The sequence below is a fragment of the Nyctibius grandis genome, chromosome 1 (genome assembly GCF_013368605.1).
Source record: "Nyctibius grandis isolate bNycGra1 chromosome 1, bNycGra1.pri, whole genome shotgun sequence".
In the NCBI taxonomy this organism is placed as follows: domain Eukaryota; kingdom Metazoa; phylum Chordata; class Aves; order Nyctibiiformes; family Nyctibiidae; genus Nyctibius; species Nyctibius grandis.
This window is the reverse complement of record NC_090658.1, coordinates 104,771,611-104,893,506: the sequence shown is the minus strand read 5'-3', so window position 1 is coordinate 104,893,506 and position 121,896 is coordinate 104,771,611. Positions and strand designations below refer to the sequence as shown.

Here is a 121,896-nt window from a genome sequence, read left to right as displayed (position 1 = left end):
TCACCTTCAGGGGTAAATGGCTCCTGAATTAGGGAGTATTTACGATGTCAATTCTGGCACCTCGTTTAGGCTTAACTACTAATTATTAGACTAAGTACAGCCAAAGTACTGCTGCAAATTCCTCACTTCTTCATTGGATCTCACCCATTACAGAATTTTTAAATCTGTGAATGGTTCAAGACCCAGTTTTGTTAAACTTCGTGTTTTGATATATGAGCCATAGTGGCTGCTAAATAACAATGCCCCAGCAGAAACATGGGAAAATGAGGCTGGAGCACTTTCTGGGGTGATCCAACCATCCATCCAGAGCAGTTCAAGCAAATCAGGGTGTTCATGTCTTTAAGAGTACTTGAAAGTCTTCTCACTAGACACCACAGGAAGGGGGGTGTAATTTAGTATTTTGGATTGATAGGCAAGATATTCCCTGACTCACCTGAACACATTTCTTTGCTTATTCTTTGACTCTTACAACAAGAAGAGTGAAACAATGTATTTTATAGTAGTTTTGACTATCATTATGGCATAAACAGCATAAAGGATTTACATCAAATTTATAGCTTGGAGTTACCTGGCATGCAAAGTTTGACTTTCTTAAGCTGTGCCAATTCTAAACTACAATACTGGCTAAAAGATCTCAGAAAAAGTTCACTTTGGATTTTCAAAGGCAAGCTGAGACTCAGCTGTAACTTGGCAGAGTTGAGTTCCAGACAAAAATGATTCAGCCTTTTCCTTCTTTACATGTTATCTTTCACGTTCTTTCATCTTACCTTTTCCCAGCCTTTCATATTTTGGAGGAAAACAGAGAATATGGAAAAAGATCAGAGTCCAGGGTTTTGGACTTTCATGGTAACAGGCTATTTTCAGAAAAAATCAAGGTTAAGTACACAGAGAATTACAGAAGGATCCTACACAAACAACCAATAATGGTACTGATGTTTCAGACTGAAAAAATGACAATATTTTCATGGCGCATTTGAACAGTTTATAGCTAGGATAAGGCTCTTCTTTGAATTTGTCCATTATTGATCTAAAAATGACAATGCAGATCCCTGGCATCTTGCTGAACTAAGACATTGAACAGCACAGTCTCACTACCAGTAGAGCACAATGAAAAAATTTAAGTGGTTTCCTTTGTGCAAGCAATTCCAGCAGAATATTACTATCCTCAAAAATTTGCGACTTATAAGTGAGAATGTCAATTCATAGACTATGGAATAAAAAATCAAATTGTTTGATGAGACCTTGGACAAAAACTTATCCCCTTCTACACTACTACTACCCTGAATGATGGTTGAAAAGCTTGCCAATTTTTAATTGCTTCATATAATTAGGTCTTAATACAGTTGATGAAAAAAAGCAACTACAACAAATTCAACATATGTAACAAATAAGGAAATTTGCATTAGATTTGGAGGATCTGCCATTCACCACAGTGTCTTGGAACAAGATAAAGTCATCCATATACTTAACAGATGTTAAACGAAACAAAAATTAAAAAGTGCTATTGCAAAAAAATTCTTATGGTGAATTCAGATTTGGCTTCATGTTCATAACACAACTGACTTGACAAATGAAAAGTAAAGATGCAGATAAATAAAACACACAATAGAATGGCCACACACAGTGTGGGATCTCATAAACTACTGCAAATATTTGTACTGTTCTGAAAGTAATCTTGATTAAAAATTAACTATGTATTCACTGCTTCTGTCCAGTTTTCCTGAAAATAAATAAAATTCAGTTTAAAACATGGTAAAATGTCTTAGTGTTTATACATTTTTCTCATCTGTAGAAGTACCAAGCACAGGGTTCTGTACTACAGTCATTTATTTTTACTTACAAATCAGACAATTCCTGACAAGACAGTACAGTACAATAACTCTTCCCACAATAAAAAGTTATATATGGGTTCTGTTTTGGTTCTTTGCTGAAATGGTTTTCTTATATTTGTTTTCTTGATATAAATGTGCTTGGCCAAGTTAGATGACAAATGTAATTAAGCTGCAAAAAAAAATCCATTTAATTGATAGTTCCAGTATTGAAGGAAGCTTGTGCAACCTTTGAGTTTGTTTTCTTGTTCAAAGCTGTACAGATGAAGTTTCCAGCTTCCATCACTGTATAAAGATTTACTCCCTAAAAAAGAGGTGAAAAATGTTAGACATAATAAATACATATGTTGAAAATGCTTAAACTCCACTTTTTTTATGCTCCTGGGTTTAATTTTTGCAAACAAAGGTCCTGAATCATGTCATAGGTCGGTAACGGAGATCAGTAGAGTTACACTGACATACACAATAGTCACAGCTTCCAGTTGTTTGGAAGGCTCTACCACTTTGAGGGTGATTTCTTATCCTAACAGTAGTGGACCAAATAATCTAGTAATATCTTTCAAACTCAAAAGAATCTGGAATAAAGAGCTGCAATAACAACTAGAAGAAGTTGGAAGAAAAATATAATGTCTACATATGTGCTGTACTTATCACCCAACACTAAGAAACTTCATGCTTATAAGCATCCTATTTGCAGCTCAGGGAAATGGAGGAAACACACTTGTATTGGCAACTGAGTTCAGTGAAATACAGGATCCTGCACTCTCCTGAATAAATATAATCTCTTTCTTGAAGAAGTTCCTTTCAATGCAAAATTACAATTTGCACTGCTAGCACAACTGAGCAAAAAATTGCAGCTGCTTGTTCTGCTCATGCTAAAAAAATGTTCCTTGAGCAACCGTTTTATAACTAACATAAGATACATATCAGTACTGCTTGATTGCTAAAACGGAATCAGATCACTGATTAAAGAGGAAAAAAATACTTCATTATTAGTCTCCTGGATTACTCATGCATAGTAAGAGTTTTAGATTGTATAAGTGATGTAAGTGCTTTCTCCAAAGATTGGAATTTAGAAGCCAGTAAAGTTCCTGCAGAAGGGATGCGAAAGGGGACTTTGAAGTACCAACACACTGAGCAATCACATAAAACTGGGAGAAGTGTGTCACTCAACACTAAAGAGTACAAGATGTATTGCACCAGAAATACACTTTCATATTACTTATGGATTTATGCACTAAAGTTCAGACCAAGATCTGATTTAGATGCTTAATCCTTTAATTGGATCTAGCACTTATTTCCATGTTCTACAGTAAACTTTGCCTTTTTCGTTCTTGGAATTGGCTAAAAATGTTACGGAGAATAGAAATTACTTCACAGAAATGTAATAAAAATATTTTTAATTTGAAAAATAAATGCTTCAATGTTTCCAATCAGCTCTGGTGTATAGCACCATCTAAAACATATTGTTCAAAGACATCCTTTTATAACTCTCATTTTAATACAGTTATAACAATGTGATTTCAGCTCATTCTGTTTATCCTTTATTGGTCACTACTTGGGCTTTGTTTGTAGAGTGCTATTGCACACAATGAAATCTAAAAAATTCTTAGAGCATCTGTGCTTTTTTACTAGGAAGAAATGAGAAACATACCACCACAGACATACTTGGTAGTTAGATTATGGAAGATGGGGCAAGATAAAAACCCCAAACTATACAAAATTCACATTTTCAGCACTGTAACACTGCACAATCTGATATGTATTGATAAGAAACATATATTGACAGTTCGTGCTCATTAAATGGCATGCAAGCATCTCTGCCTTTTACATTGTCTTTCTTATGTGTCATGAACCAAAGAGGATTACCATGAGGGCACAAAACCCAGTATTGACAAGCATGGCTTGCAGATGGGGACGGGAAAAGAGTAGTGACAGGTGTGTGTAAGGTTGTTGAGTCAAAATAGCATGTCTTCAGATAGTTACTCAGAAATGTTCTTAAGTGTACTTGGTAACCACTCCATATATCCAGAATTATTCCTTGACACCAAGGAATGAAACCATGAAACACAAAGACAAATACCTCCAATAGTATCTATGAACTTGGATAAGTGCCTTAAGTCAGAAAAGCTTCTGCCAGAAGGCAAAAAGTCCTTTAACTCCCATTGACTTCAATTAATCTGTTGTCATTCAGCATTCATAAATACCAAGTCTATTATCTCTCTGAACTTTGGTTTCAGTGTCAGTAATGTGAGGCTAACAGTACTTAGTTGCTTCTCAGAAAGGCTTATTGTTTGCCAAGCACTTTGAAGGCATCATAAGCACAAGTACTATTACTGTAATTACATAGGAAACATATAGAAACTATTTTTATAGAAAGTACATGTCTCCCTACAAAGTTTCATCATCATTAATTATCTATGACATAATTATCTATCCATTACCATGGTACAACCAATAAATCTCTTTGTAGATGGGCTCTGCTAGAAAATTATTTCACATTTAGCCTGCTAGAGATTCATTTCACGCGTCACTTCTTCGTTACATGTTCTGAAGAATAGTATAGAACAAGCATTAATTATTGTTTTGATGTATCTAGTCAATCTGAACTCAATAATGCACGCTTAAATACCGTCCATCCTTTGGCTGACCCTTTAAGTGACTTCAGTTAACAAAATGAAAGCTTTAGTGCATAGCAGAGAGGAACATGAGAAAGTGCTCCTTGCAAATGGACAGCATTAGTAATTATAATGTCATTTTGTGCCATTACACAAAAAGGGACATATTAATAGATTTTTTCAATAATGATTTTACAGATTTGGTCATGGTACCAAAACCAACCAACACTGCAAAGACCAAAAGCTCATATATTAAGGTAATAATTTTGAGGCTCTGTGTCTCTCATCCTGTAAACCACTCTTTTCTTAATGGGCCAGAAAAGGGTCAAGAAGCAAAGCCTTGTGTTTTGCTATTGCATAATCTAAAAAAGGAGAAAGTTTGATGGTGAGATTCTTATCTCTGTGGGATTTGGTATCAACCTTTAGGACAAGCTGGATTCCTGCTAGTACACCAGATCATTAACAGATAATAAATCTTATCAAGAAGCCTAGAACAAGGTATATTTCATTTAATCAGGCTATTTTTATTTAATTGATTCCTTTTGCTATTAGTCAGTTGGAAAAGTCAATCGGTATTTTGCCCAAGGAAAGACTGTATTGAAAGCCTAAGTCTAACGTGCACAGCAACATAAAGTGAAATGCATGATTTCTCCTTATTGCAAAGAATTGCATTGTTTCAAAAGAATAAACACCTTCTTCATGAAAAAGGCTACCCCAAAGCACATATGAACAGTTCAAAACAGAGTCCACTTGTACAATGGACACTTGTGATTGATTAAACCTTTTCTAAACAGGTATCTGACATCTACCCAGAACTCCCTAAGAAGCACATGAAAGGAGCTAAACATTACAGTGAACTCTGTAAGGCACAGAATATGATGTAACAGTGCTCAGGGGATGTACCATTCAGAAACAAGTTCCATGATCCTTTTATGTCAAGGAACTCCATTGGCATGCGTGCCACACTGAACTGGAACCGACAGACAAGTAATAAGCTCCCCAATAACTCAGGCTGTTGTACTTCAGACATCAGGCTTTTCAATTTCTTTCTGCAGTAGTTTAAATACAAACCACATATGGAGCAGTTTTAGCAGCTCTTTATATGTTCTCCTTTGATTTCGACTCTCAAAGTCATTGTTTTACTTGAGTTAGTACAAACTCATTAAGCTACGTTTCCAGAACAATGATGACCTACAGGAAGACCAAAGAGTACATTCCTTGGAGAAGGCAGCATTGCTTAGTTCCCAGGAACACAGAATAATTAACACACCGACCAACCCAGGGATAAAGGTTCATTAAAGCACAGTTCAGTGCAGATGCGCTGCTTTGCCCTCTCCTCCAAGAAAAGGTCTGGAAATAAAAATGACTGTGAAGCCTGACTGACAGTTACAGATTTTGTACAATTTTGAAATATATTAAGTGGATATGAGAAATAGCAATGTCCTGTGCTTGGGCTCCAAACACCACAATTTTTTTCTACTTTGAAGACAGAAAAATTGACAACAAATTAATAAGCACTATGAAACAAATACAAAGCTCTGTGAAAAAAGCTGAAGTCTGCTCAGTCTTTCCACTGTAAAGCTGATCAGCCTTCTGGGGCAGTGTCTACAGTAGTGATTTTTTTGTGGTTACTGGGTCAGAGCAATGACTCAAAGCAGTTGCTACTGAGCTCCTCATAGCTCCAGGTAGGGAGAGAGAGGTTATTCAAATTCCTGCCAGATACACAAACCAGTTCTACTCTAAATTGCTAGTGAAGACAACATCATTCATGTTATGTGTCGAGTCATGCTAAAGCACTGAGTTTGCCAAAACTACTATTTGCTCCCAATATTTTATTGTACAGCACAAGTAATTGTCAAGTATGTATCATATGTTTTCTAGAAAAATATTTTTTTTTCCTTGAAGTCTTAATTAGAAAGTAAAAATATCTTACTGTATTGATCCCCAGACCATTAAGCATGTATATCACATCCTCTGTGGCTACGTTTCCAGTAGCACCTTTTGCATAGGGACAACCACCCAGTCCCGCAACTGATGAATCAACTACAGCAACTCCCATCTGGAAGATAACAACACAAAAATGCAATGTCAGCACAGAGTATTATTTATAATTATTCATAAATAGCAAGCTATACATATTAGTTACCATGGATAAAATACACATTTCTCCACAAATGCATGTGTTTCTCAGAGGAAATTCCTTATTACAGTGTTAGTCCTGACATCTTTATAAGGTAAGACTCTTCAAACACAGGATGTGGAACAGAGAACTAACAGTCCATTACATGTGATTTTGGCAGATAAGACAATTGCTCTTTTAGAGCCAAACAGAGTTTTATGTCTTTTCTCTCTTTATCTCTCTACATGGTTTTAAGTAGTCTGCATCTATTCCTGCAAAGGCTTACATGCAACCAAATGCAATCAATGTGTTTATTCAAATGTGGAATTTTAAGCATATGTATAAGTCTTTGCAAGTTGGAAGTCTTAATATTAGCATCTGATTTATGTATCATCCAAAAGATTTTGGGACATCTACCCTCTAAACTGTGTTTTGTTAATGGCTATTCTTGCACAAAGAACTTCCCTCCTAGCATATTCTCTCTTCTCATTTTCTTTTCTTTCCTCTTTATGATCATGAAACCACCATGTAAATAATTTTTTTGTTCTTGTTTTAGAGGAAGACTACAAGGTATTTTCACCCAAATTGAACACCACAATGTAAGGAACAAATAAATTTTGGCAGATCTGTTAAAGTGTTCATGAGTGTAAATCAACTGGAAATAAAAGCTTAAAGAACTTTATCCTGGTGAGTCTGACCCATTGTTTATCGTATTCACCAGTCTAGAAGAAAACACAACCCCTAAAATAGCAAATTTCACACCCACACAGTCCTGAAGCAGCACTCAAAAGCCTAGTTTTTAAGATGCTTGAAATAACTGAATAGCTTGGATATCATAGAAGTCCTCCATAGATATAGGTTCTGATCTTTGAATATTTTTTAAAAGAGTAGTTGATGCACAGTGTTAAGCATTCTCATTTAAATTAACACTTGAAAAAACAGCCAGCTGTCATAAATTCATAATTCTTTGATTTTTATTTTCTTCCTATTGCATCCAAGCTCCTTCTCTCTCCTGATCCTCTCTCAGCATATTCATGATAAAGAATAGTAAATCAGTTACCAACTCTGCCCAACAGATAATATTAAATTTCCTATGGGATAAAGCCTTCCCTGGGAGATTGGTCAGGGAGGGAAAGGAACGGAGCCTGTGATTTCCACTGACTGGTTTAGTGAGTTCTTTCACACTCTTCTTTCTGTGATTAGATTTTAAAATGAAGCTGAAATTGGGAAGCATTTATTTCTGTTTTAACATGTTACGTATGTGATCAAGGACACTGGGTCTCCCTTGTCAGAGAAAGCTCTTCAGACTTCCCCTTGAAGAAGATAAGATGCCTTTGGAGGCATTCAGGCTCTAGAGATAATGAGAGTCAGGCAATGATATTAGGTAGAGAGGTCACCAGATCTTCAAAGACACCAGCTTCTCTCTACCTTAAGCCCACTAGAGCTTTCTCCTCCCCCTAGGGCTAATTAGGCAGACATACACCAAAAATTTAGAAGCAGTCAGGCAGACTGAATCAGGGTACAACCACAGCTCAAATTCAGGACAGGAGTTCCTGTGCAGAGATAAGTTTTCAATACTCCAACTTTGACTTTGGGTCTGGAGAGATTCAGAGGTTAAACCATGCCTGTTACTCACATTTGCAAGTCAGTAAGATCAGCTTAGAGGCCTGACTGCACAACGAGCTGATTTCTGTTGCTCTCTTTCTGAGGGACCTACCTGGCCCTGTAGGCTAGGCTGGGAGCCTGAGCTTCTCCTTCTCAGCCATTAATACAACCAGCTGGCAAGGTAGGCAAAAGATGATGTCCTACATATTGCAGTTCCTAAGTGCTCTTTCTGAATAGACCCATCAGTGGTTTTTTTTAGTTCTGAAATAAATTCCCTAATGTTTTTTTTTTGTTTGCTTCCAGTTTTAACAGTGCTTTCCACAGTTTTATCACTGGCCTTACAAGCTCTTTAAAGTTCCAACATTTCTGGAGGGCAATAAGAAAGATTAATCCAATGAAGCATTGTCCCAAGTCCTGTTCTCAGGCAGGGATCATCTTGAGCTAGGTAGCTACTCAAAGCCCGTAATAAAGACCTCAGAGGACCCAAAGTGCATAATTGTGACAGACAAGACAGTACTGTTTAATATTGCTCACACAATGAGACTCTGTAAGAATGGATATTGTATTTTAAAGTACACTAATCTGTGAATTATGGAGTGAATCACGAAAGTACATGTTTCACATTTCAGTCACTTGTCACACATTTTGTTTGTGTAACCCACCGGTCAGAAAATGTGTTATACAACACATCTGTGTCCAATACACAGAGAATATGCGTTTATGATAGCTTTCAACTGGAAATTCTGTCTCTTATTGCTCTAGCTGCTAAGATTCATACATTTACTCTGGAAGTCATTGCCTCAAGTTTCACAGTGGCAGCTGTCGGGCTTGCAAGTGTCCCTGCAGAAACACACTTAAGGCCTCTTAGTGGACAAACTTAGGGTACGGTGAAGGTCTGGGGAAGAGAAAAGGGAGACTAACATGTAGAAGTGCTGGTATGAAACAAGCATGCATCCCACTACCATGCCTGCTCTTTCAGGACGATTTTAAGATTTCCATCAGAAATGACTGTTTCAGGGATGAAAAGGTAGAAGAAATGGTCCTTCATGTAGTTTCCCACCAGCTGTCAGGTTATGTCATAACTGTTCAAGCATTCTTCTAGATGTACTTATTTTCAGTAACTTTTACATGAGGATAAAAGCTAAAGGCAAATAATGTGCTGAGGTACATATATCACTCAGAAACAGCTCTAGCAGCATATAAGCAGTCACTTTCTAACCCCAGAGAATTATCTCATGAAAGTCTTGCCCTTGTGCAAAAATGGGAAAAATATCTAAATTCTATTTGATGACAATCAAAGTGGCATCTGAAAACAGCCAGAAAGGTTTGCCAGTTCAAAGCTGGGAGAACCTCCTCCTGTGGGGTGTCACCTATATTACTATCAGTAGCCTGCTCCAATGCTTCAGAGGGTTCTCACTGTGAGAAAAAACAAGAAACAATATACTGCCAGCATTAAAAGGGTGTGTCTTCTAAAGGCATTGGATATATATACATATTAATTTCTTGATATGCTTGTACAAACACTTGTGATGCCACCGTAATTCTGCATTTGCAGTGTAAGTCTCATAACACTAGGGTTACATGTTGCTGACTATTGTTTGTTGAAAGTGTTTGTGAACACATGGAGGGGTGTGGGATACCACAGCAACATAACGGTAACCTGAAATACACATTTTTGTCTAAGCACACCCTAGTATTCTCAGGCAGCCTCATCTGAGTTAATTCAGACTACCTCCACTGGAAGCTGGAGTGGCTCAGTCATTTTAGTCTATCAATCATACACGCATGAGTATAAAAAATGATGTCTTCTGCTGGGTAAGCAGTGAGAGCAGTAACCTCCAGATGATGGACAGTGATAATTGCTCTGTCTTTTAAACCATCAACTATTCTGGCTAAACAGAAAAAGGAGAAAGTCTAGTCACAGCTTTACATTGGTAACATCCTCAGTATGGGGGCTTTCATCCTAATACAGGACACTTAAACCATTACTTCTCAGAAACAGTGTATAAACATGTTTATGTCTCTATAATGGTATCTGCATCAGGATGGATTTGCCATTTTAACATTCAGCCAGTTTCACACAAGGTCCTGACACGGTGTATGTAATATAGCAGCTCTGACTGACCTCCAAATCTGACATGTCTTCAGATCAGTGCTCTTAACATGCAATGAGCAGGTGTCTCTGCCTTTAAGATATTGTCCTTTAAAATTTCCTTCACAACACTTCTGATAAGATGTCTACTGCAACATACTACTATGTCAGCAGCAGGCTGAGCTGCATCTGTCTGCTCTTGCATGTGGTATGGGTAAATATGTGTTTTCTGATACGTGTGCGGAATCACTGCAGTTCATCTCCAGTGTGGCCCCATTCAAAAAGTCCTTAAATAATCCATACTCCAAGCTCCATTCTAACAGTGCTAGAAACAGATGTCGGAAAACATCCTCCAGCAGCACTACTAATTTGGAGGTTAATATTACAGCCCAGACTGTCCAAGCACAGAGTCCGAAATAGCACCTAATAAATAACTTCTCTGCAAGCTTGAGCAGCTATGAAGCTGTTTTGCTTTTGCAGCCATTAAAAGCATAAGAGGCTCTAAAAGAAAAGCTAAAAATTGACATAATGTGTAAAACAATGTCTCTTCCTTCATCACATGTGCAATATTTGTCAGGCTTTTAAGGGAGATAATGAGTTTCAAGCCTTTCAACAATCTTAGCCTGCAAAACATTCACTGTCAGTATGAGATCTTTAAAAAGCCCACAGTCTCGTTGTCACTTCCTGACAGGTACTAAATTGTGCTCAGATTCATGAGAAGTTGCACTGCAGCTATTTCGTAGGCTATGTCCTAGACGAGCGCTCACTGAGCTGCTTACGTATGGACGTATGGGGGGGTGAACAATGGCTTGGCTTCCAGGACAATTTCAGTGCTCCAATCTTTTTTGACACTTGAGGAGTTTTAATAATCACAAAATTCCTGACAGTGGTTCCTGAACACCTTCCAAACTCTAGCTTTGGCTAGCTTTAGCTTACTCTCTAGAGAAGGCAGAAGACTTTTTGCTCCTGTCCCATGCTAACTTCCTAATTCCCCAACGAGAGAGCAAGGAATTAAATTCATCACCTTTGTCAAATAGCCAATTTTAACAGGAAACTATTATTGCCAGTGAATAATAAATGCTTCATGTTTCTCAGTTTGCTTTACTACTTCCCTGTAACTTCTTGTTGGGACAGTCCGTTTCCTTCCTTACTGATCTTTAAACCTGGCTTTGTCTGACAGAAAATTAACTTTGTCCCTCTCTTAAAAATGGCAAGATCAGCATCAGTAACTGCAGGGATGCATGAGGTATAAACCAGAAACTATAAACCAGGTCTCTCATAAAGTGGGATTTCTTTAAACAACTATGCCATTTTGAAACCATAATATTGAGGATCCCAGGTATGCATAAAATAGGTATTAAATAGGAAAAGATTTGTTGTCCCAGAAAGCTTAGGGGCCACAGCATTGTGAAGTCCCACAGTGCCTTAAAGGTAGGTGCACATAGAGATGACAAAATATCAGTAGAGCATTTGTTCAAGGAAGGGAGAAGAAAGGGAGGAAGAAGGAAAAGAAAGACCTACACGCATTAGGCCAAAGACTGTCCACACAGAAAGCAGCACAAGACTAATACTTCCGACTGTTTCATCCCGCAGCCCTGTCAGTGCCTAGCTGGCATTCTTGGCGTGGTGTGGTACTGTCCTATTACTGTGTCTCTCTGGCATCAGTCTGCTCCCCACCACTACTTGGTATGCCATCAGGGACCACTCCTTCTCCTGTAGAGATATAGATAACCATAGAAATAGAAATAACGATGCCAGCAACGCTTTGTAAAGTGGTTGTGCCCATAGAGACCCTTCTGTAAGTTGTATTATCAAGTTGTCTAAAATCAAGGCTTGCCACTCCCCTTTATTTCAATAAGACAACTGTATATAAATAAATATTATTTTAGCATTTGAGCAATTAGAAGAATATATTTCTACACATAAGGCAATAAAATGGGACAACATCTCTCCATGGAAAACCCTGAAAGTTAATTACATTTCCTTCTTGTTTCTTTTTCTCTCCGGTCTTGCAAAAGATTAATGCAACACAAAAGAAAACACTACTTTTCAGAGTAAACTCCATCACTACTGACCACAGGGTGTCACTGTTACATTAAAATCTATAATTTCCCAGTTCATTTAGTTAGAAAATTAATATATTCAGCCAAAAAAAACCCCATCCTTTTGTCCCGAAACATACTGAGATGCAAGCAATTTGTGGGCAGATGTGATGCATAAAATAGGTTAATACAGCATTCCTTTCACTTATTGCACACATCTTTTCATATTGCTACTGACACATTTATTATAAGCAAAGCTGGCAATGACATCTAGAGTTAAAGTTCCCTAACACTTTCCATCATAAGGCCCTACTTTTAATTGTTTATTACTTTGTCAGCTTCTAACTGCTGGATCTTATATTTTCCATGCCTTGTCTCTGCCTCGGGCTGGATTGTTTTGGAAAGTTTTAGTGAAAAATGGGGTGGCCACTTCCGAGAACAAGTTTTGGGGAAGAAAAATGCTCTGTTATGCTAATATTCAATAATTCTAACACGAGCTTCTTGGAGATATTCTTGTAGCTTTGCGCTTTCAGATTTGGCACAGGAGAGATACTGATTTTAAGAGATCACACGGTCTGGACTTAGTTACGAGCTTAGGAAAGTTCCACCTCATTGTCCGGAACTGGTCAGCCTGGTAGCTAAAATGCCCAAGGGTCAAAGCTGACCATGCTCCTTCCCTTAACAGCAACAAAGAACTGTGAAGCACTTTGAAACTGAGTTGGAAAATCCGTGTCTCTGGGGGACAGTCCATCACCACCTCCACAGAAAGCCTCTCACCAGCGGGCTCAAGCAGCTGAGATCTGTGTTGTGGAACCAGTTCTTCAGGGAACGTTCATGGATGCTTAGGGGGAATCGATGCCATTAAACGTGAGACTGGCTTTGAGATTTAGAAAAGCTTAGAAAGTCCTAATCAAAATCCTACACCATAACAAAATTAATACGGGGAAGCAGATGTTCACAAATCACTTTTGATGTTGCCTACACAGATATTTCGCTCCCTTCTTGAATATGTGCGCTCATTTTTATTTACAAGACAAGGGGGGTTTGCTAATTTGGGATTGTACACAGCTGGAGCTGCTCCCTTGCTAAGGGTCACAACACCTGCAGGGGGAGCAAGAGACACATGTCAAGGTCTTGTTGAAACCCATGAAGACGCGATGATCATCAGGGCACCGAGTGACTCTCCAGTCTCCCTTCCTTCCCTCCCCACGCAACCCAGGGCATTGCCAGATGTCAAGTTCAGCTGCTGCTGACTTGAACTAAGTACTTATTGCCCCAGATGCTCTTCAGCAGGAGTTGCTGCTCTCAGGTAAACCTCTGGTGGTTTAACAGTTTGTCTGCTTGCTATGTGTTGTGAAATAATCTGATATAAAAATGTGGGATATTCATTTTATAGCTTTAAACCTGGACACAGTCAGAAGATCAGTTAAACAGGTAGAACAGAGAAGATGATAGTAATCTGGAGATCTGGATGGAAAGGGGGAACCAGAGAGGAAAGGCAAAGGGCAGCTTCGGGGTAGGCAGGGAGGGAACCGTCTCATCCAGAGATGCAACAACTGTGCCAGGTTGTCTGTGCCCTACGTGCAGCCAGGTGACCACCAGGTTTTTGTCACATGCTACGTGCCAGTGTAAATGAATAGAAATAAACCTGAAAATAAACTGAGGGCTTTGAATGGACAGGGAAGACAAAAAGATTACTTAACTTGATGGTGAAGTTACTGATGGTTGCTCTGGGAGAGGAAAATTTCTCTGGGACTGGAGAGAGCATGTTTGGAACTGCTGACACTGGAGGTCCGACGACGAAACAAAATCCACTCACTTTGCAAGGGATGGCTCACAGAGGATAAGTGGAGTAGAGATCTACCCACTAAAATAAAATAGCTAAATTATCATAAAGGCTGAATTATGGGACATCAGCTGAGAATGGGTTGAAGGAAGGACCACAGGTAAAAATCAACGTTTGAGATGTAGACTTCAGGGAGTGCACTTCACTGTGAGTTACAATATTGAAAAAGGACAGAGTGCTACTACGGAGAATCAGGGAAAGGCACTGATCTAGTATTTGAAGTGCACATGGCACGTACAAATCCATCAATGAAAATGGCAAATCTGACCCGAGCTTCACAGTGTCTGAAAAGGCTACTTTTTCTGACATTCAGGGAACATATAACCTAGTTCATCTATCTTAGGTACCCCTTTTATTGGTATCTATACCTTATAAAGAAACTACAAATTCTTTTGATCTTGTTGTTCAGTCCTAGTTAGCTTCTGCCAACTCCCAACCCTTCTAGTTACTGGAAGACCAATTTCTGTTGATTCACTCTGCTGCTTAAGCTGGGTGGCCAAAATTGTTCCTGGAGGTCTAATTTCCCTCACTTTGTATAAACAGAACACTTCCAGCATGATGCACCAAGTGACAGAGGACACTAGCTTGTACCAATGTGAGCAAACAAAATAGGTGGGTGGCAGAAAACATCTGTTTTCCTAAAATAAAGTTGTAGTGATGATGACATTTATAAGAAAGCTGGGAAAGCAGAGCAGAACTATTTCATTCCATGTCACCATCAGGGTATCTAAAGGAGCGAAATGGTAACAGCGTTTAAAATCCCATCTGACTTCAATTCAGCCAAAGCCCTCACACAGCAGCACCTGACTCCCCTAGAGCCAGGAACATCACCCACCCACAAAAACCACTTTGTTTTGACTTTCATTCCCCGTACTATCTCTGAAATTACACCCAACTGCCACCCAGTCAGCAAAAGTGGGGACCTCCTGCACATCCCTGGGGCTCATCTCCAGCTGTATTGTGGAGTCCTGCAGGAGTATCAGCTCCTTGTCTGGGGCTGATCACCCATACAACATGTGTGGTCTTTGCAGCCTGAAAACTACCACTGGCTCCTTGGCATGGAACCTGGGGAAGATCAATGGACCAACACGGGTGGAGGGGACCCCAACATGACATCAGGAGTTCTACTGGATTCTTCAGGGGTCTGAAAATGTATGCTAAGGTCAGCCTCTTCTCTGTCTTCCTCTGTGTAGTTAAGATTGATGCCTGTTAGTTACAAGGACATTTTCTTCCACAACTAATTCAGCTTCACGCAGTGCTTCCCATCTCAACTGCATAACGAGCTTCCATATTTAGAGTGAAAAGACCTTTTCAGATATTAGTGACTTTTAGTATTCCCACTCACACCTTGACAACTAGACCTGCACTTGTTTCTCCTGGATGTGGTGATACACAAAGCGAGGGAGCAGTTGGTAAATAACCTTCAATCCAAGTCTCCCTTGTCTCTGTCACATACCAGAACGTCTGCTGAAGGTTTTGGCTACTATCCCAAACATGATGGCAGTAATGACATATTAAATGATCTGTTGCAACTTAAAGTAGATGACTACTCCTATCTCACACTTCCAAGGCTTTTCCTCTGATGTCAGTACCTATGCTTTCCAGGAAGTTGCTCAGGTTACTGTTGTAACTATTGTAACATCTTTCTTCCCATTTCACCTATTTAATAGGAATCAAGCTAAGCTAGAATCAAAATATCCCCCTGCCCCCCTCAATAACCATGCCAGAAAGATTTAGCTGACTTAGAAATGGAGCAGAATGAGCAGTGGAGCTAAAAAAAAAACCCCACACACATCCAAACACAAATACATTCAATAGTCTAGCAGTGGTACGATCCTACCTGAGGCTCAGGGGGGTTTTTCACCTTCCTTTAAATAAATATCCTAACTATTGGGTAATGTGGGACACACAGGCAGTGACTCACAAAACTCCTGCCTATGGCTTTTTCTCATTTGAGACCCAAACTGCACTGTGCTTCACAAACACATGGCAACATCTAAATGGAAGATCCTGCTGGAGTTTAAGTTTTCAGCTACTTCAGAAACACCAGGATGGTGGTGGGTTCTGTGCACGTCCCTGAGAAACCTAGCCCCTCCCTAACTTCATCTTTGCCCTTCCACTTTTCAATCAGATTTTGCTGTACTTTCAATCTCCTTGTGCAACACCAAGATTTAAAGCCCTAACAGCACAGTTCAACTTCTTAGAGAAGTCTGGTATTTCACACAGATGCAGATCTCTTGAAACACCTCACCTGTATAAAAGTGGATTTGACTAATTCTTACTTTACCAAAATCACTATTCACTGGGAGCTTGCTTGAGCAAGGGCATGGACTTGAAGACTATATAATTAGTAGTAGTAGTAGTAGTGGTTCTAAAGTACAGTTGGAGTTCATAGATTTGACTCCTTTTGCAGATTTCAATAACAATTAATGAAATATCAGAATTTATTAATAAGTGAGCAGAAATAAAAGGACCTGATTGCATCAGACAACAAAAGTCTGTTTCATCTTTTTAACTGTTATTAAGGTTTTAATCTTTTTTGGCGGGGGGGAAGGGGGGAAGGGGGAAGCAACAGCTAATTCCCGAGGCTACTTATTTTGCAAATGAAGATACTTGAAGTTTTCTAAAGGAAGTCACACATTTCCATGTCACGGTTTAAAGCTGGGCCGGCTATTAAACCTGCGGCAGATGCTCTCTGTTATCCCCCCCCCGCTCCCCCCAAAGGGAAAGGGAAAGGGAAAAGGGAGAGAGACTTCTGGGTTGGAAAATTAAAACAGTTTTAATAAACTATAATAATGAAAAAGAGTATAATAACAATAACAGAAATAACCAAATATATACAACCAAGATTGAGCTCCCCTGAAGTCAGCCACGTCACCACCGGCACTGCAGGGCAGGCTCCGGGAAGGCCCAGGCTGGGCCTAGCGACGGTCGAGAGCTGGATTCAGGGATGCACAGATCGGGATCGGGGGCAGCAGGAAAACAGATGGAGTCCTCCTTGGACACCGGCCATAGCAGAAAAAGAGCGAGACCCTCGTGATCCCCCCGCTTTATACTGAGAATGACGTGTATGGGATGGAATACCCTCGTTGGTCAATTTTGGGTCACCTGCCCTGTCCGCTCCCCCCTGCAGCTGCGACCCCCCTTCGGCTCTTCACTCGTAAGCAGTGAGGAATTCAGCAGTGACCTTGGTTTCTCCCAAGAACAAGTACAGCAAGAGCCTTTCTGCACAACATCCCTACTGGTGCCTCAGTGATAACTACAAACTTCGAGCGTTATCAGTCCTGGAAGCAGACACTGTCTGCAAACCATGCAGTTAGTTTCAGAAAGTGCAGTTACTTAGAGGAGACTTAGCTGAAAGTAAAAATCACTGAAAGGAAAATCGGCCTGGTTTAGGCCAAACCAGGACATTCCAACAGGGTACATGTGTTATAATGATATAATTTGCTACTTAGAACTGGGAAATCACTTTAACTTTCATGAAGTGTATAAAAGTGTTATCTCTATGCATTGTTTTAGTTGTTCAGATTAATTCAAACTGTACTACAAGGATGTGCAGAATTTTGAATTCTAGTTTAGTTTTTCCATAACCCATGATAACTTTTGCATTTTATATTAATATACACAATATATGCTTCATATGTGCAATACATAGTATATGCTCAGTTATTCTCTAATGTGAGAGATTGCTCTTTTTTGTCATTTCTGGAGATATATCTCATGACAGAAATGAAGAATTGTGCATTCTATCTCAAGCCGAACAGATGTGTATCATCTCCATCATTCACTATCACTCCATACCAGATTTAAAGGCCAGGCCAAAAATAATTTGTACAGTTAATGCTATTAAATAAAAAGCTACACTTCTTATTCAGGCATAACTACTATTTTGAATCTCTCTTAATTCTATTTTCATAATCCCCTGAGTGAAACAATACTTTATTCTATTTTAGTATGTAGGATGTAAGGAAGTTAGAGATTCTGCTCCCTAATATTCATTGACAAAACATACTCAGCATAAAGAAAAGCGGCTTGCCAAGACGTATGGTAAATTACCCTTAGAAAAAACCTCCTGGCATTTGTTACATCATCTGGATTACACAGGTGCATATCCATCTTCTCCCATATTTGGAAAATAAGAACTGCATTCTCCATTCAAATGCTTTTAGCTTATTTACAGCTAGATCTGGAGACTTAATTTTTATCATCACAAAGTATAAAGCCAAATGTCCTTTTTTTTTCAGGAGCACCAAAGATTAACAGATTAGAATGTTTTCCACATGTCCATTTTACTGTCAAGAGAATATTAAAGAAGTTTTCCAGCTTCCGCAGCTCAGCCAGATGTCAATGGATCCCACAGTGAAGCAAAATTGGCAGAGTAGCCTTCTCATGACCCCGGCATTGTTTTATCAAGGATCAGTTTAAAAGTATAAAGGGCCATTTCTTGCTGAGATCTGTAATGTTTTTCAGCCCTTTTCCCCTGCAATTACACAAAAGTGCTGACTTTGTTGAACTACTGATATGCAGTAGTATTTCTTATGACTTCTCTCACACTGTGCTGTAATTGCTGTTTGTGTTGGCACAAGAAAAGTACCACGTCTTGTTTCCACTGTACATTTCCGGACTCTGGTTTCAGTAACATCAGTGTAGGATATTGTACTGGGCATATGTTTTGTTGTGTAAACATTAACTGGTAATTTACCCTGTCAATCTCCACAGTATGGCCTCTAATTACCAGAGGTTGAGGGGCTTCAGATGGACATTTTATAAAATATTTACAGTAGTTATACTGCTGCTTTTTTTCTTCACTGGTATCTGTGTTCTGAAAATCATTGCAAGGGGAAAAACACAACAACATCAAAAACCATAGAATAAAACCCAACAACAAAACCAAATGTGTTCATTCTTGCACACCTCATTCTCTAGAGGAACTAAAGACTAGGTTCCCAGTTAGTTAAGCAAAAGTTACGGCAATATTGCAGTAGACATTACAGTATAATAAAGTATTCAATATTTCTGTTTTCTTTCAATTTGATTATTCCCTTTACATTTTTTCTAACAAAAAAATAGTATATTATTTCTATCAGTACTTTTTTCCTTAAAATTCATTCTCACTAAATAGCGCCTGAACTTACAAACAGCTATGCACATGCTTAATTTGATTCAAGATTCAGACAAATGTATTTAACAAATGGGACTACTAAGGTCTTGTTGGAAAATATAGCATCTACTGCAAAGATTCAGAACCAAGGAGCAACATCCCATTAAGAGCTCTGGAATACATGTTTTAGTCATTTACCTATATAATTTCAAGGAAGCAGAACTTTACATTTTGTGCTAAAATATAATGTCTTGAGTAGAATTCCAGGATGATATTAAACAGTTAATAATTACAGTAATGTGACCAAAGAAGATGCCATCAAATAGGGCATCTTTTTGGACACCATAGGCAGAGCAAATCTTTATTTCAAATAAAGTTTTCACCATGATTTTCATCATAATGCAAGAAAGTTTAAAAAAAAGTGTGACAGTTTCTCAGCTTCTACTATTCCATTACAGCTGGATCAATTTTGTAATATTCACCACATTACAATATCTTATCACATTACAATACCTCCAAAAGAATCTTCCCATTGACTAATTAAGTGGTAGCATTAAGGTGGGGAGCCACAAAATGTAATGTCTTGCAAATTTTTATCCCTTATTCTGACTAAAATTCCTTTTTTAAAAAAGACGGTTGCAAGTTGCTCATCCAATGTATCTGACAGCAGTAAAGCCAGAACACTTCTTTTGTTCAAAAAGGCATTCAACATAACATCTTATCTTTTTCTATAGATGCACATTATATTGCCTTGCCAAGTCTACTTTTATTCTGTTCACTCAGTTTATTCTTGAAAGGAAAAGAAATACATCAAATTAAAAATTCTTACCTATAGCTGCAACTCTAAGTGCAAGCAAACTCTGTTATGACCATAGATCAGACAAAAATCTTTCTTTCTATAATTGTTTACTTTATGCATTTGAAAGGACTCTGTGTTAAGCAAATCATGTAATTTGCCTCTGACCATCTGTCACCCTATAGCACTTGCACTAAGCAGCAAAGCAGAAAACAATTAAGAGGAAAATATGCCAGCTGGCAAAAATTACGGCATATATAAAACTATCATTCATTTATCTTTAAAAATGATGAAAAAGTTTTTATTTCTGAAAGCCCGGCTCTTTCAGCTTGTACTGTAATATTTCAAAAGAAAAAAAAAAGATAAATGACAAATGAATTGACTCAGGAGACTGGTTCAGTGTTGCTTCTGCACAGTACAGAAAGCAAAGATGATTGTCATACTTTAAGTACCGCATCAGCTTTGGTTTCTGTCTTAACTAGAGAGTCATCTTTGACTTATTCCACTTATGCAAATGGTCACTTGTTCTCATACGGCTACAAAGATCCACCCAACACACTCATTCAGAGCAAGTGCAGGAACTTCAGTCTGTCTGATCACACTATCTTTGGATTTTCTGCAGTTTAATTTACCTTAGGAAACACCCTGAGAGCTTGTTTAAAGCCACCTGATATATCTCAACAATGGGAAGTAACTCCCTCCTTCATTGTTTGCTGGATGATAACAAAATTGGTTCTGAGGAGCCATAAACATGCAAGAATGGCCAGAGGTTTAGTTCCACCCCCTCAGCACAGCTGTCTGTAGAGCTGCCCAAAAAGGGAGGAAGGATCATCCTGTAAACATTGCACTTCCCTACTGGAGACACTGGGATTTGTGATTTCCCAGGACGGTTCCTGCCATGGCAAGCTCCTCCGACCCTTGCCTGAAAGTCAGGTTCCATGTAATACCCTCTTTTTCAGGCAGAAGCTAGAACAGACACACTCACAAATAATGAAAGGTAAAAGAAACAATCATTTCCAAGTGGGAAGCACTGCAGTGATTCTATCCTTGTTTTACACTTGCTGTTAAAACTTTAAGAAAAAGAGAGGGGGAGTCATTTCCACTGAGTAGAAAAATACACATGTCTAAAAGCCATTTATGTTCTTCTAGCTGATGTATACAGAGTCATAGCCTGATTAAAGTGCAATATGATTATAGGGAAAATTTCTAAAAACAAGTCAAGCAGCTCTTACAGAAATAATTTCTTTTCAAGATACCATGAAAATTGAATGAGGAATTAAATCTTGAATAAAAACCTATCTTCAAAGGTACTCAAAATAATTGTATCCTCACCAAACTTTTGAATTTTTTCTTTCAAAATTGTTTTTAAAATTATGTTGAAATACTGTATGCTATTTCTGTCACTGCACCACATATCTTTTTAGTGTGCAGCATGTAAACTCAAAACAAAGAAAAAGGAATAAGACTTAACCACAGTCAATCTAGAAGGAGACTAGCTGAAAACACATAGATAGATACACAACTACTGGTATACTCATGTTCTAGATTAGAACGCATCTAAAACTATATATCCCAGAATCATCATAAGTACATCTTAATCACAGGAACAATAGGTAGTCTAATGAACACAAACCTAGTATTCATCTAGAACATGTTTTACATTACTTTTTTAAATACAGACATTGATTTTTGTGGTGTATTTAAGTTAAGTTAGACATTTAATTTACATTGGCATGTTAGCCATGTCAGTTACAAAGATTGGCCAACATCTTCCACACACAGATCCTATGGCACGCTGCTTAGAGCTCTGCCGATCTTTTACTAACCAAGCTGATATGCTGTGGGGCGGATATCTGCCCTGAACTACAGTGCTCTGGAAAAACTTAGCCAAAATAGTTCAGCTTCTCAGAACAAACTTAAATAAACACTTAAATATCATGCTAGTAAGTAGTGATAGATTCCTCAAGTTCTGATGCTTCCATGCCTTGAATCAAAGATGTATAATGTGGGGACCCCCACCTTAGCCACAGAGATGGATGCAGTGTGCAGATGTTTAAGGAAGACCAGGAACAGCTCTGCAGTGAAATGCCCAGGGAGGCCAGCAGCACCCTCAGAGCCAACCAGAACCTCTGAAGTTTCGGCTCTGGAAACATCCTCAAATGGCCACTAGGAATGACAGCAAAAATCTCTCTTTTGTGCTGTTAATACACAGGAACGTGTGCTCTTTTATGGCTATATATATGACCAGTAAACTAAATGGCACCAGAACTGGAACTCCACTTTGTGTCACTCTTGCCACAGTCTCTGGCACAGCTTTGGCCTGGGCCAGGCAGCGCTCCACTGAACAATTTATGGCACAGCCTGGGAACTAGCACCAGGTAGGTAGGGATCGTTCATAGTTGGCAGTCTGGAAGTGCTGACCTTGTTTTGGAGGGTAAGAATTTTATCTCGTGGATGCAAGCTTTTCATATCAATTGGCCTTAGCGCCAGAGAGGCCCAGGAGGTACTGAGACTGGGAACACTTTAAAGAAGTGATATAGCAACTGTAGGAGTGCAAAGTCTATTCAGACATGCAGTCTCACATCTAAAATTAATGGGACAGCTGATGAGACAGAAATTGATGATGAAGTGCTGTGGGAGGGGTGCTGAGAAGGGAGAGTGGGACGGGCTTGCAAGGATGGAGCAGTTCTGAGACGAGCCAGTTGTGCGGGACACTTATCTGTGGAAATCCCATTTCATTTGCTGTTAAAATTGGACAGTGTGTGAGAGACAAGCGAGACACCATAAAACCAAAAGGGACAAGTAACAGCTGTGAACTAGCCTGTCTTTCTGTGAATGAGAGAGCACCTATGCTATACTGAATGAGGCACAAAAAACAACCTTCAGGCAATGAAAAATCTTCATTTTCCAGTCACCTTGATAATCTAGACTCTGATTTTCAGGAATTGAATCAAAACCTGTTGTAAAATAACAGTCATCAGCTCAATTTCTGATTGTTACAGGCAGTCATCTCATCAAACCTACAGCCAGCCATGTAGTCTCATGTAAAAAAAAAACCAAATACTACCTTTTTTATGCATGCAATCCAGTTGAGGCACAATAGAAAAATGCATGGGGAATTTGACACCAGTGTGCCCTCACCATATTTTTTATGCATGCTACAGATCAGTGACTTCAGTTTTCTAGTGCTGTATTTTCACAACTCCTAAAAGTACTAAATATTTATTTTAAATTGGGCTTAGCATTTTGAAAACTATTTTATACTGATTTGTTCTATAAACACCTGAAAACCTTTTTTGAAAAGCCTTCTTACATTTCCAGCATTTGGAAGTAATTTGTTTCTAGTCCAAAAGAGTGAATGTCTGTCTCTAACAGAAAGAGCTGGATTACTGCCCAGTCCACTTCAGAACTGGAAGATGCTGACTCTCAGCCATTTAAATAGTCAAGTTAAACAAGACAGAGTTGGGATGATAAAAGGAGGTCTGTAAAAAGACTATTGCTCTGGCCATGTGGACTTACAGCTATCAAACAATGACTAGGAAAATAGTGAAAGAGAGGAAAAAATTAACATAAGTGCCAGGGAAAATATTAGGATTAGGTGAATATAGGAGCACGGTATCTGTTCATATCATTCTTCCCTTCTTGCCCGTGAGCTGCTAGCAGCATATCTACTTCATTTAAGCATTGATGGAAGCAAAGAATGGCAAAAAAGGCATTAAAAAGGAGATGAAAGGAGAGGGGAAGTAGACACTAACAGTCTGTACAGAGTATTATCCTCAAATGGGCCTATAATCTGCTGGTTTTGTATCTAAATTATATTCTGTGATATTTTGTGTGAGCCTTGTTTGCAAGCACAACTTTGCAAGCTTCTTATTAGCTGGCAAAAAGTCAAATAAGACAAAATTGTCTTCTCATATTCTATTAATACTAATACTTTCCCTTTTACAAACTACAGTTCCAGATATGACAACTAAAGAATGATGCAGCAGAACAGAATCTGACGAAAACCTAAGAATCATTTCAAGTAAATTCACTGAATCTGTTTATTTTTGCATGGGAAGAAGTTCATTCGCAAGGGAGAAAGATGCACAGTAATGGAAGCAATATTAGAATGCCTTTTAGGTATTGGCCAACCGAATCAGTATGGCCTTAACACTCCTAGATTTAATGAATCAGAAAATGATCAGTGAAGCTGAAATTGGAACTTACCACTGGCACTGAAGAATGAAATGTGCAAATGAATGTCACTTAGAGGACGGGAAACTCAGAAATGAAAGCATTTAAGGTGTGGTTAGGAAGCTACAATAAAACATCATTCCATGAAAAAAGTAGAAGTAGGCAAGGAGGATGCAAGTACAGAAAAAGAGAAAAGACTATAGAATATTTGGGCCAAATTCGTTCTTTCTATAAATCCCCAGCTTCATGCTATTAGTACAGAAATTATCTTTGGCTTTGAGATAGAAAACTAAAACCACTCCAGATTTTATTTCTCTAGTTGCTGCAGTGGTTTCTCCATTCGTATTCTATTTAGACCCAGGGTGATAAATCTATATGAACTTGTGGAAACAGAGAGAGAGATGCATAGGTTTGCATATGAAATTCAAGGTTTAAAAATGTTTTAAAAGACAGTTGAGGTTTGATTTTAAGCCAAAGGGAAGTTGTGTCTAATGCTCCAAGTCAGCTCTAGTGAGGGAATTTGGAGATGAGAATAATGTATAACTGATGAAGGATCTCTTGGTCTGATTAGTATCCTGAAACAGATTTAGACTTGAGGTTTATTGGTTCAGTAACTAGAGTTGAAAGCTCTGAAATTCAATCATCATATTAGAGGCAGCTAGAACAATGTAGATTTCTATTATTTGTTAATCATTTACAACATACTAAGCTCCATTTAAAATAAAAAATAAAACCCACAAAAACGTACAGGCTACCTATTGGTATATGCATTTAAATACACCTTTCCCTCAGGAACTCTGGCTGCTATTTCAGTATACAATAACAAATATATTCCCTTTCCTATCCTAAGAAGTTAAAAAAATAAAAATCCTGAAACAAAGTCTACTGTTTAAAATTTTTTTTCTAGTAATAGTGTAACAGTTGTAATAATAGCAATGAGGAGTTTACTTATGAACTATCAGGCTATCAAGTTTTTCTGAAGCATAGGGAGAAAGGTCAAAAAAAACTTTCAGCTCCTCAGAAATAGCATACTATGCACATCCTGCAAAAAGCAGCAGAAAGCAATAAAAGTAGAGATGATATTTCTTTTGTACTGATTTGAGAAAAGAGCAGGAGTGGTACTGTCTGTTCATTTGCTTGCTTTCTTTTTTGTTTTGCTGAAATTACAGGCAACAATGTAAAGCCAATACCTATTTAAAAAAAAAAAGAGAGAAAATACTTGAAAACATCTCTCGGATTTTCGGTACGAATGCCTATGTTTTCATTTTGTCCCCATATGTAGGTCTGATTTATTCATTTGTGCAGTATGTTTTTTCACTTAAAAAAATAACAAGCTGACTGCTTATAGTAGTAATATTATTTGATAAAACACAAGTGTTTTTCTACTTTCCTAAAGTGCACACCCTCTTTTTAAGTTTTCTTTACAGAAATCTTGCAGCCTGGTACCTTTTCACAATTCACCTGCCATTTTCCTCCTAACTTATCTGCTTTCAAATACAGTCTTATTCACCTCTGTTTTGTTAGCTTTCAGTCTTAAACAATTCTACCTACTCTTTTCTTTCCTAATATCACGTATTCCTTCAGCTCAAACATTTGAATTTTTTAATTGCCTGCTTTACCGAAGTGTAATATCATTTCTTTGAGGAAAAGGGAATAAAAGGAAAGAGAAAAAAAGAAAAAGCAAGCTTATGATTTCTAAAGAATTTTGTGTTGTTGCTAATGGCTCTTTTAGCTTGCTGACAAGTAATTCAAAAGTATTGTTTACACTTTCAAACCCAGAAAATACCTGGTAAGTGTCTAGGATAAATTAGTTCCTGGAGAAATTCAAAAGCAGAAAGTTCTAGGAAGACCCTTTCTTAAAAGGACAGGCACGTCATAATAAATAATCTCTTGCTTTACCTAAAATTATGTGTATTACTATACTTTTACTTTTGATCCTAATTTTTTTCTTTTGCATGTTTTAGAATATTAGACAGATTTACACTTAAAAATTTTGCTAGCTATCCTGTTTCTCACGTGGAAGTCTAAAATTTCAAAAGTTTAATTTCTACAAGTTAGAACAATTGCCCTTAACACGAGCATCATGGTAGCGCAGTTTATTCATTTAAGCAGGAAAACCTGGGACCCACAGGCTAATACTTCCACAACCCTGCTGATGCATGCTTTCCAGCTTGAAGAAATTCTATTTTATAACTCCATTTGTTTCCTGCCATTTAGCCAACTTTCCACTTATTACATGCCTCCACATCCTAATATTAACTTCCAGTACAGAACACTGTAAATTGTTTTCTGAAAAATCAAAGCATCTGATATCCACTGGATATCCTTTGTCGTCTTTGGCAGTGACTGCCTCAAAGAATTCCAGTGAAATACTGAAGCATGACCAGCCCTTCCTGAATCCCATACAGCTATTCTCAGTCAAGCTGTGTTTTTTCTAATGTTTCCCTATCTGAACCTTGAAATTAGTTTCTGGAGATCTCTGTTAAATCTTCTGCAGTTTCCTAGAATATCACTGTAAACAGCAGAGGAAAGTAAACTTGTGAGGTCTGCTGAAACCTCTCCATTTCTAAGCATTTCTCAAAATAGGAATGCAAAAAAACCAACATTTTTTCAAGATCCCAAAATACGTGCATGCCTCATATGGCAAGCCCTTCCCACCCTCATGTTGTGCTGAATAAATTCTTCAGAGTGATGGGCCGTGCAGGGGAAAGGAAATGGAGTATTACAGAACTCAGATAATTTGAATGAGCATGTATGTATTTGAATCACTTGCCTACTCATATACCTTACCATTTTTAATCTCAAAATTACATTCCAAACTTAAAATATATTCAGTTTCTAAACTTCACTTTCAAAAATAAATTTTAAATCTGGACCACGTAAATATAATTTGTACTTGTTCAATGCTCTTCCTCTGTAGATTTTTTTTAGCATTTCACAAACTAAAAGAGATGAGCCTTATTCCTTTTTTACAAATAAAAAATTGAAGAAAAGTGATGTGCACAGTGACATGTCGAATCAGGAAAAGACAAGCCAAGATGTTATGGTTCCTGCCTCCTGTACCTCATTAATTTCATAGAATATCTCCCTATTGGCTTAAAAAACCCTGTCTTTAGTACAGTGTCGAACTTTTAACTAAACTATCATAACTATTTTTGCTCTGTTAAAAAATAGTTTAGATGTAAATAATTTCGTTGCCTGGCAGTGGGTACCCCAGCACACTACTGATAATAAAACAAAATCCTAGCGGTATTTAATGTATTATTCAAGCAAGAACTTTGGCAGCCCACTACATACAAATTCATTTCCTCAATTACTATAAAACTCCCCAAAACCAGTATTTTTTGATTTGTGTAGCAACAGACAAATATGGCTAGACTGCCTTCCTTAGCTAGAAAGTTCATATTCATTGTTACATGAGAAATTCCTAGCTCAAGTCAAGCACAATGAGTACAGGCAAGGCTTCACACTTTTTCATGGTTGCTTATCTATTTTCCCTACCCTGTAACAGAAATGTCACTTTATTCTACTACACTAAGCTCTGAATGATAGTGCTTTGCAGGGAATTGAAAAGAGAGCATTTCTTGCAAATTACAGAACCAGAGAATCATCTTGGTTGGAAAAGACCTTTAAGATCGTCTAGTCCAACCATTAACCTAACACTATCAAGTCAAACACTAAACAATATCCCTACACACCACATCTATTCGTCTTTTAAATACCTCTAGGGATGGTGACTTCACCACTTCCCTGGGCAGCCTGTTCCACTGCTTGATAACCCTTTCCGTGAAGAAATTTTTCCTAATATCCAATCTAAACCTCCCCTGGTGCAACTTCAGGCCATCTCCTCTCTTTCTATCGCTTGTTACCTGAGAGAAGAGACCAACACCCTCCTTGCTACAACCTCCTTTCAGGTACTTGTAGACAGCAATAAGGTCTCCCCTCAGCCTCCTTTTCTCCAGGCTAAACAACCCCAGTTCCCTCAGCTGCTCCTCATGAGACTTGTTCTCTAGACCTTTCACCAGCTTCATTGCCCTTCTTTGGACTCTCTCCAGCACCTCACTGTAGTGGTAGACTGTAGGCAGATAAAAAGCAGTCTTAAATTTTGACCCTCCAAAATGAACCATTTATATCAGCACATAAATAAATGTGCATACCTGAATTAATGACGCTTTAAGTTAATCCTGCTTTCTTTGTTCTCTTTTAAAGTCTTTGTATTGTTACCCAGCACGCTGTGGATTTTTTTGATTACTGCTTCATATTTAGAAAATTAGGGAACCAACTGTTTTTAGTTTTACTGTTTAATTTTTACTTATATAGTGTCCTCATCGCTCTCTCTAATATAGCATTTTGCAACAAAGCTCATCTAGTTTTAAAATCTCTCTTAATTTTGTGACCCTGTCCAAGTAACCATCCAAAAGATCACAGCCCAGCTACGGTTTTGCATTAGAATTATGAAAAAGGGGGGAATTTCAATATAGATTCAGGAGAAACCTGCTGGTTTTAGCTTTGTATCTGTTTGGAAATGAAATCCAAAGAAGAAATCAGGACATAAAGCTCAGGAAAACTAAACCAAAGGAAAATGTGTTTATGAGTTTTTACAATGTTAAGTTTCATAAAATTGTACTTCAAAAAATTATCCTATTGCTTCTTTTTAAATCAAGAGATTAAAATGTAATTGTATGCATGCTTATATGCATAACTCAGTAAAAAGGTAACAAATCACCACCAGAAACCCTAGAACAATTTATATGTAACTAGTAGTATACAGATGTATTTGCCTTCTTCCCATTTGACCTCCCACCACTGCTATCCATACCTTCACTCTGTTTTACCATCATTCTTCTTCATTACTCCTCTATTCGATTCTGCTACTCTAACCTGCGTGGCTTCTAGCCATACATACTAGTCATTCACTGGGATAAGCTAGCATGAGCCTGCATCCTTGTACACATCTACTACAATAAGCTGGACAAATCAAAGGTAAAAGAACTGACCGCAGGATACAAATGCTAAGTGAGTTTTCTAGTACAGAAATACTCTTACAGATTCTGTATTTATGTGGAAATTCATCATTATGGGTATACCCTTTTAGGTCAGTTAGTCCCAGAAATACAGGTCTAAAAACTTAAGAGGAGAATGGCAGAGAAAGTAATCTGGCACCTAAAAGAGATGTTCATGTTCATGATACCCCTCAGACACAGACAGCAATTCCTCAGGGTGACTTTTTGGTCTCTCTTTTTTCCCCAGCAAGGTTCCCAGTGCAGAACTGTTAGGGCTTTGTGTACATCCAGGCACCAGTAAATGCTTTCTAAATTTAACTGAGTGGCAGTATCTTGCCTCTCTGCAAGACAAAGCCTCCAGCTGAGCTCCAGGATCAAAGCACATGAGACCTGCTCACTCTCACAGCTGCTGTATCCCCCAGCTTAGCACCAACTTCACTACCTGCCATTGAGAGCAATCCTTAAAGCTCAAGATACTGGTTGCTAGTCCCTCCTCTAATTACTTGACTGTCTCTGGCAGCAGCAAGGACAGACTGCTCCATACAGGATGGCAAGGAAGGAGCTAAGAGTCACAGCTGGGCAGGCAGCAGCAGCTGCAACCTCATCAAAAAGGAGTCAGGAAGTTGAGTCAGCAATTCAAGGTCAGAATCAGGTCTGGAGACAGCAACCAAGATCAGTCACAGTTCACTGATCATCCAGCAGGTCCCTAGTGATGAGCCAGGCCTGAGGTTAAGCCAGTAAATAAGTCAGCGGGTGAGGATGAGGGTGAGAATCAGGGAGGTACAAGACTAGGAGCAAGCACAATTGCAGTACTGCTGCAAGGTAGGTCAGGTGGGGGCCAAGCACAAGAGCTTCAGGTTTAAAGCCACCCCCAAGTGAAGGAGGGGAAGCCCCCACTGAGGCTCCTTAGCAGCAAGCAACTCCTGGACAAGAGACCTTAGCAGTGAGCTGGCCTCCAACCACCACCTGAAAGGAGTCTTGACAGCCTGTTACTGCAGGCAAGCTCCACAGCCACAAACAGCAAATCCTATATTTGGAAAAAAAAAAAGGACAAGCTAGGTACTAACTAGGAGATGGGTTTGGGTTGAAAATTCAGCTCACCTACGGCTTCATGTGTAAGCTTATAAGAATCATGGAAAAGAGGAATTTTAAACACATCTTTTTTCAGTGGCTTAACTTAGGCTCTACCATTTCAGGCTGCTGTGAACTCTATTGCTCTAACACAATGATCCTTGTGAAATAATAAAGCATGAACTTCAGCAACTATGTTCAGATTCGTCTGCTGGTTCTGGCACTTAAAACTTAGCTGCACCAACATCAAGTGTGAATCCAGTCCTTACTATATAAGTAAACTGGAGCCACAAAAACATGCAAGTTGGTTAGTCTCTCCAGCACGTACCAAAGGGGCTAGAATCTATTTAGTTAAGTAATGAAGGGAAGAGGTGAGCAGCCAGCCATTTCTATCTGGACTTGAAAAAAAAAATATTTAATCTTTAAAATTCAAGGATCTTAAAGACATTAATGAAATCTTATTAAATGTTTTAAACTCTCTGTAAGGGGATGTATTATAATGTTTGTAATGAAAACCTGTATTCACAAATTTGGATTTTGCAGCCTGAACCTTGAAAGTTTAATTAGAGGCTTGCTCAAATCTATTTATGGTACTAAAGTGTGGGTTTTATTTCAAAATTCCTGTTTTCTGGAAAAAGGAAGTACTAATAAAAAGTAATTTCATTTGGCAAATTATCAAATTCATTCATCTCATTGTGTCCAATAAGGTGGAAATGATTACACAGGGTGCTAAAAATCCCTGCTCCCTGTAAGTCATTAGAGTTTTATGCTTGTTTTCTCTAAGTTAGGATTTGATCCCAGTAGTGTAGGGATCAGTTTATATTAATGAATTATGATAGCGATTTGAATTTGATAAAGTTCTATGGGATTACCATACGATTGTTTCGTTCATTGAAGTATCACTGCTGGCCAGAACTCCTCTTTGCCTCTTCAGATATTCTTTCTCATGTTCAGATATTTGCTATGAAAACAGACAAAGGTATTCCTGGCAACTACACCAACTATGCAAGAAAAGAGTTCTGTATCGCTTCCATTAAAAAACTTCCCCTCCCTTACCTATTTCTGTACACGCTACGGGAGTCAATTGTCAAGGTAACTCAAATCTCACCAGATCAATGGTCTACCTTATCGGGGCCTCTCCAGCACAGAGGTTTCCTGACCCATCTTTTTACCCTTCCTTGGAGGTCTGTAATAATTTCCTATAAATGTTTTACTACTTCTTTGAGCTACGTTTTGTGTTTGTCACATTAGCTAACCCACAGATGTAATTTTACTCAAAATACCACAACCTCTAACTAGATCACCACACCACTTCTGAATTTGTCACTTTGGTAAATTGTATACTCTGATATTTTAATATTGAACCAGTTAACCTAGAGCCAGTCATGTTTCTACTTAAAATGTTTAATATTTAGTTCTGAAGCATCACTTCATGTTCCTCACATTTTTACATAGATTCTCATCATAAAAGAAAGTGAATTTCCTTCCTCTAGGCAACGCTTTCTATGTATATTGTTCACTTCAACAATTTAAAAAATTACTTATCCTTTAAAAGTTGGCTAATCTCTCTCACATCTTTCACTACCTATCCTTTTGCTAAAACAACACACATAAAACCGAATACTAAAATTACAAGACTACTTCCCTGCTAATTTCTTATACAGATACAGCCTGTCAGTTCTAGATGACTTTGGATCAGCCCCAAACAAAAGAAAATACTCTGGGTTGTATAATCCTGCATGGAACAATGTGATCTGTATAAAAAAATCACTTACTGAATCACCAGCACCTCTTTCCACTCCTAGGAGATCTCCCATCGAAGCAATGCCTGAATTAGTGTAGAGTGATTTGTGGCTTTCCAGCTGTCATTCATTAATTCTTAGGAAATACAATATACAATACAATAGTACTCAGTCTGAGGTTGTAGTCTGCAACGTCTTAGGAAGAGTGTAATTTGCCTGCTGAATGTTCTTTAAAATTGTTTTCAAACAATAACCGTAGCCCAGTATTTCTATAACCCCTCAAACCCATTTCGCTCCTGATGAAATATTGTGTCGGTCTCACAGACCCATAAAAGAGGAGGGGTAAGGAATTGTGTCTGTGGGGAGTCTCATCCATGAAGTCAACTGCTGAGCTGCAGACAAGGGCTTTTACTCCAATACTTTGCCCATTTGTGTTTCTTTGGCAGAGAGGAAAGCACAGGCAAGCCTTACAGCAGGGGTTAGAAGTGACCTGGGCACTCTGATCCACTGGCTTTGGCACTTTACCATCTGGCTGACCCGTAAAATTGCCCTGTTTTAGAAATAGTATTGCTTAGCTGGAATTCACCGCTAGCTGCCTCATTTCTTTGACCAGAGACAGGAGAGGACGTTGTGACGTACGAGCCCTGTTTGAGGATCCAAGAGCCTGGGGACCGACCTTAGAGCAAGCCAATGAGCTGCTGTAGCACAAAGCCAGTCAGAGAGACTGTGTAATGCCTGCTTCATCAAGGACTTCTGGCAAAATCTATGACAAGTTCAGCTCAGCCAAAAACACTGCACCTTTACACATGCACTCTAGCAGGACCTGAGCACATGGGGTAGTCTTCTGGTGGGTCTCAGGCACCCCCTGGCTTCCCAGAAATCTGAGAAGGCTGCACAGGGATTTTTTTTTTTTTTAGGTCTATTGCTCTCTTGAATTTACATGTTAATTAGCCTGAACTGCACATTAGGTACCTAAGAGCTTTTTTCCCCTTTAACTCTTACACAGTTGATTTAAGAAGTAAATAAAAAGATAGGAGCAGGAGCTAAACCTGAAACAAGAATCACAACAATACTGGCATTAACAAAGCATAGCCATCGTTCAGTGTTTAGTAGGCACCATGACAGCAATTATTTTAAGGAAGGATTTGAAAAACAGTGCTTCAAGTATTTTTATGGCAAACTCCTCCCATGCTCAGGGGTTTTCATGCTTTTAGCTATTACATCTGCAACTGAAGCTAACTGTGAAATTAGCAATTTATTTATCCCATGGTACTTACACACACATTTGCAACAATAAAAGTGAGCAAGGATGAATAGTGAATGCTGTGAGTAGAAGTTAGAACCTTTTTTACCAGATTTTGTCATTCAGTATTTAATCAAATACCTGCAGAGATTCCCATATTGAAACATTTCCCTCTTCCTTCTTGTTGCTTATATCACTAACACTGTTAACGCACTGCTATTATTTCTAAACAACATAATATGAACTCTGCCAAAATAACAAGTCAGGACAAAGGAAAGTTGACCTTAAAAATGGCTGCTTGAATTGCAAGGAAGCAGAAGACACCATTAAGTATAAAATAGAACAATAAAGGCCTATGCTTTGTAAACAGCTTTTGATTCTGTAACATTTAGTAAAAATAGGTCTCCTTAGGAATGCGTGTACACATTAAGATATTTTTCAAGATTATATCTTTACAAAAACTATATTAGAACTTGTAGTCTCTTTCTTGTATTGTGTTCTATTCTTAAAAATACATAAACACAAAGGGAAAAATATCTCTTATGGAAATTAACTATTTCTGATTATTTAGGCAGAGATTTGAAAGAAGATCAAATAGGATATAAAGTTGTTGCTAATCTTATTTGGAAGGTATAACTGATAAACAAAAAAGCATACTGAAGGCATGTTAACAGTGATAAAATTATCTAGACCACTCTGTGTACACAATTATCAATAATTTAGATTTACCTATCTGAAATCAAGATGTAATTATGCATATTCTATTTCATATTTAGATGCCTCTGTAAAACAGAAATTTTAGTTTAGTAAACAATGAACATATAGAAGTTCCTAAGAAAAGTGGAATCTGAGACATCAGAATTCATGTGACATCACCACTGTTTCTTAGTGATTTTGTATGGAATTGAAGGTAATAAGTAGATAAGAATTGAAATTTTCTTGCAAAAGCAACAGCAGTAATACCTGTAGACAATCTGATGTGTGAGCAATACTTTCTGGAAGTTTAGTGAGGGCCTCTTTCCTTTTCTAGTAATTTCTTTAAGGCTGCAATTTTTAAAAATTCTGCATTTGAATTAAACTAAGACTACTACTATCATATCTATAAAATGAGAACCTGAGTTACCTGTATGGCTGTGAGGATATTGGCTAATGCCTGGCCATATGTGTCATGACAGTGAACAGCAAGAGCACTCAGAGGAATTTCTTTCATAACAGCTTCCAACATTCTTTTCATACTTCCAGGAGTCCCCACACCAACTGTGTCCCCCAGAGAGATTTCGTAACAGCCCACACTGTACAGCCGCTTAGATACCTGATTAGAAACAGAGAAACACAAAGAGGTCAAGATGAAAGAATATAAAATTGGGTCAAGAACACACATTAAAAAGGACATATTTCTGTACAGGTTTCAGGTTTTGACCCACCAAGGTGGACCTATGTATCAGAAACCCTCTATTCATTCTTGAAAATTGTCACCCAAGACAAATGTGCCATAGATCCTCTTATTTTAAGCTGATAGTTCTGCTTCTGTACATGGAATAACCAACCAAGCCAAATCCCTCAAAAACTTGCTTTTTGACTCTCCCACAGAATCCAAATAAGCGAGACTGTACACTATGATTTAAGCTTCTGTCAAGCCCTTTCCCAACATTTTCCTCTCTCTGGGGATTTCCCAGCTGTTTGGTTTTCTCCATGTACTTTTCAGCTTACAAGTTGTGCAGGGTAAAGACCTGCCCTTTTGTTTGCTTATTACACGGAGCCAAGCACATGGCTGAACTAAGACAATAAATAATTAACCAAAAGCCTGATTTTGCTTTCTCTTGGCACTGAAAACATCAATGAAAACTGAAGTTTTAACATGTTGTAGTTAATATTAATTTTGCTTGCTTTTCATGAAATATTAAAATATTCATGAAATATTAAAATACTAACAAAGCAAAACTGTAACTTAATTAACATCTTTGTCTTTTAAGTTTTAGAATTTTTCTTAATATCAAACAAAACCCTATATAAATAGTTCTTACTTATGTAAGTAGAGCCCTAAATGTTTCTGGAATTATGTCTTTGAGGAGTTCTCTGTATGAGTAAGAGATTTGAGGTCTGGCCCCATAATGTTTGTATGGAGAGAGACATACACTAGGAAGCACAAAACTATGTTTACACTAAAAACACGGCTTTAGAAATTGAATGTAGGAACTTTCTATCTTAGATGCACTGAATTTATTTGGAAAAGATTTCACCTTATTTTCAGTTGCTGAGTATCTTTGTCCCTTTTAGCACTCCCCACTGTGTATCAACGATCCCAAAAGGCCACTCCACTGGAACGGAATCCCAGTCTGGAAATTAACTGTTTAGAAATGAAAAAATATGACCTTTTTCCAAGGAATCTTCAGTTGCACTGCACTCTGCTGTTAAAGCAATTCCAGAACTTCATCAGTGGGATTGCTGTGACTGACTGAGGACGCTGACAAAGTGCTGCACCAGCAGTCTCGGAAGTGCTGGATTAATATTGCTGTTCACTTAATTCAAAGAACAGCTGAAAAAGAACTTCAAGTAGTCTGAATCGTTCTGCTTAAAGCTTGGAAGTGATATGACTACTGCAAAGGTAGTAAAACTCTTTGCGCTTTTAAAGTCAGAGCCCCTGGTTCGCATCAACATAAATCCAATATACGCTTTACGAAAGGGACATTCACCAGATTGCCAAAAAGATTCTATCTTGCAGCATATTTTTATATAATCAACACAAGGCAGGTGTTTTAACTGGACTACTGTTGTAAGAAAAAAAAAGTGGTAATTACCTCTAGTTAATCCCCAAACTTCAGTTTTTGTTTAAGATCAGGGTAAAAGAAGCAGACTGCATTTTTTTCTCATGTTCTTTTTCATTCATTGTTCAAAGTTTTTCTAAATGAGCATTTTAGTGATGACAAAGAGACTACATAAACTGCTAGAAATCATGTTGCATTCACTTCTTTCCCATGCTCAGTCCTTAGGTTTTTCAGCTTCTGAAAATAAAGTTCTGAAAGATGAAAGAACAGAGGGGGAAACTCTGCTAACAAGCTGAGCATCATCACTGACTTGTCATGATCTAACCTTAAATTGACCCTTAAAAAGAGATCTATATTTAATTTCAAGAAGAATGTGCATGCTTGGAAGCTGAATGGGAGTTTTTCATATTGGATTTTCTGTCCTACCATAGTAGGAGGCAGCCCATTAGTTATAGTTTTGTAAGTTTTCAATGTGGATTTTTGGGAGGAGGGTGGGGGAGAAGAGAACACACTGTTTTGTCAGTGTAATCAGAATGTGATTACGAGCTTGCAGCTTTGTTGATTGAACAGGGTTGTGTTCTGCACCACTGAGCAGTTTTACTATACATGAGTCTCGTGCTACTCCCATTGGGAGCACTGCCCTGACACCAAGCATTGATCAAAATGGGAGTTGGTGACCCAACACTGCAACCCCTTAGGCACGTGAACAATCCTACTGCTGGAAATAATATCTAAAACTATATTCTTAAACTGAATACAAAAGGTCATAATCGAGTTGCAGATGATTCTAAGCAAATAACATAAAAGCACACTGCAGTCCTTGTGCTGTAAGGGAAACTTTGTAATAATCCAATAGCATTCAAATAAGAATAGGTGCATTTTCTGTAGCCTGATCAGCCTCTATGCTGGATAATGCTTATATGAGTTCACTGCTCTAGGTTAAAAGGAAGCTAAGGAGAGAAAGAAGCAGGCAGAAAGATAAAAACAGCCACGTATATGACTGGAAGACAACAGATAACACAACTGGCTTCATGGATGTTATACAGTGCTTCCAACAACTTTCAAGCCTTATTTGCCTAAGGTTGAAATTCACAAACCACAGAATGATAAATAGTTAAACAGTGACTCCATTTCAAGAAAAAGCAGAGCAATAAAAAAGGACTATGCAGTTTAATAGATGAGAAATATTTTTTTAAAGAACCATATGGATGTACCAGATGGATTCTAGAAGTCTGAAGGCATCTGAAGTTTGCACTCACTAGAAAACTATGTGTAAAACAGTTCTGTACCTAGTAAGCCAGAAATACATGTAGTCTGGCTAATAAGCCACCGCTCCTAATGGGTTTTGCTTAAAAAATCTTTTGCTTAAAAAAAAAAAAAATTAGTCACTGTCATTGACTGCAGAAGAAACAGTCTAAACCTTTCAATCATAGCTGCTGATTGCAATGCACAGTCAAGGGAGTCACACACCCCCATCCCGAGAAAGATGATGACCAGAGAGGCAGCTCTCTGAAAGGGTTTACCAACACAGCCAGTAATTTTGATAATACTGATTCAGCAAAGGATGAGTGCATGTGTTTATGTAAAATCCATTAACAGCTAATCAGATGCTTCTGTACAAACATCAGTGCTTGCTGAATCAGGGCCTCGGTAACTTTAATGAGGCAGCTTTTATTCTTAAACACATACACCACAGTGTACAGGTACACAAGAAGACACTTATTAGGATAAAGACAGAAAATAAAATGTCTGAGTAAAAGTTTGCAGGTTTGGAACATTAGGTAGGACTCCCACTTGCAAACTGAAAAGGAGCTCTTCTGTGCAAGGAGAGTAGTTACAAAACAAGCAACACATGGAAAGAAGCCTGTTGGGGAACACGATATTTCAGTAAGCAATTTACCAACAGCACAGCTGAATCTGTCATCACCGCTCTAACTAAAGCTGTGTCACTTCTAACTTTCACTTCATATTGAACCCAATTAATTTAGAAATACTGAATACCTTCCAATTTAGCTAGTTTTTTCAAGAAGTGTGAGTATATGTGGCTGCTGTGGGAGAGTATTATCACAAGTTCCATCTGGAATGTATACTAGAAGATGCAGGAGTACAGGACATGAAAGCCACACATGCAGAACACAATATATCAGACAAATGTTGACTAGCTGCCAGTGCTACAAAAAAAAAAAGGGGGGGGTTGGAGATTCTGCTAGATCACCAAAAGTAGGTGATTAAGTGTAACAGAGAAGACAAGTCTTTCTGCAGGAGGAAGGCCAGTGTGTTCTGCCTTGTGCCTCTTGAATTCTCTCCACTTTCTTCTCTACTGTCCATTTCAGCTTTCATGCCCTCTTTGCCTTTCTGCAAAATTTAACGCTTTTGTTTCACTCATCTCTTTCTCTGCTGGAAGAAAGGCTCGACTAAGACATGATCTTTCTTCTTCTTTATCCTAAATGGGAAAAGGGGGCAGGGAGGGAAGGTGCAGCTTATTCCACCATAGCAGTACAGCACGTTTAGTAGGAAATCATGTTGGGGATGAGTTTTGGTTCATGTGTCCATCACATGACACTCACCAGAAGCACAGTGTTGTAGCAGTGGCTCTAGCGGCTGACAGCATGGTACGCTTATGCCAGCATGAAATGGATTTAAGAGCAGATACCCTTTGCAAGACGTTGTGCTGGAAATCATCTCGTACAACACGGTCCACTGACATATGTGCTTGAGTCTATTTCCTTAAGCATTTCCTTACCTTCTTGTTGGAGGAAATAGCACATAATATTTTTCCTCATGACTGATAACCATCAAAACATACTATTTTCGTTAGTTTTGACTGCATATGGTTGAGTGAGGTTATACACCCAGTTTTAGTATTAGCTATGTTTTCCATTTGTTTTCCTTAAATTTTATCAATTAAAGACCTTTTTAGGATTAAGTAGAGAACACTACTTATAGACATTTTAAAATGTACTTTTGATTCATTAAAAAGACAAACCAGAAGTTCACTCTTACTTCTGCCACTTTAGCTGGTATGATGTTTCCTTCATATGGGCATCCCAATGCACATGACACGTACCTACAATAAAAAGAACACACAAAAATACTTCTGTTTTATATGTGTGTATCTGTATCCATCCATGTTACATTAAAAAAAAATATAATTTTGAATAGTTAAGCCAGTCAATATAGAATAAATATTCGAATGAAAAGTTAAAATTACATCAGATGAAAATAGCAGGTTTATCAATTTTCTTTTTAAATCATAGAACAGAGATTTATAGCTTTATTTATGCTCAATGTGTGTCACGAGTTGTAAAGGACTGGCAATGCAGCCAAGCTAACGCTGCTCCAGGAGACTTCAATTTTTCTTAGTATTTCCTTCTGAAGTTGTAAGAGCCAGCTCAAGTTTTGCCTTGCCTGGCCCACACAAGGTACTCAAGAGGAAGATATAATTTTCTTCCTTGTGCCAGCTACCCACATCGTAGAGAGCAACACATGGACACAAGCAACTTGTAACAACCCCACCATCTCGTAAGTCATTAGAACTGTGGTGAATGGGGTAGCTTTCACTCTCTGTCCCTGTACTGACATTTCTGTCCCAGTGCCCCAGAGGAATTATAGCTCCATTGCAAACTGTAGTGTAGGTATGCCTTGGGACAAGAAGAAACCGAGCAGCCAGACAGCAGCTATCGGCTCCACGAAGCACAAAAATTGAAACCCACAACCACGCCTCCATTGTTCCATCTTAATGCTGTGTTAGCGTAGAATTTGGTTTAAATTTCTTTTTTTTAATGACAATTAAGAGCCATGAAATTCCAATTAAACTTCTAATTGTTTATCTTAAATTGATTAGGAATAGGATTAAACTAACCAGAAACAGCCATTCAAAATCAAAATAAGTGTGGCTGTAGAGGGATTTACAACAGATTCAGAGGCAGGCAGAGCCCCAGCCCCAGTGGGAGGTTGCTCAACTGCTTAATAGAAGAACAAGAACCTTCATCGATCTCCCATCATTCCCTTTCCCTCAACACTAAAGGAAATAATGTAAAATTATACACTGTATAACGCAAACGGGATTGAACAGATGCCAGTTTGTATGTAGTCAAGGTCCGTAGGGTACAGGATGTATTGTTTCTTTGCAGTTGAAGAAGAAACTGATTGATAGAATGTGAAATTAGGATGAGTAACAGCCAAAAACAAATTGTGAAAAAAATGTCAACATTTTAATGTGTTGAACATATTCCATCCCTTATATGAAGGTACAGGAAGTAGCAGTAAGAATGAAGCAAACCTTGAACCTAAAGAGAACTTGATTAGCCCTGACAAAGAAATGGAAATGAATTTTTTTTCCACAAAAGAGGTTGGGTCCGTTACATCCTGCTCTTAATTTTAGTCCAGATGCCTACTAGGCATGATTTCAATTATCTGTACGTCATTATGAAAACCAGGTTTTTGAAACTTGGCCATGGACTTCATAAAATATCACCCCCAATTTAGATGTCACTGTTTAAGTTTCAAAATTCTAAATTTTCTTATCTACATTAAAGATAAAAAAAGGAGCTACTGTTAACAGTTAAACACTGCCCTGCTTTTCAGTGACACGTAACTCAAAAACAATTCAGGATAATTTCCTTAATTTTTTTTATGCATACACAGTTTTTCAAATGAAACCAAGCATGAAAAATTTCAGACCCAAAGGATTGCTTTTTACATAATACTACAGTGCCTAGAGCTAGTGAATACACAGGCTTTAACTGAAAGCACTGCAACATCAGCCACAGCACTTATTACGAAGTCAGCAAGAACAGTACTAAATACAAAGTAAATGCGAAACATACAGTACGTATGTGCACATGTTCCCTTTAATTACATATAACTTTACATGTTCCTAATGGCTACATATGTTAGATCAAGAAGACATGCATTTGGTAGTGATAATGTGGCATGAATGACATCTGGAATGGAGTAGGGCAAACAAAAGTAAAAGCAGACCAAAAGGTATCTAGAGAACAAGGGAATACTCCCTGTGGTTCACACCAGTGAGCAGAAACTCGCCTGAGCTCACATAATTCAGCTGGGCCCGCTGGGGTATGAAAGTATGTGGTGACCTGAGGAATCTGCCTACTACAATGCACAAATCTGTTTGAGATTATGAACTCTCTGCGTGCTTACACCATTGTGACTAGACTGACATTTTTAAACAAGGAAAACATGATAGATATAATCTATCTGGGCATCTGATACTCAATATTAAACTGGAGAAAACAGGGATTACTGAAAGAATTTGACAGGTAAAGAACTTCCTACCAGAGAGAGAACAAAGTCCTGTGGAGAATGAAAGAATTGTTTTTCAGTAGAGTTCATCAAGGATGAGCCTGGCAGAATTTTATCTAATATTTTCATCTAATGAATTGGCAGAAAAAGTAGAGATGTGCGGATGTCCTGGTTTGGCCTAAACCAGGCCGATTTTCCTTTCAGTGATTTTTACTTTCAGCTAAGTCTCCTCTAAATAACTGCACTTTCTGAAACTAACTGCATGTTTTTGCAGACAGTGTCTGCTTCCAGGACTGATAACGCTCGAAGTTTGTAGTTATCGCTGAGGCACCGGTAGGGATGTTGTGCAGTAAGGCTCTTGCTGTACTTTTTCTTAGAGAAACCAAGGTCACTGCTGATTCCTCACTGCTTACAAGTGAAAAGCTGAAGGGGGGGGGTCGCAGCTGCAGGGGGGAGCAGACAGGGCAGGTGACCCAAAATTGACCAACGAGGGTATTCCATCCCATACACGTCATTCTCGGTATAAAGCGGGGGGATCACGAGGGTCTCGCGCCTTTTGCTCGCTCTTGCTCTTTCTGCTATGGCCGGTGTCCAAGGAGGACTCTGTCTGTTTTCCTGCTGCCCCCGATCCTGATCTGTGCATCCCTGAATCCAGCTCTCGACCGTCGCTAGGCTCAGCCTGGGCCTTCCCGGAGCCTGCCCTGCAGTGCCGGTGGTGACGTTGCCGACATCGGGGGAGCTCGATCTTGGTTTTGTATATATATTTGTATATATTTGATTATTCCAATATTATTATTATACTCTTTTTCATTATTATAGGTTTATTAAAACTGTTTTAACTTTCCAACCCGTAAGTCTCTCTCCCTTTTCCCTTTCCCTTTCCCTTCGGGTGGGGGGGGAGGGTTAACAGAGAGTGTCTGCTGCAGGTTTAATAGCCAGCCCAGCTTTAAACCGTGACAGATTTATTGGCGCCCAACGTGGGGCTCGAGAGAAGCTCCAACAGGTTCCTCTGATAAGTCGAATCCCAGCTCCGACGGGAGGAGACCCGGAGAGCTCAGCTGAGAGAGTATCAGATTTCTTCCTTTGAGATTTACGAGGGGCTGGAAATTAAAACAGATAGCGAAGATGCTGATGTCATTTTTGAATGCTGTGTTATCTCATCTCTTTATAAAGCCTTTTACAGAGTTAAGTGTAATGATACCTTACTTGCCGTATGCGCTGTTTGTTACTGTTTATGTGCAGTTTATCACTGCTGGGCACTGGTCAATGTGCATTGTTTTGTTATGGCGTTTCATACTGATTTATGTCGTGATAAACTGGGCTGTTACTATTCTGACCGCGGTAGCAGCGATTTTATCTGCGGACTCCACGCGTCCTTTAGCTGATTGTGTTAATGATTACACTTCCAATTTTATTTCGGGAAATAGTACCTTCTCCTTTTCTGCCAAGCTGATTCCTCTAGATTTTGTGAAATTAGGATGGTGCTGTCTAGGTGGCATGTTTTTATTTTCGGTTGTCCTGAATGTGTTTCTGATGTGGGATAAGATTAAATATCGGTGCAGGGACAGTTGTAGATGTTGTGCAGCCACCTCAGATCCTACAGCGTGTGCTGCCGCTACAGCCACTAAATCCACTGAAACCTCGGCAGCCTGTACCACAGCTGCTACACCCCCCAAGATGGCCACTGCAGCTACTCAGACTCTAACGAGTCTCAGCACTCCCACGACAGCCACTGCATCTACTCAGAGTCCAGCATCTAACGAATCTGTACCAATTGCTCCTGTAACCAGGAAGAAATACAGAAAGAAATCAGCTCGTGAAGAGGAGGATGATGACTCAGAGCCTTCTAAGGCAGAGCCATCACAGGACCCAGGTGAGGGCCCTTCTCAGGCAGAGTCAGGGCCCAACACAGATGGGGGTTCCCTTGATCGTCATTTTAAAGCAGACCCATCACAGAAGAAAGGTCGTTCTAAAGCAGAACTATCACAGGAGGAGGACTCGGATGTAGAGATAACCTACCACTCCTTATCCCTGAAGGACCTGAGAAATATAAGGAAAGATTTCAGCCGTTATGATGGTGAGCCAATTATTACCTGGCTGCTCCGATGCTGGGATAATGGGGCAGATAGCATGCAATTAGACGGCAGAGAAGCCAGACAGTTGGGATCCCTGTCCAGAGATGGTGGTATTGATAAGGCGCTTGCAAGAAAGTCAAACACTATCAGTCTCTGGAGGCGACTCTTGTCAGCTGTAAAGAGCAGGTATCCCTATAAAGATGATGTTATGAGCCACCTGAGCAAATGGACCACTATAGAAAAAGGTATTAACTACCTTAGACAACTAGCTGTGCAAGAGATCATTTATAGACACCCACGGGACATTGTAGATCCTGTAGATCCTGATGAAGTGGAATGCAACCGATCCATGTTCCGGAAGGTTGTGAAGAATGCTCCACCGACATACACCCATACATTGTCAATATTAGTCTGGGGAGAAGATGCTATGGCACGACCTAGTGTGGATGAAATGGCTAACTGTATGCGACAGTATGAAGATAGTATTTCTTCCCCACTGCAGGCCCGTGTCTCGGCTGTGGAAAAACTGACAAAGGAAAACAAGGACTCATTTAAACAACTGTCAGACAAACTGTCCAGGATAGAGAATAAACTTGACTCTCTACCTACACAGGCACGCGTTGCAGCTGTTAGGAGAAAACGGCCTCCTACAGGACCAGCTCAAAGGAAACGGAACACATCACGAGGTATCCTGTGGTTTGCCCTGCGTGGTTATGGGGAGGACATGAACAGATGGCATGGACAACCTACCAGTACCCTACAGGCACGAGTACGTGAGTTGCAAGCTAAAAGAAATACCAGAGAGAATTTTTCTAGGAGGATGGCTGCTCCAGTTACCAGTGAGCAGGACCCCAGTCAGGGTAGATGGGCCTCAAATTCCTTTTTCCAAAGTATGAATAGGAGAAATGAAGGTCCAGTCCCTGTGAGCAGCACAAATCCATTTCTTGATTAGGGGGGCCCTGCCTCCAGCCAGGTGGAGGAAAGGGACAACAGAGTTTATTGGACTGTGTGGATTCGATGGCCTGGCACATCAAAACCACAAAGGTATCGAGCCTTGGTAGACACTGGTGCACAGTGCACCCTAATGCCATCGGATCATAAAGGGGCAGAATCTATCAGTATTTCAGGAGTAACAGGAGGATCTCAAGTGTTATCTGTATTGGAAGCCGAAGTGAGCCTAACTAAAAATGAATGGAAAAAGCACCCCATTGTGACTGGCCCAGATGCTCCGTGCATCCTTGGCATAGACTACCTCAAGAGAGGGTATTTTAAGGACCCAAAAGGGTATAGATGGGCCTTTGGTATAGCAGCTGTAGAGACTGAGGACATTAAACAGCTGTCTACCTTGCCTGGCCTCTCAGAGGATCCTTCTGTTGTGGGGTTGCTGAAGGTTGAAGAACAACAGGTGCCAATTGCTACTACCACGGTGCACCGACGACAATATCGCACCAATCGAGACTCCCTGATCCCCATTCATAAACTGATTAGACAATTAGAAAATCAAGGAGTGATTAGTAAGACTCGCTCACCCTTTAATAGTCCTATATGGCCAGTGCGAAAGTCTGATGGAGAATGGAGATTAACTGTGGACTATCGTGGCCTAAATGAAGTTACGCCACCACTGAGTGCTGCTGTGCCAGACATGCTAGAACTTCAATACGAACTGGAGTCAAAGGCAGCCAAGTGGTACGCCACCATAGACATTGCTAATGCATTTTTCTCTATTCCTTTGGCACCAAAGTGCAGGCCACAGTTTGCTTTCACCTGGAGAGGTATCCAGTACACCTGGAATCGACTGCCCCAGGGGTGGAAACACAGTCCTACTATTTGCCATGGACTGATCCAGACTGCACTAGAAAAGGGTGGATCTCCAGAACATTTGCAATACATTGATGACATCATTGTATGGGGTGATACAGCAGCAGAAGTTTTTGACAAAGGGGAGAAAATAATCCAAATTCTTCTGAAAGCTGGTTTTGCCATAAAAAGAGGCAAGGTCAAGGGACCTGCCCGGGAGATCCAGTTTTTAGGCATTAAATGGCAAGATGGGCGTCGCCAGATCCCGATAGAGGTGATCAACAAAATAACAGCTATGTCCCCACCTACTAACAAAAAGGAAACACAAGCCTTCTTAGGCGTTGTGGGTTTCTGGAGAATGCATATTCCAGATTACAGCCAGATTGTACGCCCTCTTTATCAAGTGACCAGAAAGAAGAATGATTTTCAGTGGGGTCCTGAACAACGACAGGCCTTTGAACAGATTAAACAAGAGATTGTGCATGCAGTAGCCCTTGGACCAGTCCGTACGGGACAAGATGTTAAAAATGTGCTCTACACCTCAGCTGGGGACAATGGTCCTACCTGGAGCCTCTGGCAGAAAGTACCAGGGGAGACTCGAGGTCGACCCCTAGGATTTTGGAGTCGAGGATACAAGGGTTCCGAGGCCAATTACACCCCAACTGAAAAAGAGATACTGGCAGCATATGAAGGAGTTAGAGCTGCCTCAGAGGTAATTGGTACTGAGGCACAACTTCTCCTGGCACCTCGATTACCAGTACTAGGCTGGATGTTCAAGGGTAAGGTTCCCACTACCCATCATGCAACTGATGCTACATGGAGTAAATGGATTGCATTAATTACACAGAGGGCTCGAATAGGAAACCCTAATCGCCCAGGAATCTTAGAAGTGATCATGGACTGGCCAGAAGGCAAAGACTTCGGAATGCCACCAGAAAAGGAGGTGACACGTGCTGAAGAAGCCCCACCATATAATGAACTACCAGAGGATGAGAAGCAGTATGCCCTGTTCACCGATGGATCCTGCCGTCTTGTAGGAAAGCATCGGAAGTGGAAAGCTGCTGTATGGAGTCCCATACGACGAGTCACGGAAGCCACAGAAGGACAAGGTGAATCAAGTCAATTTGCAGAGGTAAAAGCCATCCAGCTGGCTTTAGACATTGCTGAACGAGAAAGGTGGCCAAGGCTGTATCTTTATACTGACTCATGGATGGTGGCAAATGCCTTGTGGGGGTGGTTAAAGCAGTGGAAGCGAAGCAACTGGCAGCGTAAAGGGAAACCTATTTGGGCTGCTGAACTGTGGCAAGATATTGCTACTCGGCTAGAGAAACTAGTCGTGAAGGTACGTCATGTAGATGCCCACGTACCTAAAAGTCGGGCAACTGAGGAACATCGAAACAACCAACAAGCAGATCAGGCTGCTAAAGTGTTCCAAATAGATTTGGACTGGGAACATAAAGGTGAACTATTTTTAGCTCGGTGGGCTCATGACACTTCAGGTCATCAAGGAAGAGATGCAACATACAGATGGGTTCGTGACCGAGGGGTGGACTTAACTATGGACTCTATTGCACAGGTTATCCATGATTGTGAAACATGCGCCGCAATTAAGCAAGCCAAACGGTTAAAACCTTTGTGGTATGGGGGGCGGTGGTTGAAATATAAATATGGGGAGGCCTGGCAAATTGACTACATCACACTCCCTCAAACCCGCCAGGGTAAACGCTATGTGCTTACCATGGTGGAGGCAACCACCGGATGGCTGGAAACATACTCTGTGCCCCATGCCACTGCCCGGAACACTATTCTGGGCCTTGAAAAGCAAATCTTGTGGCGACATGGCACACCAGAGAGAATTGAGTCGGACAATGGGACTCATTTCAAAAACAGTCTCATAGATAACTGGGCCAAAGAGCATGGCATCGAGTGGGTATATCATATCCCCTATCATGCACCAGCATCTGGGAAAATTGAACGATACAATGGGCTGTTAAAAACTACCCTAAAAGCAATGGGGGGTGGAACCTTTAAAAACTGGGATAAGCATTTGGCACAAGCTACCTGGCTAGTTAACACCAGAGGATCTATCAACCGAGCTGGCCCTGCTCAGTCAGATCTTTTACATACAGTAGAAGGGGATAAAGTCCCTGTGGTGCATGAAAGGAATCTGTTGGGAAAAACTGTCTGGGTTCTTCCTGCTACGGGCAAAGGTAAACCCGTTCATGGGATTGCTTTTGCTCAAGGACCTGGATGTACTTGGTGGGTGATGCTGCAGGATGGTGGAGTCCGATGTGTCCCTGAAGGTGATCTGATCTTGGGTGAGAATACTTAATTCTGAACTGCATGATGTTAATTGCTGCATAATACTAACAGTGTTCATAAGTGTCTTTCAGGTTAAGACAGTGGTGACGAGACCAGAGCTAGCTGCAAGTGGCGTCCAGTAACCTCCTCGAGACTGACATCTTTAACCTGCAACCCGTGGGCATGAACTGTGACAAAACTCATACCATGTCTCCTGCCCTGAGAGACTCCTAGCCAGATGGAAACCCACAATCCTGAACTAAATGAACTTGATGAACTTTTTTTTTTCTGTATAGAGATGAATCATAAACTAATGTTATCTGTATATATTTTAAAATGAAAAGTTAGTGGTGATCTGAGTATGACGTGAATGGTATGGAATAAGGGGTGGAATGTCCTGGTTTGGCCTAAACCAGGCCGATTTTCCTTTCAGTGATTTTTACTTTCAGCTAAGTCTCCTCTAAATAACTGCACTTTCTGAAACTAACTGCATGTTTTTGCAGACAGTGTCTGCTTCCAGGACTGATAACGCTCGAAGTTTGTAGTTATCGCTGAGGCACCGGTAGGGATGTTGTGCAGTAAGGCTCTTGCTGTACTTTTTCTTAGAGAAACCAAGGTCACTGCTGATTCCTCACTGCTTACAAGTGAAAAGCTGAAGGGGGGGGTCGCAGCTGCAGGGGGGAGCAGACAGGGCAGGTGACCCAAAATTGACCAACGAGGGTATTCCATCCCATACACGTCATTCTCGGTATAAAGCGGGGGGATCACGAGGGTCTCGCGCCTTTTGCTCGCTCTTGCTCTTTCTGCTATGGCCGGTGTCCAAGGAGGACTCTGTCTGTTTTCCTGCTGCCCCCGATCCTGATCTGTGCATCCCTGAATCCAGCTCTCGACCGTCGCTAGGCTCAGCCTGGGCCTTCCCGGAGCCTGCCCTGCAGTGCCGGTGGTGACGTTGCCGACATCGGGGGAGCTCGATCTTGGTTTTGTATATATATTTGTATATATTTGATTATTCCAATATTATTATTATACTCTTTTTCATTATTATAGGTTTATTAAAACTGTTTTAACTTTCCAACCCGTAAGTCTCTCTCCCTTTTCCCTTTCCCTTTCCCTTCGGGTGGGGGGGGAGGGTTAACAGAGAGCGTCTGCTGCAGGTTTAATCGCCAGCCCAGCTTTAAACCGTGACAGCGGATAACATTAAATTTCTTGGTACTGTCAATATAAAAAGAAAGCACTGGGATTCCACGCAGAAAGGACAGAAGCAGTAGAAATGGGACTCAGTTGATGGCAATGACAAAGTGAAATGCTTAAAATGAGGCTGTAAAGAGTAAAATGCTCTCCAAACACACATCAGGATAAGCATTTTTAATAGAGGACATAAAATATGAGTTGCATTTGACAAGGTCTTGCTATATTCTTATTGGAAATGAGAGATACAATTTGAGTCATCTGTAGAAAAAGTAACGCAAGCTGGAACAGATGCAGGCAAGGGCTGAGTACAGTTAGCAGGGGTACACAGAACCTAGCATATGAAAGGAGAAAATAAGCATGTCTATGTGAAAGAGGGAAGATAATCATGTGTCCAGTCTGAGCATTTGCCAAGACACCTAGACTTAAGGCAGTGCCAGGTAGGATACTTTGTAATTGCATTTGTGTGGTTCCAAATTAATAAGCTTAAGTGAGAAAAAATAGGTTGCAATAGGAAGGTACGTCTATTATCTACAGATAGCTTTGGCTGTTACATTTTCTTTTTTGAGTATGAAATAACCCATAAGGCATTAAAAGCACAAGAGAATCCAGCCAAAGCAGAGCCCCAAGAGCTCCACCCACGCCCCTCCAAAAAGGGAGACAACTTTGAAAAACATGCTGAAGAACTGCTTAGAAAGAAGAAAATTAACAAGACAGAGCCCCAGAAAGCAACAAAAGACTCAAGTTTAAAGAAGAGTCTGGTCAACTGCAGCAAACATTACTGACAAGTCAAGAAGAATGAGGATAGACTACTGTTTCTGAGATCTTGTCATGAGGGAGTCTGGTGAGAGCTGTTGCAGTTGCAAGCAAGGAACAGAAGCCAAAGTGTAGGAGTTCTAGAAGGGAATCACAGAAGAGGGTCTCCAGACAGTAATTATAAACAGCGCCTTCAATGAGCTTAGGAATGAAGAAGAGATAGGCGATGAGATATGATATGAAGAACCAAGTAGGGTCAAAGGTGCAATTTTTAAGAGACAAATGCTCGCTTATATTGCAGTGGAAAAGAGCCAGAGAACAGTGAGAGGTTAAGAAAGAGAATAAGGGAGGGGAGAAATAAAAGGAAGAACAGAACATGGGTCACTGGGGCAAGTGGAAGGGCTACAGATGGCAAGTAGACAAGAAACTCCTGCTGCTCTGACAGTGGAGAAAGAGGAAGGATTAGGGGAGGGGAGGGAGAAGAGAGTGACAGAAGGAAGAGCATACTGTATCTATTTTTCCTTAGGAGAAAAAGCAAGATCCTATGTGAAGAAAAGCAGCAGAGGGAAAAAGCGGGAAGAGTTTGAGCAATGAGTTACAGAGGCAACTGGGATTTAATTTGGGGATTCAATTAAGTTGGAGAATACAGCTGTCTTCTAAAAAGAAGGCAGGACTGAAAGAAAAAAAGACTTTGTAATGAAAAAGACTGTCTTGGTCTCAGGATATTCACCAGAGACACTCCACAGTATGAGAGCAGAAGCAGATATCTGTGAGTTCACAAAGCAGACTCTGCAATGGAAGTGAAGTGCTTAATTCTAAGTATGTGCTTAAATCTTTGCTGAATCAAGGCCAGGCATTTTGGTAGCTTAACTACATCTTTAGCATGCAATCAAGAAAAGAGCCCATCCAACCAGAGGTGGAAAAAAGGACCTGCAATAAGTGCAGGTATCTATACAGCTGCTTTAGGAACACACGGGTAAATGCTGTTTTGCTCACTCTGTGAGCAAAATTCTGTGAAATCAGAATTCCTCCCTTTAATAAAAAGTGATAAAAACAAGTTTTCTACTTGTTCCACCTGGCACAGTTTACCCACTGCCTTGCCTGTTCTACAGATTTCACTGCAGGTAGGTATCATTTGCTCTTCTCCTAAATTGTTTTCTGTGCATATAAAAACAATTAAAAAAATAAACCCCAACAACTTTACTGTGTAATATTTTGGACAAAAATGTTGAACAGCCTCTGGGGATGGGGAGGGAGAAGGAAGAGGAAGAGAGTGTTCAATTTCTTCCAGTAAGCCAAAACCAAATTGCAATGTTCCACAAATGGTATAGACAGTACAAGGTCCCCACAATCAGGTCACTAGGAATGGTGATAATCACCACACCAGCCAAATGACTGTGAAGAGCAAGATATAAAACCGCAAACAGGGTAAATGAGCAAACTTTTCATAACTGCAGTGTGTTAAAAGGCAAATGAATCCAAGCAGAAACTGAACCCCATGTTGTAATCAGCCCTTTGTCAGCTTGTTTCAGCAAGAGTTCCAGAGCCAGATCCACAGCTGCCACCACAGCTGGAAGCACAGAGCCTCCTGAGAAGCCAGTTGCAGACTCAGATGCTGCTGTTTCCTGTTTATTATTATAGTGTAAGTTCACATATAATTTACCATGTTCACTGCAGATGTATTTATTTTTATTGGATGTTCGTGCTAAAATGTATATGCCTATCATTTGGTGAATTCATAATTGATTGATACATTCTCTCTTTGCAAAGGAAGCCATTCGTTAAAAACAGGCAATCTTTACTGTAAGGAGAGGGGAAATACAGAGAAGAGAAGAGGGAAAGGAGATTCTTCCAGAAAGAGAATCTCCAAGCCAAACCCAAAACATGTAAATAAGTTCAGGATTTGTTTTTCCACAGTTGATTTAAAAAAAAAAAGAAACAACCTCTCCATGTATTTAGTGCCCAGTTGCAAGTAATATATATGCTATTCAAAGTGAATCCTATAGTAATAATATTTGCTATTATTTTTAGAATGCCCAGAAAACACTGTTAAATTGTGAACTGTTCTACAAAATAACAACTCTAAAAACAGAACAAAACTATTACTATAACGAAGGGCCACTTAACTTTTAATAACTATATCGCATTATCCATGGAGCAATCAGTAACAGACTAGCAAACACATTGTACTGTTATCTTATAATTTCATCTAACATTTCAAGTCTGATTTTACACTACCCTTTAAAAAGAAACATGGATCATTTTTACTTCCCACAGGTATCCCTCTTCTTTTTTTTTTTTTTTAAAAAAAAAGCAGCTCTTCTGGCCTACTAATAATATTTTCTATCTGCAGGCACAAAAAATAGGTAAAAAGTTATTATAAAGTTATTCCTAAGGAAAATAGTGCAATCATCCAGTACAACAGCGTTAGTACAATGGCTCCTACATCGTTTTCTTAACCTGTCGCCAGTACAGAGAAATGCTGATCGACAGCCGGCTAAACATGAGCCAGCAGTGTGCCCAGGTGGCCAAGAAGGCCAATGGCATCCTGGCCTCTATTAGGAATAGTGTAGCCAGCCGGTCTAGGGAAGTGATCGTCCCTCTGTACTCGGCACTGGTGAGGCCGCACCTTGAGTACTGTGTTCAGTTCGGGGCCCCGCACTTCAAGAAAGATGTTGAGGTGTTGGAGCGAGTCCAGAGGAGGGCGACCAAGCTGGTGAAGGGTCTGGAGGGTATGTCCTACGAGGAACGGCTGAGGGAGCTGGGGTTGTTTAGCCTGGAGAAGAGGAGGCTCAGAGGTGACCTTATTGCAGTCTACAACTACCTGAAGGGAGGTTGTAGTGAAGTGGGAGTTGGCCTCTTCTCCCGGGCAACTAGCGATAGGACAAGAGGGCACAGCCTCAAGCTTCGCCAGGGGAGGTTCAGGTTGGACATCAGGAAGAATTTCTTTACAGAAAGGGTTATTAGGCATTGGAATGGGCTGCCCAGGGAGGTGGTGGAGGCACCATCTCTGGATGTGTTTAAGAAAAGACTGGACATGGCACTCAGTGCCATGGTCTAGTTGACAGGGTGGTGTAGGGGCAACGGTTGGACTAGATGATCCATGAGGTCTCTTCCAACCTGGTTGATTCTGTGATTCTGTGATTCTGTGAAATGCATCAAGTCTCCACATCCTAGGAATGTCCAGCTTCTCAAACTTCTCCAGGAGGCTGTGACCAGCTGGCTTAATACTGTGTAACCCTGTAGATTTGTTTGCCATTCGCATACTAAAATATGTTGCTTCCAAGTCTACTAAACGTTCATTTCCTCTTTGTTGTTCCCATAATCTCAAATATAAGCTCACTTATAGTGACATGAAGGTGTTAAGTTGGTTTTACTATCTAAAGAAGTGATAATGGTATAAATCACCCTATTATCAATATAATTGTGACTGTGCTAAACTACACAGTGTAGCCTAAAAATGGGTGTTTAAAGCAATGCAAAAAAATGTCTACTCCAGCCCTAACTATTCCCAAATATCAGAAAATATGAGTTCAAAGTTTCTGCCTGTATTTGTAAAACATACGCAGCTTTAAACTGCACTGATTTGTGCAAAGCTGAACTGTTGGAGTTTATCTCATGGTACTTCTAATTAGGTATATAAAATACAGTATTGTAAGGTTATCCAAATATCTTGAATTACGGTATTTAAGATGAACTGTAATAAAAGAAAAAAAGAGCATTATTGAACTGAATTATAAAGATCAGATTGTCCTGATAATCAGAAGTTTCAGATAATCAGGATGTTTCTTTATAAACAAAACAGACTTCATTATTAATTTCCAGAATTACTTGTTATAAAGTAGATTAAAACAAAACTGATGTGTTCTTCCACATTTGTTTTTTTTTTTTTTCAAAATAAATTCAAATATTACTAGCACAAGATCAGGATAACTAAAATGAATTCTTTCTCTTTAAGTTTCCACTATTTTGTGTCTTACCTTGTATATTAACATCAAAGTAAACCAATAATTATTTCCTATAATCAACATATATTTTGTAAGCTGTAAAATTTATTATAACATAATATAAAAGGTAATAATAATAATACTGCATACAATAGTTTGGTGTCTATTTGTCACAGCAAAAAAAAAAAAAAGCTATATTTCAAGTATATCAACAAGTATTTGAATTCTGTACAAACACAGATGTAAGCTAAATATTGATACATTTAGATATGCTTTTATGTATTGCGAACTTCACCATACTGGTCATTCTTAAAAGACATAAGACTATAAACAAAGGAATTACATACACCAGTTCAGAATTAATGTGTGATTACATATGCTTTAATTTACGAAGCAGCAGCTTTGTAAGGAAATGCTTCTGGAGTTATTTTACAGCAAACATTTGCATCTGTTTTTCTAACACTGGCCCTCTAAACATTTGCATACACACTCACATTTGCACATGCAAATAGTCCAAATGGCCTCAAAAGAGCTCTTCACGTAAAAATTTTTCAGGACTGGGACATTAATACAGCTTTTAATTGCCAGTCATGGAGAAGTGGTTTTTAGTAGAGAAAAAAAAATACAACCTTTCAGCTTTTATATACCGTGTTAATTTTTATTAGGACTGAGACAGTCCTATACAGGACTGAAAGTTTCGGAGGGAGATAGTCTAACTTTCTTTCACTGTCATAGGACACAAAGTAGGTAGTGAAGTACCATTTGTGGAAAAGGGCAAAACACAAGTCCTTCCTTCCTTATTGTTCTATTGTACTAATTGCAATTTATTTCTGTGTCTTTTTAAATTTTGGAACACATTAATTTGGAAGAATCTAGCTTAATCAGAATTTACTCAACATTTTTGTCATATGTACATTAAAAATACATTTAAATTAAAACACACTCCAAGTGACTGCTTGCAATTACCATTTGCCACAGTTTTTCATCAGTCCTGGCTGTTAGGCTTCATTTTTAATCACTGAAAAAGATGTGATATTTTCAATAGTACCTGAATTATGCATTAAAAGATGCAGTTCTAAAACAAGCAGTATTTTGTGTCATTTCACATGCAAAATATGCATAGTAGTAATTAGCTGACCACACAGTTTATAACTGATTTGGCTCATTGTCTTCACAAATGTGACCCAAATGTTATTGTAAAGTTTTTATGCATGTACAAAAAAATAAAAATAAAAACCCCTTTATGATGCTAATAAATAGTCTAACTTCTAAGACCATATGCAAGATTTCAATTCTTCATAAATATTTGAACTAATTTAGTAAACATTTAGAAAACTGTGTACTGTGCTACAGATTTTAAATGTGACAGCTGACAACATAAATTTTCTGGATGATGATCGAGTCAATGTTAGTGCAGCTGTGGCAACAGTAAGACATGCAAAAGCTTAAAGTTTAGTTTCAACTGTTTGAGTGCATTTCTCATAAGGTTCAAGAATTGCCAATGATTTATGCTCACTACATAAATTCTAAATTGCCAGTAAAAATAGGAAATAAAATTTGAACCCCTTAAAATTATTTTTGGAAGTATTTTTCAACTGCACAAATAAGAAGTTAGGGCAAGGCACTAAATTATCCATTTCCTGCAAATAAATAACACTTTAAACAATAATAGTGCTTTAGAAAGGAAACAATCTCTATATTGAAATTAATATAAATACAATTTATGCATATTAATATTTTTATTACTTAAGTAATTCAAGCAAAATATTTAGCCTACAAAATTTATATTAGAAGCCAAAATGTGCAGTCCTGGGAGCTTGCTTGAGTAAAGGCTGCAGGTTTCGGCCATGGTTCTCTAAAAGCAGCCGATCTCTAAAAGGGTGATTAAAATCAAAACGTCGATTTTCAGTGCACAGGGTACAAATCTTTGTCCATATAGTTCACAGCTTCATTTTGTGTTACCTTGCAGCACAAAGCCTATTAACACATTTCTCATATCTATTGTAATTTACAGAAATTACAAAGCGCTAATCCTTAGCCTATGCACAGGTAGGATGGGATTCATCTGTTCTAACTTCTGATATCAAAGACAATCATCTACAGCTTATGCCTTAGGCCATCTATAGGATGACTAACATAGGATAGGACCCAAGCTCCTTTGCAGCCAAAAGGAGGATCATTCAGAGAGTGGTTCATCTTATCCTAAGGCAGGTACTTTAAAAAGCACATACAATAAATCATAGCCTGAAGGCTGCCTATTTCCCTCTAGTAACTACAAGCAGATTTAGGATGACAAGCTCAGACTTATTGTGTGGTCATGCTCAGACTTGCCTCATATTATAACAATAGTTGAAAGCAATATATAATTACTTTCAGTAAATAGAAGCCACACAACAAAATAAAACCTGAAACTAATCTTCTCCTTGAAATTAAACAACAACCAGTCAAACCGTGAGCACCAATGCTAAATACTGAATGTCAACTGATGAATTATGTAACATCCCATCCTTTTGTTTCCAAAACGCTGGGTTTGAGGTCATTCAACGGAAACTCCCAGATTTTAACTTCTCAAACTGTTTCTGCCCCTGCATGACTTGTCTATGTGATACTTACAGAGCAGGCTATAAAGCATAAAGAACACGTCACAAAAAACAACTTGCCACAAAGCCTTGACTGTCTCAGCATTTAGAGAATTTTGCATGGAATTGGGATATAAAAATGCCACTTAGTTTATCTGTCACTAAAAACTGCTTCTTTAGTAGCAGCTAAATATGGGATCATAACTCAAGGTCATCAGTTGCAGGCTTTGATAGCTAATTCTTTTTTGATCTCTAGGAAAAAGTCACCTTGACTGCACTGAATACTTCTATGAAATCTCTGTTTAAGTTTTACTTTCTGATTATCTTTTCAATGCCTTTTTTCATCAAGGAAGAGAAGCCCTGTGTTTTATATCATTCAATACAATGTAAAACTCCACAAGTCTTCTAAATGTACTGCAATATTTGGGAACTAGGGAACTACTTCCACTCAAGTCCTAATGAATTCCCTCTAGTAGTGCAGGCTTTGATTGGGTGTTAGTACCAGAGAAAATTATGGTTCAGTCTTCTAGAATTAAGTCGGAAATGACTACCTGCTTCCATAATCTTCCCCATCATAAGCAGTTGAAATGTCGTAAACAAGTTTATTTACTTTCTGGATTTGGCATTCAAAACTGATGCTTCTTCATTACGGGTATTTTTTCATTTTTTAACTAATTAAAAGTTTTAAGTCCACCTTCTAGAGCTTTGTTCAACTGCTAAGAGATCTACCATTAAAAAAAAAGTCCTTCTGAATTCTGCATTTCTATGTTCATGTTCCTGCTATTATTTTTCTGGTCAGAATTCTACTCAACAAAGACAGTACACTGGAGCTTAAAAGAAAGTACTGAGGCAGATGGACATCAAACAATCCTTTTTTTTTTAATTATTTCTAAGCAATCATTCCGTCTCAATGCTTCCTACAGATTCCCATAACTCTGCAACCCACGCGGAGTGCATCTGAACGAGTATCCTGGGCTGCATCAAAAGCAACGTGGCCAGCAGGTCGAGGCAGGTGATTCTGCCCTTTTACTCTGCTCTCGTGAGACCCCACCTGGAGTACTGCGTCCAGCTCTGGGGCCCCCAACATAAGAAGGACATAGAGCTGTTGGAGTGAGTCCAGAGGAGGGCCACGAAGATGATCAGAGGGCTGGAGCACCTCTCCTATGAAGACAGGCTGAGAGAGTTGGGGCTCTTCAGCCTGGAAAACAGAAGGCTCCGGGGAGACCTTAGAGCAGCCTTCCAGTACCTGAGGGGGGCCTACAGGAACGCTGGAGAGGGGCTTTTTACAAGGGCATGTAGTGACAGGACAAGGGGGAATGGTTTTAAACTGAAAGAGGGTAGATTTAGATTAGATATGAGGAAGAAATTCTTTACTGTGAGGGTAGTGAGACACTGGCACAGGTTGCCCAGAGAAGTTGTGGATGCCCCCTCCCTGGCAGTGTTCAAGGCCAGGTTGGATAGGGCTTTGAGCAACCTGGTCTAGTGGAAGGTGTCCCTGCCCATGGCAGGGGGGGTTGGAACTAGATGATCTTTAAGGTCCCTTCCAACCCAAACCATCTATCATTCTATGTTTCTATGAACATGCAGGAATAAGACTCAATGTATCACAATACTTGGTAATTATTCTCTTGAAAACATATTTGTCTAGACTCTAATCCATAGCAACATTTTATTTCTCATTAAATACTATTTTGCCTCCTCAAAATGTCCCTAGGAGGGGTTTTTTTCAACGTGCACTCAAAGTCCAAACAGATTGTGTTAACCAGTTCTCTTTTATCTTCTAACTTATCAGAATGTTCAAAACTTTCTTTTCAGTATCTTCATATACTGAAATCCATGTTCAATGGATGTTTTAGATACTCAGAATTATTACCTCAGTTAGGTTTTTTTTTGTTATGAAATAAGGTTCCATATTCTGCAATTCAGATTCTCAGCAGATTTTTAGCAGGTTAGCTACTTTATTATAGAGTTATATTAGATCCACCTGGACAAATACCAGACTGTCCTCTCCTAAAATTTTTAATTTGTTGAAGTGTAACATTAGTCCAGCATCTTATCTCCTAATGCCTCAACCTCTAGTTTTCACCAGATAATTTAGTTCCCAACTAATATCCTGTGATGAAGATAGCTGTAACACAAACATAAATGTAGTTTCTCTTCAATATACTTATCCTCTCTAACTGGATTCTCATCTTGGTTATAATCCCACAAATGGAATGATTCTGTCAATGGCTTCCTACTTCTTAATGATTCACTTTTCTTAGACCTGTAAGCCTAAGGAAGAAAGCTATAGCTGGAGTGAACTTACATCATTTTCATTCACAAGTTCGAATCTGTTCACTTTGTACCACATCTGATATTAAGCAGTCCACTGTTGAAGCCCTGTGTAACATACTGCACCTGGCACAACAGACTCAATAAAATTGTCCTGCATGTACTGTTTGAAGTTTGCCTAGGTTTGCATGCTGTGAAATTACAGGTCTTTGTATTGGATGCACAAAGTAAGCACTTTTAAAACATAATCTGATTGTATTTTCTCTGAGTTCAATTATCTCATTTCTCATTATCTCATTTCTTTTCATCTTTGTACTGCTGGTTTTTGTTCGCTTCGTTACCTGCCTCCTGATACCCATCTCTTTGTATCTCCTTGCTTTGTTTTCCTTCTTTTTATTCTTAATTATTATATTAATTATTATAATATTCTTTTTTGTGCTCTGATTCTGTTTGACAATTTTTTGCCTCTTCTTCCTCTCTGTACATGCTGCTTTCTCATCCTGCTGCTTTCTCTTTTTTTTCTGCCGTGTGCAGAAAAAACCCTGCCACACACACTTCATCAAATAGTAGACAATAAACGCATGGGAATGTTGTAGAATCCTATCATGGGAACAGTGTGTTTCCATCACATCACTGTATCAGTGCCAGAATAACTGCTACCGGTGTATTACATACACTCTGTGGAAAAAAAAGCAGCAGGATGCCACTTCTTAAGCATGTGAAAACTAGTGCACAGAAGATAAGTTAACATTTTAAGCTCCAACATCAATCTAGATTACACCACAGGGGCTTCTTCATCACCTGCAGTTTACATCTTCTGGACCAGTTGCAAAGTCCATCTGTTGACACCCGTAGCTATCCAAAAACATATACAATGCATAAGCTTTGAGCATCCCCTAGATGGCTGGTTGCCTCTATTGTGCCATTTGGTTGAATTTTGTTAGTGAAATACAGGAAAATGAAACAGAAAATATTTCCTGACATGCCTAGACATCTGAGAAAACCAGAAAACAAAAGTTTAGTGTAAAAATGTTCACCAGTGCCTAAGGTTTGTTGCCATACACATGCCGTCTTTTCTGAATTGACTGCCTGTTCCCTTATCCACACCTATCTGGGACCTAACATTCAGGCATCCCTGAGCTTAATCCTCCTGGAGAACACAAATTGCTAGTTACGTTCTCAGCTCAGAATTTCGTTCCAGAAAAACGTGGCAAACAGTGGTGGTAGAGACCTTTTAAACAAACAGACCTCTTATAAGAGAATGATCAGGAAGGCAAACCCTGACTCTACCTGACAGATTAGCAGCAGGTAGACTCTTTAAACTCTGGTACAAGTTATTGTTTCTTAGTACAGTGAAAGTTCTTACTTCTCTATTCAGTGATTTTCCATCTGAAACATATAACCATGCTGGGGAATAAGGACCCAAGCATTTATGAGCTGTCCTTGGTTGGACGTGTGTTAAAATCCCTGGGCTGGACAAGATGACCTCCAGAGGTCCCTCTCAACCTAAACCATCCTGTGATCCTCTGAGGCTGAGGTATAACTAGAAGTCAGATCTCCCTTTCTCAAAGCAAATGCTCAAATTACCACACTACTGTGCAAAAAGTGAGCAGTAGCATTACCTCATCACTATTTCTGGCGAAAAGAGAGATCCCAGTATTTATTCTCAGACAGGTTTTCAAGCACTCAGTCTCTGACATATCTACCTCTATCTATTTTCAAGTCTAGGTATTTTCTGAGCATGATGTAGTTTGTATTACTAGTAATCTTCAATGAATCTCACCGTTGAGTTTCTCCTTGAACCTATGTAAGCCTTTTTGCATTCACAAGGACTTTCACAAATAATCTTAGATAAGTAGCTCTGTGTAATGCAAAAGAAAATGGAAAAGAAAAATAAAGACTGTTCAAGGGCAAGTACCCTTCAGGATTATTTCACATTTAAAAGAAGGTACTCTAGAGAAAGATACATACTGCACAATTACAGAGTTTCATGCACTAGAGACTCCAAACACTTCAATGCCTGGAGTTTTCAGAATAACTTATATCAAGAATATTTTTTTTATTAGGAGTAAATTTGTTCTATCACTTTTATACCTTGATTTTACAGTGTATGAAGTGATATATTATCAATACTATAATAAAATAAAAGTATGCAGGGTATTTTTTAACGTGCAGGCAACAGTGTTATGAGTTCTCAGCAGCACAAAATAAATTTTATTCTGTCATCTGTGATGATAAAATTAATTTTGGTTAATAAAATGGGTATGTTTATACACACAGCTTATTTTTTTTCAATTTCCAGAGAAAACTAGTCACCATTAGCAGTTTCAAAACATAGAGCAAAATTACTAAATATATTCAATCTTAAAAAAAAAAATCACAGTAAAGACTATAATTTCAATTCATCTAAAATGTAAAAATTTGGTCGTATACTTTTCTACTGATACAAAAAAAACCCTGCAGCAGTGACTCCAATAACTCTGTATTACTTAAGAATCTTTATATTTACCCACGCACTGGAATATTCATATTCCTTGCAGATTTAGCAACTTCTTCAAATTTTTCTATGCTTTCTTCAATTGAACAATTAATATTCATTTTGCTAAAAGATTCAGATGCTGCACCAAATACTGAAACTTCTGTAGCCCCTGCTGCAATCTGAAAAATACATTTCAATAAAACAGAATCATAACACTATATTAAAAGATTAGATTAAGCTTTTAATTCTGTACAACATTCTAGAATTTTAAAATACATTATAAGTATCCATATCTAAAATATAAGTTTAATTTCATTTTTTTTAAATCTATTGTATAAAAACAGATCGAATCAAACTGTGAGTTCATTCACTATGGCATATTTCCTTCCTCTTCTTAGCAATTAGGTAAACATATTTTTAAAGTGATAAATGATAAAGGTATTAAGATGCAGGAAATCATATGAACCAACTATGAAAATAACCATGATTGATGCTTATATTCATTTTTCAGAAAAGGAAAAGATCATATAACAATTCTGAAATATCCATCCTCTGTACAAAGCCTGTTCCTCATGAACGCCAGGAAGTCATTCTCATGCTTAGGAAACCTCTGTGCCTGCACGTGCCTAGAGCAGCAACAACAACCAACAGGGATTTCCTTGTTGGAGCCAGCTCCAGGATCAAGGGCTCCATTGGTCTTGGTGTCATAGTCAATATAGGTAATATGGAAAAAGTGTATGTGAAAGGCTGCTGAGAAAAAGTCTCAGAGCAAATACCAGTCTAGAAAATGTGTAAATGTGGTGACTTCACTGAAAGGGCAATTAGCCTGAGCTTGTACTCAGTACCTCAGTACTCAGTAAATCAACTAACATGAGGCAAACTAGAAGGCTGAAAGCCAAATGATAGGAGAAGAAAACATTTAAGCTTAGGAGAATAGCTAATTAATTAATTCTCACTCTCCTATGAGAATACTACTCCTGTTCTACGAAAAGGAATTGAGCTTTTGCCTCTTCTCTCTGCTCCTGCAGGATAATGTCTAAGCTTCAGCAACCCTTACAGGAACAAATATCCTTTCAAATGGAGGGAAGAAAAAAAAAATAGCAGCAAGAAAGAACACAGCAATAACCTAGAACTATTTTTGCATTGTTTTCCTTTCATTATATCACTAAATATGGTATAGAGATATGGATTTAATTCAACTCATACAAGCTACCATTGCAGACAAAGTTGTGGCACTATAAATCTGACAATTGATAGTTAACTCGCCTATGTACAGGATTCTGTTTTAACAGAAATTTCATATGCAGCAGAGAAACTGAATGATAGATTACACCACAAATGTCCATCAAGCAGTATGCCTTCCAAATACGGCTTGTCTTATACCAAGACAAAAGCATAGAAGCATGAAAAATTTTCAGAAAACAAAAAAGTGTAAAGATTTGACTATCAATGTGTGTGTTTTAAGATCGAACTGCTCCATTTTTGAAATTCCAAATACTTTGAGTCTATAATTTGAAATATTTGTTTTGTATGAACTGAAACAATTTAAACTTCACACCTACCCAAATGAAATGCAGAATTTAAGAAATCTAATACATTCCTACAAAGCATTTTCATTTAATTGACTCTTTCCTCATTCTTCACTGCTTTCCAATAAGAAGATACTCTTCAGAAATTTTTTTAGGGCCAACAACTCAAAGAAGAAGGAACTGTCTCTTCATATACAAGCATCATTTATAGGAACTTGCAAAAACTGTTTGATCAATACTTCCATTAAAATGTGAATATATAGAGCTTAACATCACCCTGTGAATTTAGCCATTTTTCACAACAAAAAAATGAGAGTTTTTAATTAAAAAAAACTTAGCTTAGTTCTAACAGGACAGGTTATATGACATTAAATAGCTAGTTTATAGTACTGAACTGAAAGTGTCTGAAACATGAAAGAGGTAATTGTGGACATCTTCTACGAAGGCACTTACAGCAGAATGAAAACCTTGAAGATTAGGCGTGAGAACGGGGTATTGGACTCCAGGATGCCGCTCAATGCCCCTCATAACTTCTTTGTGATCTGCCATCTAAAATATATAAATAACTTGTACTGATCAGCAGTTATTTTCTGATTTTATATAGTTAAGCAGAAATTGGCTTAGAGTGGTTTTGCCTTCATTAGGTATACAGTTTGTACAAAAAGTGTAACAACAAATGGGTTAAACTGATGTTTTTACAAGCACTCTGTTTTTGGGATTTCTTAACTTTTGAGTATTTGTGTTGCAAGCTTTCCAGTTGTATATGAATATAAAATTAGGGCTAAGATTTCTATGGTGTTTCTGTTTGTGTGTATCTGTAAAAACATAACTTGCATCATAAATTGATAAACTTGTGATTATGCCGATCATCAACTGTTACTGCAACTTTAAACTTACCTCAATGGACTCAACAGGTAGTAATAACAGAACAACTGACATTTTAAAAACATGCAAATCTTGAAAACTTCAGCACGCTGATAAATGCAACTTCACAATCTTAAGCATAAGTGAACCTGAATTACTCAACACTGTAATCAGCATATTTGAAAAGACTGATCACAAGTCTATCCTTAAAAATACAGCAAAATCCAGTTCTCTGCTTAGTGTAACATTTTAATATACTTAGAATTTTCTTTCAAAAGAAGAAAATACTTCTTTATTTTAGCAAAAGTCAAAGACCATTACTTTATTCAAGCATTCGTTTTCCTTAGTCTCACAAAAGAAACTCTGCCTTTTTAAGATATTCTTATACTTTCCTCACTCAAGATTAAATATACTCCACATACTAATCAAGAAGATAAAAGACTTACTCATGTAATAAACTGTAGATTATTTAGAAAAACACATTTTCTTGAAGGAAGTGAAGGAAAAATGACTTGATTTTTTTAATGGTGTGCATGCCTGAAAACAATAGTTAATAAAACATATCCCTCATATTTCATGTCTTACAGATTTTGAGTTTTAAAAAATGAATAGTGTATTTTAAAGGCTTTTTAAATCAGTTCCCATAAAAGCAAATCTTCCGAGCAAACAATATTAAATTGGACTTCTGATTCTTTCCACGCTGATGAAAAGTCATTTGAGGAGCACCATTACTCCTTATTTTCAACAGATACTTTATTGATAGCTTTGCAGTACCACAATGCTAAATATGTGATTTTTAAATTATACCAGATTATTAAGTAACAATACTACTGGCAACCTGGAATCTTCCTGTCATTTGTTTCTACTATGAAAATGAATGGATTAAAAATATCAGAAAAATTCATGTATGCCTCCTCAACTGTAAGCCCAACAGGTATCTATAAGGAAGTGGATATAGGGTATGAAAAGTGTCTTATACCCAGACACAACTCATTTCCCATCAGGAAACAACAAGTGATGGCACAAAGCAACTTTTTGTAATTGCTTCTACATAAACTAAATCAGTGTGACCACCTAACATATCTGATAACCTCACAAGAAACCATTTGGTAATGCCTTATTTTTTTAAGAATAATTTTTCATTCCTTAATTTAATATAAATAGTATCTACATTTCCCAGGGCAAGGAAGAATGTTTGAAACCAAATGATTAATTAAATGGCAAATGCTGGAACTAATTCCACACTTTAAAATTATAGTCTGACTTAAAATATATTAGAAAACCAAAATGACACTTTTTCAACCAGTATAAAGCTGCCAGGTCCAAATAATATTATATGTATTACATTTGTGCCATTACTATTTTTCCTGTAAGTAAAATCCCATTTTAATACATATTGCATGTTATAACATTTTAAATTGTAACAAAATATTTCTTTTCCGAATTTCTTTAAAAATAAGCTTTCTAATGGTAGATATTTATAATTTTTGGCTGTTTAGGTTATAGGTGTGGGATCCTGTTTTATATGGCACCTTGCTACTGTGGAACTTTTTCTTTTAGCTTTTTTCAGTAAAAAAAATCTCTGCCAAAAAAAACAGTGGATGGGAAACCATAAAAGAGCTTTAAAATACTAAAGAAAGAAATAAGTGAATGAGTTTTCTAAACATAACCGTGAATTCTATTCCCATGACCTATGGAAAAAAAAAAGAAAGGAGCAAAGGAAAGACAAAGTCAAGACTGCACTCCCTATCAAAGCAACACAATCTTATCTTTTAAATAAAAAATATTTTAAACACAAATTAAGCTATTAAAATAAAGTATTCAGACATGAATTTAAGATAAGAAGAGATTGTTCATTTTTTCCAAAACTGACAAACCTGTGCTAAATTTGGTACTCTTAATGGCTCACAGGAAAAGGAAATAATTAAACAAGAAAGGAACAATTCCACCTTTGCTTTAGACTTTTCCTTCTAATATTTAAAAACCCCTATATTATTCTCTGTTGTTGTAGCTGCCAAAGTTTGATGGCACTTGGAAAAACTCAGGCTAGCTGCTTTTAACAGATACAATCTGAAAAGTCATTGCCCCTGCATTGCCACCAAAGAAATTCTGCGTTGTCGCTGTTCTCTTCCCCTTTCCTATTATCCTTCCTTTAGGCCCTTCCCTGGTGATCCTGGGAACACTGAAATAAATCAAGATAGTCCCTTAGAGAGTGCTGCACAGCCAGTTTGCTCTGCTAACTCATGACAAAGTATGATCATACCATGTTTTTCTCAGAGGAAAGACTGAAATACAGTCCAGGCCCAGGATGAACTCTTGGTTTAAAAAGGACAAACTTTCTATATATTTTAACAGAAGATGTGCAACAACGTTAAAAATTGAAGTATTTTCTCAAATCAATTAATTTCATGTTTTACTTTGTAAATAACTTCAGCTGACCTGAATAAAAACATAAATCTTGAAAACTGCGTAAATGGTCTCTGACAACATATTATTTCTGTTCCATTTTCTTCTATAATTATACAGGCTATACTACTGGAAAACTCCACTGCATGGAATGGCATTTAAATTGAAATAGTTCTGAATGGTGGTGGTTTTACATACCTGAGGCACCCATTTGGATGAAACGAAACTGGTCACTTCTATTGCAGGCAGGCCTGTTCTGGAAAGCCGGTTGATTAACTCAATTTTGATATCAGTTGGGACTATCACCTATGGACATGGAGATATACTATAGTAAAGTAAAGTATTTCATGTGGTAAGAAACTTTTGTAAGTTAAATGCTCTTAGCACATAATCAATACCTTTTTTTTAAATAATGAACTATACTCATACATTATACCATAACTATACTGTTTCCTGACAGTAGGAAGCTACTGCACAAGGAAAGCACTAGGCAGTGTACATGATCCTACTCCAATTTTTGTCCACCACAAAAGAATGAGGAAGCACTTCCATGTAATTTGTTATAGATCGAGCCTCACTAATTGTTAGTAACCAAACACCAACCTAGCAAACAAGCAACAAAGGAAACAGTAACACAGAATAGTCCAACCAGAGAAAAAATTAAAAAAAGCTCCACAGTTGAGGCAGAGTAATTCTCCTGTTCTGTTTATACTATTAACACCTTTGATATCAGTAACAACAATATATGTAAGTTTATCCTCCTGTTTGTGGAAAGAGATGATTGTTTTGATACATGTACCCTATTTTACATAGTCTCTTTCAATCTTCTTCCATGCTTCCCTACCAACTCTTCAGGAAAATACCATCAAGAGAGCGATTTCTTTTTCTTTCCATGCCTGTTCAGTGGAAAGCATGGCAAAACCTATTGTACTATTCCTACTATAGCAGCACATATAGCACAAACACATATTACGAAGACAGACAAGTGTTTCATGGCATTTACCAGTTATGTCATGACAGAATGTGATTGATTGACAAGACAAATACCAGAAAGAAAAACAACGGTAGAGTAATAGAAAGGCTAGTTAACCAAGTATAGCAAGAAATTATGTGATTTAACATCTGGCTAAATAGTAATATACCTTTATTCTAATATACAAGACAGTTATTAACACATAAATCAATAAATATATTTATAGTATAAAATGTAAGAAACACAATTATCAAGATAAAATATTTTACATAATGAAAATAATGCTGATGTCTATGTCAAAACATACCCCCAAAAAAGAGAAAAAGTACCTTTTCATTTTGTAATCCATCTCTTGGCCCAACTTCTACAATCTTTATGTACTCGGGCAGTCCAGATGCTTCAGATTCCTGAAATACAAATCAATACTGAAACACAAAACAATGAAGGTCACTAAGATCAAAAGTACACCTTGTACTTGTCCTCTCATATGATTCTGGTATAAAGTCATATTGTCAACAGTAACTTTGCTCACGGCCTTTAAAAATCTGTGAGAACATGTTGCACACCTTGAGTTAGAGAATAAAAGTTAAAAGCAGAAGTTATCCGCATGCATGTTCCACTGCTCCCCTGAGGCCACAAATGTTTATTATAAAAATGTACATAAAACCATAAATGAACACTGTGTTTTACAGAGTGAGAAATACTCCCATTTTAAAAAGCTTCCCAACGAACGATCCAGTCCTCCAAACTTCTAACTGAATGTTCTCAATTTAACTGAACAGTTACTTCTCTGTGAATGTTTGCAAGACCAGGCTATAAATCTGAGAAGAACAGAGCAGTCAAGAAATGTTGAAGAGATTATCAATAAAAGATGAAAGCAATTCCTCTGTCTGAAGATGAAGGTTTTAAAGAAGGATTTAAAGGAGAACAAGGAAGGCCCCTGGTAGACAAGAAGAAGAATTTTCCAGGTGTAAGGGAAGATCTGGAAAGGCAGGAGGCTGACAGTGAAAGGAGAGAAGGAAGGCAGCAGTGAGGTCAAAGGGCTAAGGAGAGCACCGGGAGTTGAAGGGGGAGGAAGGAGAAACGAGAGCAGAAAAGCAGGTGAAAGGAAATGAAACTTCCTTTTTTATTATTTAGCTGCTCTGTTATTGAATCAAGTTGACAGGTGTGGCAGTTAGCATAATCCGGGCCTTTCAGTCCTGAAACAGTTCAGAGCAGTTGCTCAGACTGACCCCCAAAAAGCTGTGTGTCTTTAAAAAACAAATCAAATGGCCAGCTCAGGGCATGCTGCCAGCACCTGGATGAGCAAACAGGAGGGATGCAGGCAGCCCCATCATGAGCCCTGGAGACACTCTGTTTTCTGTCTTGCACTGAACACAGAATCTGACCCAGCGTCTCCATTGCAGTGTTGAAAGCCCATGCTGGGATTAGCACGAGCTGCCTGCGGGACAGCTGCTCCCGCTGCACCCACCACCTTCCCTGCCAGCTAAACTCCATGGGAAGGACGACAGTGACAGCCCAGGGGACAGCTCCCGTCTGCGGGAGTCACAGCTCGCCCAGAGACCAGAAGTCACTTCTGCAGTGCGTAAATACAGCCACTAATCTCACATCATCCACAAACAGATGAAAAACCCATTTTTCATCCCTCTCTGGCTAGTATCATCAGGGTTGTTTCAACCAAACGGCTGCTAATTCCTCCTCATGGTAACAGAAAATGAGCATTCCTACAGAACCTTGGGTTTCTCCCCGCATTCTCGGTGCCCGTGGATAAAAGTAAGTTCTTTGCAGCAACAGCCGCAATACTAGCCAAAATACAATAAACATATTTCAGAGCATTTACTGTGTATTTATTTGAGCCCAGTAAAAAGAATGGGAAACAGCTGTATAGTATCTATTTGATCACGTGGAACATCTAAGCCCACACTCCCTGACAGTATAAACCTCCTTAAATGTGAAGGTAAAACCTTCACATCTGCTGCATATTGTTTCTCTTTTTTTAAGTTATTTTCACAAATACAGCACCGCTTCAGCACTACGGGCATAAATCTGGGTTACTTCATGATATCAGATCCTTCTCACTACAAGACAAATGCCACAGCTGCACTATGAGTAAAGGTGTGACTGGAAAAAAAAAAGGAGCTAAAATAGATTATGTGAACCAAAGCTTAATTTAGAGCATGTAAAATGTCCATAAAACTTCGGTGGCAAAAATGTTCAATTTCTAGGCCAAATCCTGTAAATCCTATTCAGTTCCTACCGTGGTAAAACTTTTGCTGAAATCAAAGAGCTGTACCTGCAGAACAGCTCACACAGCTACAGCACGTGCAGTAGCCATTCACACAGCCAGTCAGGGGGTGTCTGCAGCCCTTGGATTTCGTAGGGGACACAAGTTTGGAAGGGGCATTGCAGAGAGGCGTTCGAGTATTGATTTTTATTCTCCATCTGTGATATTACAAGCATACAATCTCTTCGAGCCATAGTCCAGGTCTCTCACTCCCTGATTTTCTCTATAGCCTTCCTGTCTACTAGTCAGTCCCAACTTGAATTCACTGTTCTTGAACACGACACTGAGAACCACGTGCGGGATGACTTTCACAAGGGCCACGTAGTGGAAACCCAAGGCAGTACTACAGACAAATCCTTACACTCTTTGAACTGATGAACAGCTTAAACATCTTGGCTCTGAGTCCAGAAGAGTCTTGCTTTGCATTGAATTTCATCTAGTTTCATCTATAGTACAATGATTGCTCCTGTCTTCAAGGTCACTCAGTTCCTCCTGTGTGGCATCCAGTGTGGTACTGATAGTGCCTCCTGTCTTTCTGTCATCAGCAGATATTACCACCTTCACCTTTTCTGGTGAAAACATTTGGACTAACATGATTACCTTATTTTAACACAAACATATACTACCTCAAAAAATTGGGGTTAGTGCTATAGAAGAAACATATTTTAAAAAAAAGACCCGAGGAACTCCAGCAGCAATGGCTTTTTGGTCTAATAAATCTGCTTTCAACATTATCTCTTATTTCCTCCTCAGCCAGTTCTTACTCATCTCACAAATTCTGTTCTGGTCATCCTTCTCCCCAACATAACTAATAATTTCTCTCATGCTGCATTGCTGAAGCTCAGATAACAAGCAAGTAAAAGGGAGGCATAATCCTTAGTTTCAGGCCCCTGTGTACTATTTATGCATTTTACAGTGCATAATCACTGGATAAAACTCAGAAACAGATCAGAGACTGTAAGAGTACACGTACCATCTTCTGCTAAGATGACTAGCATTTTCCCATTCTGTGGCCCAAGTTGAATCAGAGGAGTAAAGGAGTAGCTCTTCACCTTAATCTCACCTGTCCTATGAATGAATACTCAGTAACTAGCTGCTAGGACATTCTTCGAAGACGTTGGAGATATGTACTTGACAATGTTGTCGGGAAGAAAAAAGAGACTCCCCGCTTTCTCGGGAAGTCTTCTGATCACAGTGTCACACTTGCAGAATATTTGGACACCACTTGAAACACAGCTGAAGAAGTCACCCGAGCCAACAGTCACATTTTGTGCCAAGATCAATGCCATCTTTGTTCACTAGGCAAGCTTCAAATCCAGAGAACAGACTGAAGTCTTTAAGAACGTACACAGAGTTTAATCATTTCTCTGTTTACTGTCTGGATGGCATCAGACCTTAACCAGGACTTGGGCTTCGTGAATTGAGAGATCAAGTTCACCGCACTCTTAACTGGAGGATTCCAAATGCGTACCATCACCTTGGGTAAAAGGAAGGATTTTCAGAACCAACGAGACAAACAGAGAATTTCGACACCTTCAAGTATGGCATTAAATGGTCTACACATAATAAATAGAAAATATAAAGAGAAAAATGAAAAATAATTTTTATATTTTAAGAGAGTCCAAAAAAGGTGAACTTTACAGAAATACACAAGCATTCACTTTAAACACAAACATGTCAGGTAAATAATTTTGTTTCAGAAAAAAATATTTACTGAATTATATGAAGTATTTTTATGTAACTAAGTATAAAAAGTAGTTATGGTAGATATTTAGAGGTGACTGCTTATTGAATTATATAGTGGCTCTGTTAAAAAGTAATGGCTACCAAAGTACAATGTTTGAAATATCAAAAAGAAAATAATTGACATAAAAGACTAAGAGCCTGAAAAATTTGTTTTTTCCATGTATCAAGCCTTGCCAAGGGAGAACAAAAAAGCATATAAAACCACAAAAAACTGCCTCCCTCAAAACAGAATGCAGCCAAAGAGTCTTGAAATAGCTTGAAATTCAAGTTCATTACAGAAAATCCTAGTAACCCTTAATTAAAGCAGTATAATCTTCTTAACATAACCATAAATGTAATCAAATTAAATAAACACACTTTTTTAAGCTCTGTCACTGCTTCACTACTTCTAGTAAAGGTGCTGAGGTTCCTTCAGCCTTCTGATTTTTATTCCATGCAGCTCATTCACATGGACACTAATAGCACTGGCAAATATTATCCAAGCTGCTCAAAAGTAACTGTAAGGGAGAAGAATCTGGAGGTTCAAGTCTTTTCAATCTTTCTAACCAAGCAAAGATGAAGCTCTGCTTTCCTTTTCCACAAGGTCAGGAAACAGGAAGAAATTAAAATCTTAGTACATAATCAAGTAATGATTGAAGTGGTATTGGAGAGACTTGTTTATGTAGTTGACACTACTGGAAGGCAGATACAAAACGTACTCATTCCCAAGTTAACTAGGGGGAAAACATAGAAGATTCGCCTCTGAGATATAAATAATATATACAGACAGTCAGAAAACAGTGGGACACACCTGATGAATATCCCTCAGTAAAGGTAAACTGATTATTTATCCTAGAACTTCTGCCGTATGCTGCTGACATGACCACCAGGAGAACAGTAGCCAGGAAGAGGCCAGGACTAGCAAAAAAACTCATCAGCCCTTGAAAAGCTTTCATTAAGTAAATTTTCTTATGGTATCACTGCCTATTCATGACCTGAATGATAACACAGAAATACCAAAATCAAAGCAGTTGCAAGTGCTTTAGACCACAGAACTGGAATTCAAAATTCCATTGACATACTAGAGAAATAAGTATGATGCATTTCAATAGAAGCAATACTTAACACAACACTTAGCACTATCCTTATTGTATCTGATGCTAATTAAAAGAATTTTTGCATGTTGTCCTTTACAAATTCTGTCATGCTTATTTCTCCATTGTAATAATTTTGACCCCCAAAAAAAGATTTTTTGTAAAATAGAAGATAGAGAGCACCTGACTAAACAGTTCTATAGAAAAGGACGGGGGATATTAACACAAACAACAAACCGAATATGAGTCAATAACATCATGCTCTCAAGAAAAAAAAAAGAAGAAATGGCAAATCTAATCCTAGTCTTAACCAGGGATGTCATAGATAAAACAGTAGTCTGCCCCTTAATGAGTAGAAATACTGTGTCTAGTTTTGGCCTTCCTACTTCAAAAAAGAATTCCATCAACTAGAGATCATCCATAGCAGGGCAAAACATAAAATGCAAGTAAATCGTTACAGAATGAAATTCGTTACATGCAGAGTTAACTTATCTGGAATAAACCAAATAATCGTTGAGGTCAGAAGGGACCTCTGGAGATCATCTAGTTCAACCACCCCCGCTCAGAGCAGGGTCAACTAAAGCAGGTTGCCTAGAACCATGTTCAGTTGGGTCTTGAGTATCTCCCAGGATGGAGGCTCCTCAGCAACCTGTTCCAGTGTTGAGCATCCTCACAGCACAAACGATGGAATTTATTGTACTTCAGTTTGTGCCCATTGCCTCTTGTCCGCTCTCAGTGACTTGTCTTCTTTATTCACCCCACTAGGTATTTGTCCATATTGATAAGATCCCCCTGAGCCGCCTTTTCTCCAGGCTAAACACTCTTAGCTCTCTCAGCTTCTCCTTATATGACAGATGCTCCGATCATCTTCATGGCCCTTTGCTGGATCTAATCCAGTATGTCCACATCTCTCTTCTACTGGGCATTAAACCTACAGGTATTACTTTAGTCCACCTCTTCAAATTTAATTTGAATGTGCTAAAAACTTTTATTAGGGGGCTTGTGTGAGCTTATGAAAGTAGCGATTTACATGTATCAGGAGATTATCTGAACTGACAGAATTCACTGTAGCAATTTCTATTGTAAAGTAATAGCTCTAACATTTCTCCTGTCATTTCCGTTATTATTAAATTCTAATATAATCTGCTAGTACACTTATTAAATTGTTGCGGGGCTGTTTACAATAAAATACAAGTAATTCATTTGAAAACAGAAGAAATATTATTTTAAACACAGGGGAATTCAACTAAACTATAAAAGCTTGTGCTGCTGGAGTAGCCAGTTGTTTGATCTAATCCTGTTTACAAAGAGGACTTTAATGGTAAAGACAAAGGTCAAAAAGTGCAAATAATATTAACTAACAAATAATAAGAAAAAAAAAGACTTTTATTTAGAAATTAGAAATCAATATTTCGTAAAAAGAATTCTATCAAGTGAGCAGAATTCTGATGAACTCACAGTGCAAAAGGTAACAAATGACATTAACAAGGAATGCTCCAAAGATTGTAAAAAAATGTTGCTGCATTAAGAATAATATTACACAAAACTAGAAAATTCAAGTCACACTCTTAACTACACTACTCATGGACATACAGTTATAAACCTAAAAAAGTAAAATACCATCTATATATTACTATTCCTTTTGGAAATCCTTTAGAATAGGTCTTCCAAAGCTACACAAGATGAGATTTAAGAGTGGTATTCAGCTCAAGGTTAAGAAAACTCAGCTCATTCCTGCTATCTAAACATATGTACCTGGAGTCATTCTGGATGACTGAAGAGTTCTGGCCTCCAAGGGCTGCTCAGGAAGGGCATCGGTCCCACTTCGCCCATTTACTATAGGTCTCATTTCAAATCTATCAAGATGTCTATACACTGCAGGGCATCTTAAATGGCACTAGACACATCTGCTAGGCAACTGAACTGAGTTTCTAAATGGTTCCCCCCATGCAGGCGTATAAAGGCACGCTAGATGTTTAAATTCTCATTGCAGCTGAAGGAGATTTATTTAATATGGCTGATGGAGATAAATAATAATTCAGGTCATCCTAAGGTTCACACCTAGTGGCTGATGATCTTAATCGCCAAGTTTGTATAACTGCTTGGGGACTGAATGCCACTCCAGAAGAAAAGAGGTCTCTTGTGCATTTTACAATGTACAGGATATGCTTACCCCATAAGGATGTCTCATATATCCTAGGTGTTTCAAATGGCACTAGGCACCTATGTTTAGGCAACTGAGTCCTGTCTTAGGTCTGCACTGGCTATCCCAGAGAACTTCAGCTGCTGTAGACACTTACTTATATCTTAACTCAGATGTTTTAATCCCAAGCAGACATCTTCCTCAAATGAACTATACTGGAGGAACTTCTTTCGAGTTCCTCCAAGAGCTCAGTAGGCAATGCATTCTTTTCGTCATTCTAAATTAAGTTTTCACTCTTCCTTGCTGACATGATTCCCAATCCATCCTGCTGCCGCATTTCATCTTTGCCTCTGAGCTCTTCCTCACTGAAAAACTGGAATACAGGTAAATACATAGGACAGAGGAAGTGACATTACCCCTCGTAGCAGATCATTTCAATCCAAAATACACCCTCAGCAACCGATACCTCACATATCAACAATTTTCCAGGTATATGAAAGGCAACATGCAGCACATGGATATTTAAGCAGCATCAGTCGAATTAAGAGGACTCTAATTCCTGCTTCAGAGCATCTCTTTGCAGCAACTGGCATGATTTCTACTCCTCTGCCCAAGCTATGCATCAGAAGCAATTCAGATCAACTGAATTCTTGCCTCCGTGTTTTCCCATAACTCCTCTGTAAACAGAGCATTCACAGACCTTGACCAGTTTGACCTTGGACCTCTGTCATCACTATGGACCTGCCTGATGGTCACTGGGATGCATGGCCAACCCTGATTACCATCACTGGACCGAATCCTGACCCTAACTTACTGATCTGCACTTAGAGCTCTAACCTTGGACCTCCCTTACCACCAGAAACTTGCCTGATGACCTGGACTCTTGCTTGAATCCGACTACCACATCTAGGTCCACCCTGCTCACCTCACTTAGCTACTGTGGGACTGGGCCCTGGCTGGTGACCTGCCAGCCCTGCTACCACCCTCAGCTACCCTCCCTTATGGAGCTGCTGGCCCTCGCTGCTCCCTGACAATCGAACTGAGATAAATTTGTTATTCTAGAGTTCATTGCAATATCTGATCCTTGCTCCCTGACATCCAGCTCAGATACAGACTCCTTGAGAATTTCTTTACCCCAAGTCATACATGCTGGGAGTAGAATGCAGGCTATTTCTCCCTCACTTTGCCCCTTTCTATCAGTTGTACCTAAAAAAGAAAGTGCAGTAGTTGTTAATGGCTAGCACTGTAAGTAGAAGCTTTGTTGATGGAGGCCAGTAATATCACATGCAGTCATGTCTGAAAGTTAGTGCTTTCTACATTAACTCTCTCTGATCCTGGTGCACCACCTCCTTACCCAGTGGGGGCTACAGCTATCAGATGCTATGAGAGTAACCCCAAAGGATAATGTCTTGTTCAAGCAACAAATGAGGGTTTGACATGAAAAAATACACCAAAATCCAACTAACAGTAAAAGAGTTCTGTCCGATACACAAATACAACTCTGCTCATAAGGGATAAAACTGAGGCAAGATACGCAATTGTACTAAATCACTGCACAGAGAATCACCGGAGGGGTGCGAAGTGGGCAAACCAATTTCACAGCACAGCATCTCCCAGGTCTTAGCAAATGTAACAAGACGTAGGAAATTGAATAAGCAACTCCTTTCAGGCCAAACACAAAAAAGCACATTTTCCAAAGGAGCTAGAGTTAATAAATCAATATAAACTCTGTCTGCAGGAGTTGGAGGGAATAAGAGAAGGAATTCCTCACTTCTCAGACTATTTTCCTTTATACCAGATCAGAAGAGGTCAACTCTCACATACTTTGTGTCAAACACCTGATGAATATTGGTTTCTATGATTTGCAGTTTACCCTTTTGCTTACAGTGGATGTGCTTAGCCGCTCAGAGATGCAAACAAAACCTGCAGCTGCCTCCAACATATAATTTGCCTGCTATAACCAATTCAAGTGAACTCAGCTTGAACTATGAATACACATAAACTGAAACCCTGGCTCCTTCCGTTTTGTTTAATTGAAAGCGTAGTCATATATTTGAATACTGTTTGGAGGTGTCTACTTTCACTTTTATTTTAAAAGCATAAGAATAAGCTCTAATAATTTATTAATACATTTTTAAATACACGTGAAGATGCAAGTTGTTTTCTGTTGTACTTTTCATATTACATCACAGACTAAACTGACATTCACTCTTAGACTATTCCTCATTTTCCCCTTTTATGAGGAAGTGATGAGTTCAGAAGTAATAAACAGGCTTAAAGAGTCCTTTTTTTTTTTTTTATCATGTCATGGGTTTGGAACACATTCTGAAACTACCACTCTTAGTAAAACAAATTTCATGGGTTACTGTACTGATCTTGCAACAGTATTATCCTATATTTCTTTATGACCTTCTAAGTTTCTTCATAAACCAGTTTTTCTTCTTCATCTCTGCCTTATTTGAAAAGAACACAAAATGTAACAGTATTTCTTCCAAGATTGAAGAGCTACACTGAACTACTACACTGGGCATGTGTTTTTCCCAGTAGCAGTATATAAAGCCATGAATTGCTAGCCTATATTCTTTAGCTTTGGTTCTGATTAAGTCCTTGCTTTGTAACTTTTCATATATTGCTTCCAACCCCCAAAACTGTGCAAAGCACAGACACAGTGAAATGACAGAACACAACTTAACCGGTGGTTACATCTCAGGTACACAGTAATGGCTACACTGGATAGAAAATGAATAAAAGCTGTATTTCCCACTTTACATAATGGTAAATAGCAAAATCTATTAAGACCACCTATTCAAAATATAAACATTAATGAAGAAACATACATGATATCATTATTACATAAAATACAATTACTAGTATTCTTTCAAATATTAGAAATAAATATTTAGGGGAAATATAGGCATATAAATATCAACACTCTAAATTTATTAATAATTAACATATTTTATTGGGTTTTAATCTTATTGTTCTTCAAATATTTTGAGATGTCAATTTAAACAAAGCCTGTGAAAGTATACTGGAAAATACGTACCAAAATTATTATAATGTGAAGATAGTTACAGATCCCTGAAGCCTTTCCCTTTAGTAAGCAAAGGTAAGAAATGTGAACACTTGAATTGCATAAAGTTACTCATTTTAAATTGTGAAGATAGTTACAGATCCCTGAAGCCTTTCCCTTTAGTAAGCAAAGGTAAGAAATGTGAACACTTGAATTGCATAAAGTTACTCATTTTAAATTGTGATCATCAAAATCACGACAGTCCATGCTACTTCTAACTACACCACCAAGGACAACAACTAACTAAATGACAATAGAGACAAAATGTCAATTGACAAACATTTCTGTTGGTCATGGCTTAAAATTTGCCGCATGCGAGCTCCAGTGGATCAGAAAATCCCACAGGCAGATGTAGGCTACTGAAACTGCTGTTCTGACAGCCCTGCGAAAAGGAAATCTCAGGAACTGCGAACTGAATATCTAACAAAAGGACCAGCTAGTTCTAAGAGTGACTGCAAACCATGTCCAATTCTCTGCCATGGTGTTGGATGCTCTGAGAAAAAGTGGTAGCATTACAGGACAAATACTCAGAAGGATAAAATGAAGCCCAAAACCTGTTCACAATCTTTGAAAACAAATCCCTTCTTTAATATTTATGTCTGTATTTTACATAAAATCATTCACAACCTGACAGAACAAAAAACTAGACCAAATCTGTCAAATAACAGTCTCCTGGATGAGTCTGAACTTTCTGAATTATCACTGATGACTTGTCATCTTCTAAAAAACATTTGTTGCTATTCTCAACAAATGTAGAGCACGTGGAATCTCAGAGGTTTGAATAAAAGTGTCAATTACAGCTAACAGGTCATGCAACCTAAAAGCAGACAGATGTGCTGTAGTCACAGATAATTTTGGATAACTTGCAAAATAATGAGGAAAGGAATGTATTACTAGAGTCAGGTGGAAGCAGAGGCATAGACAACCACAGTTAGATTTGTGTTACAACGGAGTCATTAATAATAAATGGTACTAGAGGCCTCTGTTGTTAGTAAGAGGCCAACACAGCCAGTCACTTTAGCAAAAAGTAAAAATGTGTTTTTCAGGACATGGTGTATACATTACCTTTTTCTATTTCCCTAAATGCTTCCCTTGGCTAACAAGCAGCATTTCTGCATTAACCACGTTGATTTGCAGCCAACTCTCTTTAATCCGTATCCCTATCTTGGTCAAAGCCTGGAAAAGCAATTATACTCTGCCATCTGGGCTGGATGAGAAGGATACAGAGAACTGAGATCAACAGCATACTCATGACACTGGAGCCAAAACTTCCCACACTTTCCTTTACTATTATTTATGGTAATAGTATTATGGTGTGTATGGTGTTTTACAGGCAAGACTGAAGACAGAATTCTAGAAGGCAGAAAGAGTGGTGTTCTTCCACACACATTGAAAAAGCAGACGCACGATCATCCTTACAAGACCAACATGTGAAAGTAATTTGCCCTTTATAATGCTTTGAGATATCAATGGGGGGGAAAACGAATACATTGACAAGCCAGCCCATCCACCCTATCAGATAAGTCTCTTTAAATACCTCATTGTCAATAAAAGTGAGTTATGCATAGATCTTTAAGAACTCAAGTAAAAAGCTGGAAGAAAATCAATTACTCTCATTATTGTCATCAAAATTACCTTCTGTGTCCAAAGGCAGTGCCTAAAAGATCAAGGAAATCTTTAATTCAAGTACAGCTGGCCCACCACTATGTTTTCCACAGCTCTCTTCCCAAAAGACACTCATAAAAATGACAGTAGTTCAATGATTATTTATTTAGCCACTGTTGGCAACTCATCCTTCAGAAGAACTTGGAATTTATAAAGCTGTTTAGAAAAATAACATCTGCAAAGTGTTACCATAATAATTTCCCAATAGTAGGAAGGAAATTATGGTATCTTGATGCTACACCATTCTTGATCGTAGAATCATAGAATGGTTTGGGTTGGAAGGGACTTTAAAGATCATTAGTTCCAACCCCTCTGCCATGGGCAGGGACACCTTCCACTAGACCAGGTTTTTCACAATGGAATCAGTCAAATGTGAGCATATTTAAAGAACATAATTTTCTGCCCATTTAATTGATAATAATTAAAGCTATTGAAAATTTTCGTTATATGAAATTTAGAAAAGACAGACATAATGCCTTACTTTTAACATAAACATTTAAAAAATTTTATCAGTTTTTATGAGCTTATTACAAACTACTCATATTATAATGAGATGTCACAGCTTCTACTGAACTGGTTCAATTTCCAATTTATTACATTAAATAGTAAAGTAATAAGATTTTAATATGTTCTAACCATGCAAACCTGAAAACAGTGGAATGGAACAAGCAGAAGAAAATGGACTGGTACTGGAGAAACTATGACAAAGACAAAACCAAAATGGGATCATATCACTTCAGACTCTTAGAGAAGATTAAGGATTGTCATGGCAAAATGACATAAGCTTTCCTTGTTTTTTATTGTTTCTACTTCTAGACTTCACAAATTTAGGAAGATTCAGCCTCCATATTCTGGATAATAAGTTGTACAACAGGTGAGAAAGAAATGTGTGTTGTCGTGAAACTGGTAATAACACCAGTGGGTCAGTGTTAACTAAGCATGAAATAAGTAAAAAAACCCTAATAATATTACCATTAGCTGTACTTTCATTTTACTGTGACACATAATCTTGACCAAAGTATTGTTCTAAACTCTGATGATAGATAATAACACTTAGGGATTAAATGGCAATCCAGCCATACCACTCACTAAACTCAAAATGTCCTGATATGTTCTCAAAGCAGGATTCAATTGGACTTTAAGACACCTGAACTTAGGTACCTACATATTTATGTCTACAGGTGTGCTAGGTATCCCAGTACAGTCAATTTATGTATTCACATATAATGTCTTAAGGTTCCCTAAACACACCATGTAGGACACAGGACCTGTCAGCAATGGCAAAAAGAGTATGAAACAACTCAGCCAAGTAGGAAGGGCACAAGTCAGCTGGCCAATTACAGGCACCTAGTGCATTGGAGATGCACCCCACTTGACTTCCAGCTACCACACCAGAGGGCACAGGTCTCCCATAAATCCTGTTTGATGTCTGCCAGCCGTATAAGCCATCTCAGCTACCTTAGGGCATCTCACCTGGCACCAGACAACTGTGCTTAAGCAATTGAATCAAGTCCTAAATATAAAAAACGGCAGGGAGGCAAGAGACAATTCTTAATCACCAGTTGATTCCTCTCTGTATAGCCAACAGCCAGCTGGCTTATCATCTTAACTTTCCATCTTCTTCGTACCATTCAGGCAAAAGTGAGACACAGCAGGGACAAGGAACTTGCCTATCCTCTCTCTTCTCTTTCCCCAATAAATTATTCATGTAAGCTTTTTTGCTTTATATGAAGCCAACATACAGTTCAAATCAAATTATGTTTCCAGGCTTTTAAAAATTCAGCTGTGATCAGCTGTGGATTCTGTCAAATCTTTTTCCTAATCCCAGTGTTCCACATGATATACCTTCATCACTTACCTTGCTCCCTGAATTCTCACATACTAACACCTATATTTAATCTCATCTTAACTACTTGCATTAAAAGTAAACCCTCAAGCCACATACAGTTCCTTTCCAGATGCTGCTGTTGAATTATTTCCCTATGGGTTTCACCTAACATTCCACCAATGTCCTCTGGCGCTTCAATCCACACATCTCATGCATTCAAAGCCTTTAAACTTTTTTTTCCAAGAAACTCATAAACTAACACCTTTATTCCAATACAAAACAGCTAACATCTGTAGACAAAAAACAGCCAAACAAAGAAAAAATGTCTACCCAGCCTAGTTTTTTTACCAATGCACCTTTTAGCAGTTTTTGCATGTAATAAATCTGTTTTTTTGTTGCAAGAGCTGTTGAGAATCACTCCCATAAGTATATTTAATCCATATAACAAATTCAAATGTAATATAACAATTGGAGTAACTTTCATTCATTTACACAAAACCATAAAATAAATCTCCATTTAACAAGGGGATTATCTAAAAATAATAACATGTACAACAACATTCTGACAGTAAGCATAATTTCCTTCTCATCACCTGCAGCACCTTTTTCATCTTTTGCAACATCAGAATTTTTTTCCAAACTATGATCGAAATCTTTGTCATCAATTACTATGTCTAACCCAGTAAAAGTCTGAAAAGTCATGAGCTGATTACTTCCAACTCTAATACCTTAAGATTGAAATGCAACCCTTTAAACTATCCCTGAAAGTATTTTCCTGAAATGTAAATCATGCATTTATCAGTTTTCTGATTTCTTTGGAGTGAGAGATTGATTAAAAGACCAGATAGTCAGAAATATAGTCTGTATCTGATTCATAATCTCATATTTAATAAACTCTTTATTATTCATTACAATTTATGCCTTTATCAACATATTACAAAATAGAAGAACCTTTTATCTCCACTGCACTGCTTAGTTTTAAAGTGTGCACACCATTTTGACATTTCTGCCCCAAAAGGGCTATACAAGTGTACATTAATACAGCAGTAATAAAATATTTCCCTTTTGCTGAAAAGCAAAAATGCCAAATTAGCTTTACTGGTATTTAGCACAGTATGAAAGTCTGATTTTGATCATGGAGCTACAGGCCTCATATTACATGCTCTTATCTCAAAAATTCCATCAGTTAATAAAGCAACTTTTCTCAAGAGTTTCAATATGCAGACGAGTTTCTTTATGTGACAGAAGATGGATGGATTAGATAGCCAGAGAGAACTTTTTCCTACAAGTTTGTGCCCGATAGCTTTTTATTCCCATTCTTAAAATTAATATTTTTTCTGTTCCAGTATTTTCTGAGGTTCAGTTAATTGATGAGCCTTACTGAGTGCATAATACGTCATTACACTGTATGTCAAGATCCACACATGCACTGGCACACATTGTAAGGTGGTACACATTCCCCAGCAAGTTCACAATACCACACACCATCTTTAATACACATTTCTCTTTCATACTTCATCTATCTTTTTAAATATACATTTGGGGGAAAAGAAGAATGCTAAAGAAAATATTTCACCTTTCTTAAATGAATGAGAGCTAAACAATAGAAGAGAATTCAACACAGCCTGAAGTACTAAATAACTATTTTTCTGAAGTCCCCCACAGTTTCTTTAAACATAACTCCTTCCACATTTGACACATCAAAGGATCCCAATAACCTTCAATTCCTAAAATTTCAGAGAATCATCACCTTGGTTAAACGCCTCAAATATTTATGTTGTGAAATAGCAGAGGGTGACGAGAACTCATTTCAGCTTTATGTCTGGACTGTACCTCCACTGCACCAGTCTCTTGTTATGTGATATTCACATAGAAACTGAAATTCAAACACACGCTTTCATAGACAAGTGAATCTTCCAACCCAGATGCTGCAAGAATTGGAGCTACCTTTTTCCTCTGAAATATCAAAAAAAAGGTCCTGTCATTGAAACTGAGAGAAAATAAGTGTAACTTCATTCTAGGTACCCAGCATTCCACCTTCAAGCCAAGTCTAAGTGAAAAAAAAGTAACTTGTGATCCAAGCCACTATAGAGATGACTGTTACTACTGTTTATTAGTCACCTTGTCAGACAGTTTAAAGATACAAAATTTTATTAATTAGGAGCAGTAAATATTTTGCTTTATGAAAACTTCTATGTCTGACCAACTGGTAAGTCTTACAGTAGTCTTATAAGGCACTTGTGAGATTTTTCTTACCCAAACTAGAAGCTAGAAGATCCACAAATTGTAAATAAAATCCTTATTAAGACCTGAGACAAAGATAATATTCCCATTTATTTCAGTAGGAATTAAATTTGGATCTACTTGATCTTAGGCAAGTCGCTTATATTCACTTTCAGCCAAGGCAATGAGAAAATGAATTAAGAAGAATGATCTCAAGATGTATGAATTTTTAAATGATGATTTGACACATGGGGTGTCTGAAATTAATCTTTTTCCTTGAGCTGGCAAGAGAGGAAATGAACATCACTGTGCCCATATGTAGGCTTTGAAGGAGGTGGAGGTGGGACAAGTCAAAAACAGAATCTCACCAAAAAACAGATGTTGGGTCTGAGTAGAAATTTCCTGTGCGTTTTTTTAATTCCCAAATTTGCAGAGCAAGATCTGTAAAATCCTTTACAACATTTCCAGCTGTATTATAAAGTTCTAAACCCACATAATAATCCCAATATAGCATAAATCTGTATCAACTAAAAGGCTCCTGTTACCTTTCCACTATTTACAATTCAATGGCACAAAAGAACTAAAAGTCAGTGATTCCATTTAGGTCAAACTTACCCTTTATTATCAGCCTCTTAACTTCTAACATCCTGTTTGGCACCTTTAGCAAACCAACTACTCAGCCATTTCATACTTTCTCTCTTCAATATTTAATCCACCAATGTTCTTGAGCTCTTATTCTGCAGCATAAAGAATACCTGGCTGAAAAAATTGGCATGAGTCTACTGACTAGACTCCTCTTGACTTCAAAGAAAATTTTGGAAAGAGCTAAGCATTGAACTGTCTCTACTCCAGTTAAATTCAGTGGGAGTGTTTTTGTGTTTTATTTACTACCTTCAGTGTCAGCATGTATCAAATGTCATTTATCATCTCCAAAATCATCAAGAAAAGCATGCTGATATGAACTTAATAGTTTATAATTTAATTCTAAATTGTAGTTATAATAATGCTTTCTACTTTATTCTTCTATTTGTTTTACTTTTTTAATAACTTTGTATGTTTTACATCTTCTGAACATTAAGAAAATAAATGTTTCTTCGGAATCTGCAACAAAAAAAGACCCTTTCTTGTGATGTATTAATGGAGAAAAAGTTCCATCTCCTGAGTTCTGTATTGACAAGGCCTCTACACATAGAAGAATATGAAGGACTGGAAATGAGGAATTTCAAAGTCTCTTATTTAGTCTTAAACTACATGAAAGATAATGTAAAATCTAAATACTCTGGAAGTTCCGGATGAGAACACAGAATGAGATAAGAACAGTGTGTAAAGGAGAGAGGAGAAAAAAAAAGGATACAAGATCTTTGCCCCATTCAGTTAACATACTTTCTCTATACTGATTTCGTTAAGTATCTTTAAATAACACCATCATTTTAAAAAGCCAAGAAACAGGAATTCTGCATTATAAAGTTTATGGCATCTAGCTTATTTTTTCTCTATTAAAAATACACTTTATATGCAATTTTCAGCAGATCTAAAAAAACCTGAATGTAAATTATGATGTATTATTTCTTGCATATTGTAATTGTCCTAATAAATTAATACATTTGCAATATTGTTGACAGCAAACTTTCATAGTACTCCTTAAAACTAAATAAATTAAATAAAAAATTACAATAGCCTAAGTAGTTATTTAAGGAGAGCCTGTAATTGTGAATTTGTTCCTGGAATATATAATTACATGGAGATAAAAAGAACATGAAATATAGTATGTGTCAAATCAGTTGCTCTGAGGTGTAGCTAAAAGATTCAAATAAAAAAGACATGCCTTCTCCTCACAGGTAGTATAATAACATATGCCTCATTTTTTATGCTGTAATTTGAATCAAGAATCAACCATCAAATAGAAGAAGTGGTTAAGACAAATATACATAATTGTCATCTGGACTGTGGTTTTAGTTGTTATGCTTGAGTTACTTTAAAAATAAATTTGAGAGGTTTCTAGCATATATTTAAAACATGATAGTGTATTGCAAAATCTAAACTAGCAAATTAAAACTGCAAAATTAAGATACTTGTGTGCATCTCTTGATCCAAGAGTGTCATGCAGTGAGGAGATGAGGGAATCTTAGGCTGTGTGTTTTAGGTCTGGATATTTAGGCATGTAGCATATAAATCACTGCAACCTAGGAACTGAAACAGAAGTTAGCTGTCTAAATTAGAGGACCCAAGCTTTTGTTCGTTATTATATGTATTTAGCATGCAGAATTTGTGTTCCTCTCCAGTTCTAAAACTGACAATAATGTACACTGTGTTTTCCAATGAAAATATACTGAACAACTGCTAATAATTCTGGGTATATGACAGCCTAAATCTGTGACAGAAATCCTACAAGATAACATAGCACACATCAGCATTATCGAGACAGATTTACACCTCCAAGGTCACAGACACATCCAGCAGAGCAAGAGGCTAGTTTTATTTTTTACTTATTTTTGCTTTGCTTACAGTAGATGTAGGCAGCCCTCACCAAACGATGTAACTCCTAATATACTATATCTCTTAGTACACGTAGCTAGTGGTACATTAAAACACAAGGTTCTAAGATGCTTATTACTTAGCTATGTTTAGCCACTACCCTCTTAGAGTAGGATGCACTGATTTAAAGTGGCAGAAGATGATTCACACTGAAGTTGACCCTTTGACCTTAACTGATTCTATGTTTTCCAAAGTATTGTAAGCCATGCAATGTAATTAAAAACTGGATTTGGAATTGTCTCTATTTTACATCATTTAAATATCTAGTCCTCTATTCCTTATTATATAAACTTTAAAATCTCTTAAGGATCCAATCATTTTCACTACTATGGAAACCACATTATATAATCCTTTTTCTAAACCTAAGTCATATAGGTTATTCACCCTCATTATTTTGATTAGAAACCTATTAAAGAAATGTCACCACTTGATACTTAGCTTTTAAATTTCTACTCTGTATTTAATATATAGCCAGATTATAAGCGTGCGTTTGTGTGTGGCAACACATTCCTTCATTTTAAGCAGCTCTTTCCTCTTCTTCCCTCCCTGCCTGCCCATCCTCCAGGTCTTAAAACTGGATATCAAAGAAACCAAAGTAATTTTACATTTCATTTCCATTTTCCTGACCATTCCAGTGGTGCAAGACCTAACTTGTCCCATCTGGAATTCGATTTCTTGAACATGACTAACCAAAATTGAACAAGCCTCAGACAAAGTCTTTTACAATGGCACTAACATTTCCCTGTTTGACTGGAAATACTTGATCTGATACATCCAAGGACTTAATCTGTTTTTTTTTTTTTTAACAGCTCTACTGTATGGGCAGCTCATAGTCCTCTTATGAGTTGTGAGTATTCCAAGGTTCTTCTTCAGTCATTTCTAACTGATAATGTCACAGTTTCTAGTTTGGGTTATTAGTCTCAAAGTACCTAATCATTCTATATCCTTGAATTTCATCCCAGTCTTTTACACCATTTCTTTAGCCATCCAGCTCTTCCCTGCTGTGTCATTAGCATATTCCTTATGCATTAAAACTCCATTATACATGAAAACAACATTAAGGATGAGACCAATGTCAGTTGCTCTCAGACAATCCCTCCTTCCAGCCAGAAGGTTCGTGCTAAGCCAGAGGACAACCACCAGCAGTAGATGAACAGCCAGCCTTCCTCCCTGCTGCTCAGCCTGAGCTTTTTATAAAACAGAACACAAAGTACATTAGAAATTCCAGTCAAGTGCTATGAGTCACCATCAGTAGCAATCTCGATCACTGCGGAAATCTCACTAATACTGCAACATCTACTGCCACCTCCTTTCCAGGTAGATCCTAGCACATTTTACAGTTCTGATAAAACCCATGTCTTTAACAAATTCTCATGTAGCTATAACTTCTATTAAAGGTCTGATTAATTTTACTAAATATTAAATTAATCAGACCTATTAATAAAAACAGTATACACTGGGGTAATGCTAAGAGAATGAAGCAGAACTAGGATCCCCTTGTATGAAACATAAGACTATTTCTGAAGCAAGCAAGATTAAGAAATTAAGAAAATGGAACAAGATGAAGATACTGCAACAGGAACGTGGTGTCCCATTGACTAGTCAGGTGTTCGATAGTTTTTTTATGTAATACAGACTAGTCTAAGAGTGAAAGATAGTAGAAAATTCTATTTACTTTCTATCATCTAGCTATTAGCCCAATTACTTTTGCTTTTCACCTCTCCTTTTCAATAACTTTGCTCCCCAAGCAACCCTACGTTTTAAAGTCAAATACAGTTGTAAAAATACTACAAAACTGTTGGCTAAATGAAAGAGGAAAATTAAGGGAAAACAAAGACTAAGATATCCCACTACCCACTCTAGGACCTATTATTTTGCCTCCAATACAGCTCCAAGTGGTTAAACCTGGACCTTTACAAATTAGTCAGCACAGTATATAACCAAATTTTTATATATTTAGCATTTTTTAGACAAAATTGAATTATTTTAGTTTTACAAGAGCCCTGGTAGCAACACTATAATTAAACACCTACATTTTACTTGGTGTTTAAAGAAAAATCCTGAAAAATTCCTGAAAAGATTTCAGCAAGAAAATCAACTCCTTATTTTCATCAGCCATGAAAGCACTAAATTATTTCTGGGAAACTGTTCTTGCACCTTAAGCCTCTTCCCCTATTTTATTTGTTGGTGTACCTACATAAATGTGACTACAGCGGTGCTCCCATAACTGTCTTGCATACACTGGTCAAAACAAAAAAAAACCCACTTTTTATAACCATCACTTGAGCTAGTATTTCTAGATCACATAAAGAGGAATACGTTTTTTCTTGAACAGGATTGACACAGAAGGCACTTAAGCATAAGGAAAACCTTTATGGGTTGTTTAAGCATCCATGTGAGAAAAATGGAAATTTGAACAGTTTCATGTAAAATAAAGAAAATTATTAGAATTATCTAATAAAAATCACAGTGAGGTAATGCAGAAGCAAATGTTAAAACATTAACAGTGAAGGGAGGTTGTAGTGAAGTGGGAGTCGGCCTCTTCTCCCGGGCAACTAGCGATAGGACAAGAGGACACAGCCTCAAGCTTCACCAGGGGAGGTTCAGGTTGGACATTAGGAAGAATTTCTTTTCAGAAAGGGTTATTAGACATTGGAATGGGCTGCCCAGGGAGGTGGTGGAGTCACCATCTCTGGATGTGTTTAAGAAAAGACTGGACATGGCACTTAGTGCCATGGTCTAGTTGACAGGGTGGTGTCAGGGCAACGGTTGGACTCGATGATCCCTGAGGTCTCTTCCAACCTGGTTGATTCTGTGATTCTGTGACCAACTCCAGACTTAATTAGTGTCGACAGGCTCAGAAGACTGTGCAGCTTACAATCACATGAATGTGCACAGGGAGGGCAAGCAGCAAATTCTCACGTGTGTTATTTACTGAGGAAGACATCTTTCTGTATCCTTGGAGGAAGAAAAATGGTGACGAAAATGAAAGACGAACACTGCAAACATGAAGCAAAAGTTACAGGCATCCATTACAATAAAGAAACCTTTTTTTTAAATCTATGATGTTCTGGAAAGATATTGCTTGTTTTTTGACTTCAAACCCTCTCTGTTGCAAAGCCCTTGAACCTTTCAGATGATAGGGGGTAGAAACTGATGCAATCAAGTGCCATATCGAGGTATTTTGAAGGAATTTTTTAAAAACATTCTTTTGAAAGAAAATGATGCACCAAAATGTAGCAAGGGCACATGGAAAGCATTATAGTGCTTTCCTTCATGTCTAATATATAAAAGTCTTTTCATTCCATTTTATTTCTTTTCACAGTAAGAAAACAATTTTCCACTTTTACAGAAACAACTGAAGGAATTGGTTTTTTTTTTTCCCCAAAATTCAATGCTGGATAGACACTATTCTCAGGGAATTGTGATAGCTGGAAGTTGTACAGAGCTTACCTATACAAAGCTCTGTGCTCACAACACTATTGCTTTGAGTATTCCATATATGTTGCTCTTGAGATACCAAGCTGAGATCCTCTGAAGAAAAATTACAATGCTGCCAGCTTTAATGGCACTCAGAACATTTTCTTTTTCATGATCTCCCCACCTGTGAAGTTAGATTGCTACCTAATAATTAAACTTCACTTCCAGATGGTGGAGAAAAATGGAGAATGTACCCCCGGTATATCTGAAAGGTGTAGAAAACAGAAGAAAGATGCAACAAACAAGCAGTGGGTTTTTTTAAGATATGATTTTTAAACCAATTTTGTTCTAGGCTTGGCTCATGTTTTTAATGTTTGAAGCACCGACTGATTACTGGAGTTCGCCTCAGAAAGAACGACAGTTCAGACACAACACACCCCAAAAATAAGTGCATTGTTATAGTAAAGGCAATGCCATGCTCAGAATTATTTCCTCCTTTGAGTATTTCACATTGACATCTTCCTCCAATGTCCTTCCAGATTTATGCAGCCTCTCCCTAAAAGCCGCTGGTACTTTCCCTTTCCTTCATTTCCTTCCTTCCAAAGCCATAATTAGGACAGTCATGGCCTATGGTCTTCATCTGGCCGCCTGCCCACGGGACTCCTCCTCCACCCTCCTCTCCCACTCCCCATGATCTCCAGCCACTCTCCACACCTGCTCGTAGCTGACAGGCAGGAGGGTGAGCAACCACCTTGACTCATCCTTCCATGACAATCCCATCGGCACCCCGAGCACCCCAGCCCAAAAGGCAGGTACAGGTGCTCCAGAGGAGCTGAGGGCTCTGCCTCCGCACCCTCACGGCTGTCATGGCTTTCCACCCGACAGCAGATGGGCCCAGCACACTCCAGTTTGAGAAATACAAACTCCGAGGAGCAAGGCTTGGCACTGCGGCCTCGCCAAAATATGTGTCACCCTACAATTTTATGACTTTTCACGCAGTGGACTGTAACAGGTGACAGGACCACAGATGAGTGGATTTCTTTAACACTGCATCACCCCTGCCCCCAGCGCCACCAGAGGTGCCCGCCTGCGTGTGCGCTACCAGCCAGACGGTTTAAAACCACCCGTCTTCTGAAATACGGACCAGGAAAGGCCCAGCGGCGTGTGGGGATGAGAGGGAGACCCCCACTCCGCCCCGCACGCCCTCACCCTCGGCGGTGGCCGGCGGGAGGGCCGCTGGGTCGGGCAGGGAGGGGGGCGAGGGCCTGGCGCAGGCGGGGGCAGCAGGGACACAGGGTACGAGTCTGAGAGGCGAAGGGGGAAGGCGGCCGGCGGAGGCGGCCCCCGCGCCCGGCGGGCCCCTACCTCCCCCTGGCGGCGGCCGCGCCTCGCAGGGCCGGCATCATCCCACCCCTTCACCCCCGCCCCGGCGATACCTGACCGGGGTGCGGAGCCGCAGGCGGCTGAGCGGCCGGCTCCCCGATCCACAGCTGCTCCTTGAGGAGGTGCTGGTAGCTGAGGCAGTGCTTCAGCGCCGACGGCACCGTGCCCATGGCGCCCGACAGCCAGCCGCAAGGTCGGCGCAGCCTCTCGCCAGCGGGGGCCTCACCGGCCCCGCGCCCGCCGCAGCCCCGCCGCCGCAGCTGGCTGCAGCGCGGCCCCGAGCAGCGCCTGTGATTGGAGGAGCGCGGGAGCCCGCCGCGCCGCCAGCCCCGCCGCGCCCCCTACCGCGGCTGCTGCAGCAGCCGCCGCCTCAGCCCGCCGACCCGCCAGTCGCCGCGGCGGGCCCCGGCGGCTGGGAGCTACCTTCTCTCCTCGCCGCCTCCTCCTCTCGTTCCCGGGCGCTGAGGGCGCCCGGCAGAGGAGCCCCGGCGGTGGCTGCCCGCGTTTGGTGCGGGCTTGGCCAGCGCCACAGCAGCCAGCCACTGCGGGGCGGGGTGGGGGAGAAACCCCTGAGGAGACTCGGGGACCCAGCGGGCCCACCGCTCGCGGGGGGCACAAGCATGGGGACAGGCAGCCGTCCAGCCCCACATCCTTCCTGACGCTCCGCGCACCCGGGAGACACGGGGCCCAGCCTGGGCTTTGGATGCGTTTGGCAGAAGGCTTGAGGGGAAAGCGAGGAGCAAGGGAAGGGTCAGGGCTGCTTCGAGACCCAGCCCGCTCGCCCTGTTTGGGATCCTGGGCTGCGCAAACGCATGCGGAATAAACCTGCCCCGCTCACTCGGCCGTTCAGGTGGCAGCAGGTGTTTGACAGGCAGCTTCATGCACACGCTTGCATTTATGCTTTTCATTTGGGTAGCAGAAGCTTAGAACATAGCAAATGGAATACTTTTCAGGTTTTAACAGCTCTCTCGGAAGCAGCAGGTTATATTTTGTCATCTCCTTTAGCATTCAGTGTGTCAGCCAACTTTCCAAACTACTCTCAAGCGAAATGCCGTGTGCACTGGAAATTTTTTCTAGATATTTCCTTTTCTGAGGCATCAGGGATTTTTTGTTAAATTCAGTAACCTTTCCCTCGGTCATTTTCTGCAAAAGATTACCAGGTTTACAGCCAAGTCTATGTTTCAGTCATTCACCAATAGCCACGATGCTCTCGGCACCTTCTTTTGCTGTTTTACGTTTCAAGCTTGCTGTTCTCTGCATCCAAACCCCTCCCTGTTTCTGAGTGCCATTGTAAACCAAAACTGGATGCTGATTGATTGGCTGGGAAATCTTTGTTTTTCAAGGGGTAATGACAGCTTTTCAGAAATAAAATGTTTAAAATATGATTTTAAAAATTTATTTAAAAAATATCACTACTGGGAATCTCTGCAATTTCAAATCTGGTCCACAGAAAAGTGCCAGGGGGATTCTCTACTGACTGTGATCTGATGCAGTTGGTGTCTTTTCTGCTTTCTTCCAGTAAAATCTTTGTGAATTCAAAATTCTTATATGTTCACAGTTCAAAATTCCAGTAAGTTTCCATTAAATGTTGACTCTGTTTCTTGTTACCTGTAAAGCCAGGGATAAAATGTACAAAGGCTGGACATAAAATCAAGCCTTTCTCTTTTGCCTCCCAGTGAGAGGTGGTTTATCTATGGTGTGTTACATGTGAAGAGAAAAGCACTTTATTGAGGTAAATCGTTTTGGTTTGCGCTTTTCTATACATTTCATAGCAAATTGGAAATAGGGTGAAAAATGCAGTTGTGAGGAAGTTAAGAGTATGCCAGTGTATAAAGTATACCTCTCTTAAGTACCTGACCTGTTCTCAAGTTACTCCAATACCGAAATCACACTTCATGTTCCCTTTAATCATCTTTCTTACAAATACCTCTGAAATTAGGTTCAATGTAACTCTCTTCAGGTAGCTTAGCCATCAAACTGCTGTCTTCTCCCCATTAAATCCCTTCTAACAGCATTGCTTCTTGCCTGTCATTTGTTTATAGCTATAAAACATGCTGCCAGAATTGCATGCCATTTTTGTAGGGCTCAAAGCTTCCGTGTGCTCTTCCAGCCTAAGTCCACTGCGAACATTTTCTGACACAAACCTGCTTTAAGACTCAGTGTGCCACCGAATATGCTGAAAAGGAGCATCTTTATCTGAAATTCCAGTGTTGTTGGGCAGAGAAGGAAAATAAATCAGTGATACATTATAAAGTAATCCCAAATAAACTGGGTTCTCATGCAACAGTTTCTCGTCGTTTTTTCTGCTGTACCTCTCATTCTTCCTGAAATCAGAATTTGTTTTTCACCCTTGCCAATTTAGCACTGAATTTTTCAACTAGTGCTTCTAATTCCATGTAAGCAGTTGCTTCAAAATCGAGACATGTAAATAAAACACAGTCATCTGCAACTCCCATGTTTCATGGGAGAAAGACATGATAATTTATCTATCAGAAAAGCACTGTGTGTTAAAAGCTTTAGAGCTAAACCAAATTGTTATTCCTAAACAAGAGTCACATGGGACGGCACAATGTGAAAGTAGCTCCAAGAAGAGTGCGTCTTAGGCAGGTGTAATCATGCCAATACTGTTCTTTGCTTGCAGGGGCTAAAAAACTTACTCCACCCCACTCTGTGAGTTAAGATGAAGGTAGATATGGTACAGTAAGCTGCTTAACCTTGTCTGCTTTCAGTGGTAGTACCAGTATATTTACTGAGTGAAGTTTTGCAAAATCATGTGAAGAATAATGGAGACTTCTGGCAGATCTTTCTGTAACAGCGCATGGGCCCCTGGACCTTTATATGCCCTGTGCTGTTCCTCATTTTGATTACACATATTTTTTGTTCAACAATGGCATTTTGGAACAACTTCAGTTTGCTAGAACACATGGAAGGTTTCAGATGTGTTTAGTGCTACATCAGGATAGCGAACAGAAATTGCACATAACTGGCTTTTGGCTTTCCATCTGTCTCTTAAAGCTATTTATCATTCTGATACTCCTCTCAATCTGTCATTGTCGTTGGCTCACACTGTATCCTGCTCAAAGGTTTTAAGATGTTTACTAAAAGGAATGCTTTTCACAAAAATAAATAATGTCTCATTAAAAGTCATGCCACCAAGCCTAACAGATGGGGAGAACAGGCAAATTTGTGTAATATGCAGAGAAACTTCAAATACTACCATGAGAGATGTTTCTGTATTCCTTATTGTTTCCACGCCATTACACAGGTAGTTGGCAGTCAGGTCATTAGGAGTGGTAACATCAAGCTGTTGGATTTCCTGCAGTGTGACACAAAACCTTGGCCAAGAAAGGCATGGTAAAAATAGGTTGATCGTTAACAAGCATCTAAAAGAAAATAAGAAAGTTGTTTAAAGAGTGATTTGATGACAGCAAAAGGGACAGAATCAGAAGCAAGGGAGCTATTCATACTGATGATAATTTTAAGTGCCAAACTGGCGAGCAGCCAAGGTGCCTACTAGGCAGGGATCAAAGACACATATGGTGAGTCTCAAACAACAAATAAGCCATAGAAATCTGGCAAGCATTGCAGGAATAATATGCTCCAGCCCTGACAAAGAAGATGAGGACTAAAGAAAAAAACAATGGGGCTACCAATAGTGGATGATATCTCCAGGAAAGCAAAGCTTTTGTCATTTCAGTTTTATTGGAGAAAAATGCAGATAACTTCTCACATAGGGTAGGTCTGGTTGATCTAAATTGATGGGAAGTGTAACACAAAGTTAAAAAAGATTCTTTACAGTTGTGGCAGTAAATTAGTGTTCCATTAGCAGCGGCATCATTCAGAGACGGCATTCTTCAGAGAGTTAGTAATAGATTTACTTTGCCAAAGTAAGGCTATACCCCAAGTGATAGACACCTGGCATTTGAAACCGACACAATCAAGAAGAAAGTCCAAGTTATGTCTTGCCAGATGTTGGAACCTGTTCTTTTCTATTCTTTCACTAATTCAATCAGATGGCAAGTTTTTTGCCAACTAGATCACAATGTAAAACACAAACAAAAAAAAATGAAACATTTTAATTTTATTGTCATACTACTAGACAATGTTAAATAGGAAGAGAAGGAAATTTGCTGAGCTTAGGCCTAGTTTCATAATCACAACAGGTATACACCTATACACAGAGTCAGAAAAGAAAGGGATGTACATTAAGCTATGTTATTTTATATTTATAAAGGACACTGCCTTTTACATTGGTAAGAATGGTACTCTGCAGCCGTTTGGGTGGTCTCCAAAGTGCCAGAGCTACATAGCTACGTATAATTCTTATGAGGCATATCAAAGACAGCAGAAAGTGCTTATTTATGGATAACATTTTCCATTTGAGCTATTTCCATAACTGACAGAAATGCTGATGAACCAAATGTGTCCCTTCTCTGACTCCATCTTTCAGACTGGAAGTTCTTCATCTCAGTGACCTGACCTACTACTTGGCATTATCAGGAGAAACAAGGAGCCAATTCCTGAATGGATTTTCAAGATGCTATTATAATAGTTAAGAAAATATTTCCTTTTAAGAGCAAGTATTTTGCCTACTGTTACACAGACTACTTTTCCATCTCTGTTTTTCACATAAATGCAGTTAGTATCTCCCTCTCCCCTCAACCCAGTCTTTTCTGCCAATAAATGCTGATTTGATTTCTTATATGAATGGTGCAATATGCAGTAACCTCTGATTTCCTTTCTCCCTTTATGTTACTAAGAGCCAACAAAACAGTATTGATTGTCAGTGGGCCCAATTTTCTTGCTCTGCCAGCAAGCAACCCCTTTACATCACTTAGTACAAAGAGAAACTACAAATCATCCTTAGAAAATATTTACTGAATAAGGAGATGCTGGGACAACTTTTATGCTATATCCATTTCTTCTCAAGTACAAAGCATTTATCAGAGTTTAGCCAAAACAGCACAAAATAACCACCTGACAAGTGTACCTGCACTGCATTCTGGGGTTAGTGCTTTCCAAACAGGAAAAAAAGAGTTAAAGACCTGCACTTTTTCTGTGTTCTCTTAGGGAGCAATTCTTCTGATTTATTTTAAACATGTATTTTGGGATCAAATGAGCCATATGCTAACACATGCGTTTGTTTCCCTGCTGACTATAGAGAGCCTAGGGTAACTACTCAGAAGTAGATAGCTAGCTACATTAGCTGCATTTACTTGAATGAGTCCCACGCCAGCTAACATAAATTAAGTTCATTACATTGTCACTTCATTCAACTCTATACCTGATTTCTACCTGTGCAGATGAGGAAAGTCTCAAGCCAGTATGCTTAGCAAACTTGTTGCTGGCTTCAGAGAAAAATTCACCAAGGAAGCTGGAAGTGGACTGAAAGGGAAGGTACAAATGAAATGTGATCTACGAATATCAATATATAATCTCATTGTATACTGCAGAAAATACGTAACTGTTAAAGGTTATGTGGCAATTATGTGGCAATAGCTTTGAGGCAGGTAGATAAAGAGATAACTAGACAGTGTGTCCCTCCGGCAGGCTATCAGAGCTGGATGCAGTTTCAGCATTAAGGGGAGGGAAGAAGATGGAGTAGAACTGGAGTGTTTCTGAGAAGCCCAGATAGTCCAAGGAACTGTGTATCTAGGCAATGAAATCACAAGAAAAATAGAGATTGATTAATTGCTAGCTTGCTTGTTGTTGATTTTATTACAAACCCTACAATCTAATATAGTAATGTCTAATATACTAATATCTAATATGCTATTTCTCTATTTCAAATTTTTCCAGAAAGTGAAAATGAATTAGGCATCATCTAATGATTATTAGATTATTATTATTTTTTAATGATAAAGCACAAATATATGTAGATTATATGAATTATATGTATATAATCTACATATCTAATTATATGTAGATTAGATTCTTATTTTTTAATAATAAAGCACAAATATATGTAGATTATATGAATCCAAAATTTAGTTTTCTCTGTCCTTTTTGGTTTTATTCTTCTAATTACTAAGTTAATGTACTAAAAATATTTCATAGGCTTACAAGGAATAGCTGTTTGATTTTTTTTTAGGCATTTGCCATGTAGCTGTCCTTTAAAAATGACTTGAGGTACCCAGCTGCTATGTCACTGGCATTAAATTGTTCCAAAGCAATAACAACAGTTTAAATTCTAGTATAGTGACCTGTCTGTCACTAGAATTTTTCTGTTTCTTCTGTCACCAAAATTACTCAACATAGGACTAAAAATAAACGGAGAAGTAGTCTTCTGGTGCAGTGTAAACTTGCCTAATTTGGCAACCAAACAGTAAAAAAGGCAGAGGTATCACTGAAGAGACAAAGCAAAGTTTATATTTGCACATAAAGGATGTGCTTGCCAAGGTAGTCTGCTTCTGTTTAATGTGGCAGTTAGATGTTTTTCAGTTTCCTTCATATCATTGTGCCTAAACAATGCAAAATTAAAATGCATATCCACAATAACTGAATGCAGTTGTTAAATCATCAACATACCAAAAACTTTTGGACAATATGCTACTAAATAACGAAAAATAAATTGAAATAGTATGTAATGTGGAATAAAAACAAATATCACACGCACCATAATACAAAGTAATCTGAGATCAGCAAGTAAATGTGTGCATCATTTATTTCTTCCATCTCTGTTTGTATTTAACTTCAGTGTCAGATTGCAGTTTTCAGCTGTGTCCTGTGATCTAAAATCCTCTTTGGTAGCATGCATAAGTTAGGACAAAGGATTGTGTTTTTTGGCTTCAATAGCAAAGACTGAACCAAGCAAATGAATACTGTAACTCTAGAGGAAAGGCTGACATAGGAAATACTGGAATGGTATTGACATTCAGAGATTCCCTTTTCAGCATAATGGTAGCAACACCACAATAAAGTAAAACACTTGGAAAAACTTGGGTTTTTAAAATCTTGTTTCTCTGTATTTATCACTAACACAAGATGTAGTCACATAAAAATTAATGTGCACTAGTTCATGTTACAGTTGCAATAATAAGCACTTTCTTGAGTCCACAGCATCTCAAACAAAAATACATCTGTAAGCTTCATCTAGGAAGGGAAAAAAAACAATAAGACCTTTAAATTAAAATGCTGATGCCATGTTGTGAAGCAGAACAGGTTATTGTTGTTACTTTTAGGGACCCACAGTGTTGCCTGAGCAATATTCTGTGAAAGAGAAAAATAACGTTCTTTTTCATAACAAGAATGTCATTTGCAGTATCAACCACTCCGCGCTACTCTTAGCGATTTCTTGCCTCAATTTAAAACACAATTCACCTCCAAAGCAGATGTTTGTATATCAGGACAAGAAAGGGTTTGTTTCACATAGTAGATCTAGAGGTTTTAATATCTATGTGTCAGGTCATAGAATTATGTGACAACACAAGAATTAGCAATTTTCTTAAGAAAATTGGCAATTTTTTCATCTTTCTGATTGCAAATAAAAGCTTTTTGAAATGTGACAGTGTGGTCCTAGTACAACAGGGTACTGGTTTTGGCTGGGATGTAGTTAGTTTTTTTCATAACAGCTCTTATGGTGCTATGTTTTGGATTTGTGATGAAAACAGCATTGATGATAACACACTGATATTTGACACTGACCAGTGTCAAAGACTCTCTGTTTCTCACCATGTCCTCTCAGTGAGTAGGCTGGGGGTGGGCAAGAAGTCAGAAGGAGACACAGCTGGGACAACTGACCAAAGGGACGTTCCATACCACATGACATGCTCAGCAATAAAAGCTGGGGGAAAGAAGGAGGAAGCGGGGTGACATTCAGGATTATGGTGCTTGTCTTCCCAAGTTACAGTTATACAAGATGAAGCCCTGTTTCCTGGAAATGGCTAAACACCTGCCCACCGATGGGAAGTAGTGAAGCAATTCCTTATTTTGCCTTGCTTGAACACACAGCTTTGCTTTACGTAGTTAACTGTCTGTCTCTGTTTAGCCTGCATCTGGGGGCTAAACTATAGCCAGCTGTTCTATCACCCAATGACCCCTTTCCAGCCGAGAAAGGGAATTGGGAAAAGGAAAGGAGACCCATGGATTGAAATGGAAACAGAGTTAATAAAATGACAGAACTAATATTAATACTAATACTAAGTACACAGAGTTATACTCTGTCCAATGAATGCTGGATGTCAAACCCCACGTGATGGTCACAATAGGAGAGCAGGCCTCAGGAGCGGAATGATGGACAAGCCCCTCCAGGGATGGTGACCGTTGGGAAGGAGACCCCCCCTCAGCAAAGTTCCCAATGTATAGTGAGTGTGACATTTATGGTATGGAATACACCTGAGGGCCAGCCTGGGTCAGCTGCCCTGGCTTTCACTCCTCCTAGCTTAGGCACCTGGCTAACTTGGAACTGCTAACGGCCTTGATCCCTATGGACACCTGCATACCATGGCTGGCCACCAACTAAACCAGTGTCTTATCAACTTCGTTCCCGCCGTATTGGGTGCTGCAGTCCTCTCAAAAATGCAGTTTTTCTGAACAGAAAATTGATTCCATGATTCTGTCCCAGCAAAACCAGGACTGTCTTTATCTCAACCTGAGTTTTCACACTTTTACCCTTCTGACTCTCTGCCCCATCCCTCTGGAAGTGAGGGACTGTGTGGGGCTTAGCTGCCTCCCAGGGTCAACCCACAACAAACCGATACAACCATCTATCTGCATGAGAATTAAAATAGGTATGGACAACATTAGTCAAACCTCCTACTTTACGCATTTAAATCAGGCATTGCAGCATTTATGAGCCTTTAGAGAGATTTAGGCTGTGTAAGCTGCATTTTTCTGCAGAGTCAGTGGAGAGAGCTAGGTGTCCACATCACCCTCAGAGAGTTATTTGGAGCAGCTTAGCTAGAAACTTGCTTCTCCACTGCGATGAAGGAAGTTTAGGTGTCTCTCCTAGGCAGTGCAGTATGTCCACATGTTGAACAGGTAGCCCCTGAAGTTTGGCCAGTAGGAAACACCAAGCACAGAGGAACAGCCATGAAATTTCTGGCTCAGAGTTTGAGAAGCCTTCAGAGTATTGAATCCACACTTCCCATTTCCTAGGAGAGAATCCTAAATGCCAAACCAAATGTTGACACTGGATCACTGTACAGCCAGGAATTTGAGTAATAAGGAACTAAAAACAATGCATAGAGTATTTCTTTAAGTTCTATAGTAATACATTAGTGTTACAGTTATGACTTTTCTTTGACCTTTAAGTATTGCTGGTCCTAGTGCAGAAAGATGCTTAAAGATCTGTAGTTTCCCTTGAGGACAATAGGCAAATAGACTTTTGGACTTAAAACTATTCTGTATTATTTTTGTAAAAAGGTTTTTTCCTCTCCCGCACATACAGAACTTCCATTAAAATTCTTGAGGTGTTTCGTACCTTGTTAAGGAACATAATTTGACCCAATACCTCTATTATTGTAACTCAGACTTATAATTCAGAGCTCAAAGTGGGAGCTATTGAAGACATGAGGTACCGTAGTGTTAATGGAGGTAGTCTGAGTTCTTATACTCCTTTTTCAGTGGGCCTTTTAAGGTACAGGAGAGAAGGGGGACAGGTCACCATGGGGCACCAGAAGACCCCACACGGACAGGAGAGGCAGTATTGTAGCCACAGAGGTGGTAGGACTGCTCCAGTGCATGACAGCCATGAGGGAAGCTTTAAGTTTCTTTCGCAACTGGTCCCAGAGAGTCTTTGGCTCTTCCAGCCTCATTAACATCCATTTCCTGCTCTTTGCCACAGTGTTGTCACCACACATGTTCATGAGACAATGAACCTGTGTTCCCATCGTAAACGCAGTGGTGTTTACACGTGGTACATCTGTGCCTGAAGTAGTGACCACTACATTTAAGTTGCCAAAGCTTTTCCATTACAAAAGTATGTCCAACTTTTCTGAAAGCACAGACATCTCCATGTCTTGTAGCAAGAATTTGGAGTTTAGCAGCAGGATAGCCTGGAGTCAGGAACAAGCCTTCTGTTGTCCTGGTGAATATCGATTTAGTTTCTGAAATGTTGAGAAATGTAATTTTTTAGGTATGTTTTGCTCCTTTGTGTTTGCCAGGGGGCTAATAGCTAAGCAGTTTAATATTCTAGTTGCTCTGAGCAGATTATGCTCTTGCATGTTGCTCCAGCATGGGAAACAACACTGAACCTACATCTGGAGCCCACACAACTCAATTCCTGCCACCGCTCCACAACAAACACTCTCAAAGAGCAAAACTTAGTGAGACACTAAAGAAGAGTTCTGGAACAAAAATGAAACTTCATCCTTTAGGGCTTCAGACAATCTCTGAGTATTAGGGCTTAGGATGAGACCTCTTTAATAGAGAAATAATCCAACATCTGCCTACTGTAAGGGTTTTTTGCACCTTTGTGTAAAACGTCTGGTCCTGGCTACCATCACAGACAGGATGCTGCGCTTCACACATTACATATCTGATTCATATGTTTTTTATAGTATGGATAGAAAGTTCACAGAATGCTAATTCACAGAATACTGGTTCCAAAGGAATTTGATTGTACCTGTGGACTGACTATTTTGTTTTTACTAAAACAATGATTTCCAGAAGAAGATCACTCAGCTAATGTGTGTAAAATGCAAATTATGAACATACAAAAATGTAACAATACTTGCATGTATGTCTTGAGCTTCACTGTATCCAGACATAAAATAAATAAAACATGGTTCCTATCCCAATTTATCAAAATGAAAAAAGAGACCAGAAGTATGGGAAGGGAAAGGTAATCAGAAAAAAAATCAGCTTTTTAAAGCCTTTTATTGACAAAAATGTTACAAAATAGCCAGCCCTGTTTCTTTTAGACATCTAGAAAAATGCTGTAGGCAGAGTATAGGATCTCTTGCTGTTCTCTGTTAATCTGTGTTGTGACTAGGTTTTATGAATTAGCATATTAACTATGAAGGAGTGGATGCATTGCTGAAAACCGTTGAAGAAAACCAAGAAATAATATCTGGTTTTTGTGGTTAGATATCTGAGAGAATCATCGCTATGGCATTTAAACAGTGATATGGTTCAAAGGGAATAAGATGAGCCCTTCTTAAATGGAAAGGAGGTCAAAGTCAGGCTCTAGGAGCAGAGGAATAGGTGGGGTCTCCAAAGCTGGAGGTAAAATTCTAATCAGAAGGAATAAAATTTTAACACTTTTTACATTTTTAAAATTTTAGCTTGGAGAAGAGGAGACTGAGGGGTGACCTCATTAATGTTTATAAATATGTAAAGGGCAAGTGTCATGAGGATGGAGCCAGGCTCTTCTCAGTGACATCCCTTGACAGGACAAGGGGCAATGGGTGCAAGCTGGAACACAGGAGGTTCCACATAAATATGAGGAAAAACTTCTTTACGGTGAGGGTGACCGAACACTGGAATAGGCTGCCCAGAGAGGTTGTGGAGTCTCCTTCTCTGGAGACATTCAAAACACGCCTGGACGTGTTCCTGTGTGATATGGTCTAGGCAATCCTGCCCTGGCAGAGGGATTGGACTAGATGATCTTTTGAGGTCCCTTCCAATCCCTAACATTCTGTGATTCTGTGAACATTCTGTGAACACTGATGAAGACTCCACCCAGAAAAGAGTTGTATGGAAAAGGCAAAAACTATTGAAGTATCTTTTCTGCTGGGAGATATGAAACGATCAGCTAAATTAAGGAGCAGATTCACTGCGTGATGAATAATTCACCACCCTTATTCTTATTAATCCTCTAATCTGCCAGGGCAGATTTGGGATCTTTCTGTAGAAACATGAATGGTCTGTTAAGGGTGGTAATTATTGTATTGTATTCAAAATGTGGTTTATCTGGAATGTACTGTCATGAATTATTGTGCAGCTGGTACTATATACAGACATGGAATACAAGAATTAATTAAAGCATTAAAGTAATATGAAATTTTTACTGCCAGTGGGTCTTAACAGTCTTTATGAATAACACCAATGATTTAGGCTTTTCAAAGCACAAATCAAAGTGAGAGTGAAGGAAGGCAACAATCAATGAGATGCACATCGAGGATTAACTGGGCATCATTAAAATAAGTGGCCTATTATTCTATGTATTATGTAAGCAATTCCAACAAAAATGGGAACTGAGAAAAGAAGGTGTTTGAGAGATATCTTTATGAAAAAAATTAATATATCTTGCTTAAATAGATTGTGAGGCTAGTCTGAGAGAAAAAGGGGAGGACGATCTAATTGAAAACATATTTCCTGAGGAATGATATTTGAAAACAGTGATTCAGCTTTTAAAAACAAACTGCAAATTATATTCCCATACCATTAAGAAAGCAAATGATTCCTTTGATTCCTAACACATGTCATCATGACAAATCAGAAAAGTATGACTTTTTAACCAGGGTTAAAATTGACTATGTCACATTTTTCCCTTATAGCATAAAAACAAGGATGAGTTTCATGGCAGGAGGAACATTTCAAACTGATAAAAATATTCTTATTTCGGTACATATTTAGGCAATTCTTTACTAGCAGGGGTTATTATCTTTGCGTAAGATATCACAGAAGCTAAGAGCTTAGCAGAATTCTACGAAGGACTAGTGTCCATATGCATGAAAAGATAGCTATAAAAGAAAGGTTAAAAAATATAACAAGTATTTATCCAGTTGACACTAGGTGGAATTAGAGAGTTTTACTTAGAAGCAGATTTAATTATTTGTCACTGTCTGATATCTTATAATAACCAATGGATTGCAGATCCTGAGATAGGTTACTTACTAGCTCGATCTTACACCTGGTGTAGTTGTATCTTAATGTGTACATAAACAGGTATCTTAACACATGCCTCTGATGTAAACAAAACACATCATATGCACCAATATGCGATGTTATGTCTTTAATATGAATACTAATCAAGTCATAATTTTAAAGGAAGACTTAATTGCTCCCTTTCATAGTGCCATAACTAAGCCCTTCCATCTGTACCACTACAAAAGACAAGGCAGTATACAATAGCTAAAAAGACAGTAACCATGATAACTTGGACAACACTTACTCAGCTGTGATTTCACAATAGGTAGTACGTCACCTAGCAACAGCAATATAGGGGCACGAGGGATGATGTCAGAAGACAATAAATTTGATGGATATACGGCTGTGATGAAACCAACTTTCTCCTAAAAAAGCTGCCTAGCAGTAATTGTATAAAGAATATCTGGGCAACAAGGGACAACTGATTTCATGTGGGATATGACCCTGATAGCAGTTAATCTTTTTGGGGGACCTGTGGGATAAACAAGCAGAACATCCTATTCCTGGTGTCACTCAGCATTATGCAGAAGGAAGAGAGCTGGCTAGCAGCTGGTGATTGGTCTGGCTCCCATTCTTAGCCATTATTCGTGCACTGGTCCGTACAGAGATGTACCATCAAAGTCTGTTGTCCTGACTTCTGCTGCCAAAACACAATTGAAATGCAGAAGGAGTTGTCTTGGCCTCATAAGCAGAATTAGAATTTGCCCCAAGGCAGAAAAAGCACTTTATTTTCCTCATACAATGAGAAACCCTGAAATCCTGTGTAATGACAGAGTATTTGGCCTTTGTGCAAGATGTTGCATGTAGGGTCTGGAGGAAGACAACTTGCCAGATGTTCACTTTTGCTGTTAACCTGGCCTACCGCAATATGTCCTCACTGATGTATGAATAATAGAATCGTAGAATCACAGAATCATTTAGGTTGGAAGAGACCTTTAAGATCATCGTTCTAACCATAAACCTAGCACCACATCTACACATCTTTTAAATGCCTCCAGGGATGGTAACTCAACCACGTCCCTGGAAAGCTCAGCTTTCTTTGAAGCCCGCTACACTGTTACCCACACTTCTTCACTTATCACTGTCTTAAGAGCAAACATAGGAATTTCCTACATGAAACTTCTGCCACAAAAGGCTCAAATATATCTTACAATGATAGCAATGAACCCCCCTATACCTGTCCCGGGATTTTTTACTGCAGTGTTTGAATGCTTTCTGTATAGAACCAGTAACAATGACGACTCTACTTCGGAAAAAAATAAACTCCCTTTGGACTGGAGTTTGTTCCTGAGATGCAAGGTTTTAGTTATTAATTTTTGTTTATATGGATATAGTCTCGGATACTAACACTAGAAGCACTGCTGTGGCTTTGATGGTCTAAGGACATGAACAAGAAGTTTGTAGGCAGATGTAATATCTTTAGTGGGATTAATCAGTGTATTTGGAAAAAAAACAGATAATGCCTTGGGCACATTAACCATAAGTGCATCAGTCTTTTGCTACAGGGACAAGGAAGTTGTCTAGTTGAGAGATTTGGTGTTTTTATGAGAGAAGGACAAGTCAGGATTGTGAATATTGTTCTGCAGCAGTAAAGTTTCTTCTAAGAAGGATTTTGTTAGTGGAATGAGAATTTTAATGTTAGAAAAAAAGAGATCTGTTTTGACTAGTCTTACCAGATTATCTGGTAAGACAAACACAAAATTTGGTTCCTCTGGAATACAATCCTGTAGGTTTCCATGTGTTCCTGTTAATTTAATGCTTTGTATGTACTTTTACAGCTGGATTCATGAGCTGAAGCTGTTAAATTTAATTTCTAGCAAGCTAAATATCTTATGGTCTAGTTTTATTATTCATATTTCTGAACCTTAAGCAATAAGACATTGCCTGTAGGGATGTGTTAAACCAACACATGACTAATCCGCCCCACAAGAGCATGAGTAAAGGAGGGGCTATATATCCACAGCTGATCCCCAATGACTTTTTCTCATTATTCCTGCAGACAAAATAGTATCATTTTAAAATTAGTGCAATAATAGAGAATAAAGCTTGGTGACTAACCTGATGAACTGTTTAAAAAATTTAATAAAGCAAAACAAGACTGAAAGATAAAGTGGACTGGAAGGAGTCTTCTTGGTATCATTCTTCACCTTTGACAGACTCACCTGCTGTGAAAGGAGATAAAGGACCTTTCCCACTGAGATGTAAACTTCTTAGACTCTGACCTGCAAGTCGCAGAGTGTGGAAACCAGTCTGATGTGGGCCTTGCTCTCTGACTGGAATCTATTTTAAATCATTCTGGAATTTTGCAGACACATACTGTTTTGGATACCTATATTAATCTTAATGATAAAGTATATTTTCTCAAATGAAGCACAAGTCTTCCTTTAAAGCAAGCATTCTCTTTTATATTTAGGCTTTACTTATGTATTTCTCAGCAAAATACCAGTTATGCATATTTTCCTCATGAAAAACGACAGGCAAACTGCAGTTCTGTTATTTTATGCACAATTTATGCTCCAAATTACAACTGCGTTCAATTTGATCCATTTTGTTTAGGCGAAAGCCTCCGCATGGATGAAGCCTCCCTCTCATCAGATGAATACTTCAGAGACTCGTCGCACAAGTTTGACAGAGCTCAGCACATCTGGCCGGCTTCGCTCCAGAGAGGCTCAGGCCTGTAATCACACTGGTGTGGCAAATCAGAAACAAAAGTGCAATGGGAAAGCAATGCCGGGATGGTTGCTTAGGACATGTCTGCTATATATTTCTTTTTAGCAAGGTGCAACCAGTTGTGCAATATTGTAAACTGGCCTCTTACTGTGAAGCAAAAGCGACAAACCTGAAAACAGCAAACCACCGTAACATGTGAACAGTATAAAATTGATACCAAGTCTGAAAAGTGTATGTTTAATGTTAGCATAACGAAATGCAACTGTATGAGTGTGCTGCTTAAGGACTCTGTTTTGTGGGGTGCTGAGCACTTTTAACTTAAGACACGTAATATTTTCAAATGAGGAGCTGTACAAGACAAAAAGAAAGGCATTTCAGTATGTCGTCAGGTCTGGTTACCCAAAATAACTCGAGTGCTTGAGTGAACACCCCAATATCCTATATGCCAACTTTACATGAAAGCTATTGAAACCTAAAAGCTCCAAGTCCATAAGTCCCTCAACACCTCCAGCATCTGAGCAGATTCAGTGTTATCATTTTGTTCTATAGAACAATGCTACGTTACACTAAAAAAGCATTAGCTACCTTGTTTAATGTAAATTCAGAAATCTAAGTAAATATAGCAGTTCCTACATAGAAAGGATACCTATAGATCCAAATTGCATTTTATAAGCATATGACTTGGAGGATGATGTTTAATGCATATTAATAAAGTATGTTAAATTGGAAGAAAAAGTTCCTTTTCTGTATGTGTGAAAATGTGCTAGGTTAGGATTTCCAAGAATATATTTTCTAGTGAGAAAATTTGCATGTGCGCACTCACACACGTACACACGGTGAGATGTACCTTTTATTATTAATACTGAGACATGAATTTGCACAGCATTCACATGTATTTCTACCAGAATTTAAATATTGACATATCTACATCTATTATATCTAAATTACACACAGAGTACTTGTTTACTCATGAAAGCAGCACCAGACATAACCAGTGAACCTTCCTTTATAAATATTTTCTAAGAACCGTTTCCCTTATGGCTTCTTCACAATTAGTTCATATGGACAGTGATTCGGGTTCATAAACACGAGCGCCTGATATCTTTAAGCACTGTAGTTAACGAGACATTTGTATGAGGCTAACAGATATGAAATAAAAGATGGTACATGTTTTGTATGGGATTGGCAGACTTACGGGACTGTGACCTGTGCCTTTCTAGAATGGCTGTGCATCTGCTGTAATTGGTTAACAAGTAGCAGTGGTTTAAGGTTAACATAAAGATAAGCAGCTCCAGGCCCTCCAAATTTTAAGCTCTGTCACAACAGCTTCTGTTTTTATTTTCTAATGAGCCAAACAGAAAGAAAAGAAAGGGCATCCATATATATCACCCCATCTTACTTATTCAGCTATATATTTTGCTTAATGCAGCAAGGTGAAACAGCTTTTCTGTCTTGATTTCATGTCTTTCATGTGGCAGTGGGGAGTGTCAAAATCATAACGATTAAATCTTCTCATTCTGAGAGTCATCCCCAGTGTTTTTGTTTACCCAAAATTAAGGATGTTCTTTTGCAATGATATAGTCTGGGTCTGAAGACTCCCATATTGCTACAGTGAGAACTGATTTTGTTGGCTCCCAGCAGTGTCACAAACGACAAAATGAAATCTTCCAAATATAAAAAAATAAACCATAAATATATTAAACCTATATTTTTATATTTTTTCCTCCACTATTTACATTTTGGAGGAGTATTTTATTTTTATTATTTTCACAACAAAGTACATCTAAAATACTGAATTTATCAATCACTTCAAAAGCTGAATTTGAATTACAGCATATACAGCAGCAGGCAGTTCAGAAAACTGGACTTTTTAAACATTTCAGAATGGCTGGAAATATCATCTGCCAAAAGCACATGGAACACCTCTTAAACAGACGCAGAACAGTATGCTACAAAGGACACTGAATTCAAGTGCCCTTTAAAACAGTTATCCAGCTTTAAATACAAGCTGAAGTGAAAGCCAAAAGACATTCATAAGACTGAAACACCACAGCTTGCACTTCCTCAGACAGTGTGCTGAAGAAAAAGCTGGATTGTAAAAAGTCATGAGCTGAGCTTCCACTGACCTTTGCTCTGCCTTCTTAACTCTGAAGAGTGCAGTGCTTCAGGACTGTAGATAACCATAATCATGCTTCAAGAAGAGATATTCCAGATTCAGGATACCTGCTAATGTGCATACGAGTAGCAGAGGGGGAAAAAAATCAAATCCTCAAAGGTAACATATTTCTACTGGGTAATTAACCACAACAAAGCGGTTTAGGAATAACATTTCTTTCTGATAACAGAATTTTAAATTCCTTTTTTTCACAATCAGTACTAGTTGCTTTTTTCAGTGGGTGTTCTCCTGTGTTGGTTTCACTGAAAAATTACAGGAGGCTTAAAGATGGAAAATGCTCCTCATTTTGGCAGTCCAGGCTCTTTACTGTAAGTTGAAAGCAGTCTTGAAAGTAGAGTCTTGTTTTTCCAGGCCTCATTTTGAAAAGAAAAGGAATAGCATGCTCCATTTCTAACCCCTTCTCCTTTTCCTTCCTTCTTTGCCCTTTTCTGGTCACCAGTTACAAGAAACTTGGGTATGGCCTACCCAAGCTATACCCCCTGTTGAATTATTGTATTTTCTACTGGTTCTCACCAGCAACAGCAGAAACAAGCCTGTTGTGATGATCTCAAGTGAACTACCTAAGCAATGTCTTGAACTGTCTTCTGCCGTAAATGAAGATTTGCAGAAAGCCAAGAAAAAAGTATCAAATGCGACTTTTTTCTAGGTTTATTGTTGGTACCATCTTACCAGGTGCAAGATGGAGCTTCATATATGCATATAAATGTGTGTCGTGTATGTGAAAGAGGAAGACTGCAACTTGAATGTATGCAGCTTAAAGTTTACCAACTCATGTGATCACTGCAAATAAGAAGTCAATCGTCTAGTGACTTTTTTATTCAAAAGAATAATCGACTAATTTTTTTAAACACCTGTCTTTCACAGCTCAGGGAGTTAAGAGCTGGACCTAACTTCTTCCCGTAACAATCAGTTTCCAACTGTTGAGATCTGCACTGTGGACACACCAGTGAATCTCTGCAAAGCACTAGTGAGTAAGGTGTGGGAGCAGGAGGCCACCTTTTCTGTTGAAGGAACACAGCAGTAAGGGTAGACAGTAAAATTATTAAGTCAGGAGAGAAGAATATTCTTGCCTTCACCAGGTGAGAAATACAAGTCAGAGAATAAGGGAACTGAATGCTTCTCAGAAGGAGGGAGTCACAGAAGGCTTTGGTCTATCCCAGTGGTGTGAAGTGAAGGTAAGAGAGCTGGTCTGAGAGCTGGGGATAGATGACTAGTACTTCAGAAGAGCTAGGATGCAAGAATCCCACTGAAGTGAACATGAGCCACAAATATGGTCGTTACATTTATTTTTCAAGGAAGCAGAAGAAACTTTCTGAGACGCTCCTCATAAACAGTTCAGAGAATACACTAAAGAGAAAATACAGGTAAATTGTTACTGGGAGAGATGTTCTCTCTGCATGGGGCAAGCACCTAAGTAGCACTCAGTCCTGTGAATTCCCATCCCTTTTGAATAGCTCTGTTGAAATTAATGCCCCAGTGGCCTCATTCCAGATCCAAGGAAGCCATAGACTTTAGTGGGCTTTCAGTCACCACCCAAGTATGGGTTTGTGGTGGCAAGGGGTTGTTGTCAAGGTTGGGGCCAGTTCTTTATATTTATTTTGTAAGCAGGAAGGTCCTGAGATTTTAAGGTTTTGAATTGTGGAAAGATACAAAGAGGTTCTTTCTCAAAAATAATCCATTCATGATATGCATCTCATGTCAGAATATCAGTGAAACTGGGTTTGATCCCCTACAAAGTTATCAGGTGGAGAAGTTGTCAACACACATCAGTCAAGAATTGCAAGTATATTTTCTAGTTTTCCAAACACAGGAACTTACATGAAACTATCCTGACCTTTTTCTAGGGGTGGAGGGAGGTAACTAGAGGGGCGGGTTGTGTGTTTTTTATTTTGTTTTAAAACTGTTACCAAGAAGGCAGATCTTTTAAAATGTTCGTGTGATTCAGAGGGTTACCTATATATATTCTGTAAAAATACTGCCAAGAGAAGATGAGGATATTCCCTTTTCTGTCCTCCCCTAGTGCTACACCTTCCTTAAATTATGTCGCTATACTTGTGAAAGGTTTTCTTCAAGGTTAGAGAGGGAGGATTCGAAGCAACTATAGGTGAAGGTAAACTCAGTACTCAAAGGGAGTGATAACAGTGTCTGCTTTTGACATTCCTCAGCATCCTCTCTTTCCTTGGACTCAGGCCCCCCAGTACTTACTACAGCAAAGTTTTTCTCTTCTTGCAAGCTAAGTCTAAGTGTTTGATTGCTTCACCATATTGAAGGCAAAATACGTACTTTGAAGAAAGCACAGTTCATATTTTAAGGTATTTAATCACTCAAGGCCACAGCTGGCCAATAACAAACAAACAATCAAGAGACTAAGGACTGTCAACAAAGAACAGCTCTTTACATCACAGAATCAGACACATTTGCACTCAATTAACACTTTGCTTAAAAATAGACAAAGATAAACCCTAAAGAGTGTGGTGCCCCACAACCCCATCATTATATACACAATAGCAATGCATAGCAGTAGTTATCATCATGTCTTACCACTCCATTTGCTATAACAACAAAAACATCCACTATCGATTCCTTATCATGTTTTGGATATATTTAGAGATATGATCCTAAAGCTGTCTCTGTGATATGGTCAAAGGGATGATAATCTAGTTTGTTTTAAAAGCGAAATTTATATAATCTTATTCTCTTAAGTACCTTGCTTAGTGCTGATTAAACATAAGCCTCTGTCATGTATGAGTGGCAAAGATGACTTTATGTCACTTTTGGTGTTCTTGAGGTTCAACAGAAACTATTTTGACTGTGGTAGAAGTTAGCTCTGCTTCAAAATTACACAAATCCATGCATAGACCCAAAGATACAGGGATCAGTGGAGTACAGGAATGCTCTGGACTATCACCTCTTCAGGGAAAGCACACTTTTTCATGGCTAAAAGTCAGTTGGTACACAGCTTTTCAGTCCATTTCCATCACCATGACACGGAGATTCATGCACACAGGAGAATTTAAATCTGCATAGATCAGCTAGTCCAACAGCTGTTTTGCAGCACCTGAGTAGCGCGAAGCAGAGAGAATGAGGCTGGGAAGAAAACTCATGTTATAGCAGGTCACAATTCAGTAAAGCATTCAGCCTCACCTCAAACATTTCCATCTGCAAAGCCATATCTGGAGAAGGCATACAGCATTTACAGAGCACTCAACAGAAGAGTAAACTCTTTGTCATTTTCCATAGCAGTTTTCTAGTGAAGGAAAACACTTGTAGAACAACAGTAATAACTTTCCTTTTACAGAAGTTCATTAGCGATGGTTCCCACATGGAGAAGAAATGCCTCAGATTTTTTTTAGCATTTACTTGGCACTTGGGACCTGTCTATTACTTCATATACTTGGATGTAATGGCAGTTAACACACAGTTATGATGGGGAAGTGATGTAGGATTCTAAAAGATACAAATTGCTCTACATATTAAACTTTAATTTGCTGCCAGTCTCAAGTCCTTCAGCTTTTTTAGGACTGCAGGGCCCCTCCAGAAGAAGCCTGGTGGACATGAGCTGTATTAGCTCTTAGTTAAACCCAGTGCTGCAAGCCAGCTCACTGGGGGAATAACATCAGTATGTTCTCTTCTTTCTGCACTTCCCTGACACTACGGAGAAGATGTGCGTAAATAATTGCAGGTTTTGCGGAAGTCCAAGTGTACAATACTCAGCTTCTATGGTCACCTTACAAATAGGTGGTTTACAACTTTTGCATTTGTTGCAATATGTTCTCTAAATCCTTATAGTTTTACTGATTACAGTGGAAGTACGGGGAAATATCACAATTAATTCTAAGATTCAGTGCATGATTTCTTAATGAATGTGTCTACATGAAATTCTCTCCATGTGTGGTAGACACATGAGCTCCAGGGGCAGCCAGTGAAGACTTAGCCAATACAGTCCCCAGCTCCAGGCACAAAGTGAATTAAATCCCCCTCTAGACTGTGCTGATTAGATAACTGCTGTCACAGGAGCTTTAACACCCTTGCTGGGATTCAGCTGGGATTCAGCTGCCTAAGCTCAACATGCCTACCTACAAAGACCCAGTGCCGTTTGAGATGCCATTGTTCCCTAGCTGCCAGCCTAGAAAAGTATAGGTCTCCTGTGACATCTGTCAAACCTGCTGCCAATGTCTTGGACACCTCAGAGCACCTCAGATGAAAATGATGTAAGTGGGGGATTATCTTCAGCTTCATCCCTTTTAAAGTTTTGGATGCTTAATTACAGATTAAAGAGATACTTCTCTCTGATGGGGTTTCACAATTTGGAAACTGGGGGCAATTTTTTTCTTTCAAGAAAACCAAAATAACCAAGTACCTTCTGTTTAGACGATAGTCCAGTGGTAGTGGTCCAGATTCCGCCTGAGCAGACCTGAGCCCTTGTATTTAACTGCAGAAGTTCCCTAGCCATCACTATAGTTTTTCCTGAGGTAATACCAGTCAACAGGCCATGGAGCTACTGATGTTCTTCATTGCAGCCACTGACTAGAAAACATTTAATCAGTCAATGAAAAACTTATAATTAACCGGAAGAAACTGACAGCTCTTATTCCCTGAAACCTCTGAAGTCTGGTAAGTTAGAAACTGTTAGATTCAGACCCTTTCAGCCAAAGGATGGAACTGAAATGACATTTCTCATCAGAGCTAGGCGCACTTTATCTTCTGGATTTCAAAATTAAATCTCTGCTCTCTCTAAACATTAAAACTGAGTCTGTGTATATGCTGAGAAATAAAATTTGCAATACATGAGCAAGTTTGAAATCATAAGCTTAAATATATAGGAATTTTATATACCACTTACAGTTTGAATTGTATTGTACTCAGATTCAAATGATGAGCATTATCTTTCAGAAAGAGAAAAAAGCGCTCTTAGGCAAGAATGGATTAATTTTTATCTTAATCTGGTTTATAGAAAAGCATTTCCTCCTCTTTGATGTGGTATATGCTAAGTGAAAACATTATTCTCTACCCATCAGAATCATGCAAGTGGTCATTCTTTCTTTTGCACTGATGTTACAAAAGGAGATAGCCTGCATGGCTGGAAGGTATCCATGATATTAAACAGTCCATGGGGCTGTGAAGTGCTGAGAGCAATCATGCAGAGCAACAGGCCACAGGAATGCAAATCATCCACAAAGCCAAAAGTGGAGCTAGCAGGTGGCCTCTTCCATTCATCTGATGTCAACACACTGTTCAGATCAAGCCCTTTTAACATCTGGGTAGGCCCACTATTGCTTTTAATTAAATATAATACAGCCATTCAATGTTCTCTCATACAAGAAAACCACACAGTAAAAAGCATATCTTCTGCACACTAAGGGTCACTATAGTTATATAAATAAATAGTACCATTTAACTTAGATTGTAAGGTAGTTTAAATTTAATATACTTTCCATATACCGTTCAGTGTATTACAGTCAGAGCCTCTTTGACGTTTCAGTGACTGACCATATTTCCATGGAAAATGTTCCTGCTCCTTCAGAGGATTTAGAAGGAGAAAAAAACCTTATAATTAACTTTTTCTACCTTTGAAACATTTCCACTGTAAAAGGTTTTGAACAGAAACATTTGTTCTCAAAATTAGTTTACAGAGAGAATTTAACTGTGTTAATGTATAAGCCATGGAAACTGTCATAATATCTAATTAAATTATTACTGACGTTCCAATCAGTAGCAAAAAAACATCTGTAACTGTAATTCTACTACAGAGAAAGTATAATTAAATCTATTCAGTAATGGGTAACAAGCTATTGCAAAAGTATACTGCAATGTTTTAGAAAGCTGGAATGCTTCAAATATCTTTTTCAAGTATAATAAACCTTTTTTTTTAAGTGGAAACATGAATATATGCATTCTTCTAAAGACCCTTTATTAGGATTTAATTTCAATGCATTTATGATTACATTAGTTCTTCTGTTTGAAACAGACTGGAAAAAATAACTGCTATCATTCAGAGAAGCACATAACTGTGTTTTCAGTCTATCTCTATGGAAAGCCAACAGTAACAGCATGCTTCATTTTAATTTCAGAAGATAAGTAAAATAAAACACACAGTGGAGTGTTTTATTGAATGGAAACATTTTCCAGAATTGGAGCCAGAAATGTGTGACAATGCTGAAGTGCATTATTGTAAAATATTAGGAAAGTAGATGACTCGGGAGGAAAGTAATGGGATGTGAAGCATTTAAACTAAGGTCGCAAGGCCAGCTGTTGGTAATGGACTGAGAGCTTTAATGTAAATTATGGCTGCTCGGTAGCTCTGTGTAAAGAGAGATAGATGTTCAGCCCCTAATGGGCAGATGTGATCATCCCAGAACTCCATCACAGCTGCCTTTTTTTTCTCCTCCAGTCAGAAAAGACTGCATCGACTGGAATCTCAGTCTACGATGCCCTTTCCTGTCTGCACTGATACACACGTGAGGGCTAATGTTTGGAAAGCAGCTTTGCCTAAATTTGTCTACATTGTAATTATACACATAATATGGATATTTCCTTCCCCTGCCCCTAGTTTGAAATTATTACTGAAACATGTAAGAGACAACAAAACCAGCAACACGTCAAACTCCCACCTCTGCCACTCCTAAATGTAAATGTCAAAGATTGAATTATAAGCAGTAATGTTTTTCTACTTCCCTGAACATGCCATCCATCCACAAATTCCATTTCATTAATTCAGATGCTCAATAGCATATATTACAAATAAACAATGTCTAGTTTTCATTCATTATTCTGATATAAAAACCCGTGTCTACTAACAGTGATACCACATAGAAGAAAATTGTACCTCAATAGCACTTCCAGAGTGAACGTCAGGTTTCAGCTGCATAACCTCTTTTTTTTTTGCAGGGGGTTGTATGCCTAAAAGCCCTATTAAATGCTCTCAAAATTTATGGCTATGTAACTTTTCCTAGTGTTAAGTTAGTCTAACTGTAGGCAAAAATATGTGGTACAAATATGTGGCAGTCATTGTGCAGATAAGAAGTTTATTGGCCTGCTAGAAGAAAGGAATTTTAGAGAGTGTTGCTCCTACTGAGGTCATTGGCAAAACTTCTATTGACTCCACTTGCCACAGTGCTGGGCCTGAGGGGGGAAAAGATTTTCTTTCTCTTTTATGTAAATTCTACCATGAGTTTGGGTTGGATTGAGGGTGGTTGCCTGTGTTGAAGAGAGGGGAGGAGGAGGAGAGAAACTTCAGCTTTACTGCTGGGAAGGGTCTTGACATTTTGGAAAAGCTTCAGGACAGAAGACATCACCCTGAGTAGAGATCTGTCTATTCAGCTGATGGCTGTTGAAGAAGAAATGTATAATAATCATGCAAATTAATGTATCCTGCTCACCTGGCAGCTGTTATTAGGCAATAAGAGCCAACAGATTTACAAACTGCATAGTTAAGATACAACTGTAAGTGGTTATGCAGATCAATCACCTAGCACTGAAGCATTTTGATACTGTGTAAACGGAAAAAGGACACTGTACCATTTAATTTTGGTAATTGTATAAAAACTCTATAGTTGTCCATGCTGAAAACATCTGTTTCATATATTATTAAATGTTTCTTTTTGGACATAAGGGAATTTATGTATATGCTTAATGAGACGTCTTATCAGGTGCCTGTCTTTATAGTACACTTTTTGTACCTGAATATGCTTTCCATAGTTTACAATCTCTTCAGCAAAAAAGAAAAAAACACCATCTGAAGTGATCAAATGGAAATAAGTGTCTCTATAGGTACCAAAATTTTGAAATCTCAGAAAGACAGCAGAAGTTCCAAAAGTTCCAGATTTATTTTTGCTCTTAAACCAATTTGGCAATTGAAAACCTATTCAGAATTTTTCTGTTATGTCTTGTAATGAGGTGCTGTGTTTTTTGAAAATAAAACATTAGAATCATTTTCATAGACTTTAGGAATTCATTTTAAAACCCAACTAAAATACTTCTACCAATCTATGTCTTAAAAGTCCTACAGTCACATTAAAATAATTGGTATTTTGGAAGCCATGTCCTGAGTGCAGATATTGCACCTCTGCTTTGTAATAAGGTTCAGCTCTTTTCTGGGAAAGATCGGTCTCTCTTAGGTACTTCAATAAAATGTATAGCATTTCAGACTTATGTTATTGAAGCCTCTACACCTTTCTTTTATTCATTTCATTGTGGAAGTAATTATGTTTTGGAGGTGTTATCTCTGTTAAATACTTCATGACCCATTGTACATCTGTCAAATCTATTTTTGCAAACACGATACTCTTTGGGGGAATTCTGAGGCACTCATACAGATTTCAGCTGGATTAAGTGCTGTAATGAAAATGCTGCCCAAGTGTATTTTATACTACAGTAAGTACTTATTTCAGAATTCAGTTATACCTACAGGAATATATTTGTGTCTGATTATCTGGGAATGCCAAAGATACACAGTATTTTGGCAGAATGACTTCAACACTGCTAACTAAGTTAATGCTTTTGAAGAGGAGATTGGGTGAAAATGTTACATACAGTCGAATTTCCTCCTCTGGTCTACCAAACGACAGCATTTACATGATGGAAGTGAGAACAAGAAGGCTGCTCTCTTTACGCCCTTTCTCATGTGCTCTTCTTAGCTTTTCCACTACAGCCACATGATTGGAAATGTAGCTGTTAGACCTGTTTAAATCGCAGCTTAAGAAAAAAAGGAAAAAGAGCATTGTGGTCTGGGCTAGTACAGTACTTAGTAAGAGCTAGGCTGAGATCCTCGCACAGTACAAACAAGAAAGAAGAAAAAAAAAGATTGTTAGGCAGAAGGATGGGTTGCCTTAATATTTCATTCTGAATATATTTTGAGAAATAGCAGTCTTAAATTCTTACTCTGTTTAACACTGATTAAGAAAAATAAATAATATTTCTGTTTTAATTTCTTGCTATTTACATCACTCACTCCTAAGCAGAATTCACTGATAGTCTCTTCGACTTTTAGTTCTAGCAAGTTCTTTTGGTGATGTCTTGACGTACATTCAATAGCTGGTTTCAGTTTTACTGGTTAATTGAGCTACTTGAAGACCTCACATTCAAGCAAATTAAATTTTACCATCAGTTTGAACTGAAGTTTGTTATTTTGTTTAGATGTTGGTTTTATGAGCCATTTAGGACAGATTCTATTGCTACTTATCTTTTTTATCTCTAAATGCTGAGTGATTCTTAAATTATAATTTTGTGAAATAGTTTTTTATCACAATAACATTACTTTTAGTATTAAATATATTGCCATGGTGCACATAAAGAACATAAAATATACAAAATCATTAGGACTGAGGATGTAATTGCTGTTAAATATTATTATCACTTTATTTATCATCTTGCACCTTTTAATCCTTTAGTAGCTTTAGTATGCATTACTTGCTGCCCCTTCCTTTTGTCTTTATTAAAAACAAACTAACACATTCCTTTCCCCAAATCTCCTATCTTTCTGACCTCTTGATACAGTGAAACGTTTTAAACTTTAAAAAGTTTTACAATGTGTTATATGACAGTTCCCACGTAGAATTGCCCATGCCTTATCTTAAAAAGAGTTTAGAAAACTCTCTGTACTTAGCAGATATCCAAAAAGAACTTGCAGGCATGCTTAGAAGAGTAGGCCTCCAACAGATTCCTTTAGGCTGTGATTTTCAATAACACGGGGAAAGGATTTTAGGAGGACTCTATGTATATATTACATCAATGGTGTTAGAAATAACAGGTATGTTTTTAGGAACACAGGACTTGGCTGATCTGAAATGCAGGTAGCAAACTTCAAGCTAAGTGCAGACTGATTATAACTCTTCTGAATGAATTATATTGCTCAGACCATTTGAATAAAGGAGGATGTCAGCAACAGGAAAACTGATTAAGTTCTTAGTCCCTTAAGAGCCAAGAGACACATTTTAGGGAAGCATGCTCTCCAAAGGACTGTAGTTCAGAGACATATCTAAACCCACTCATTTTTTCCCACATTTTCAGCTCTCATGCTTATACTGGAAACACCAGCTTACAAGGTAATTATCGAAACTGGGGTCCCTTGCGTTTAAACATTCTGTTCTACATATTACAGTCAACAACTACTCTCCTAAGATTCCTCTGACACTTCCTTGCCCAAAGCAAGCCAATGGTTGTATCAGGCAGGTAGTTAAAGAAACCTTTCTAATATATTCACAGTACCAAAATATCAGGTATAAGGAAAAAAAATTAATTTGGAAAGCAGCATAGCCATGACTAAGTATATGCAGAGATGAGTTGTTCTCTAGTTAATCCTCTGCAACCAGCAACTTGTGCAGTTCAAACTCCAGTATAGCGTAATATGTACTTGATGTGAGTGATATACTCTTGCTTGGGCACATTCTGAGAAGAACACATTGATGTGGCTTAACTATACCTGACTTGCAGGTGCCAGTGTTAGGAAATGGAATTCATAATACTGAGTCAAGATTCTGAATTCCCTATACAATAAACTGAGAAAGTTAGCTGCCCTAGGAGCTTAGGATAACATCAGCCTATATGAGGGACACAGCCAAAGGAGCATGTTCAGACTTCTGACCCTCACACATACTTCACCTGCTCTGTAGGATGGATTCAGATGCTGAAACTACTGTCAGCACCTAAAGCACCACATCTGCTCTTTGGATAAAAATGGTTAGCCTGTTCTTCACATAAGGAGTGACAGTAGTACTACCACCATTCACATAGTATTCTGTCACCTAGGGCATGCAGCCAAGGTCCCACTTTAACCTCAGGTGATTTGAATCCTTATCTTCTTCCAGAAGATGCAACCTTTTATTGACTGTCCTGCTGAAAGTGCACAACTGGGCTGTCAAGAATACAAATTGTGGAACCGAAAGGAGTTCTAGTTCTTATGATAAGGGTGGTGAGACACTGGAACAGGTTGCCCAGAGAAGCTGTGGATGCCTCATCATCGGAAATGTTCAAGGTCAGGTTGGATGGGGCTTTGAGCAACCTGACCTAGTGAAAGATGTCCCTGCCCACAGCAGGGGGATTGGACTAGATGATCTTTGAAGGTCCCTTCCAACACAAACCACTCTGCGATTGTGAGAGTGCTCTGCACATGCTTGCGTTTTTCTGTCTATGTGCTTTACACTACATAGACAGAATAAAAATCATAATCTTGATAGAAAAGACTGAAACGGATAGTTTATTATTAGATTATGCTGATGGATTTGGCTAGAGAAATATTTCTTAAAACAGTGTTCTGATGACAATTAGTTCTTCCATGTGACTATGCAGTGAACTTGACAAATATAACCATCATCATTTTCACTTCATGAAGAGCTGTTATAACACAGATTACAGGAATCACTGACTACCCTCCAGTTAATTCTATTGACATGATTAAAAACATAAAATGTGAGATCATGTCAGACAATGTTCTATTCATTTTCAGATTATTAATACCTTTTGTTTTGTGACTGTCTATGCTAATTCTATGGAGAACAGTTTTGTTTAATCAAAGTTCTGTAAAAAGTGTCAAGTAAAAATGAATAACTGCATCAATTTGTAATATATTAAGATAAAAATATCTACAGTGTTCAGAAGTGAATCTGGCAATAAAGTATTATCCTTTGACTAACGAATTCAGTCTTCGGCTTCACGATCTTAGCATTTCTGTCATCCAGGCTCCTACGAAGTCCTCACAATATGCAGAACTATATATTGTGTTCTTTTTAATCACTGAGCATGTGAAGAGATGCGAGTTTTTAAGATGGGAAAAAGTGGTCTGGACTATATTTTTATGGTCTACACTACCTTACTCATGTCTAAGCAAACACAGACAAGCCCAACATTATATATTCTCTTAGTGAAAGAGCATTCTAATCAAGCTGATATTATTCTCATTTCTATAAGCATGTTTTTTTTTTCCTGTTTTGGAATCTTCTTAACTAACATAACCCATCTGTGACAGCTGCTGTTGATAAAAGCTCTCTAAAAGCTGCTCTGCTTGAAAATGTCATGCACATTTTTGTTTTTTTTTCTCTTTCACAACACTAAAAATTATTAGAAACAATTGGCTTTTCAGTTTGGTATTACTTTGCATTATGTAACTTTCTTCTTGTATGCAATTACATTTCTTATAATTATGATTGAAGGAATTTTTAATTTATTTGATTAAAATTCAGGATATTTACATAAAGAAAATGTCAAATAATGTAGGAAAATACCTAAGTGATTAGGTTCATTATTCATGAATGGCAATTGTAGAAAGAAGGAAGAATCAAACTGAGGATTTTTTTTGAGGTTGATGATTGGAAAATCATATTAGGCAAATAATAGAGAACTAATTAAAAAAAAAAACAGTTCAAGAAAATTTTGTAAAGCAGACACAGTAATAAAAGATTACATATTAGGAAACTGAGAATCATCCACATTGTGATTGACTTTTGTAAAAAAAAAATCTGTTTGTGTTTTATATCAATGCAAACTATATAGTTTTATAAAATCACTATATCTATGTTTTATAAAATCACATTTTTAATATGAACAGGATGGGAATGTCTTTTATTCTGGAATTTCCTAAATTCTAAATATCTGAATATGCTATTGGATTACAATTCATTTATGTATGAAAAAGGTCTCAGGTTTTTCTTTTAAAGGAAATTTTTTTTTAAAAAAAGGCAACAGAAAAGAGAACAGAAACCTTATGTAACTGCCCTTTGATCTCCCAGTACACCAGACAAAAATTCTTCCACTTCAATAAATGAAGTAACTTGATAACACACTTAGAGTGGTCGTCCTCTTTTTTCATTATCGCTAGAAGGGGTAGGTTGTGTTAGTGTTTGCTGATAGCAGCGTGACGGCAGGGAGGAGTTTTGGGTTCCGGCTGTTGGTAAGGACTTTTCTGTCTGCTTTGGTGGACCCCTTCTGGTCCTTCTAAGGGGCCTTGGTTTTGGTCCCTTCACCAATCTGACTGAACATATGGTTACTGAACATCTGAGTTTCACTATAAAGACCCTTATTTTTTTTTCCATACAGAATCTTTGTCCGGGAGGTATTTGCGTACTCCATCTGTCTGCTGTTCTCATCAGAGACGTAGCTCTGACTGGGCTATTGAATGCTGAGAAATATCAAAGAAATGGCTGCTATGCATGCACAGATCAGGAAGTGTAGTGAATTCGGTACATTAGAGAGATCCAGATCAGTACAGTAATTTTAGTATATTACAAAGAAAACCTTTTACATTAAGTGCACATATATATTGCACATATTTTGGGACTCAAGGACAAGTGTTATGTAGTATGGATGCAGCCAAGTCACCAGGTCTCAGAGCTAAAGGATGATCCCTGGTCCTTTTAGATCATTGAAAAGTGACCGCCAGCATAATCTGCAATTACTAGGTATATCTGGTGAATGCATGATGCCTTGTAAGGACTTGTAGGATAGGTGTCAGGCACATGAGTTTTGACAGCAATACAGTCTGGAGCCCAGTCAATCAAGAGACACTAGAGAGCAGCCTACAACCAGTTCATGTTCTTTCATGCGGCTGCAGCAACAGCAAACGAAGTTGCAGTTACAGGGCAAGCTGCAATTCCTGAGGTGTTGGCTTAAATCTCAGACAGATTTGGACACATTATCACTGAAAGAGTATTCCCCTAGAACAGCAGCCACCAATATGCCAGCCAAGCTGGCAGCCATCCCTGCTGCTGTGAGGGTATGAATTCTCACCAGAGAACTGTGTTTTTTAATGTGGGAAAAGAAATGTACTGCTTGTAAAGCAATGTATTGGTGTCCTTAACGTTCAGGAAACCACTGAAGGGACTTTCCTGATAACTTCAAATAAATAAGCACATGCCCGTTACAATCTTTTGAATCTGAGGTGGGCTATTGACTTGAACAATTTCAGACTGAATAGTTAAATTTTGGCAACTGGAAGTAAGATTCTTCTTTGTAGTGGAAAATGTCAGGCAACTTTAAATAAATAGATCTGCCAGCCCTGCTTGTAATAAAAAATCGCACATACACATATGCACACACATGCGCTTCCTCAAAAACCTTGTTTGTGCCTGTGTGTCTGCTCCTGGACAGACCCAGCAGAGCTGGCCAGACCCAGATGGGAAGAACAGAGAGTTAGGAGAGCAAACATGAAACTCTCTGGAGTCAGCCAGAAAATGAGGCTCCCACCTCTGCAGACATTGCTCATAGGTCGCGTCTGGGCAGCATGTGTGAGTGATAAACTCGAGAGCTGTGAGTAATTAGATCAGCTTACAGGTCATACGTATGCAGACATGACCAAAGGGCAACAGCACAGTCTGGACACCGGTTCTGCTGATGACGATATGGCGGGTGACACCCTTCCTTTCTCATCAGCGCTAAATCAGCTCCTCTGTAA

General features: G+C 38.6%; 1 protein-coding gene across 1 annotated transcript; it reads right to left on the bottom strand.

Annotated features, from left to right (window-relative positions):
- Nucleotides 1-1,855: 1,855 nt before the first annotated feature.
- HMGCLL1 (3-hydroxy-3-methylglutaryl-CoA lyase like 1) lies at nt 1,856-90,039 on the bottom strand. The gene is made up of 9 exons (XM_068407222.1): nt 89,908-90,039; nt 66,811-66,888; nt 65,707-65,814; nt 62,692-62,787; nt 60,740-60,888; nt 39,052-39,115; nt 34,407-34,595; nt 6,381-6,506; nt 1,856-2,133 (listed from the first exon to the last, which is right to left on the bottom strand). Exons 1-9 carry the CDS (start codon nt 90,022-90,024, stop codon nt 2,020-2,022), a joined length of 1,041 nt encoding a protein of 346 aa, XP_068263323.1. The 5' UTR covers nt 90,025-90,039; the 3' UTR covers nt 1,856-2,019.
- Nucleotides 90,040-121,896: the final 31,857 nt, after the last annotated feature.

Bases quoted from the DNA above. Each gene is read 5' to 3' on its own strand.
- HMGCLL1 (XM_068407222.1), bottom strand. From the start codon at position 90,024: ATGGGCACGGTGCCGTCGGCGCTGAAGCACTGCCTCAGCTACCAGCAC. The intron at 60,889-62,691 runs GTAAGTGCCTTC...TGTATTTTTCAG, and splicing joins TTCAAGGTTTTCATTCTGCT to ATTGCAGCAGGGGCTACAGA. The intron at 39,116-60,739 runs GTAAATATAAAG...TTTTTATTGTAG, and splicing joins ATGAATATTCCAGTGCGTGG to GTACGTGTCATGTGCATTGG.